We start from the raw sequence: 104,795 nt of genomic DNA, 5'->3' as shown, positions 1-104,795 counted from the left end.
TGTAAAATGTGACACTTTGTGTGATGTTTGGAGCTTCGGGGCTACAAAGCTTTTATCTGTACAGTGTTGCATAACGGGACTTTTTCAGATTTGTATTATTCAATCTCTCTGTATCACAATTAGTCACATGAATAAATAGAGATAATCATTATGTAGTTAGTTGAGAGTTTCAGGAAAAGCATGACCTCTGAGGTGTTTATAACTTGAATCTATATCCATAATAAAAAATCTATATCTATATCCTTCATTTGAAGGACTGTTTCTCATTTGATCAGACATATATATTGAAACATGCTTGTCGTAATTATTCTTCAGCAAACAAGCCTTACAGCTAAGGTGTAGCAGATTTGGGGTTCAAAATCTATCAAATATGCTCGAAATATTCTTGAAATAAGCCCAAGCTGTACCAAATACCCTCATTTTGTTAATGTCTAAATCTAATGGTTAAATGAAATGCATCTCACATACAAGTGAAATTAGAATTGAAAAAGCTGCTGTGTCTCACCATAAAGTGAAACATATTAGGCCAAATCATTAGTTAGTAACGACTCTACACATCATAAAGCACAACAGAGGGCATTTACTTTTCAGAGACACTTTTCATACACTGTTTGACCTTCAGATTCCAGGTACACTTGCCAGCCTTGGATCCACATTAGACAAAAGCAGTTTGACGCAAGACTGAAGCTCATTAAAACAGAATTCTGCGCTCGCTTAATCAGGCATATGACCCACTTTGGCTCCTGCTTCTTTGTTTCAAAGAAACAGTACAAGAGACATGGGAGTCTGGCTGGTCTGTCCTCTCTAGTCGTGTAGTGCTGAGCTTTTGTGTTCTCATGTTAAATGAGAGCTCACCCTGCAGAAGGCCAGACAGATGTGAGGTCGTAGGTTAAGGTGACTTCTGTCTTACTGTAAGATTTATTCATCACTAATCAGATGAACCATTTCTCTCTTTTCACAGGTTTCCATGACTGTAATCGTGAGCGCTGTTGACTCTGAGAATGTGTTTGACGTGCAGTCGGCTGAGGAAATATTATTGTTTGATAGCATGTATTTTTCTTGGATTAAGTAAGCAAGGTTCGCAAAATAAAGTGAGCACCTTGATAAAACATGTTATTCACAGATAGTGGTGAGCCATTTAATCAAGCCTTTTGGAAAAAACCTACAGATAGAGGGAGATTCAAAGTCCAACAATAAAAACACTGATTAGGCCAATTTTGAATATAAAAAACCCTTTTTGCCTAACTATGTAAAAGGAAGCCTGCATTCTTGGTTCGCCCCTTGCATTCTGTTTTCTGTATTATCTCTACTATCTTTCTTGCAAGAATCAGAGCAAAGCTGTTATCAAAATATGAAGATAAATATAAGAAAATAAAGGTACTAAATATACCACATATATTATAATACTGTTCAAAGAGAGTTGTCACAGCAGAGTAAAATGCAGGTTTTTGTTCCTTTCAAAGAACATATTCCATAACAAAAACTCATGTTTCTGGTCCAAATGTACAGTGCACAGTGAAAATGAGTACACCCCTGTTGAAAAGTAACATTTTGAACAATGTTTTAATACACACACAAGTTATTCCCAAAACGTGCATAGAGTAAGTTTAATACAACATCTGTTTAGCTTACAACAGAAAAGAAAGGTCAATAATATAACTTAAATGACCTATTTGTCCATTTTTGTGAAATTATGCTGGTGCAAAAGTGAGTACACCCCTATGTTAAACTCCCTGAGAATGGGCCGTGTTGGCCCGAAATGTCATGAAATGAAAAGGTATTAAAAGGGAGGTCATCGTTGTGCGTTTCATCCTTGCCTTACATTGAAATTTTACATTTTGAATCTGCACCAGGCTAAAAGAGACGTGTGTGAGATTTGACTGAAATCCTATGGAGAGTATCATGATCTGCTTCAGTAGTCACAGTACATGTTGACAAGCATGTTTCTTTTGGTGAAATTCAGCTTCCTACTGTTGATGGCATCCATACAGCCCCAAACCATGTCACTCCCACTACTATGCTTGACTTTAAGCATGGGGCACTTTTCTTTGTACAAATCACTTTTTACCACCACACAGGCTTGACACCATCTAAAGCAAATTTGTTTATCATTGTCTCATCAGAGACAAACAAACTAAGGATATGGATTGCTGGAACCATGTCCTGTGATCTGATGACACCAAGATGAACAAATTTGCTTTAGATGGTGTCAAGCCTGTCAAATCTCACACACGTCTCTTTTAGCCTGGTGCAGATTCAAAATGTAAAATTTCAATGTAAGGCAAGGATGAAACGCACAACGATGACCTCCCTTTTAATGCCTTTTCATTTCATGACATTTCGGGCCAACACGGCTCATTCTCAGGGAGTTTAACATAGGGGTGTACTCACTTTTGCACCAGCATAATTTCACAAAAATGGACAAATATGTCATTTAAGTTATATTATTGACCTTTCTTTTCTGTTGTAAGCTCAACAGATGTTGTATTAAACTTACTCTATGCACGTTTTGGGAATAACTTGTGTGTGTATTAAAATATTGTTCAAAATGTTACTTTTCAACAGGGGTGTACTCATTTTCACTGTGCACTGTATTTGAAAAATACATCTTACCCCTTTTTACTTCTTTAGAATGAATGCCTAAAAAATTTTTTTTTTACAGCGACTCAGCACCATCATTCACTGTAACATTAACATAACTTTTTTCACCTGATAACTGATATTCAGTTATTTTTGGGCAGTAATGATTCTTGAATAAAACAAGTTAACAGAGTTGCCAAATAAGGAGATAATGTAAGGTGTTAATAAGGTTTATGTATGATGCACTGTATGTCCTTTATGTCTGCCAACAAATGACTCTCAATGAAAAGAATTAGACATGTATGTGCACTGTTATGTACAAAGTGGCGTTACCTTGATAAATGTAGATTACACTCCCTGAAGGAACTTAAAAACACAAATCTAAATAGACTCAAAGTCTTCAGCACTCCATACAGAACATTTGAGAACTTGCTGAGTGGTCGTTTCCACTCACTTGTAATGACAGTGGAGATATGAAAGTTTATTCTCAGATATCAATCATAATGAGAGGGAAGCGGGAAAAAGTGTCTGGAACATTTTTGCCCCAGAATTCCACAGTTTTTAAGCTGCAGCGAACCATGAGGGGATGGATGAGTCACTTAGGGTCTCTCCAGCTGACATTTTTTCTGGATGCTCCCATTACTGACGAGATGTTGTGTCTCCTTGTGGAGAACAGAATGTGTGTGTGTGTTGGCCCAAGTACCGGACGTTATCTCACACAGTGTCGTAACAGTATGAGACATGCTCGCCATGTCCGCGAGGCAACCTTGGTGACATGGCCGTTGGAACAGCGAGTTGATTCGTGTGTTTATCTACATGGAGATAGCAAGGTGGCCTTGTGGCCAGCTCTCTTATATATAAACACGCTTTCAGCTGCGGCAGAAAGAAGCCCAAGAATCACTCCAGCACACTCCGCTACTCAGCTGAACATATACAGCTCAGAGTTGTGAATCTTTACCATCTATTTGCTTTTAAAGTTTTTAATTCCTCTTAAAGCTGCCATAAACTCCCATAACTGAAAATGCTGCCTGCAACTTTTAAACTGTGTGCTGGCATCTCCTATCGACATATGAGGAACATGACAGGTGAGTGAGTAAATCCGGCTGGACAGTCATTCAGCACTGTCGGCTTGACCTAGTTTCCTCTCTCCTTTACTTCATGCGTGGATGCACAACTTGCCAGTTGAGGTCTGCATGCAGCCTGGCATTAGAGTGTTTGAATCAATGATAGAGGGGGGGAGGGAATAGCCAGATGATTTCTTTTTCTTTCCTTCTCTGCTAGTTTTACTATGTAAAGTGGAGTTCTCTGTTTTCCAGGTTTGAGAAAGAATGCCATTGTGGCCATTCATCATGAGCTGAACAGACTGGCAGGTCCTGGCCCAAGCAAATGGATCAGCCAAGTCCGTCGACGAAGCTCCCTTCTCAGTGAGTGCCCCAATATGTCATCACAACAAAGGGTGACAGAACTGTGGATCATTTTCAGACATGTTTTAGTTACATGCTGCTCTGTGTTAAGGCTCTCGGATTGAGGAGGAAGAGGGGTACAATGAGGAGGAGATGACTTATGTGAAGCAAGGGGAGAATGCACTGCAGAAGGCCATCAGCATCCTCAGTGAACAGGACGGTTGGACCATTGAAACAGTAGCTGTGAGTACAATAATGAGACAGATTGAAACACAATGAACTATTAACCAGTTTGAAAAGTTTGGATGGCATGTACCAAGCAGAGGTGATAAAAGATAGGTGTCTCATAATTTCATGCTATGATGGCAATACAACATCCTGAACTTCTTTCCACCTTTTGCAAGGCAAATGGAGATAAGGTCATGAGCAAGGTGTTGCCTGACGTTGGGAAGGTGTTTAAACTGGAAGTGGTTCTGGAACAACATCCTGACAACCTTTATGAAGAACTGGTGGAAAATATGGAGCAAATGGGGGAGTGGAACCCTAACGTCAAACAGGTCAAAGTAAGAAAATCAACCATCAGGGATTACTGTTTTCATAGCTTTTCAAGTTACTGTTAGAGTATATCTGACGCATTCATGGCACAGAACTCAAGATCACGGATGACACTTCACATTGTGATACCTCAGATTCTTCAAAAGATCGGCCAGGACACAATGATTACCCATGAGGTATCTGCAGAGACGCCTGGCAATGTGGTGGGACCACGGGATTTTGTCAGTGTCCGCTGTGCCAAACGCAGAGGCTCCACCTGCTTCCTGGCTGGGATGTCCACTCAGCACCCAAAAATGCCTGAGCAAAAGGGAGTCATCAGGTTAGTTAATTTGCCTTGCTTGTTGCAACATGAGCGTGCACTACTAGCAAACAATAAATATATATGTCATCTTTGTTAGATTGAACGTTATTCGTGTCTTCTTCAGAGCAGAGAACGGGCCTACCTGTATAGTGATGAAACCCTGTGCTGAGGACCCAAATAAGACCAAGTTTACCTGGTTACTGAGTATAGATCTAAAGGTATTTACATCATGTTAGAATTTTCTTTTCAGTGACATCAAATGAAGAACTGACAGTTAAACGGTGTAAAACAGCATGTTATTTAGTGTAACACTGCCTTTGTCACCGGCAGGGCTGGATCCCAAAGACAATCATAAACAGAGTGCTCTCTCAGACACAAGTGGACTTTGCCAACCACCTCAGGCACAGGATGGATAATAATGTTTCTATGGAGATGGCTCATGCCTGCTGACACGAGATGCCCCTTGAGCTTTGGCACAATGCGCTCAACAATGGCAAAAGAGCCACCCCTGTTCTTCAAAATACTCATACAAATCTGCTTATAACTGTGGAAAAATAAGGAAATCCAAACAGTATTAAGGAGATCAAAAGAAAATTGTGCTTTTCTGAAATAATTTTTAAATCTCAGCTCCATATCTAACTATTCTTATCATCAAAAATGGATTATGAGAATAGAATCTCTTGCAAAAATTGAAAACATTGTGTTACCTGATTGTTTCTGAACAGGGCTGGGTTAGAAAGTTTTGTTGCCCTGTGCTTTTAGCATTACCGCTCATTTCAAAGAAAATTTAAATAAAATATATATAATAAAAACATATTTATTTCACACAGATTATTCATTTAGATAACAAAGGGGCAACTTTGGAAGGCTCTGGTCTCCCAAATCACAAAAATATCACTTAAATATTAAGAAAAGCGAAAGAAAACAGCTCATACAAAACACTGAATATCCAACACCACAGTCCACGTAAATGTAGTCCTCATTGGTGCCACAACTATTTGCACTGAACAGCTCACAGACTTAATATAAACAAAAAGCTTGAAATCCTTCAACAGAATCTTAGAAATCAGACACAAAAATGTCAGAACCGACAAGAAGCGCATAACATCTTTGGTACAGGCTTAATCAAAGAATGATAGCTGTTTTGATCAGCTGCTATCTTGAAATGAATCAAAGATTGTATCCTCAATTCTAAATATTTTCTCTTTTTTAGCAAGTCCCACTGGATTCATAGTGAATAAGGCCTGCAGAAAGTTTCTCATCACAAAAGTTAGCCCACATGGAGTATCATTTACAGACTCGCTGATTCCCCCTGCTGGTGAGGAACCATGCTGCAGTAACTGACAAAAACAGCTCGGCAGAAACACTAAGTACACGAACAAGGAGTACAGTATTTTCTTTTGACAACACCCCAATTATGTCCTTTCCCTTACTGTGAAATAGCACTTTTATTTCAGTGTTTTATTTATTGGCAATGCATAGATGCATTGCACTGTGGTGACATCTCAGTGAACGAATAACATGGTGTCTCTGATATTTATGCTTGTATTATGCTGTTGGAGAGGTAGTGAACTGTCCTTTTCTGATGCATGAGAACATGAATAAAATGCCATCAAACATTCCACTGGACATTTGCTTTATTACAAAGACAGTAAAGACTTGTTTGTGTTTTTCCATGCTTATCCTTGGTCACAGAGACTTTCCAAGAAATAACAGATTCTACTCCGAAAGAGGGAAAAAAATACACCAGCAAAACACAAAACTGAACTGCAGCCTGAAAGCTTGTCTTGGGAGAGGCTCTACAATTGCGCAATAATTCCACTTTGACGGGGAGGAAATTGGATAAAGTTAAATGTTCTCAAATGCAGATCATAAAAAAATAACTCATTTAAAAAATGTCTTCCTACTCCTTGATGGATTTTCAGGCTGTCCGTTTGCCAGAATGAGCAGGTGTTTGGCCATTTGTGTGTGTGAGGAGCCCACCAGCTAGCTGTTCATCATGAGCCAGAAGCACATTCCCTGTGATCAAGTAACAGTGGATTACATCCCAAACAGGAAATCTTTCCTCCAGTTTTTACCAGCTGTATAACATTTGCTCAATTATGTCTAGTTCTGTTTGATCCAAAATGTTTTGTAACAGCTCATTTTCTTGGAAGTAGAAGGCCAGAATGAATGAAGCTGAAGGACAGAGGTAGCTATTTGTTTAACAATAGCTGAGCCACAATTCAGCCATACATGTGTTAACGCACTTGAATGCTTGAGACTGTGGGGTTGCAGGAGGGCTGGAGCCTATCCCAGCAGTCATTGGGCGAGAGGCAGGGTACACCCTGGACAGGTCGCCAGTCCATCACAGGGACACACAGAGACAAACAAGACAAACAGCCACACACACTCACACTCACTGCTAGGGACAGTTTTAGAGACACCAATTAACCTGACAGGCATGTTTTTGGACAGTGGGAGGAAGCCGGAGTACCCGGCGAGAACCCACGCATACACGGGGAGAACATGCAAACTCCACACAGAAAGGCCCCAACAGGGAATCGAACCAGGAACGTGGTCACACTTGCTGATGATTATTAATTACAAATATGAATAAGTGCATTTGATGGGCTGCTACTTGCCCTCCTTATCGAAGCAATAAATGTGTGCTTAACGTCTGACACACTATTTCTGCATTTGGCTTACTTTTTGTTGAATGAATTATGACACTGTGTAATATTTTTATGTGTTATTGCTGTTCAGAGGTTATATTGTATGTAGCTCATTTCAAGACCTGGTAAGGACAAGACTTTTTTTATTTTATGTGTTTCAATGATCAGATACATCAAACCCTTGGAACTGAAAGAGGAATCACTTTTTTTTTCACATGACTATCTGTCCTCCTTCAGATTTATGTAATTATGTCATATTACCAAAGCCTGAAGGACATTTCTGAGGTTAAATAGGAAGAGAACTGACTGCAATCTGGGCACTGAGGGTAGCCATTTTTCACTTTTTCCATAAACCTTTTGAAAAATCCAGCCTTAAACAAATGCCCAGTTTGGTTGATCCCGACTCCCTGCATGATTCACAGAACTCACATTTCAGCAAAAAGGCTCCAAGAACTGTCTTATGTAATGCCTTCTTTAAAAGAATGTTCCAGAGGCAAATAATTGACATCTGCTTGAAATTTCTCAACATCTGAGCATACACAGATGTAATGTGAAGTGATGCCATGAAAAGATCTTGTTCCATTAGTTGTGTAATGAGAAAAGAGGAGAAAATTCTGATCCTGAATTAGGAAAAGGAAATTTATCCAGTGTATATAAGCCGTGTAATAATACAAGGAAGACAAAACAAGCTATCTGGCAGCCATATAAAATCCTTGGCACTGGTGACAGCCTTGATTCTTTCTGTCTTTCTTTCTCTCGTAGTTTTCCGCCCTTTTCACTCACTGTCTGAAACTCAATTCCAAACAGCTCTTTTTCTGCTCTCAGGAGGAAATTGTACGCACATTCTTGCACTTTACAAGAGACACGTGATACCGAAAGCTCGATATAAAGACTGGGTCAAAAGAAGTAATCATTGCTATCATAGAATAATTACATTCAAATTTAAGAAGAGAAAAGATTGATCCTCTTGACTGTCTTTTGAGAAGTGTGGATAATCTGTGATGATGGAAAAAGGAGCTTACAGGTTTCTTGGTCCCAAACAAGAATACTATACAGGGAGTATTCTCACATCTTGTGAAGGCTTAGCTACTGTTAAATCTTCTTTTGTAATAACCTGTATTCAGTGTTGTGGGAAGAGTGAATAGATGTACTGTGTTTTTTTTGTGGGAATGTTATTTGAAGTGAGTGTTCAGGCTTGGAGAAACACATGTAGGGAAATAAGGGAAATTCTTCGCACTGAAAAATACTTTCATTTGGAGCAAAAACAAAAAAAAACAGTGTCAAAGTCAGTCAGTGTCCTTTATTTTTGGTTTTCATTTCACACAGCTTTTACTATTCATAACTTTTAAAGAGTCAGGGTAGGATATCCATAAGGAATTCTGGACATTGAAACAAAATTTTCAAAACTAGGCCTCTCATCAACACCTTGTCAAGAACCCTTATTACCCAGCTGTCAGTTTTAATTTAAAATAATAATTCATGGTCCTGTATCTTGTGGCGCCACTAGATTTGGGAAAAGACTCTTGTGGAGCCTTTTCCCAAATCTAGTGTTACAGACCCCATCAGGCCGCGCTCGCTTTTGGATACATACATGGGTTTAATCAGGGGGACGATTGTGAAGGAGGAGCCCATGTCTGGCGAGGTTAGAGGTCACAGATTATACTGTAAACAGATAGAGGCAATTTCTTTTTCTCCAGGAGAAAGTAGTTCCTGTGGGAACTGGGTATATATTGTGCCCTGTGGATTTGGAGTATCCAGAATGAGGATAACTGCTTCAGGAAAGATATGCTGCAGCTGAATTTTCCAAATGTAACTCTCCTTTTTTCTTTTTTACTCAAAAGTCAAAATTATACTCATTATACAGGTCTATTCTGCATATCCACTGTATTGGTAAAATTCATGATGAAATAATTAACGGAGTGTCTATTTGCACCCCTGGTACAAATAGCCTTGGCCACACAGCTGAGCTATTCACACCCCGTAACGTAACACCAAAACAAAAGCTGCTGGCTTGCACAAAAAAACATGGCGGACATCCGTTTTTTCGTCATCAGAAAGTGAAGAATACTGCTAGGTTTCGGCACTAATATCTGTTCCAATTAAAAACTAGATGGAAACATTGTGTTTTATTTTCATAATCGATGTTCAGTGAACACATTACAATCGTCAGTTTGTTAGTTTTTAGAAATTTCGCGATCATGACGTTCAGCCATATTAACTATAAGATTACCTGCACACCACAGCGCTGTATATGATCAATTAGCTTAGTTGTAAACGGTTTCGGTTCAAATGCAGGAGTCCCGGGTTCGAATCTTGCCCGTTGCGTTTTGGCAACGTCTCTGCAGAGAAGGCGCGCAATTTGAAAAACAATTCAGTTCTCAAACGGAAGTTTTGATTGCAACAATTAGCTAGTGCACCAGGGTGTAAATAGCACACTTTGCTATAAATAGCGTACATTATTCTGAATGTCTATTAGCACCCCTGGTACAATAGCCTTACACTATTCACACCACTGATCTATAAAGAAGGTTCTTTATAGATCTGTGATTCTTCACACCCCGTGAATTACCACCAAAAACACCTTGCTCGTGAGCACAAAGGCCATTGCGGACATTCGTTTTTTCCTTATCAGAAAGCGAAGAATTCTGATGGCACTAATATCTTTTTAAATTGAAATATAGATGTCTTTCTTAACTCTTAGCTGAGGACATCTCTGGCCTAATGGATAGCGACGTAATCCTCCATACATGATAATGTAAAAAATGTCTTATAATAAGTAGATCATAGCTCTGTAAATGAGAATGCGAGTATCATAAAAGAGGCATTTCCATTGCAGATTTTGCATTCAAATTTAATTATGTGATCAATATGCCAGTGTAAATGCAAAGGGGTGTAAATAGCATACATTGCATTTTGTACCAGAGGGGCTATTACAGTAATGGAACACATTGCCATGTGCACCGGGGTACAAATAGCATACACTTCTAATTGCACCGGGGAATAAATAGCATACACTTCTAATTGCACCGGGGTACAAATAGCATACACTTCTAATTGCACCAGACGGGGTATCAATAGAACACATTGCTGAGTGCACCGGGGTACGAATAGCATTCACTTCTATTTGCACCAGGGTACAATCAGCATACAGTGCTAATTGTACCAGGGGTGCAAATAGCCTTACCCAATAATTAAATTCAGGCTGGACCACCGGCCACTTTGGTTTTATTTACTCCAACAAAAGAATTGATCAATAAATGCTTACAGAAGTGCTAATATTGCAATGTCAACTGAAAACTCGGAGACAATTTAGAGACAGCTTTGATTCTGCGGCCACTGTGTGATGCAACAGTTGTTTCATGAAGCAGAAGAAAAGAAAATGACATTTGTATATTAAGCACGAGACAGTGTCTGACAGCAAAGTTAAACCTGTGGCATTTTCTTCGCAGATATGATCCTAAACTACCTTATCTAATACTGAACCTTCTTTCTCTGTAAAAAATAACTAAAAATGGTTATAAGATGATTGTAAGTGTTGAAGTCATGTGGGAAAAAAACGCTTCCCTTCTGACTTTTATCACAGCAATTCTCAAATAGCAGTTGACACATAAGATCAGTTTTGCATGATGGAGCTTAAGGGACTATGTTTTCAATTTCCACCATAGTTTTAAGACAGACTGAGACAGCTTCTCAGGGAGAAGATTGTTGGGTATCAGTTTTCATACGGATATTGAACCCCTAAGGAACAATCTGCTCCAAATGATTTTGGAAGTATCATCACTGCTCTTGGATAATCTAACCCAGGGGTCTTCAACGTTTTACAGGCCAGGGACCCCCAAACTGATGGAGAGTTGGAGCAGGGACCCCCTACTATTTATATGGCATACAATTGTGTTTTATATTTAACGGGGCCTAGTGCCGTGTATAAACATAGGTCCTCTGTTATTGTACATTCAATACTAAGCTATTCAAATAACACACAGGTTAATATATTCATGTTTTTATTTTAAACATGTGCAAGGTACAGGGTGGCCGTGCCACTGCCTTTTATAAACAAACATCTTGCATACAACACTGAGCTATTCAAATAATCCACAGATTTTAACTTTAACCCCCTGGAGTCTAAGGCCTTTTCAGAGACTTTGAGGCAGTTGTCACCACCTTGACATTTTCAAGTATTTCAACTAACTGTAAACATCTATGCAAAAGTGACACATATGGTTGTATTCTGAAAAGCCTAACAAAAAACAATATGAGAGTGAAGTGAATGTAATACAAACACGTTTTATTTAAATTGAGGGGAAACACAACTGTACAAAAAAACAAGTTTTAGAGGTCTTCAAACAGTGCAAGAAAACACACTATAAATATATCTAGCCAAGACTTTTGAAGGTTGAACCTTGTAAACAAAAGTGTTGGCTGCATAAAAGTAAAAAGTGCAGTCAGAAATGTTTTTTTGTTTTCACACAAACTGTAAAAAAGTAATTCTGACTCCAGGCATTGTCTCTGAGAGTTGAATACAAATTAGATGGGTGTGTAACACCCCTGATTCCCCCCACCCCACCCCCCTGTCACTCTCCATGTGATAATTGTCTGTCACTGGCAGGACATTGCTGCCTTCCCCCCACATGCTGGCTGAATGGGGTGTGTTCTCACCTGTGAATAGCCACTCAATCACCTGGTACTTTACATGTGAATAGCGATAGGTGTGGCCGAGGAAGCTGCTGCAGTCAGAGAGTACAGAAAATCCAAAGATTTCTGTTCACTCTCTTTAAAAAGGGCCACCTATATAATTTATTTTAATATATATATATTTGAAAACTAGAAGTTTCAAGGTTTTTAATGGTGTCACTTATATGTTTCAATGACAAAAACTCACAGAGTTACAGATGTGTTTTTGGAGATGTGTAAAAAAAATCCCGCCGGCGGGATTTAGACTCCAGAGTGTTTGCATGTAGATGGGACAATGAATCCTCAAACCATCTGTGGATGGCACATGTTTGCACACAATTTGTGAGAAAAAACTGTTTGGAAAAAAAAAAAAAAAAAATTTAAATGTTTTTTTTTTTTTTTTTTAAATCGTCTAATCAACCAAAGATTTCGCGACCCCCCTGCAGTACCTCCGCGGACCCCCTGGGGGTCGCGGACCCCCTGTTGAAGACCTCTGATCTAACCTGTGCAAGAGAAAGCAATGACGTAATGAAACTAGTGTCGGGCAGAAAACTACAATTCCCAAGATGCATTTGAAATTACCGTGGCCACTGGACGGGGGAAGGGAAGCTGAGATTGGAGGGAGAAACAATCAGAAACTGAGGTACTTTTAAAACGATTCATATCGCTTGATTGGGTTGGACATGCAATGGAACGCGGTGTTTGCAGCATATTTCACTGACCCCAAAGACTAAAGTAGGTTTTATTTGCGCGTTGCTGTCGGATTTGGGGCTGACTCTATCTCCGTTACAGTTCAATAGAGCTTCTGCTAGTTAGCCTGGCAGCTGGCTTTTCTTGTGTTAGCCAAGGTAACTGAGTCTTGACTACTTAACTGCACGTATTAATTGTTACAAAAATAGTTTAGACTTTTTGTTTGGCTCACTTGCACGCTACACAGGCAGCCGTTTCTTTTGTCGTTTAGAGATAAAGCTGTCACTCCGTGTTTGTGCCAGCGGGGCTTCTAGTTGACGTATTGCTAGCTTGTCGGTTGCTACAGATACTGGTTGCTAGCTGACGGTGGGCTGCTGTCATAGCGGTAATGTGTTGTAGTCAACGGTCATCTTAGGGAAATTAACTTCTTTGATAGTTTATTTCACTTTTAAAAAGCACCGTGCGTGTACTCTTTAGAGCTTTACTTCAGTTGACCTTTTAAGGGATTCAGGCAGCGGACGAGAAAGTATGAAGATCCATTGTATGGGTAAAAGTAGCAATATGACGCCGGAAAAAAAAAAACAGTAAAGTAAGGGATGTATTGAAAGTGGTCTCTGAATGAAAGTATGAAAAGTACAGCATCTCAGTAGACTAAGTCATTTACTTTATACATTATACAATTGAATATAGTTTGCTCTATCAAGAATATAATTCAAAGTAATATGCGAGTAATACGTTTGAAGCGATTGGCTTGTATAAGATGAAAATGCACGTAATTGCGAGGGTGGATGGTAACCAAATGCATTTACTTAATTATTGAAGTTGTGCACAATTTTGATACGCTGGTACTTCTCTGATGTGTTGCAATTATGCATGGATGACCATTTTAAGCAGTGATAATGCAGAAAGTAGCACTTTGTTAAAGACTTAACCAGTGGCTTCTACTGTTTTATTTATATGTATTCTTTTTTTTTTATTATAGTGGCCTCTAATATCTCAGGAAAAGAGATAAAAGAGTTTTTTTTCCAGCAGCTGCTCTATGTGATTTAAGGTAAACACAATAAATAGTTTAATTTATGTCTAACATAAAACCAAAGCTGGGAGGAAAAGTCGTGGAAACTGATTTATAGATTTGGGGATGACACTTTTTTCTTTGGTTTCTTAACATAACCTTTCTCGTATTTCCTCTGCCATTAATTTTCTTATGACCCATCAGATTAAGGTGGCGTTTCTGTATTTAGAAAGTGTGAGGGGAAGTATTTAAAACTTTCATCTCTCGGAGCTCCAACCGTAACATGCCACTGATGCATCATCAAAGTATCTTTGTTAGGCTAATCATTTTGCTTCCAATATTTTCACACTTATACCTAAATAGGACTTTTCATATCAGACTTTTGGTTATTTTGGAGTATTTTTATAACATTAACCAATGTCTGCAGTCAGTTTCAGTGTATCTACTTCTTCTATCATAGTATTGCGTGCACTTGAATTTTGTGGACACTTGACTTAACTGAGTCATTTTGTTTTATTTTATTTTTTATCTATACTTCAAAGTTTTGCCCCCATTTTTGTGACTTATTATTATTTTGATCATATACTGATATTAATTGATTTATTTTATTTATATTGTGAAATTATTGGGCCTCATGCAAGAACATTTTCGTATTTTTATTCTAAATTTCTCTCACTTTTTTCGTACGAAGGTCTCGTACGAACACGCCACGTCAGATTCAACAAACCTCTTAATTTCGGAAAAAGTGTGTAAATGACCTGCGTAAATGATGAATGCCACCCGTGCGTATTTAAGTGCACGAGGATAGTAGATTTGCATACTCCACGCCCAAAATAATACCAAATAAGGCTAAGCTTCCTCGCTCCTGTGCATGGACTTGCTAAGTGTTGAGTCATGAGAATGGCATCAAGGCGCAAAAAGAACAACTTTAGGGGCTCTGAGACTGAAGTTCTGCTTTCAGAGATCCAAAAAGGAAAATCTGTCATTTTTAGCGGTGTCAGCAGTGGAATTACGGGACCTGCTAAAGCCAAGAAATAGGAAGTAATTACGAGTGCTGTTAATTCCGTGTCACCTGTAGTTCGTAATGTCACCGAAATAAAAAAAGAAACGTTTTTGATATGAAAATGGCTTAAAAAAAAAACGTCTCGCCATGGGCAGGCGCTCGATGACTGCAACTAAAGCCGTGCAATCAGTTGTTGCCTCATCATGATGGCACTTTGATGGGGTGGTCCATGAGGGGGGTCTTCTGGCACCACACCTTCTGGTCTGCCTGGGCTGGTTCAGGTAGTAGGAGACCCTCGTTCATGGCAATATTGTGCAAATCTGGCATGCCTTCTCTGGGCTATAGAGCAGTTTGCCCCCCGCTGTATGGAGACACACCCACCTGGCCTTCAGCTCAGTGCGCTCCACAATTGTCAAGTGCTCCGATTATGATTGGCAGTCCAGCCAAGGCATGAAAGTCCCTCTTAATTTGTACTTGTTGGACAGCGGTGTATGGTAATTTGATGTACCATGGGTGATAAAATGATGAGAGTTTTGATGACCAAGGGGAGCGCACGACTCACAGAGGACTGGGACACCCCCGATCTGTCTCCAATCTCCCTCTGAAAGGTTCCAGTGGCCAAAAATCCAAGGGTGGTGAGGACCTGGACGTAGGGTGGAATTGGGTTTGATCGGCGTGTTTCTCCCTGGAGTTGTGGCTCTAACAAGCTGCATAATTGTAGCAGCACAGTCCTTGGCAATCTAAATCGCGATGTCAGCCATTTGTCTGTCTACACGGTCTCGGAGCAGACGTGCGCTAAGGCATCCAAAAGTAACAAGTCAGCCGCTGGTTACACTTCCCATTGACCTTGTTATATACAGAGTCAAATGAACCTTAAATTAGTGCATAATTTAAGTCAAACAGAATAATGTCAGCATCATTATGGGGTATAATGTATATATTTATTTAAGTTTGCTTCAAAGTAATTAAATATACAATCCATTAGTCAAGCAAACTTGATTGGAATAACAGCGGACTACTTTACGAAACTCCTACGACAGGTCTGGATCACTCGTGAATTCTGTTCGTACCTGAAAGAAAACTTAAAATACGAAAAGATGAATGTGCAAATTCTCTTAAATCACTTGTAAGCACGACTTAAGAACAAATCTGTGCATACTAACGGTTGTTGCATGAGACCCATTGTTTTTGCTTTACTTTTCAGATATTGCGTGCTTCTGCATGCCCGTCCTCGGGAGTTTGGCCACAAGAATTTCTTTTTCCATGACCCACATCTCTGGGGATATTTGCATTTTTTCACTTTGGACATGTACTGCTGTCTCAAGTGGAGCTGAAGACGTGCAGTAACGCAGCGTTGGTGCAAGTGAATTAATCTGCCACTGTACCTGCATCTGGTGCAGGCTGGATTTGTCTTAAGTGCCAAAGTAATGAAGTGTCTTGGACGGGGAGAACCCAGCCCAGAGAAGCAATGTCATTATGCAGCCTCTGCATACCTCTGGTAGGGCAGAGGAGTGGGACTGATCTGTGGAGGAGAGGAAGGAGGCAGGTTTCCAGGAAACTTGCGTATTGATGAATAAACATTTCCCCCAGTCAGCTCTTACAGACCGATACCTGTACATTACTCTACAGTCAAGGCTGATAAAACCAGGCTTCAATCAAAAACCACATCACCACAGCTATTATAAGAAAATGGTCATTTGATGTGCACAACATGGATTTCAGTGAAAGGTTTATGAAATCTGCCTGCTGACTGTGGACATTAAGAAGACTACATATGTGAGGGGACATAGTCCCGACAAGTGTGCATGACAGAAACCATGGTGGCCCTTGCTTCAGCTCCTCAGTCAATCTCACTTCATGACTTCAGAAGCAATTAGAGGCCAAAATCAGGAACGCCCTCAGCAGCCAGCACGCTCGTATGCAATGGAAGAAGACATTGACGTCACATCCCACACCGAGGTAATGTCATTATATCATCCCACCCACTTTCTTGTTCCTCTTCTTCTTCTTTTTCTTTTTCTGTCATCTTTGCTTTAATCTCAGTCCAGTGTTTGGACTCCCAGTAACCTAACACCGTTGGGACAGAAACGGCATGCAATACCTGCCTTGTTTGTCAGAAAAAAACACAAGTAGGTGTAGGGTGACAATTTTAGCCATACTGATGGTGTCACCTCGATGGGGTAAAGTTTCTCATCTTGTTTGATGTTAAACAATTCAAAGCTAATTTGTAAAAGCACTTTATGGCATTGGTTTAACTCGAGTCCTAAGGTCAACTCTTGTCTCTCTGCTTTAGCTGTAATCTTTGATCCAGCTTCCTTGGCATGTTTCTGTGGTGGCAGCTGACGGCGCATTTACCCTTATCCCTTACTTTGTTTTGTAGCCATAACATAACCTCGAGCTCTCTGCCCTCTGGCCTTGTGTAACGCTGCATTAGTGAAAAGTTGGATATTCGTGTGTGCATCCTTAAATTGCATTCATACATTTGCCTTTCCAGAAAGCATTCTTGTAAACTGCAACTTGTGCCGTTTCTGCATCATGTTTTAAGATCATATTTTTTTTGCTGGATAACTTATACTCAATGTTTTTCAACAACTTTGCATTCATTTCTAGGAGGGTAATGTGTGCAATGAAAGTGCTCTGCCTTTTTTGAATGAGTGAAGGTTAACCTTTTATAGATTGTTTGTATGTTTTAAGCATCTGCTTTGTTTTTCTGCCCTTCTTTTAGGGTCTGAATGGTTTGTCACATGAACATAAACCCTTAGAGGAGATCACGAATGGACACTCCAACCATAAGCCTGTGAGCTAAAAATCACTTCTAATTGATCCTTTGTAATTAGATGTTGCTGGGAAGACTTTTTTTTGCTGTTTAAACATTGTCAGTGCTGACCCTTTTTTTTCAGGTCATGAATGGAGTGGTAATGGGTCACAATGGCAGAGACCACACCAATGGCACTGCACCTCTCAGATCCCTGCCGGTAATTAAATGTTAATAATGGTATATTACTTTAAACAGCTGGGCCCTTTTCAAATGTAATGCAATCCGATGTTTGTTAATTGTCCAGATTTCAGCACTGAAGCAGAATGGTCTTCTTCAGACCCTGGCAGCAGGAGGGGAGCAGCCCAAGCTGGCAGGTAACATACACAATCTCTCCTTTTTCTCATGCTCTTTCAACATGAATTTGTGTATATCCCGGATACAGAGCAGGCACTTCAAGCAGAACGTCTCACTAAAGAGTGACGGTTGTCTGTTTGGAGGATGCACAGTGTCTCAAAGTCAGTCTGAAGGGTTTAAAGGTGAGGTATGAGATGTTTTCTGGAGCATTTTTTATCATATTGTCTGAAAACCTCCTCAAGACCCCATTGCACCCACTAAAATAGAATGTTTGGAAAAAAAAAAATATTTAGTCCATTGTAGAGGGTGTAGCAAGAGGAAATGTCTGACCAATAGAAGTAATGATGAGAGTAGGGCTGTCGCGGTGAGGGAATTCCCACCGCGGTGACTCATAGCCGCTAAACAGCGCGGTATGCGGTGATATCGCATTTTTGTTCATTAGGCTACTTTCCACGACATGCAATGTTAGATGAAAATCGAGCGCATAATCCGGCTTTTTTTCCCAGCGATTCTGACATTTCACTTTGCTTTGCCTGTCATTTACTCGCTCACAGACCAACATAGCGGAGATCAAGCAGCGCATACCCCAGTTCTGCAACATTGTTGCCAGTGCCACATGGCAAATATCAACATTGTTGCAGACCTGCGCACGTTTCGTTTAGGAATGATGGAGAAAAACGAAGGAGATCAGGGCAGCAGTTGAGCTCACGTGTCCGGGATACAGTTTTTTTTTAACAGACTGCCGCCGACCAACCAACCCCGGCACATTTTTTAAACTTTTTTTTTTTTTTTTTTTTAATAGTTTCACCTACACAGTTTTGTTGAAATGATCAGGTATTTCCCAACAGCAAATGTGCACACCAAGCTGTGGTTCTGCGGAAGCTAGTTTATTGTTGATATTAGACGGTCGCATTTACAACATTAAACATGGATAATAAGGGAAGATTCAAAGCCATAAAGTGTCCGGACTAGGCAGAGGAGTAAAGCCGAGATAAAGGTAGGCCACTGCATTTTATTTTAACTTCTATTGCTACGACACTGAGTAGGCATATTCTTGTAATATCAGCTGCCGAGGGAGAATGAGACCACAACGAGTAGCATGCAGACATGTGTGCGTGTGCTGTGCCTACATGCAAAGATGACGACAGAAACGCGGCACCTAGCTGTGTTAATGTGTTTGTCCTGCCTTGAGGGGAATATACAATGTATCATTATTACTGTGCTGGCTTTAAAAAGTATCAGTTCTGTCAGTCGCTTTGTATCTACTGTGCAGTCTTAAAAACTCGTTTAGTTTCTCGAGTTGTTCTGCGCGTGCAAGCGGGCGTGCGGTGGGCGGTGGTGGCGGTGGCCTGGACACGCACCGCGGAGGTCCTCTCAGCACCGCGGTGATTGCATTTTGCAGTTATCGCGACAGCCCTAGATGAGAGTTACTTCTATTGGATTCTGACATGCCAATCAACCGTCAGCCCCCCTCCCCCCTGCGCGTTCACAGACTCGTGACTCGTTCATGTGTTTTGAAGGCGTGGTTTGGAGGGGTGGGCTGAAGGAGAGGCAAGGTTGTGTATTTTCAAAAATATAGCTTGCAGGAACCGTTTTTCCAAGATCTCATAGCCCACCTTTAAGGGTTTCTGGTCAGGTGCTGCAGTAAATGTTTGTGTAGGACATCACATGAGACTACTTGGTTTTTCTTACCTCATGTCTGATTCTCTTTACAGAAGAAAGTGAAAATGCAGAATTGGAAAAGGCAAGGCAGGAGTGGGAGGCTCTGGAAAACATCCAGCCAGGTCTGATGCATCTTGCAGTTTCACCTGTTTGCATGCGATGCAGTTGACGTCAAAGATTTCTTCCCCCCTTTTTTTTTTTTTTTTTTTTTTTTTTTTTTTTCTTCGGCCTGGGCTTTGGCCGTTTAAAAATTCAAGCACCCTCTGTAAAAATTTCTGTCACTGTGAATAGTTCATGTGATCAAGTTGAACGATAAAACATTAATTTCAGCTCAGACATTCCTTACCGAGGTCTCATTTTTAGGACTGTAGCTTGTTCAGTGATGATGAGGAAAGGCCATGAGGTATACATTTCTAGGCTTTATAGTCTTACTTAAACCTTGTTCCAACAAACAACAATCACAGGCTCCTCTAAGCAGCTGGCTACGATTTTGGAAATTAAAATATTTGAAGGCCATATAGCAGGAGAGAGATACAAAAAAAAGATGGCAAACCATTTTTAAGAAGTAACTTCCTCAGTTCATAATGTGAATTTTAAATTAAATGCAGTTAAGAGGGATGGTGGATATTGAGTTGATGTCAAGAAGACCAAGAAAACGTATTGAGAACTGCATGTTAGGTCTCTAGCAAATCAAAATCCCCGTCTGACTGCTGAAGACCAGCAGGAAGATTTGGCAGACTTCAAAGTGATGGTGCACTGTTCCATTGAACTGCTGCACAAGCACACATTTTCCCTTCATCAGGAGTCATTCAGAGGGGGGAAAAAAACTTAACCTATATACTCCCCCCCCCTCAGATATTAGAACATGAAAATCCAAAAAACTTGATGCATTTTGGAATTATGTCCTGGGAGCTGAGGAATTTATAATTGGTCGGATTGGCGACAATTAGCTCAGGTTTGCTATGCAGAACCTAAACACGCTTGAAAATCCACAGTTTGCTGCGACCCTGACTGTCCCCTGGGTTGTGTTAAAACATTCAGACCAAACTTTTGCTTTGGATTCTTCACCTTTTTATCTTTTCTTTAGTTTGGAATTGCTAAAAAAAAGAAAATATCGCTAAAAACATTAAAGAAGTGGTAATTTTGTCAAAGCATCTTTTACTGGTGTAAAGAAGCGATCAGTGATAACGGATACTTGAAGTGTTTTAATGGCACTGTTGATGTTGTAAAAGAAATAACTGTAATACCCAAACAGCTCTAACTGAGGACTCAAACCCAACCCCACTCATCTCCTTCAATGAAGCCCTGCAGTACTTCCAGACCACAGACCTCGGGGACTTGCTGGTAAGAAATGCTAAATAATTGCAGCAAATTGAAACGATGGAAATGTGACATGAAGCCTTGTTTCAAGTAAAAACCTGTGTTCACTAATCTGTGAGAGAAACTATTGTCTATATAAGAGGACTGCTTCATCTGCAGTAAACTGTGCCCACATTCAAACAATCAACAGTGAATTAAAAAAAATAAAGTTAATTACTTCTGGATTTGCTTAAGAGTTTTATTAGTAGCTCTGACTGTTATTGTAAAGGGATATTTAGTTTTTTCTTGTGCCCACTGCCATCTGTAGAAGAACATCCAGCCAACTATTCGCAGGACCGGTCTGGCCGCCATCACGCATTTCCTCTTTGGACCTCCACGACTGCACAGGGAACTCCTGGAAGAGAGGGATCTCGTCTTTGCCATTGCACAGTGTGAGTGTGTGTATGTGGGTCTGTTTGTGTAATCATGCAGCCAGGTGTAAAACTCATGAACGTTTCCATGAAATCACTGAGTTTCTCTTTGCATTTTTGTCTGTGTTTTTAGGCCCCGTGGACAACAGCCAAGCAGTCCACATGCGTGTCCTGCAGACCATTTATAAAAGGCTGATTGGCAGCAGGCTGGACTGTCCTCGCTATGGTGCACACTGGGAAAACATTGGTTTTCAGGGTAAGACACATGAACTCATTTGGTATAAACGCAGTGTTCATATTAAATTCTGTCTGCAAATAAACTACTGCTCAAATTTCACAAAATGAGAGCCTTTGCTTGTTAGAAACGTTTAAGATTCTTTGCTTAAACTGTTAAATGTTTGTCTAAATAAGGCATTAAACAACAGAAATACACGGTTCTTTGGCCTCTTCATCTAAAATTGTTGACATCACTCACACCAAAGGGATGTTGTATGCTGGCACTGCAGGTACAGATCCAGCCACTGACCTACGTGGCACCGGTTTCCTTGGACTGATGCATACTCTGTACTTTGTAATGGACCCAGAGACTCTGCCATTGGCTAGAGATATCTACAAGTTATCACAACACTCCACACAGGTATCACCAAGTCATAAAATACCCACCGAAAGCAGTTTGGTCATGGCTGAGTCATCAAATCATATGCATGCTAATTTATGTTTATGTTCATGTTGGATAACTGATCAGAAATCAGATTCTACTGATAAGTCAGAAAGATGAGGAGGAATAAAGTCTGCTATAAAATGAGCATGTACCAGGAATGATGTTCTCGGAAACAATTTCTTGTGCACTTGTGTGTTGTCTCTGGCGTAGAACTTTCCATTCAGTGTGATGTCAATCAACATGACCCGCATTGCTTTGCAAGTGCTCAGAGAGGAGGCCCTGTCCAAGTGAGTCGCACCTCCCCTTCTTTTTTCTTCGCTGTGTCTTCTGTATGTGTGAGCCTTGCTCTTTTTTTGCCCGTTAGTATCTGTCTGTCTGTCTTTGTTCATGGCAGGGAGTGCAACCGTCGTCAGCAAGTGGTTGGTGTGCTCAATGAGTTTTACGTTGCCACGTATCTGCACCTGTTCCAACTGTGGAAGACCCAGCAGAAGACCATTGCTGACTCTGGCTATGTACTTAAAGGTAGAGAAACAGTATTAGTATTACCAACCTGAAATATGAAATGTCACTTAAATCAATATTGAATAAGTGGATATGTGAAATAAATAAGTACAGCGATGTATTTGTTCAGTTGATATCAACTAAGATGTCATTCCTTAAAGGTTATGTTTGTTCAGTTACTTGTTTTGAGAACGTCTGCCATCTTGTTGCTGCCTCATAAATGTGACGTAGCAGGAAAGACTGGAAACTGCAGTTCGCCTGGCTCGCTGTGGCAAAATCTCCTTTAAAAGCCCAAATATAAAAACTACATGCTGAAGTCCAGCTCAGAGAGAGTCCTGTTCATACTACAACCTGTCATTTGTCCGACATGATTCAGGCTAGCTATTTCAATTTGCCACCAGTCTTTGAGCTAAGCTAAGCTTCTGGCTTTATGGTTGAAACATAGATATGCATGGTATTTATCTATAATAGCTGTCAGCAAGCAAGTATATATTTTACAAAATGTTAAGTGCTTCCTTATTGAAACGCGCGTATGAGAATCTAAGCATTACAAGTACGCACTGCATAATAAACACAGGCTGTGAACCCTGCATGTGTCTCAAATTTTCTGTTTTCTAACCCGCAGAAGTGAAGCTGTTTGCCAAAAAGAACCCCAAGCAGATGCTGCGCCGACTAGAGGACTTCCTGAAAGAGAGGCGGGCAGGTGGAATCCCCCGTGGGACCTCGCCAGACCCTCAGGCCCAGCAGCCCTCTCCCAGCTTGGGGGAGAGAGGGGGCAGAGCTAGCATGGGACAGGGAAGCAAGGGAAAGGAGATGCACTTTACAGGAGTGTGTGATATACCGCCAGACATGGAGGGAGAGGCCACGCTCATCTAAGCTAGACTCTGTGCGTGTGTTAGGGTGTGTGAGAGCTATCCTTTCTGTGAGTGTATCTATTTCTGTGTAAGCGAATGGCTTTCTCAGAGCTAGAAGAACAGCCCACAAGTCCTCTATCTAGAGCCTGCTATGTGAACCTATTCAAACACTTCTACTCCTTCCACTGATGCTGGGGTGCTGCACTTTGATCAGATTAAACTCGGATATCTTTCAGAGTTCTATTTGATTTTTGTTCTAATTTATTTTTTAAACCGTGGACAGTCACACATGAAATGATCTGAAGATGTCACAAAAAAAGAAAAGAAAGTGAATATTTGCACTTTTCTGTGTAGGTAGAAGCCAAATCAATAGCTGCCAAACTCTTGTTGTCAAACTCTGCCTGTCTAGAAGTCCAAAATGTACACATTTGTGTTCAGAGGATCTTTCAGTCACAATATGTTAACATTGCAGAGAGTTAAACACGGCAAACGGTGACTTTTCTTTTTTTATTTCTTCTCTCTATCCCCAACAATGCCTCTTAAAAGCAGCATTTTTGGGGATATTTTTGAACGCTCTGTTAAGTTTTCTGTCAGCGTGAGTGGGAAAAGGAAGATGGGCAAACCCAGAGAGGTTTACATTTTGGCAGGGAATATAAAATTGCTAGTAGACATTGTCCTCAGAAACATATGCAATAGAATTTGGATGCCTCTTGCTTTGAAGGTTTATTCACTTCGCATTCTCTATTAGAGAGTACATGAAATATGTGAGCAACATACATGAATGGACATTCAGTCCAGATGTAAGGAGATGAAGCCGGAACGACTGGTGTCTGTTTTCAGGGGTCTGATAGATTAGGTCCAGAATTCCCAAAATGATGGTGAAATATATTTTAAGTCCTTTTTAAGAATGACAATTTAAACCCTTTCTGAAGGGACCGTTGTCCCTTGAATCATAACCAATGTGTAAAAGCACCTCAGATTGTGTTTTTTTTTTTTTTCTTTTCATCAGACTGATGGCTTAGTGACTGAGAGAAGGATTTTAACATCCTTTAATTCCATCATAAGTGTCCAGCTTCTCACCTTGAACTAAAGCAAAGGAAATGTTTCATAACTGAGTACGTGTGCTTGGCTTGGTCCCAGCTGAAGCCAAAGGTCTGGTTTGAGCTTTCTCTACATTCCGTTATAAAGCATGTGATTGTAATTTCTTATTGTGTTTTTTTTTTTTAACAGTTAAACATTTATTCCAGTGTGTGTGTTGGCTTGTAGGTATGCGTGTGTGTGGGTGTGTGTGTGTGTGGACAATGATTGAGCTGATTCAAATGAAGGGTGCCTCTCTTAAGAGATGTAGGAGATGTATGGTACAGTATGCAATTCTAGCTCTTTCTCTATGATAATCAAAACACTAGTGCTGTGTGATGATAGAAATCGTTCTTAACTTCAGGGTTTGTGCACTTGTGCAAGCGAATGTGTTTGCGTCTGTTTGTGAGTCATATGACAGGAACTGACTACAGATGGGGTGCTTTCCGTTCGCACATAATAAGCCAGCTTTACTAAGCAGTTGATCCACCAAGCTGCAGAGATGGTACTTAATTTAATCTAAAAATGGTACATAACATTTCTGAGGACAATATTGATGCTAAAACGAGACGTTATTTTTCTTTTCTTTTTTGTCTTAAATCGGATCTTTATTCTGTACACAGGTGGTTTCAGTGGTTCTGTGGCCTGAAATGGGTACAGCTCCTTAGCAAAGTTGGTTCTTTCCTTGTGCTCACGTGAAACCGTCTCCCATCGTTGTCGTCTTAATCTGTAGCATGTTCAGGTAGCACTAGTACTGTAGCATCCTATAGCCGCCTCCTCTTCGTAAAGCTTGTTGATGTCACGTCTCGGTTACAGTATGTAGTGTCAATGAGTGTGCAAACTGTTACTACTATAGCACATACATTTCATAGTTTTCTTAAGCCTCACTCGGTAGACACACATTTAGGTGGCACAGTGTATGTTTTGAAAAGATAAGCTTGACGTGTTATTGAGTTCAAACTTGTCTTCTAAGACATGATGGTTAATTCGGTGCCTGCATCCAGTGGAACCATGTGGGGTAGAGCGCTGGTTTATTCTCTTCCTTTTTTGTCTTTCATTTGAGCCATCGTGCCACGGTAGACTACCTGCATCCATGTAACGCCGCATGCAGAGTTAACACTACCCATAACACATGCCAGCCTAAAGAACTAGTTCAGCACACTGGCATGTAGGTTTTAGTTAATAGAAGCTGTTCTTCTCCATCTGTCCTCCACCAACATGGCTTCAAGAATGAGCTGATGTAGTTATGCCAATTTGTTTGCAAGTTTTTTTTTGTTTTTGTTTTTTTTGATTGATTGATTGATCAGGAAAATTTGCACTGTTGTTGATATTTGAAGTATGTGTGACGTATGCTAGAGGAAACAGGCCATCTTCAATAGCCATATTTTAATGTCCATTATCGCCCAGATCATGAAACAGGCTTTGTGAAGTCAGATCTCCCTCCTCGCTCAAGAATAATTGCACCATTGATACGATCTCATATTTAGTTTTATTACATTTTAAACTGAGAAAGCAGTACAGTGTATGTAAATCAGGAAGTTTGTATATAGAGAAATAATGATTGTAATTGTATGATTGTCTGTAGGGCATTATACTGAAATAACATTGCTTACCTCAAGACTTGAGACAAATCTCTTTTCTCTCTCCCGACGTTTGTTTGGCCCCTCAGTCAGGCGCTTTATGTTTCTTCGTACCCAGGCCTTCTCGCACACCAATTCGACACGTTACATGATGATGCGTAGTCACCCAAGCTGAAGCTCAACATAATGGCAGACTAACAAAAAAGCTGCTCAATGTTATGTGTAGTTTACTTACCGACACTTTATAGGCCTACGCGCTCCTTTTAAAACAACTTTAATTGGCTGATGTTTACCATGTTGAAATAAGCTGGTTTTCTTGTGGCTTCAGTGATAGTACAGTATACCCTTGCTGTGATTCAGTGTTCAATGTCTGGAAAACACAGAGAACCAATCCTGTCCTTACAGCGCCAGTCGCAAACAGTTTAACATACGATTGTAAAGATATAGGCTTGACTAGCAGTCATGATGCTGTGTATGCTCTCACCTTGATATATATTCAGTATCCAAACAAGGCCGGATTTATTCTCATATTACCAAAAGTTACGTTTAGTTTCAGCTGTTGTAATGAATCATATTCTTTATGCTTTGACCATCTTTGGGGGTTCTTCAGTTGAGAAACCAGAACCAAGAAAGAAAGGAGAAAGAGAGAAAAAAAAAAAGAATAAAATAAACGGGTTCTTGCGGGATGTCAGATGCTCTGAGAGCGGTGGCCTGAACTTCTGCTTCCCACAGCAGCAGCTCGGCAAATACAATCACTTCTCTCAATATCCTGCGCTTTATATGAAGGTGTTTTACTGTTGCCGTCGTCATGTCCCTCAGAGCATTTTATGACTGTACCTTGATTGTAGAAGCCCTATTTTATACAGAGTTATTTCAGAATACAGTATGTGCTGTTATACATTAAAATACATTAAATGTATTGTATGGAGAAAGCTAAATAAATGCGGTTTAAAAGCTGTATGTCTCTCGTTGAAATCACTGAGTCCTCCATGACTTTGTCACATTAAATCTGATATTATGCTACATAACACACTAAAGGTGCACATATACAACTTTTCACACTAAAAACATTTCACCCACTCTTATCAGACATAATGTGAAAGCATTAGTAGACGTCGAATAATACCTTCAAGATATTTTTGCAAATAAATGCAAAATATGTATTTTTGTTTTCCAAATATTTGATGCACAAATAGCTTTTTGCCGGTATCATTGATTGTCTGCATCAATTGAATCAACCATCTAAAGCCAAAGGATACTTTTTTTTAATATAGATATAAACGTGAAAAAGCATCAATTATTTGTTCAACAATTCTGAGCTCCTAAAGGAAATATTTAGATGTTTGCCAGTTTTTTTTTATTTTTTATAATCACTGGTTGAAATGTTAAAAGAATTACCATGCAGTAGCAACTAGGATATGTCTGTTTTCTAGCTTGCCTTGCGCTTTTCAGTTTTTCAGCCACTAGAGAGCACACTTGGATTTAGTCCGTTTAGTGCTGCATGTTTTTCTTTTTTCTTTTTTTTTTATGTGATGACGCTGCAAATTAACCTCGTATAAAGAAAGAATCTACCGAGACCAGTCGGCTCGGTGAGGTTTGATTAGCATTTTTTTTTAAAGTAGACCTTTTTTTTTTTAATCAGAGAGTTAGTTTTCAAAACCGAATTAGCCAACTCATTAAAACATCTAAAATCATCCATTTAGAAGATTTATTGAGCCTCATAGGTTCTTCCGGTGCTTTCTCAATTCCACTGAGCAGCAGCACACTCGTAGGCTGTGAGAAGCTCTTTGTCTGGGAATCTGAGGCCTTTCAGTCAGCCTTTCATCTTTTCATCAGTACTATTGCCGAATTTGCTGATACTACGCTATCTTTTTCTGCCATCTTGTGATCCGGCCCACTTCAGATATTTAAAACCAATATCTATATCAATATTTTGATCATGGGTCGATAAGGTTTGGGGGCTTACGAAGGCATCTTGATGCTTCGTGCTTCTACATCTGTGCTTAATGAGACTTGTGGCTCCCGTCCCACAGCCAGATGAGTGGGCTGTGGTGGACCTGCTGAATCACGGCACACACGGAATGGAACTTTTTTTTTTTTTTGGGGGCCATTTTCTTTTTTCTCTCAATCACTATGAATCAAATTCCAGTTTTGTGAGCAGTTTTATATATTATTTAAATTTTTATACTTGCTTATAGATTTCTGTGCAGATTTGAGCTTGCTGAAGCATTCATTTAATCCACAAAGTGTGGTGGTCTCAGTGAAGCACAAATTTTCACTCAGGAGCACTTAAAATGGTTAATAATGTAGAGCACAGAGATCAGTCCCGTATCAGATATCCAACTGAAGTGTCGAGGCCCTGTGAGAAGGCTGACAACAGAGCAAGACAGACTTGTATAAAACTGTTCCCATTTGTACCTAGTGAGCCTGCTGGATTGCTGCGTTTTTCTCTCACTTTTTTTCCTGACTTCCCTCCCCCCCAGCTCTGCTTTTTTTTTTTCTCTGATGTCATTGTTTCCTGCCCAACAGCTCCTGACGCTCGGCTCGAGGCTGTGTGCACAGACACTGAATATACTGCTCTGCTTATGCTGACATATGGGAATTTATACACATGTACGGTTTAAGTGTGATGTCGGTTCCATTAACGCCAAAGTCCATAAAGTTTTGTGATTTTGGTTGTAACCACTGCAGACCTAATGAAACCACGTGAGTTGCCTGTGTGACGGCTTTACTTGTGGTCACTGTCCATCTTCTCCCCGTGACTGTCAGCCAGTGATTTGCATGCTGAAAATAAAGCTCAAATGTCAGAAAAAATGTTGTGATACAGAACATTTTTGACCATATAACAAGTTTTTGTGCACACTTTCCTTCACGTACAGCAGAAGTAGAAGTATTACGATTCTTTAATAAAGTATGAGTGGCAGGAAAATGTAAGAATTTAAATAAACGGTCCACATTAGTAGCTTGATATAGAACAAGTACATTTATACAAATATTGTACCTGAGGGGCTAAATCTTAGTTTTTTGCAGTATTAATTCTGTAGCTACTGGCTGTATTTTAGATGAACGATAGTTTAATCAATGACAGTATCCCATATTTTAGAAGCTAACCACAAGTGTTTTATGTATCATGACATAGAAAGTAAGCAGTTAACTGTATATTATTCTATAAAATGAGGACAAATACATTTGTAAATTCATAAAATAGAGGGCCTCAAGTAAAATCAAAGTAGTTCAGAATTGTATTTCTTCATCTGCTTGCAATATAAAGGCATTTATAGTTTTTCCACATCATAAGACTTGGCACTTTTTCCTATTGCAAACTGGCCAACTTCAGTTTATCATATGTGTGAATTTTCTCTTCCTGTGTTTTTACTGTGTTGCCAAATAGCTTTGGTTAAAATAATAATAAGAAGAACAACAATGATAATTTAAAAATAAATCCTTCCCCAGATCCCTCCTCTGTGCATCTGTATCCCTTCCAGCTGAAAAGGCCTCTGCTTGACCTCACTGTAGTCTTAACTATCAGCTGCATTCTTCACAGCGGTAGTCATATCCTCCAAAGATATGATTGCACAACTTGATAGCTTTCTCAAAATCCAATCCTCCGCAGTCTATTTCTTTTAAAAGCAGTTCTATTTTACTGGGCTCACAGTCTGACAGTCTAAGCAAAATTATATTTGCAGGTTGGTGTTTGTGCGCACATGTCTGTCCTAGTTTGAGTTCGAAATCCTTCCAGATTTTGACTGTGCCTGAGCAGAGTTGATTGAACGTCAGTGGGCTGCGCGGTGTTATGATTACACCGCTTTATGACAACATCAGCATGTCTCTGAGTGATAAATCTGTGTGTGGAGATTTCTTGTTCTCTCTGTAGGATGTTGAGTACTTCACTTTCTCGTTTGAAATCAACAGGATAAAGCACAAACCGACTCACCTGAGAGTTTTGTGTGAAAATGATGCTTCTTTGTAACATTTTCTCAAGAAATATGTTTCTCGCTGAAAGAGTTTGCAAGAGAGTGCAAGACGTTTACCTTAACTACGCACTCAATTGTTCGTTGGCAACAGGTGAGGGTGTCAGGATTGGGTATAAAAGGATCATCCACCAAAGGCTTGGTATTTTCAGGCATGGATGATTCATTGCTCACCACTTTGTGCCAAATTCTCATCTCAGATGGACAGAGAGACAGCTGACTCACGTTCTGTGGTCAGATGAGTCCAAGTTTCAGCTGTTTTTGGAAAAAGAAACTGACATCTAGTTCTACATGGAAAAAGATGAGTAAGACTCATCCAGACTGTTAGCAATTAGCAAAAGGTGCCAAAGCCACCTTCTGTGAATGTATGGGGGTGCATCAGAGTCCATGGCATGGATGACTTGCATATTGTGAAGTTACCACTGATTCAGAGGCTCGAACTGGAATTTACAACTCACAAATGTATAACTTACAACAGCATTACTCCATAGACACAGCTTGTTTTTGTGCTTCGCTTTCCTGCCTGCAGTCTAGATCGGTCTCCAATTGAAAATGAATGGAGCATCAAGAAGATGAGAATCAGGCAACAACATCCGCCGTCTGCTGAGCAGCTGAAATGTTGTATTCATCATGAATGGACCCGGATTCCTCTCGTAAAACTGTATCAATTGGTATTTTCAATTCCAAATTGATTAAAACGTGTAACTGAAAGGAAGAGATAAGCAGATGTCACACCACAAATGTTTCCAGCGTTTTCTGATCCTGAGGAAAGAAAATAAGTCAAATCTTTCATCCAACTAATGTCAGCGGAAAGAGATAAGATAAGCAGATAAGATTTTATCCCAACTTGTTTTGAGTGTGTCAAGTTCTTGATTTGTTTACATTTTCTGAATCCAGTAGAGTTGCTACGTGAGGACACTGACATTTTATTTAATTTTTGTGTCTGTTGAATACAGTTTTAAAGGTATTGTAGTATTTTTGTAAACTTATTTCCAAATTTAGTGGAAATTGGATTTGTAGACTGGTAGACTCAGTATTTAAAGGCCTTGACAAGCTCTCCAGCAGACTAAGGAGAGACAGGGGGATGGCAAAGAAAACACCAGATCTTTAAAAGGTTATAATTCTGTCATCTGCTCAAACAATTCTCCCATCCTGTGTGTGCGCTCCTCTGTGGCCCCCTCATCTAACTTTTTCTCCAGAAAGGAGAGCGTGAAAGACACAATGTCTTCAGGAATGAATGAAAGAGCTCTGCAGAGCAGGAATGAAAATCTAAGATCCAACTAAAGCATGTCCTGGACTGAAAAAGAATGTAACTTTTACCCCTCCTTGTTTTCATTTGCTTTGAATCCCACTCTCTGACGATTAGACTTGTTTGGTTTTGTTAACGTTCATGTAAAACCTCTATCCTCCCCCTTCCCCTCTCGCTTTTTCTTCTCCTCCTCCTCTGCTTGTGGAATCTGGTGTCCAGGGAGTCGATCTTCTCTCCTGCTGTTCGGCTCTGTGGTGACTCTGCAGGGCAAACGCTCTCTGCTGAGGAATTCTACAGAAGCTGCAGACAAAAAGAAGGTGCCCTCTCGTTTAACCGAGGAGTTGCAAACCCACCTGCCTTCCCTCACCTCCTCCCCCCATCTACTGTCTTAGCAGTGCACCTGTTGTGACTTGTCTGCCAGGTGAAGGGGATCCTCTGGCCTCACACTGTGTTTTCAGCTGACCATAGCTGCAGGGCAATTACGAACCCCGTCTATTCATTTGACTGGATTGCTGCTTTGCTTTGAATCTTTTTTTCTGTCTGTCTCTGCAACCTACCTCCCTTCCCTCCCTGCCTATCCCTCCCCCTCCCCCCTCCATCGTTGTCTAGCCCAGACTGAGCTTGGTTGACACACTGAGGCTGTGGGTACGTGTGGAGCTGAAGAGATTTCTGAAGAGAGTAAGAGTTTGAATCACACAGAAAGAGAGCACTGGAAATAGAGAGTAAAATCAGAATCTTCTGGAAGGTAAACTGGAGTGATCTCTGGACATCTGAGATAGAGAAGCACAAACTACAAACCGAAGGATTTTGCAGCTGGAAAAGCAGCAGGTATGAAAAGCCACACTGTAACCATGTCTATGGCTCTGCTGGCCCTTTGCTGCCTGTTGATCCCCAAAGGAGGATGGAGTGCTGGGGGGATAGTTTCTCTCCAGCTGTCTGAAGAGGAGAAACAGACACAGGACCAGCTGCGGAATGAGTCCCTGGATGACCCAGAAAGTGTGCAAGAACTTAAAGTGGACCCATACCCACTGGGACGCAGCATCAAGGCCAAGAGAGACATAGAAGGGGTTGTGCAGACAGGTAAGTGGACAAAAGTCTATATTTTTTCAAAAACTAAATATGTAGATAACACAGAAAGGCAACAAAGATGTTGTGGTAGACTCAAAGCAATGATGCTTCATGGAGAACACACAGACAGACGTTCAACCTGTGACAGCTCCAACCTGTGAGAGGAAGTCCAGGTCCCGCTTTTCACAGCAGGGGATAATACATGCAGCAGATTCACACCAGACAAGAAGTGAAAACTCTGCGAGGGCCATCTTGCAGACAGATTTTTACGACACTGACCTTTTCCCCAACCTCAGTTCCTGTAGCCCGGCATGATTAATGCTGAATCTTGTGTGTTCATAGCGGAGGATGGATTTTGACTACCAATGTAGTTTTCAATTTGCTGAGCTTCCTTTCTAAGCTTCTGACTTCAATAGACACAAATCCAAAGTAGCTCTTTACTGAGTTTCACTGATGATGTTGAATGTTTTTATGGAGTGTCTTGACAGATTTGTGCCATTTAAGCTGAGCTAATGGAGCACAAATAATGGAAACAGAGAGACACGTTTTCCATTTAAGTGCTGCGGTACTTCGGACAGCCTGAAAAGGAAATATTGATGGAGCTCAAGAAGCCACGGAAATTTATGTAGCAGTCTGGATTCTACATGACAGCATTGCATTTTCACAGTGCAGGAAAATCTTAATTGCAGATGTGTTAACAAATCCACAGCTCATAAATGATACAAATGCTGGACTTTTTCCTTCTTATTTCTATGATCAATATGAAACTCCTATTGCTAGAACATTATTTGGTGTCTGGTTGCTATTGATACTTTGTGTTATTATGCATAATAGAGAAAACTGATGCTGTAATAAACTCTGAAACGCATTTACTACGAATTCAGATCAGGAAATTGAAAGTGAGTGGTCACATGAATATTTCCTATGATTACTACATATCAATGTGATTTTTTACCACATATGTATTGAAAAACCTATCTCTCCTCATCCTCCTCCAGGCATTTTGGGCAGGGTGAGGAGAGCACCAGATGAAGGCAAAAAGAAGAAAAAAGATAAAAAGAAGAACAAAGAACCAAAGGACCCGAATGCCACCAAAAAGCCTAAAACTGACAAGAAGGGAAAGAAGAAGGACAAGAAGACGACAACCACAACTCTACCGCCCACCACAACAAGTGAGGACAGGACACAGCAGCCATGTTTGTACTTGAATCCCTTTGACTTGAATGAGTGTTGCTGACCAGGTGTTTTGTCTTATATTTCCAGCAATCCCAACTGAACCTCCCACTGAACCTCAACCATACACAGACTACTATCCTGATACTGGTGAGTACCATACATTTCAGTATTAAGTCTTACATTTTCAAAATGCCATTATTAATATTTGCATCCATTCTAAAGATGGCCTCCCACTAGTGTCTGAACGTCGGTTAGTAAGACTTCCACCATAGAAAAGATAGGCTACTACAGGGAAACATGTTTGAAAGAAGCTGTTGACACAGCTGAGACTTCTGAGAGAGCTGCATTAAGTTTGTCACTGGAGTCAGAATAGGTTAGATACAGGTTAGATGCAGAAATTATTAAGAAGAAACTGAGTTAATCATAGCTAAAAAGGCCCCCCTCTTTCAGCTAAAGGCTAACGGCATAATTCTACATTACCTCAAACAAAAACAAAGAAAAAACAAGCAAGAGAAAATTATGATAATTCAAATGAATTTGTCACAACTGTAAAAATAAATTAGTTGCTACATTCTAAATTTGAATCCATAGGGAAACTATGAAATGATCAATTATAATTGTTTTTTTTCAGAATTACAAAAGAAAGTCCCTTAAAAGACAGACAGCTTTTAGACTCTGCCTGCCCTTGTTTGGACTGCAAGTTAAAGCTAAAAGCCCTAGCAATAGAAATATTACTTTTTGAAAATTTGGTTTAATATGTCTACAAATAATTGCACTGACAAATGCTTATACCATTTGTTACTAAAACATGGCTATCCATTTGCTTGATTTTCTTTAAGTAAGGGGAAGTAACTGTAATTCACAACGTATAACAAGACAATGGAACAAACCTCAACTTTGTTTGTCTGGTCAGTGTTATTGTACAGTATCAAACCTGCCAGATATTGTTTAAACAGTTATGATTTGCCTGCCCCAAGCAGGGGGGAGTCTGTTTAAACAGAAGGGGAGCTAAACACAATTCTAAAGAAAACTATAAAGAACATTCAGACTCATTCCCCGCCTACAAAAACTGAGCACCTGATTAAAAAATAGTGGCCACTCAACAAGGAAGAACAAAAGTCTACTAATCCCCACCAACATTGCAGCTTGTAATCTTAAAGTGGAAAAGACCACACCTTAAAGAATACCCTGTCTATTTTACTCTGAATAAGACCATCATTTACAAATGGACGACATGAACATGAAGTAGACATGAAACTTAGCAATTAAAACAAACAAAAAAAAACTAATTAGGGAAATGTTAACTCGGTGTTGTTTCATCCATTGCAGTCTGTGCTCTTATTCATATTCTGACCAACAGTTGTTACCAAGTTTAATTTACTTCTCCCATAACCTGTTCCAACACTGGCAGAAAAAAAACGGCTCATTTGATTCTCAGAGTTTCTGAGAATTTGCATGTTGGTCGCATCCAGTAAGATGCAGTGAGGAAATAATTTGGCAACACAACTGATCCAACCGTTTCTTCGTTAGACAATGATTACTGGCAACCAGACGATGACTACTGGGGCGCTGATCCCACTCCATCCAGGCCTGGGCCTGATGCTCCAGTCACAGATCTCCCATATGACAACTTGAGGCCAGAGGAGGAAGACCCAGCTGCTTCTGTGACATACACATATGATGACTTCTGGAAACAAGATGAGAATGAACCTGTGACAGATAACTATGGCGGCTACTGGACAGAATTGGAGCCGACCCCTGCTGGCCCTGATGTTGGTGGGAGGACTGGAACAGATGACGGTGACTACTGGGATGCCACATGTATGTTTGAATCTTCTGTCTCTTTTGACTTTGTTTTATTTAAAGATGTTTGAGGGTGACAATTTATGAAAGGTGTATCAGAACAGAAGGAATTGACCAAAATGAGTTTTCGGGAATGTTTTTTGCCCATCATAGTTTATTGATGCACAGAAAAGCCCCTGCTTTTTTAACCATAAGCTGAAAAAATCTGAAAAAAAGCTTGACATTTTACGATCTCATGAAAAAAAATTGGTTGATCTTGAATTTGAGGGCAGCACATCTCAAAAAAGTTAGGAAAAAAGCTTTCACTAGAAATTAAACAGCTGAGGGAACTTGTTGCAACTAACTGGGAACAGGTCAGTAATGTAACTGGGAATTTGTTAAACAAGTCTCTCAGAAGTAAAGATCGTCAGAAGTTCAAAATTCTGCAAATTAAAACTACAAATTGTTGAACTACAATGTTCCTCAGTGTAATGTCATCAACAGTACATAATATCAACAGAAGTTTCAGAGAGTCTGGAGACATCTTTATGGATAATGGCTGTCTGGGATCTTCAGGCAGCACTGTATTAAAAACAGATATTATTCTGTCATGGAAATCCCTGCATGGGCTCAGGAACACTTCCAGAATTCCGCTGGACTAAAGAGGAGATGGACCATCTTGCTTGTTAATTAGAGCCAAGTTCAAAAGTTGCCATCTCTTATGGTGTTGGAGTACATTAGTACCAATGGAACTGGTAACTTGCACATCTGGAAAGACACCATCAACACTAAAAGATATATTAAGGTTTTAGAGCAACCTATGCTCCCACCACATAATGTCTATTTCAGGGAAGGCCTTGCATATTTCAGCAAGACAACACTCAACCACATACTGCATCTATTACAACAATATGGCTTCATAATAGAAGTGTCCCGCTTGCTGTACAGACCTGTTTCTGTAAACAGCCGTGTCTGTATTTGTGCACTCAAACTTGAAAAAGCTAATTCTGCTGAGAATATGTTGAAGTTTATTTGTTGGAAGCTGTTAGAAAATGTTAAATATTTTAAGTATTGAAACTCAAGTTGAACCAACAACTTCCACACACACATCCCACATCCCTACTACTGTTACGATAATAACAGCAACAACCAAACAAAAATGCTTCCCTTTTATAACCTTCCTCTGAAAGGTGCTTCCAGGGAGAAAATAGATAGATAAACAAAGCCACAGGGAGTGGTTAAATTGGCACGTTGTCAAGATTTACAATACATTCTTTTTCATTTCTAAGACTGTGTGACTCATCTCAGATGTGGGAAACACCACTGCTGCAGAGTGACAGAAAAAGAATGACTTTCAGGCCAACTTTTAATGTTACATGTTTCAAAACAAGTTTATTTGATGTGTTCATTAATTGTTGGCTTCACATTTACTGGATGATTGGTGAACTTTAAGAAGAAAAGTTACCTTTTACTATAATTCATCTTCAGGATTTTATTTACGAAAGTGATGCTGCAAACCTCGATGGCTGTTCTTTATCTCTTTCCGCTGACATAGGTTGGATGAAAGATTTGACTTCTTTTTTTTCCTCAGGATCAGAAAACGCTGGAAACATTTGTGGTGTGACATTTTGACACTCCTCTGGACCAAACTATCATGTTGTAATGACTCTGTGTTTCCATTATTCTGCACTGTACCTCTGCTCTTCCAGCATTTCCACTAATTTAGTCATGCTGGCCTGTGCTGCCTCAAACTCTCAATTTGTTTTGTTTTTTCACGTTTAAATAATCTCTCTGTTTGGACTTTTGAATGTCTTACTATGCTCTGTTGTTCCCTCCTGCAGTTGAGGAGACAGACAAAAATTTTCCTGATGGTGAAGAGGTCAGCCCTGAAATCGTAGTGGAAACTCTACCAGGTGCCGGCAGCTTTTTAAATGTGGTAGAAATTAAATTCACATGCATGTGGCAAAATTCCTGTCAGGGATTTGATTAGTGAGACATTTCTAGTAAGAGCTGAGAGGCATATGAAATATTCATTCTGTCTGTGCCTTTCATGAGTAATACTGTCGTCTGTGCACCAACCTGCCCTACTTTTCAGACAGGAGAGGGTGGGTTTTGCTTGCTTCCTCTTAGTCAACAAAATTTTCCATAGTTGTGTTATGGAGTAAAAAGAAGCCCTGTCATCAAACCCAGACTAAGTTATTATCCTTGTAAATGCAAATTAAAGGTTTAACAACTAAATTAGACGACAGGCATCACAGAAGTAGAGCCACTCTTGTGGTTGAGTAAATCAGGGCAGGGCTAACCTGTAAAACTGAAGATTAAACTATGTAATCTCATAAAATCTCACTTGTTATGTAGTGGTGCCTCTGAGTGGTGGAAAATATTGTCTAATGTCATGTTTGTTTGTTTTCTTCTTTTTTTTTCTTTTACAAGAACCCACAAGCTCTGCTCCCTTTGAGAGGACCTGGTACGAAGACTATGATGAATATGGTATGAGTTCATGTGCACTCACTAACCTGTGCCATGCCCAAATATTATCTAAGTCCATCAGTTTAGTCAAGTCTTCCTGTAAACATCTCAGACAGCACATGGGTTTAACAACAATCAGGTTAATAAATAACCCTTTCTACCGTTCATGCCTCTGAACGGCTTGTAAAATAGTTGCACACATGAACACTGCTGTGCATGGAATTGGTGCATTTATAAATACTTCTATAATTTTACTGATTTTCTTATTTGGTTCCAGGGAGGAAAGAGGACGAGATGGATGAAAAATGGATACAGAAAGAGAGAGAAAGAGCCAAGAAAGAGAGAGAAAGGGAAGAGAGAGGTAAAAGAACCCAGATGTGGACTTTTTTTTTTCCACATAATATCTTTCTGCACATTTATGTCAAACTACATGTAGCTGCCAAAGCAAAGAACATGACTTGTGACCTGAGAGCAAAGGCACTAACTGAGAACAGCACAGCCCTCTAAAACGTTCACAGTCACATTTCTGCGATAAGAGAATGCAGATGTTATTTACCAAACAGGCAGAGCTGTGGCAGTAGCTTTAACTTGCACGAAAGGAACAAAAGTTTATCCCTTCAAAACAAAATGGAGATTAGACGCGTTATTAGTTCAGAAATCTCTTGTGAGCTGGAATGAAAGCAAAGAGATCGTCTGACATGGAACTGCTTGAGACAATAGGGGAGAGTTTTTAGGCAGGAATGTGCAAGTCACAGTGAAAATCTGAAGTATGCTCATCACACGCAGTCACTATTGCCACGTGTGGGCTTATGAGCGAGGAGTAAGGAACAGAGTGAGTGATAAATAAGCCTGTCAGGAGTGGGGTCAAAAGGGTACTTCCTGTCGGCTGCAGTTTGGGTTTAAAGCAATAATGTTTTTTTAACACGAAGCATAAGTTTCATTGACTTGATGCAGTCATCTTTAATGCTGATACATGTACCTCTACATGAGCATTAATGTGTGTTAATGGATGCATGTGCTCACTTGTACATGCTTGTGCTGAAGGGGTTTTACATTCCCACTCTCAGAAAAACTCGCTATCAGCAATAAACTGTAGCATTGCAGTGTGCCACACAGCTCAGTGGGTCAGAAATATAAATAAGGTTGTGTGATTGATAGACTTCTTCACCTCTTAAGGTTCAAGATGATCTGAGTATAATCAGAGCGAACGCATAATGGGAGCCAAGTCGTAACATCTGTTTTCCTTTTTTCTTTTTTTCCAGCCCTCCACATCCTCTTGTGGATTTATAGCAAACAAAATTTGCAAAAATAACAATGAATTTCTACATCATTTCTTGGCAGAGAAAGAGAAAAATGATTCAGCCAAGATAGTGTCATTTTATTTGACAATAATGATGTTTTACCTTACCTCTCGTAGAAAGAGCGGAGAAGCTGAAAGAGGCAGAGGAGCGAGCCAGGAACAGACCACGTGTCTTCAAAGAGCCAAAGAGTAAGTCAGCATCTGTTCAAATCTGGAAAACATGCACAAACTTTGTTGAGGTATCATTTGACATTCAGCGGTCTGTGTTTGTGTGCGGCAGAGTGTCCTCCTCTGGGGATGGAGTCCCATAAGGTTGAGTCTGACCAGCTTTCAGCCTCCTCTGTGTCTCAGTACAGTTTTTCACCTCAGAGGGCGCGTCTCAACATGCAGGTACACAACAATCAGGGCACGACAGCTGAAGTTTCAACACATGTACCTATCAAGACTTTAAATAGGCACCAGTTACGAGCAGCATCTGAAAATACTGTTATTGCTGAGTCTGTCACTTCCTTCAGTCTGAGAATCTGTTCAGCAGCCAAGTACTTAAATCAGCTGATAAATGTTTTAAACACACGTTGGCTAGTTCTGTCCAAGCTCTCATGGCATCTACTGTATATGAATTAAATATTGTTGCATGCTTCAGTTTCATGATTAAAATGTCAGTGAGCCAAAATCCTCAGCAGCATGCATCCTGGTCTCTGCGGTTCCCAGGGCTCCGATGATGAGGATAACATGAGAGGGGGAGCATGGTGTGCAAATGCAGAGGACAAAATGCACTGGTTTGAGATAGATGCTCGCAGGGAGACGGAATTCACCGGGGTCATAACTCAAGGGCGAGCCTCCTTAAATGAGTAAGAAACAAAAACACAAGGACGTGAATACAGTTTACTTCCCATTGCTAAACTCAACATGATGCCCTCACATTGTCTCGTTTCAGGAGTGACTACGTGACATCCTACTTCCTCGCTTTTAGCAATGACAGCAGAGAATGGACCACCATTCATGATGGATACGCTGACTGGGTGAGTTCACCTGAAAGGATGCCTCTTCCTTAAGCACCCTGCATATCTCCCACCCCTTTCCCTTACCCACTGACCTCCTGCTTTTCCTCCTCTCCAGTTGTTTTTTGGAAACAGTGACAATGACTCTCCTGTGATGAACCAGCTCGCAGAGCCTGTGCTGGCTCGCTACATCCGAATCATCCCTCAAAGCTGGAATGGCTCTCTTTGTATGAGGCTGGAGCTCCTGGGGTGTCCCCTGCCTGGTGAGCCTCTCAACCCTAAATACACAATTAAACACACTCAATTAAAGATATATTCTAAATCCCCTTTTCCGCATAGATCCAAGTGATAGTCTGTACAGACAAAATGAAGTGACACCGGTGGATTACCTGAAGTTCAAACACCACAGCTACTCAGAGATGGTTGCGGTGAGTATCCCTGCACATGCTCCTGCCACAAAAAAAGACTTTTTTTTACTAGTTTTTCTCATCCTAAACACAATAAAAGAATTCCTGCAGAGATCTTGTTCCTTATAAATCAGTTTTTTCAACCACAAGAGGACATCATGGCCATAACAGACCAACATTATTTGCCTCACTAACCGTCAGCTGCATAATGTCTAATGTAACCATGTACATTACTTAAAATGCTTTGTGCTAATTTGTTCAGCTTATGAAGTCAGTGAATGAGGAGTGCCCCAACATCACCAGTATCTACAGCCTGGGCCGCAGCTCCAAGGGACTGGAAATTATGGCCATGGTCATCTCTGGCAACCCCACAGAGCACGAAATAGGTGGGAATACAACCACAAAACAGGCGCCTTTGATGTATCCTGTAAATCCGAATAAACACCAGGTGGGCACCAGCAGATTGTGGCTGACAGACAATAATAGCCTGCCCTGCTTTGTTTCCTTAGGTGAGCCGGAGTTTCGCTTCACGGCGGGTCTCCATGGAAATGAGGCGGTGGGTAGGGAGATGATCCTGCTCCTCATGCAATACCTTTGTAAGGAGTACAAAGACAGAAACCCCAGAGCCCAGCGCCTGGTGGAGGGAATACGCATCCACCTGGTGCCCTCACTCAACCCTGATGGACATGAGAGAGCTTTTGAAGTGGTGAGAAGAGAAAAAAAATAATTTTCCTAATCAACTGGCAAGCGAAATAATAAAGAAAAAAAGGAAATGCCAATGAATCACAGTGAGTAATTTGGACCAGTGTGTTCTTTGACCACTTTCTCTGCCCCCATGCAGGGATCTGAGCTCAGTAGTTGGACCACTGGACACTTCACTGAAGACGGCTTTGACATCTTCCAGAATTTCCCCAACCTGAATAGTATCTTATGGGAGGCTGAGGATAAGGGCATGGTGCCCAAACTCACCCCCAACCATCATGTGCCCATACCTGAGGAGCTGGAGGCTAATAGCTCGGTAAAAAGATGAGAGTCGTTTGTCTAAGATACGGTTGAAAATACTGGGGACATCAGATTTATTTTTAAGGGCTGCTGTTACCAGTTAACAAAAACAATCTCCAAATACAAAAGCTTCTCCCTTTCACAACCTCCCTTAATATTTCTTAAATGATGTAAAAGATATTTGTTTTCTTACTATGTAAACATGACAGTTGTATAATGTTTTTTTTTGCTTCCCTTGTGTAATTCTTATCTTCCTGTTGTTGTTCCAGATTGCTCTGGAAACAAGAGCTATAATCTCCTGGATGAGAGACCATCCATTTGTGTTGGGTGCAAACTTCCAAGGCGGGGAGACAATTGTGGCTTATCCTTATGACAGCTTAGGTCTGAGCAAGCCTGCAGAGAGCCAGAAACCCCACAGCCGCAAGAAAAGACAGTACGACTCGTTTGGCCTTTTTCCTCTTTGCATTTTGTTGTTGTTCCACTGATATACACATCCCTCTATTTCCCACATTCTCTTAATTTGCTCTACATAAATGTCAGTTGTGTTAAATAGCTAAACGAGAATAATTTCTTACAGGTATGAGGATGAAGGTTTTGATGTGACAGAGTGGGGACGGGGCTACCACGAGGAGCCAGAGGAAGATTGGAGAAGTCGAGGATACCCACAACCAGAGGAAGAATGGCGAGGCAATGGCTATGACCAAAGCTACGACAATGGCTATGACCCTGGCTACAACCAGGGTTATGGCCACAGGGAGGAGGAGGAGGATGATAGAGAGAGGAGTGCCGGCTACCACTATGCTGATCCGGAAGACGAGCCTCGTTTAACTCCAGATGAGTCCCTCTTCAGGTGGCTGGCTGTCTCCTACGCTTCCACACACCTGACCATGACGCACAACTACCGTGGATCCTGCCACGGAGACACACCTGCTGGAGCCCTTGGGATGGTCAACCGGGCCAAGTGGAAGCCAATCACAGGCAGTAAGTATCTTTAACTTTCTGTGTGTGCTTGTGGTGCACCCTGGTGGACAATATGTACAGTGCAGGTTCTGAGGAGAAAGTGTGTTTGATCTCCTCAGGTATGAATGACTTCAGCTACCTACACACCAACTGCCTGGAGCTGTCCATATTCTTGGGCTGTGATAAGTTCCCTCACCAGAGTGAGTTGGCGTACGAGTGGGAGAAAAACAGGGAAGCAATGCTCACCTTCATGGAGCAGGTCAGTCAAACACAAACACAAGGATGTAACCTATTCTCCAAGTATGTCTACCAAAAGTGGAAAACCCCTGAAACATCCTGCTGAGCATACCGTGTCAATATTGCTAAATTTAAAGTACACCTAAAACTGTTGTAAATGTTTCGTTCTGCCTCTGCACACAAAACTTTTAGTTCATGTTTGTTCTTCCAAAAGGGTTTATACTTCTTTTCTTTCCCTAAAGTTTCTACCCTCCGCCCCTTCATTAATTTTAACATTAATTTCCCTCCGACGGTTCTATGGAAACAGGATGTACAGCTTGCAAAAATTCTGGCAATTCTGTGATTTTATATAAACTCTGCAGTTGCTTACTTTAAAGTAAGTTGTTTTATGATTAAATTACAAATGAACAACTAACCAACCATTCCCTGTTCTGTGAAGAAAAGGGAGACCAAAGCAAACTTAAAACTGATAGAGACGTGTGAACAGACCTCTAAACAAGTCTGTAATTTCTGTCTTTCCAAACATGAAATGAACTAGATTTTCCTCTGAAGTTAACTCGTAAAAGTGTAACCACTCTTACAGAAATACTACCTTGCAGCAGCAGCAGCAACATGACAACTTGCGACAGGTTTGCCTCATAACTCAAATATTTCTGTTCTTTAGGTGCATCGTGGCATTAGAGGCATTGTAAAAGATCAGCAGGGGAATTCCATCGCAAACGCCACGATATCCATAGAGGGGATAAACCACGACGTTACCACAGGTCAGCATACTGCACCCAACTCTGGTTCCTCTCTTGACAAAAACAGATTCATTGTGTTTTAGTCCAGACGTTTCAAGTGCCTCTTTCTTGTTTGTCATTGTAGCACCAACAGGGGACTACTGGCGGCTGCTTAACCCAGGGGAGTACCGTGTAACAGCTCGAGCTGAAGGCTTCTCCTCTGTCACTAAACTCTGTGTGGTGGGCTATGAGTCAGGTGCCACTGCTTGCAGCTTCAACTTGGCTAAGTCCAACTGGGACCGCATTAAACAGGTAAGACAGCCTCCCTGACCTACCTAAATACATATTAAGTGCAATTTAATGACTATTCTGTCTTGGTTTCTTTGCAGATCATGGCCCTTCATGGCAACAAGCCGATTCGACTCAGTTACAGCACCACTAGAGTGCAAAGTCCTGCAGTTAACAGCCAAAGACGTGTGGTTAATGGCAACAATGGGTATTCTCCAAATTCCCCAAGCAGTTTGGAGCAGCAGAGGCAGCTTAGGATTGCTCGTATCCGCCGCCTCCGGCGGCAGAGATTAATGAGGTTAAGATCAATGACAACAACCACACCACCCCCTACAACAACCACAATTCCCACAACCACAATTCCCACAACACCAGAGACCACGACATTCTGGTACGACTCATGGCTTATAGGGGAGGGACAATCCTCAACACCCGGCGGGTTCACAGACTCTATCCTGGATTATAACTACGAGTACAAGATCGATGACTATTAACCAAACCCACGTGGTTTGTTTAAGTAAACAACCGTCCTCTGCTTATTGTGGTTGTCATTGCCATGTTGTACTCTGAGCTGGTCCAAGAGTCAAACTGAGAATCCAGTCTTTGTTTGACAAGCAGTGAGAATATACAGAATTTTAACTGAGGTAAAAAAAAAAAGTGTATCTGTTGCGTCACAGTTTCACAGAAATTAATCTGTGAAAAGTGAAATGGCACTTGCTTCGTGAAAAGATGTTTATTGTGGACGCACATTTAAAAACATTCACAATCAGTAGCTACATGCGTGTAAAGCTGGTCACAGTTGGTAACAGAGTCAGTGGAGGAAATGTTTCCTCAGGCACGGATAAGGTGCAAATAAAGTTTTGTTAATACAACAAAAACTATCTCTTTTCTTTTTTAGCACCAAATTTTTGTTATGGGATATCAGTGGGGGAGGGTTTCTTGCTAAAGTGACCTTCAAGCAAACACCAGAAGCATCCTTAGCATTGATCTTTGTCATACAGAACAGCATCACTAGGATGAGGACAGGATTGAAATTCTTGGCCCGAGGTTGATTTGATTAGTCTGTGGTCCGAGGTAAACTGTCCAAATGTTAGTGACTGACGTTCATCTCGCTTTCCTCATCTTCCTGAGCGGAGAAGGCTGAGAAGCTGACTGGCTCACACTGAAGAGTGCGTAAATTAACCAGGCATGCCGTTTGGGTGCTGCTGAATTCTGGGATAGTAATCAAAAGGACTTCCTGACCATTGGGACCTGGAAGGAGAAGACAAAGAAATGTACTAATGCTATCGTGATGATGTCCATGATGATGTTCCAATGTGTACATACAGAAAATCTCACACTGACCTTCAATGAGCTTGGACTCCAAGGCTGGGGCGTTGCCACTGAAGTAAACATGGGGGCACTCCTCCAAAATGAAAGGATCTTTTTGGTAAAATGGGTAGCAGCCTGAAACAAAAAGCATCCTGTGAATTAAGCAACATTCAGTTTAACCACAAGCAGCCTTTGTGAGCTACTTTGAATCTACCAACCAAGAGTGTCAGGTGCTGTGGGAGCCAGGTGTCTGAGACGAAGTGTTTCCTCCAGTATTTCTAGGTGACTGTCCATGCTGCTGTACTTCTGGATGTCACAGACATTCTGACCTGATGTGCCCAAAAACCTTGAAGGAAACAAAAAATTTCAAGTTTCGAAACATTTCTGCATAATCACCTCTGATTAAGTCGGAAACGCCTGATGACAGAGAGCTCACGTATGAAATTGCCTACCTCACTCCGTCGATGTTAGCCTCATATGGATTGGAAGCCAGCTGCAGAGTGGGGTACACAGAGGACAAGGGGAACATACACCGGTGGAGAGGCTGCTGTGGGAGGGTGTAGTTGGTGGGGTCATACTGCCCTGGCATTACATCCACTGGAACCGAGGCCTTATAGTCAGCAGGAATCAACATCCAGCATTAGAGATCAATCACACAGGAACTGAATTGCTAATGAACACTAAACATTATTTGCAATATCCTGAACACTCATTGTTAAAACAAATAAGCCGAGTCACCTGCTTCTCAGACACACATCTTTTTACGTTACTTTTCCAAACAACTAATTTAGTCACAACTAGTAACATTAACAATCTTACTGTTACTACTCTATAATGTTGATCTTTATGTGGGGGAATCTACTTTGGTAAGAATAGTCATTTCAAGACCACAAATGTTTATAGTCGACACTGTGTGATATGAGAAATTAGTGCATTTTTCTCTCAGGATTACACAAGATCAAAAGGTGTCTGCTTAATGTCCAGAAGTAAAAAAAATAAAACAATGTACAGATTTCACTGATAAAAGAAAGTGAAGCAGGAATCCTCACACTTAACAAGTAGCAAAACAGTTTTATTTCATAATAAATTACTGAAAGTTGTACTCATTTTGCTAAGTCAGAGATGTCCAAAGTCGGTCCGTGAGGGTCGCTGTCCTGCAGGTTTTAGATGTTGCCCTGCTTCAACACACCTGATTCAGACAAAATGGATCTCTTCAAAAGATTGTTAAGCTCTGCACAAGCCTGCTAATGATGCATTGATCTGAATCAGGTGTGTTGAAGCAGGGAAACATCTAATAACTGCAGGACAGCGGCCCTCGAGGACCAGATATGGACATCCCTGTGCTAAGTGATCAATTAGCTCGTTTTGCAAGCACTGCCTCTTTTTAAGTCAAACCGGAGATTATCAGCAGAAAAATACAATCAAAAGACTTGGTGATATGGTTGAATGTTACATTTTGTAGACAAGCTGAGTAGATATTCCTACTAAAACAGCAGATATCACAAGTTCTTACCCTCAACCATGCCCAAAGACACAGACATTTCAACTAGAAATGTGTGGTGATGTATATTATCAAACTACCTCCTGCATGTATTTCCTTCGTTTCATCATAAAACTGAATTACAATCATCAAACTATTGCAAAAGTTATGTAAATATCCAATAGATCTCAAATAAATATATAATATTGACCTAAAGCAACACTAGAGAAGTGCATGAATCTTAAAACTGAGGGTTCTGAGGCATTTTAACCTTTGTTATGCATGCTCCTGGGCCTTAAACTGTGGTGGATACCTCACTTCAAAACTTTGATGTCCAATGTAGCATTTTTCTTTATAGTACAGGTTCATCACTATTAAAAGAATACAATCATGATTATTTCTCCCTCTGCACTGTGTAGGTTGTAAATCAAAGACTGAAGCTGTGGTTGATTCCCAAAAGAAAGCCAATGATGTTCATATACTCTTACTTTAGTGCTCTGTGTCATGACTAATGGGAAATACACAACATTACAACAGCAGTGTGTTCATCTGTGTTATGTTAAATTATAAGTTATAACCTTATTGCTATTATCTGTGCCTCAAAGATGAAGCCTCAGTTGGCCACTTCAGTTCCATTTCAGACTAACATGGAATTAAGTTCTTCTCACTTAAATAAGTCAAATCCGTTTAATACGTGCTAATTTAACACCAAAATCTTGGAATTTTGCAGCCAGTCAAAATATTCTCTGCCAACTTGCAATACATGGCACACTATAATATGTACAATGCCCATAACGTTGCATTGTACATGTATCGAATTAACACATACGCACATTCAAATCCTTGACAAACGTAATTCAGAAAAAGCAAACGGTATTAGAGATCAACAAGAAGATTCTATTCTTTTTGCGAGCGTGTTTTTTCATCAAATATGTCATAGTATTAAAAATATCCAGTTTTGCACTGTTAGGTCCTGTAACATTGTCCTACACTGTCGCTTTTGGAGGCGTCTCAGTCAACCTCTATAACATGACAACAGATTCACATGTAAGGCTGTGCATGCGCAGGGTTCAGACGGGAATTGTTTTCACATCAGTGCTGTTACGTGGCACAAATATAGAGGGATCAGAAGAGCAAAAAAAAAAAAAAACTTCCAGACTCTAGTGATGCTTTAAATTCAAAGAAATCAGCTGAAACCACTTCCATTCTGCTGAGAGGAAATCTTTTAATCGAGAAAAATGTCTCCTCTTGTCACATATTATGTAACCACAAAGCCAAATCCTAATTGGAATTTTTTTTCCTGAACGGATTTTTACTTCGTTTCAACAAAAATAATAATTATGGCAGTTCATGTCAGTTTTTCACAAACAGACAAGTAACAAACAAACATAGTGGTAAAAAGGCAACCACATGAACCTCTAAAGAAAGCATTCATAAGGCCTAACATTTGTCATCAATGTAATACAGAATGTCAACTGAAAGAAATATAATTTATGAAATTGATGTAACATCAACAAAATGTTAAAACAAAATTACTTTTTCATATCACTGTAATCATCTATGCCTGTTGACTGCAGCGCCCCAACAGCAATAATAATAATAAACAGCATACTAGTACGGAGGAGAGTGCAGACTCACCACCAACTGAAGCAGCAGCTCATCAAGCAAACGAATAGCTTCCACGCTTCCAGCCTGAGTCTTCTTGGTGAGATACTTGGCCTGAAAAATTAACAGAAAGGGTGTTATATGCATTCTAATAATTCAAGTGAGCCTGTTTACAAGGGCAGCCCTTCTAAAATAATGTAACTAATGAAAATGCATGAGTACGAGATGTTAAGTGTCAAGTTAAACTGAGATTTTGCCACCTTTGTTGAGGCATCCTTGTCCTGGGTGCTTTGGCTCAGAAGGTTTCCAGCCAGCAGTACCCTTGAAATCGTTGCTGCTCCACTCTGCTCGCCCATGTCCCCAAGCTGACCAGTTACCATGTCAACCAACAACTGTAAGCCGAGCATGCTGTCAGCATGACTGCTGCCGAGACCAAGTCCCGAGGCCAGGAGCACAAATCTGAATAAAAACAGGCAAAGCAATTAGTCTATCATCACACGAGGCTGGGAATTCCACAACGTATGACTAACAGTGAATTACCTGTCAGAGCTGAGTGCAGGTCTTTCCCTCTGCAAAGCGAGATCTGCTGAGCAAAAGTCTTCAACCGTGAACTTGCCATCATTCTTCTCTGCTCCATATATCGCAATAACACTACCTGAGAGCAAGACAGAAATACATTCACATTCAAGACTCATTTTCAAAGCTGACATGATATCCTGCGGGATAATATTTCTGACCTGTGACACACTTGTCTTTATCAATTTTTCCCTCCAGTTTGATCCTCTGGAGTTCATCCTCCAGAATCAGTTCATCTGTATCATTAATGTATTTGGCTCGTACAGGCTGGGGCAGGAGGTTGTGCTGAGGAAAGAGTAAAGCAGAAGATAATTTTACAACATAAACATTAATGCAGCTCATTTAATTTATTTTTTTATATGCGGGGGCTTATCCTGCACACAAACCTCCTCACTAATCTCTTTCAAAATAGATGGCTGTAAGTCCATACGCTTGAACAAGGTCCCTACAATGCAACACTGCTCCCCTGTCTCTAGATCACACAGCTTCTTGATAAGCACATCTGACCCTGGCACAAAAACAGAAAACATTAGGCAATATACTGAAGTATAACATAGACGCATCAGTGTCTCGGGGTGTCTTCAGCTTACCCCACTTCTGCTGAGCTCTCTCTGATAACAGAGGCCTCATCTGCATTAGTCGTGCTGCGTAAATGTGAGCATACTGCCGAGTGAAGCTCCGCTCTCCAACTCTATAGCGCTCGGAGCAGGGACTGTAGGCCAGCGACATCCTCTCAAACACCGGCCCCTGGTCCTCTGATTCTGGGCGGCAGAGCAGAGAGGAGCCCTCTTTCTGGGCACTCAGTTCGGAAAACATGACTGTCCTTCAAACGAATAGAAGAAATTTGTCCACTCAGACAGTAAAATACGTTATACCTGTCATGCACCTTTACAGATTTAGCTTAGCCGATAAGAAGTCAACATACTAACTTAGCTTCATTGTAAATTGTCTGAGCTCTTCTGGAACCTGTGACCTTTTACATTAATAAAGATACTGTAAAAGACGTAAAGACATTACCTTAAAAACAGGTCGGGTTTAAGGTTTATCCGTCCAAAACCAGATATTAAGGCAAATTATTATTATTATATTTATAGTTGATGTTCTTCTGTGTGAGAAAGGGGAACAACAATTCCCGCGAAATCACTCGCTAACGTCACTTTTTTTTTTTTTTTAAAGCGAATGGTTATTCTCGCGAGACACCATCAAGCTATCAAGCTATCAAGCAGCACGCAGTTTATGAAAGTAGCGTATCAAAAAGTCAACGAACATTGTCTACATTTATGTAAGATGCTATGGGTAAATTAAATACACATAAGACATTTAAAACACCCATGATCCAGCAGGGCTTCTTGTTTGTAAAGTAACGTCGCATAGAGGAGACGTCATCACTTTGAATCCATATGTCGCACCGAATTGAGGTCACAATAGCGTCGCGGCAGCACGTAGAGTCGCCATTTTCGCAGCTCTTTGTGCGCCACCGTCTGCTAACATTTTGCTGCTATTATTGAACAAGTTGCCGGCTCGTATTTTACTTATTTTACAAAAATGCAAGGAAACAGAGGCCCTCAACATAACCATGGCCATAACCGTCAGGGAGACTACTTTAGAAACGAAGGACCCAACAGCAATGGCCAGCAGCCGGAGTCAAGTGAGCAGACCAACCCCAATGCGGCCTTAACCCTGGACCTGCAGAGCTTCAGGAAGCCCGGGGAGAAAACGTTTACTCAGCGGAGCAGGTTGTTCGTTGGAAACCTACCGACCGGGGTTAGTGAGGATGAGCTGGAAAAGCTATTCAACAAATATGGTAAAGCAAGTGAAATTTTTATCAACAAGGATAGAGGTTTTGGATTCATCCGTCTGGAGACAAGAATCATTGCAGAGATTGCCAGAGCCGAGCTGGATGATTTTGTGTTTAAAGGCAGGCCCATTCGGGTGAGGTTTGCAACGCACGGTGCTGCTTTAACTGTGAAGAATTTGCCAGAGTTTGTGTCTAACGAGCTCCTAGAAGAGGCCTTCGCTGTCTTCGGTCAGATAGAAAGAGCCGTGGTGATCGTGGATGACCGAGGGAGGCCCTCGGGGAAGGGAATAGTGGAGTTCACATCAAAGCCGGCTGCAAGGAAGGCTTTGGATAAGTGTAGTGAAGGTGCCTATCTTCTCACAGCTTTTCCTCGACCAATTACAGTGGAACCTATGGAGCAGTTCGATGAAGAGGAGGGACTGTCAGAAAAGTTAATTAACAAAAACCAGCAGTATCATAAAGAGCGTGAGCAGCCACCGCGATTTGCTCAGCCTGGCTCCTTTGAGTATGAATATGCCATGCGCTGGAAAGCCCTGATGGAGATGGAGAAGCAGCAGTATGATATGGTTGATCGCAACATGAAAGAGGCCCAGGAGAAGCTGGAGGCTGAGATGGAGGCAGCTAGACATGAGCATCAGGTGATGCTGATGAGACAAGACCTACTGAGGCGCCAGGAAGAGCTAAGGAGGATGGAGGAGCTTCACAGTCAAGAGGTGCAAAAGAGGAAGCAGGCTGAGCTCCGGCAGGAGGAGGAACGCCGGAGAAGAGAGGAAGAGTTGCGGTTGCGCAACGAGGAGATGATGAAGAGGCAGCAGGAGGGCTTCAGGGGCAATTTTCCTGAAAATAGAGAGCAAGACATGCGGATGCACATGGGTGGCCATGGGATGTCAATGAACAGAAATTCTCTGGGCGGAACTGTACCTGCCGGTACAGCTGCCATGACTCCTGAGGGTTCTCCAATGATGTCGGGGCCTGGAAACAACAACATGCCAGGAGGCCAGGGTGGCTTCCCCAGAGGCCTTCCAGGGCCTGGAGACTATAACAAGCAGCGCAGATTTTGAATCATGAACCTATTTTTCCTGCTTTTCATACTCACTGTACTTGTAAGTTTAAGGTAGTGGGTGTTACTTTGGAACTTTGAAAGTTGCATGTATTTTTTTTTGTACCTTTTTATTTGTACTGTTGAGTTGTTTTAGAACTAATATGTCAAAACTTTCCAAATGAGCCATGCATTTTACATTATTTCTCACATCGATGTGTTGTTTTTATAGGGATAGTAAATGTCTTTGTCCTGGATATGTTAACTTTTCTGGAATAAACACATGGTTCCCTAACGAGAATGGTTTCATTAAAAAAATAAACGCAAGATCTTTAGGGCAAAGGCAAAGATTTCTCATCTCTGCAAGCTTAGTTTTATTCACTAAACAGAATGGTTTGATTGTATCTCTGTTTCATGGTTATGAGGCGTAGGAATGCTGATGCTTCTAAGACGATGACCTGGTACTTGTGTGGCACGTGATTGTTGCATATTAGCCGCTTGACCTGAGTGGTTTCGGGCAGGACCAAGTACAAAAAAGGTTTTAAAGAATGAGCAACACAAGCTAATATTCCTGCTTTTCTAAATTTGCTGCTCATTTAGTGTGAGAAGCGAGTGTTAGGAAGGTGTTCAGACTGTTATTTTGTGGTTGTTATTGTTGAAATTCAGTTAAGCTAGTTATTTTGTTAGCTGCTGAGAAATGATGCAAATTGTTGAGGAGTCAGAAAGCAAAGCAACTGCTGGGCACGGGCTCGTGTTTATTTTAATATCAAGAAAATGGCCAGCAACAAACATAAAATCTGCTTTTTAGTTTCATTCTTTTGCTCATTAGGAGGCTGGCTTACAAAACCAGAACATGTCATGCCTGTTTTTAATTCAAATCAAGTGGCTTAGTCGGTCATATGTCAAAACATCTTGATGTTGCTCCTATAGAATGAACCTGTTTGGGTTTAGAAATATTATAGGATTATCATGTAAAAGGTTTATAGGCTTTCAGACGTTTTTTTATCTGATAACGAGACCTCTATACGGAAACTATCATTCATTCTTATCAGAGTCCAAGAAGTCAGGCTCATCATGTCAGCTCGCCCAATGATATAGCAAGTGCTCCATAAATAAAAATTGATAAGCATTTGATAATGAAGAGAAGAAAGTTATCGACATGTGAGATCTGCACACAGAAGGATTGAAAACAAGATTTTTTTCACAGCTTTCTACCTAAGACTTGTTTTTTTATATCTCAAATCCAAGATTTTCAAGCACCCACTTCTGAAATCTACACACATACGTTCTACAAAATTATGAATTCGTTATTGAGCTATTCTACAATGTCTGAATATATAAATAAATGGAGGATGTCTGTGTTTGTAACTAAAGCTTGAATAGATCCAGACTTTTTTTTCGTCCAGCCTGCCGCAACTTCTTTGATTGAGTTAGAACGACTTAAATGATATTAAGTCTTTGTTTTCTTTTGACTTTGCCAGGATGAGAAATGAACACTCATGTTCATCCTTTAAGCAGCATTGACGAGACAAAATGCAGCTCAGTATCAGTGCACATTTCAAGAAGCACAGGTTTCTGTCTCCACAGGTTATGAGAACAATGTCAAGGAGGGGTCTGCAAATAAGGAGAAGTGACCTTGATCAAAACAGTAAAAATAAGTAGAACTATGAATCTTTTATGTAACATGTATTGTAATGTTGTACCGAACAGGTGTGCATATGACACGCAGTAAATCTAATACACTTTTAAAATGAATTCCTTAATGCACGGTTTTAGCTGGTTCATAGATTTGGTACAGTAGGGAAAAATGTAATTGATTTAAAAACTTAATCACAGGTTTTTCTTTTTTCATCTTTCATCTATTTGGATTTATGCACAGTCATATGCAGTAAAAAAACACAAGGCGGTGGTTTCATAAAAGAAAAGAAAGATTTCCAGATAACTTTGCGTAAGGAGTTAAAGTTATCTCATGGCACGTTGATATATTTAATAATTAATCCACATGGACATAGATGCCACTGGAGCAGGACAACAATGCGATTCAATCAAATCAAATATAATTAAACCAGAAGATAAATGATCATAGCATTGGATTACTTTATTTTTGAAGAACCTTATAACAATGTTGAATTACATAGTTTCTCTAAAGCGCCGTATGATGAAAATAAATGTCACTTCTTAGTTGGAACTGAAAGTTTAATGAAGTTTTGAGAAGATATCACCTCTTAAATCACTAGAAAAGTCAGTCAGGAGAATCTCAGAGATGCAAAACCCACAACTTCAATTCCAGTCTGCTTTTAATAGCAGGTCCAACATAAAAAGCCTTTTCTACACTACAAACTTTGGTCTTTACAGTGCAATTTGAACAATAATCTATTGTATTATGGTCACTTGGTGATGTACTGTAAGCTGTAAAACATTGGCAGGGGGGGGGCGGGGGGGGGTGTGTACTACTGCTCTTAAAAAATAAAACTTTTTAATTCTTTACTTTAAGAAATTTAAACAGCTGAGCAGCTTGGGAAGGTGAAAGTAAATGACCGAATCAGAAATTAAAACATTGAATTGTTCAACAGTAGCTTTTAACTTTCTTTCTAAATGATGTATCAGGAGCTTGGAGCAACAAGATGACGCCGTGGTTAGCCATTCAGTCTCACAGCAATCAACAAGTCAGGACCCATTTTTTTATTATTAAAATGTTATAATTATAAGCATTGTAACAGAGGAATTATGGAATGATATTTAAACACAATACATACTGTAAAAATACATTCTCGTTTGTTTAATTCTTCTCTAGAAGAAACAACTGATTCCTCAGTAGTGCTTTAGGAAGACTATCACCCCACTGTGTTAATAATGATAAAGTTGTCCATTGATAGAATTAGTTTCCCAAACGTTTTGTTTTTCACTCCTCAAGTTTCAACTCAAGTTTTGTCATCCTGGTTGGCAAAAACGTTACTCTGTGTGAATTAGATCTTCAGGGTTACACGGAAACTGCAGCGTGTCAATTTAATCCGTCCTGCGTTAGCTTTGGTAGTATGACAGAAGCTTATTAATTTTGTGTCATGTTTGAATCAATGTTTTATGAGTGGGCAGAGCCCTTCCCAAAAGTAGAGATAGCGCTCAAAAAAAGCCAGAGAGAGAATTCGCCATCTGTCACTTTAAAAGAAAAATAAGAAAAATGCAGGAGTACGAAGTGTCACAAAATCAATAAGAATAGATACTTAAAAAAAAATAATAAAACTTGTTTTTATCATTACTTTGTTATTGTTATTTACGCTTAAGTTCTGCATTGGAATCATGTGGATGGTTATAAAATACTAAAATTTCTCAGCAAACTGTAGATAAACTGATAGTCATGCTGATAAATCCTTCTGGTTTGAAATCTATAAACTGCCATCTGCAACGGGATTTTGTATATAAAGTTCCACATTTCTGTCTTTCCTTAGCTGGTTCAACTTATCAGCTTATGAAAGAGCATAACCATATCTGCCCCACTTCGTCTTGTCTTCTTCACCATCTCAGTTTATCAGAAATGTCAGCGCGTATGCACCTTCGCCCTGATTGCTCAGATAATCCTGTGGTATAACTATGAAGCCTCAATTGTCAGCTGTATCTCAGCAATGGCCTTGACTTATGATAACGGCATTAATTACAAATTCGAGCTTAAATGGAAGGGATGTGATCCAGGGAATGATTTTTTTATGTTGTTTTGGCAACCTGTCGTGCTACTGTCAACAAGTTGTCGGTGGACTTAAGGGATATTAAAAAAACATCTTTAGAAAATAATCTTTATCTTAAAGAAGCATGTTGGGATTCAGGGATGCCGTTTATATATAACACTCTGCACCTTAAGTATCAGATGGGCTGCATACAGCAGCGTCACTTAGAGAAGACGTTGGTCTAAAGGTCATATTCAGATCTATAGATTGTGCTGTGCCCTGCATGTTTACACATACACTACCCTAACAACAATAGATACATTTTAAAAAAACTGTTTTCTAAAATCTATTTTCGAAAAGATGGTCAGGAACAGTTTGTGATTTGAAACATCAAAATATGGCGAGGCTGTCATTTTGGATTCTCCCTAATAGTTTCTCAAAGCTGCTTGGAATCACCACAGCAACCGTATCACAATCGGCCCCATGTTAATGATCAAACTGAGAAATTGATCCTCCACAGCGATCATTGGTCAGCCGTCGAATCACGCCAGATAAGAAGGGTGGGACATCACAGGCGGGATGACATTGGACGAGTATTGGTGTTTTTTCTTCCCAACCCTCTCATTGTGAGAAAGATAGATGATAGGAGAAAGAGGACTTCCATCACTGAGTGCATCTTGCTTTCTCTGCCTAATGTGTCTCCATATAGAACAACAGTGATTATTATACACCCCAGTGTACTATAACTGAAGACTGAGATAGTTCTGATCCTTAAACATACACAGGAATCATGGTCCATGTTGCAGTCCTGATCACTCTTCTGGCTAGTTTGGTAAGTAACACTATTTTTTTTAAATTTAGGTAATGAACCTGGTAAATCCTAAGACTGTAGTGTACTGTTCTGTTGCAATAATTTTGCACTCTTTTTCCATTTATAATACCCGTGATTTGCCTTTATTTCCCTCCCAAAATTCCAAAGGTCTTTACCTGATTGGTTTCTGTGAGGAAGATTGAAAAGTAGAAGACAATGACTACAATACAACATTTATTTTTTGTTGATTTCAAATACTGAATGTATATGTCAAACTTTCAGTAATGAACAGAAGCATGGCGCCAAAAATGTGAGCAAAAATCTGTCCTTCCTTTGCTTTTCCACATCTTTGTTTCCAAAGCCAAGGCTAAAGGTGTGTCCATGGTGGCAGAAGACGCCTGATAAGTCACTTGGAAATTCTTAAAACGTCTTCTGTGGTTTTGTTAGTCATCCGTATCGGGTCTGTTGCAGAGTACAGGATTTGATTTCCTGCTTTCAGGAAAGAGCGAAAATGAGAGAGGAGGGAAGCAGTGGTGGTGCTTACTTCAAAGTCCTTAGCGCTTTTAGTGAAGTAAAACAATACCAGTGTCACAATTTAAAACCATCCAGTTACATGTAAAAACCAACACATACAAACCTTACTTAAGTAAAGTTATTTAAGTTTGAGTAAAGTGCGACTAAAGTAAAAGTATTTCACATGAAAATGGGCTCTATCAGGAAGTCTGTGTTTGACTTTGGCTGATGATTACTGATGTGTTAATATCCGACTGAATTTTCTCATCCTATGCCGACAGGTGGCTTATATTTCTTTATATTATATTTTATAGATTCCTTTTTCTGTCAATTTAACAGTTAAATAAATGTATGGATGTTTCTATTGGAAATACACTGCCACCAAAGTAGAAAAGTACTATGAAATTAAAATATTAAAGTACAGCACAAGTATGGCTTGAAATTCAAACTCTTGAGTAATTTCACTTTTGTTATTTAGATGGTTGTAAATAAGTCTGACCTGGTTGAATGAATGCATTCTGTTTTCACATGAATTTGACTTTGTTCTAAGAGTCTTTGGACTTTTGAAATATTCAGTCATAAATTGTATATAAACAGGAATGATGAAATTTAGTGAAAGTTACGCTGCTTATCAGGAATAAATGGACAAATGAATATAATCAAAATCAAACAAAGGGACTACACGGAAAGTCTGTAAACTGTTCAATTACAAATACTTCATATACAACTTCTTTATTATATAAAAATGAAATTATTGGTACTTCATGTATGAAAATTGCTATCGTTCTCTGTAATTACTTATTTTTGTTGTAATTAGCCTTGAGTAAGCTGAACCTACTTGAACAGCCTACATTTCATAGCAGCTGGCTGTTGGTATTAAGCAGCCGAGACTGCAGAACATGATACAGCGCAAAAGTCACTCTTGACACAGCTCTGACATTCATTGGTTCTTTTCATGATTACGTTTCTGATAGTGGAAAATAGATACTAAACTCTTTAGAAAATATTTCAAATTAATTACTTATTAATGTCAATACTTAACAGTAGTAGTTGTCATATTGTCTTCTGTGATGATTTCTAATAGATCTGTCTTGTGTACAGATGTTGTCAGAGGCCCAACATCAGCCTGGATACTGTGCTTTCTATGAGGAGTGTGGTCTCAACCCTTCTTTAGAAGGTACCCTCATCTCTCCTATTGTCCCCTGTCTCAATTATGGCCCCGCCCGACCCGTCAGCGGACAACACTACAGCAGGCTCAAACAGGTTTGTTGATCATTTGAGTGGGGCACAAAATAGGGCTGAATAAAACACGGTATAATTGGTTATTTGTACTCTTTATTAATCAACTAGTTTGACAATATGAAAAATTATCAAAATAAAAATTAAAAAAAGGAATTTTCGCAAGAATTGAGCTTATGTTTAAGTTTGTCAAGTTATATAATATATGTTGCTCTTGCTGCAGGTGTGTCCCATGTTGGATCGTGGAGAGGGCAACACGTACGCCTGCTGCTCCAAAAACCAGCTTTCATCTTTGGAAAAGAGTCTGACCCTGTCCAAAGCCGTCCTGATCCGCTGCCCGTCCTGTGCTGATAACTTTGCCCACCTGCACTGCATCAACACCTGCAGCCCGAACCAGACGCTGTCGGTAAACATCACAAAAGTCATGAACGTCACCTACCTGAACAGGACGAATGAGGCCGTGGTAGCCTATCAGGCATATCTCAGCACCACCTTCGCAGATGCCGCCTTCCAGTCTTGTAAAAATGTCAGGATCCCAGCCACAGGGGGCTTTGCAATCTCCACCATGTGTGGTCGGTATGGTGCCAAGCTGTGCACCCCCCAGCGCTGGTATGATTTTCAGGGAGACTCCAGTAATGGCCTTGCTCCACTTGACATTGACTTCCGATTAATTAAAGATGGCGACACTGCAGGACTGCCAAAAGGTGTTGTTCCTTACAATGGACGTGCCCTGGGGTGCAATGAGACCACGCCATCAGGTGGTCAGATCTGCTCCTGCCAGGACTGCGAATACTCGTGTCCGAGTGTGCCACCTCCCCCGCTGCCCCCTACGCCCTTCAGATTGTTGGGGACAGACGGGTTCCTTGTGATTTCTATTATCTTACTCTGCCTCCTGACACTCAGCTTCCTGCTCTACCTCTTTGTCTCTAGTTGGGTGAAGTCTAAAAAAGCAAAGGATGAAGAGAGAGGGAAAAGAATTGGTAAAAGCAAAGATCAGAACAGTAACAATGTCATGCAGCGTGTCATACAGCCATCAGAGGTTACTTGTGCTGATAGGACCAGCTTGGCTGCTCAAGCTTTCCTGAGCTCACAGTTTCAGAATTGGGGAACAGTCATAGCCACTTTTCCTTTCACGGTAAGCAAGCCGATGAGATGCTCCATAACTTTTGTTGAACTTCTTCTCAAAGTGTATCCATTTTCAGCCGGATGGAGAAGATATTTTTCACCAATATTTTATCTTCATTTAAGGTGCTCTTGATCTCGGCTGTAGTTGTGGCTGTTCTCTCTGCTGGCCTCAAGTCCATTGAGCTCACCACCGATCCAGTTGAGCTGTGGTCTGCTCCCCAAAGCCGGGCCCGCCAGGAGAAAGACTTCCACGACATACACTTTACCCCTTTCTTCAGGACAAACCAGCTGATCTTGACAGCACCGGGCAGAAAAGGACACATTTATGAGTCTCTGCTGTTCGGACCACAGAATTTCAGTGGGATTATATCCAAAGATCTCATCATTGAGCTGCTGGAGCTCCAGAACAAAATACAGGTAAGAAGTTCTCGTGGTCAAAATTGATGGCTGACAAAGATTTTAAAAAGTAAATTAGATTATTCGGGCTCAATTATGCATCTTTTATGCCTTTGTTTTTTAGAAAATTGAGTTCTGGTCAGAGGATCTGAACCGCACAGCAAGTCTGAAAGATGTGTGTTACGCACCACTGAACCCATCCAACCCCTCCCTGACGGACTGTGCAGTAAACAGCTTGCCACAGTACTTCCAGAATAGCCTGGACAACATTAATGCTAAAGTGAATATGACTGAGCTGGGAGAGACCAAAGAGGTAGACTGGAGAGACCACCTAATCTACTGCCTCAAGTAAGTATTCATTAAAAAACTCCGGAATGTATCTGTAGTTGTCCATGAACCCACATTCAGTGACACAGCCTTCCATTTTTTCAAGCTCTCCACTGTCCTTCAAAGACATCACTGATTTAGGATTGAGCTGCATGGCTGATTACGGAGCTCCGGTCTTCACATTTCTAGCTGTCGGAGGCTATAACAGTGAGCAGCTTTCAGCGCCGTAGTCTTTTACATATAAGACACAAGTAAGCTGTTTCTAAATCACCTGAACATTGTATATCTTGCTTTTCCCAGATGACGACTACACCAGTGCCGAGGCTCTCATTTTGACCTTTTCGCTCAACAACTATGTTCGCTCAAACTTAAAGTTCAAAGTGGCTTTGCAGTGGGAGACAGAGTTTCTTAAAATTGTCCAGGACTATCAGAAGAACCCATCGGCTAACTTCACCTTTGCATACATGGCAGAGGTACAGTAATCCACCCAAAAGATTATGGGAATAGTTGATGCAAGGCATCTTATTCAGGATAAACTGGGGGGTCTAGGATTTTAGGATCATAAACATGTAAGGTCAGTGTCCCTAATCTAAGTCTGACAAGGGACTTCTGTTGTCATTACTCGTCTTTCTCAGTCTTCTCTTTTCCGTCCTGCCTACAAATGTCTCATATCAGACAAAACGATTACTGGTATCAATAGCCATGCTGATAAAGAATTGTTGTTGTAGCTTTTCTGACGGGAGTGTTGAGTTCTTTCCTCTTCCTCTATCACAGCACTCTCTGACCTTAGCCTCTAGTCATTCACTTCTCACTGGTCCCTTTCTGTCCACAGAGGTCTCTGGAGGATGAAATTAATCGAACAACAGCAGAAGATATCCCCATCTTCATGATCAGCTATGCAGTTATCTTTGTTTACATTGCTGTGGCACTGGGGGAGTACTCTTCATGGAAACGCATATTGGTAAGGCTTCAGAGGTTCATGTTTAGCTTTATTAATTTGCAGTATCTCAAATCACAGATTTTTGTCACCACTTACAGTCTATTGGTCTCCCACTTTAATGCAGACAAATGCATTAACATCCATTTTTGCACAGGCACTTCTGGCCCCCAACGACCATCTTCATTCCCTGTCTTTTCCCTTTTGTAGTCTTATATGAAAGTGTTTTGACTCTTTCTTTGTGTTCTCCTCAGGAAGAAAATGTTCATGTCCTTGGTCATCCACTGAATTTTAACATTTTAGCATAATTTCCAAAAGTCAGATGCCTGCAAAACACTTGACATTCCCGTCAGCATCAGTTGCACATTGTGTTTAGTGCTGTGTTTAGTGCTTTCTCTTGATTATTTTGCCATAAAAATAGAAGTTTACAACATGCATTTTTGAATACTAGAGAAGGCAAAAATGATGAAACAGTGCTTATCCTGTACAGTATAAGATAAGCAGAAGCTACCATATCAAGGCAATGTCAGCTGTATGGTACTTATCTTGACAGTAGAACACGTACTGTAGGTTTATTAGCCATAAAGCTATAGATTCCTGAAACTATGATACAGCAAAAATACGAAATCTTATCTCTTTGTCCTGTAGGTGGACTCCAAGTTTTTGGTGGGTCTGGGTGGGATCCTGGTCGTTGGCTGTTCCGTTCTGTCCTCCATGGGTTTCTACTCATGGATCGGTTTCCCGTCCTCGCTGGTCATCCTGCAGGTTGTGCCCTTCCTGGTGCTTGCTGTTGGAGCTGACAATATTTTCATCTTTGTTCTGGAGTACCAGGTGGGTACATCAGTGTGCATCATGAATGCGCAGTGTTGCTGATTGACTAAGATCCTGATCTTCATCATTAGTAACGTGACCTTACCCTTCCATCCTTGCAGAGGGATGAACGGAAGCTTGGAGAGACCAGAGAGGAGCAAATTGGCCGTGTACTTGGACACGTAGCTCCCAGCATGCTCTTGTGCAGTCTCTCTGAATCTGTCTGTTTCTTTCTTGGTAGGAACTTTTTATTTTCAAATCTCTTTAACAAACAAACAAACGAAACATCCCAAATTGACCAGAAATTTTGTACAGTTTCCTAATTTGAGAGCATGTTTCTGTTGTTCTTAAACAGGGGCTCTGTCCACCATGCCAGCAGTGAAGTCCTTTGCTCTGTATGCTGCTTTGGCAGTGCTCATGGACTTTGTCCTCCAGATGACAGCCTTTGTGGCGCTGCTGTCACTGGATGCTCGGCGTCAAGACAGAAATCGCTGTGAACTGCTCTGCTGTGTTAGTGTGTCAACACAGCGTCCCAACAAGCCGAATGAGGGTTTTCTACTGCCCTTCATGAGGAAATACTATGCCCCTGTCCTGCTGAATTTCTACACCAGGATCATAGTGGTAAATTTACTAACTCCTTAACATTTGTAAAAGTTTGGTTCAGTTATTCTCCACCTCTGTTCTCTGCTGAAAACCACCACGAATCTACTAAAACAAACAAGTTCTTGTTCTCATAAAAAGTCAAACTGTCACATGATCCATCGAGGTGTTTTGACTGGATATTGGCTGATACTCTCAACTCTGCCTTCTCTTCAGATGCTGGTTTTTATCTTCATGTTCTGCGCCTCCATATTCCTCATGCTGAATGTGAAAGTGGGTCTAGATCAGGAGCTCGCTATGCCACAGGTCCGAAGCACAGCTTAAGTCATGATTATTTAAATAAAAACAAGACAGCCCAAATTTTTATGTGACCTTACAAAGATTATTCTGTTTTCTTTTTTTTTTTTGTACAGGGTTCTTATATGCTGGACTACTTCAAATACCTCTACAAGTACTTTGAGGTCGGTGTTCCTGTTTATTTCGTTACAAAGAGGGGCTTCAATTTCACCAATGTGGAAGGCATGAATGCAGTCTGCTCCAGCGTGGGCTGTGATCAGTTCTCAATGACCCAGAAGATCCAGTATGCAACCAATCACCCTGAATTGTGAGTAAAAGGGTTCTTATTATTATCATTTTAATATCTAAAAAGTACAAATCTATTACTGCACTTTGTATCATCCATTTCCTTGACTCAATGAAGACACTTTTTCTTCCTGTGTCCTTCACGTTATCAGAATTTTTCATATCCTTGAACCTACTGATATCGTAGTTGCAACTTCTAACGAAGAAGCCAATCAGATTAGTTAATGATAAACTAAGTTGCATAAATAACAGAGAGCAGATAAATGGTGTGTTTAACTGATTGTTCTAAGAAGAGTGAAAACACAATCAAAATATCCTATATAACGACAGGCAAAATATAGGGACTGGGTGCATTTTTGCTTCTTTAAAAAAACATCCTGCAGATATCTTCTCTGCCAGACACATTAACTGTGATGTACAGTTTAAGCACAAGTTTTGATGTGGAAGTTCTCTCTGTGACACATCATAAAACCTTCGAGGATACAGGATATAGGGCCTCCACTGATTAATCAAATGAGATTTAAAGAATTAGATCAAATAGTCAACAACATTTTTGTTTTTTGAGATAACTGAGATATATCGTGGATCTAATTTATGGCTGGCACAAGCTTTTGTCATCGAGGGGGAATACCAAAACGTAAAAAATAAAGAGACAGGGTGGGGTTTCATTTTCAAATGCTTCCTCAAGATTTATTTGTAGCCTGCTAACTTTTATAAAACCAGGTACCACTGTCAACCAATAAATGAATAGTTTGAACATTTTTAATATAAACCTTCCTACTTGACTAGATTAATATATAGTAGTCTAAATGTACAGTGATAGCTAGCATACCATTAGCTTACTGTAGCATGGATAAAATAAACTGTGAAACAACTCTCCTGGCCACACTGCAGTCCAACCAGGAAGCCAGAGCTTTGAACGGGTACTGATCACTTCCTCGTTGCATTAATAAAACAAGTTAGATTTGCTCACTGATCGAGCAAGCTATTATTAGCAATACTGGCTCATATCAAGGCATTATGCTGTATTATACACATACTAACATAATAAGATATGTACACTGATAAAGAGTTTGGACAGCATTATGCGTGTGACTGATTTAATAAGACGGAACATGACAGAAATTCTAACGAACGATTAGATACTCTTTTTATGGGATAGCCATGATGGATTTGCAGGGTGGGGCCAGTGAGTCTCCTCAGACTTTCCAAACTAGAGCTTCAGGAAGCTTTCCGCTCAATTTTTTTTCCAACTGGGGATATAGTACCCACCGACTACCAAGTATTAGTTACTTAAATATTAAGTTATATGTGTTTTAAATATAATTTCATTGCATTTTCTCCCTTGAACACTGCTAAAGTACCGTCTGCATATCCAAAGCTTGATATTGTAGGTGAATTAACCATGTCATAAACCTCCAAATATTGTTAAAGACTCGTGTGCCCTTTCCTTTGCCCTGGACTTTAGTTTCATGACATGAGAAACAACATGGTTGTAGTAGATGTGGTTTACTTTTCCAAAATCCCTCAGACATCATCTCTCTGCTGTTCACACCAAGTACATGTTAATGCACAGCTGAAATGAGTCCCCATAATGCACTACCCACTGACAGAAGCTACGATGCTACGTATGTGTGAATTAGGGATGTAGAGCAATGTAACGATCAGGAATCATCTGGGTACATTGTTTTTTGGACTGTTTCTGAGATTTGGTGACAATAGGAGTAAAATGACTCTTCTGCTGTGATACCAGAGTTTATAGTCTAACGTAGGCTATGGTGTGATCCACAGATCATATTTGGCAATTCCTGCTAACTCATGGGTGGATGATTTCATTGACTGGTTGAACCCTGGATCCAAATGTTGTCGCATCTACACCCTTGGCCCAAATGCAGGAGATTTCTGCCCTGCAAACATATGTAAGAATTATTGCTCAGTAAACAACAAATCAAAACACATTCTTAGCCGTGGAAATCCACATATCAGGAAAGTCATTACCATAACTTTATCAACACCTTCTCTGCTCGCATGCTTCAAAAGCTGCTTTCCTGTGCGGACGCAAGTGTATGGCTACTTTTCCGAATGGTGTCATCCGGCCCACTACTGAACAGTTCAACCGCTTCCTCCCTGACTTCCTGGGCAACAGGCCTGACCTACAGTGCTCCAAAGGGTGAGTATTGTTGCCCAGCACATGTTAACAAACATGAAACAGCATGCAAACAGCAATCTCACAGCTTATAACTCTTGTAACAGAGGCCTAGGAGCATATGACACTGCAGTGGTGAGAGATGACAGTGGAGAAATAATAGGTAAGTCAATTCATATCATCTCAAAGCAGTCACAGATGTTCTGTTCATTTAAGCAGCAATGTTGACAGTGAATTAACTTTCTTTCCCCGCTCCTCACAGCCACTCGGTTCATGGCTTACCACATACCTCTGACCAACTCGCAGGAGTTCACCGCTGCCCTGCAAAAGTCCAGAGTGCTGGCCGATGACATCACGATGGACATGAGGAAAGTTCCAGGCACCTCACCTGACTTTGAAGTATTTCCATACACGTACGTAGTTTCCTCATTTCTTTAATGTCATCTGACCTCCAAGAAAAAAAAGTAATTTAGTATCTACAACTCTGCAAAATGGGTAGTTTCTTTGAAACATGCACTCACTAGTTTTATATCCATATCTCTTTTTTTTTGTTCAGGGTAACAAATGTATTTTATGAGCAGTACCTGACTATTGTGCAAGAGGGACTCTTCAACATCTCCCTGTGTCTGCTGCCGACCTTCGTGGTGTGCTGCCTGCTGCTGGGTTTGGATCTACGCTCCGGACTACTCAACTTGCTTACCATAATCATGATTGTTGTGGATACAGTTGGTGTCATGACATTATGGAGCATTGATTACAATGCTGTGTCCCTAATCAACTTGGTCACGGTAAGATATGTCTCTAATTGTGATTTAAAGTTTTCTGTTAGTCTACTGTGAGTTTTTAAATGAATGCAATGACAAAAGAGTGCTTTTGTGGCCTTGTTTGGTGGGATTTTATCATTTACCGGAAAATTAGGGCAAAAGGTGAATGATTCATCCTGCACTTGGGGGCACGAGTTGGATTTATGCCCACTGAAACTCGTGTCCCTCCCTCCAGAGTCTAAATTCAAACAAACACAAGGTTAGAGCAGACTGTGCTTTTAAGGAGGTGGTCGTGTCCTTAGCTTTTTGGTTTTGCATTAAGCTGTAAATATTCTTAAATAAGTGAAAGAAAAGTAAGTTGCAGGGTCTGCACATCTGCAAACTGTTGCTAGAGAAAATAACACAGTCTCCCCACATGGGCCCTGTATCTATAAAGGATTAGATGCCAAACTGCTGGTGTGTTACTCATTTGTTTTTTCCTTATATAAACATTTATCTGTGATGTTATATAATAAGAAGGGCAAGATGTTTGCAAACCTCACCATCATTTTTAATTGTGATGTGCTTATGATATTGTATGTTATTCTTGGTCTAACATATATGATGATTTTTATTAGATAACAACTTAAAAGTATCACTTCTTTCATCTGCGAAGAACCAAAAAGGAATATTTCACATTTAAATGTAAACTGTATATAAATTTCTTACTTTATTGACTTATATTATTGATGTTTGCAGGCAGTGGGCATCTCTGTGGAGTTTGTGTCCCATATGACAAGATCCTTTGCGCTCAGCACTAAGCTCACTCATGTGGAAAGGGCCATGGAGGCCACAGCCAATATGGGCAGTGCAGTGAGTAAACTTATCCAGTCTGACAGTGTATATTCTTTTCTAAAGTCTGAAGCAAAAATTAGAGCGATAAAGATCAGTGTTAGTGTCTAAGTCTGGACGTCATGCACATCACAAAGCAACAGCTGCCTGAGTTCAGTACGTTCCTTTTTTACCCTGAAGGTGTTCGCTGGTGTTGCAATGACCAATCTGCCAGGCATCCTTGTGCTGGCGTTTGCCAAAGCGCAGCTCATCCAGATTTTCTTCTTCCGCTTAAATCTTGTCATTACACTCCTGGGGATGGTTCATGGACTAATATTCCTCCCTGTGCTGCTCAGTTATTTTGGTAGGTACATTTGTCTTTTCTGTGCAACAGAGCGTTGGAACTAAGAGTGAGCACTAACCGACTGTGTTTCCCTCTTTCAGGTCCTGGTGTTAATAAAGCAGTGATTCTGCAGCTCCAGCAAGCGAACAGAAACCTTGAAATGACGAGTAAAATGAAAGAAATGTATGATAACGTAAACTATGAGCACAATGAAATAAAACAGGAACCACACTCAGAAAACAAAAACGCTCCTGCTGACGACGGTACACCTTCACAATCTATTGAAAAGGAGGAAAGAATTGGTCGTTTCTGAGCACAAAAACTGTTTTCAAGCTCTGATGAGTGAAGACCTCTGTGACATATGGAGCAGGGCTGGATACGGAGAGGGGCACAAAGCAAACATGGACTCATGTATCTGGCTTCATATGAACATCATTGGACATGTGGGACAGATAACAACACACAATTGTGCAATATTTTTTGGGAGTAACGCAACTGGAAACCGATGCAATAGCATTCATTTTATATTGTCTTTCTCCTCTTTTTTGTACTGGCTATAATTATTTTTCTGTATGTGTAATTTGACAGTAGCAATGTTTAGAGGACCACACACTCCAGCATTTCATGGCATTGTTTCTTTGTGTTTTGGTGTAAAATATGCAATCATAAAAGAAAGGGTAAATATGTTTATTAAATGAACAGATATCCATATAGAAAATATATGCAAATATAATGCAAAAACGGTTTATTTGTTTTTAAAATGTTTTTAATTTATTTTTATGAATTTTTTTTTTTTTTTTAATGGAAGTGGTGAGCTGGAACTGCTTCTCCAGCGCTCGAATGTATATCAATGCAAGTCTTCATTATATTGGAAAAAATGTTTAAAGCCGAAGTTCTTGAATTACTAAACTGCTGAAGCCATGGCTGATTTATGCTGAAATTTTTGTATATTTCCAACGTAATAGGATTTTAACAAATGAATAAAGGGAACATTTTTTCTACATTGTGTTGAGTTGAAGAGGTGAAAAGAAAAAAAAATCATAAACAATACATCTGCTCAGCCCATGTCTTTGGTGTTTACTTACTTTGCAGGGGTCTGAATGATCAAAAGCACTTTGTAGACGCCTCAGAGTGCTTAACAAACAACTGGGATTGTTGCAGCTGGTCTTGTGTCTGCTGACCTTGGTGCACCTTCGGGCCTTTTTTACTCAAGTGTTTTGCAAGCACTGCTTGGATGCAGATTACAAACTGTGCAAGAATCCTGTTTCACTGATAATTGTCACACTCAACATTTTAATTTGTTAGCTATAACTCTCTTTTATATGCCAGATGCTGTAAATCGTAGCTTGTTATACATGTTGCACAGCACTCTCCTACAGATCACCCGAACCTAAGTAGAAGTCATCAAGGTGCTTCCAGTGCGTCACAAATGGTGACCGCTTATTCTTTTCTTTGGGAGCAGCAGTTTGATTGGAACAAACTCATTTTACAGAACATTGCTCTGGACGAGTGTGTAAGCATACCTATAATTTGGTTGGTTTGCAAGTAACTGTGTTACAATGGTCGAACAGAGCTAGAAGTGTTAAAAAATTCCAACATCTAAATGATACATCTGCTCTAAAGCGCTTTAAGCATCTTGAACAAAGCTAAATATGTCCTCAGGACCAAAACTGAAAGTTGAGCAAAGTTGGATGAGCAAATCAAGAGGAAGGTAACAAATGAAACTTCAAATGTTTTAGGTATTTCAAATTTCATTTTATTAACAATGCATCCCTTTGATAGGATTGTATGTTTCTTCGGGTCATCAATGCCCCCCAAAACATACTGTACACATTATACAAGGGAAACCACGATTCAGGCAAAAAGGGAAAAAAAAGAAAAATTTAAATTATAATACAGTCTTGAGGAAAAAATATAAATAACTTTTTTCTTCTCTGGTTGAGCTCACTATGGTACAGACATATAATAAATAGATCGGGACTGACATCAATCAGCTGATCTATGAATCATCTCTCTATGAGTCCATTTGTGTAGCAGCATCGTAGCAAAAACAAGCCAATGGAAACAGAGAACCCTGTTTCCCCGGAAACCTTTGACATATCCTTTAGTCATTACACTGCAACGCACCACTCCTCCTTCTCACCAAATGACAGATAGTGATATTGCATTGTGGAAAAATATCCTTGGGTAATTATATTCCTACAATGTATGTCAGGATGTAATGGCAACCTATTCTTTAAAAAGGTTTTACAAGCAAGAAATACCTTAAAGTGACCTTACAACTTTGCCATGCTTGTTAAACATGCAGCAGAGGTGAAGTGCAGAGGTAAGAAGGCATTGTGATGAGTAGCTGCTGGGTTTATGCAGGTACTGGAAACATCTGTGAGTGGTTTGGTACTTGATCTGTATTTAGCAGTTCTACAGATAACTTACACAACTGTTCATCTTTCATAAGACCAACCCACCTGAACTGTGAAGCTTACTAAGAATGCAATGGCTGAAGAAAAATGTAAAAGGTCCTAAGCAAGTGAAGGGTGGAATAAACTAGCATTAAATTACAGGCTATTCTCCTGTACTGTGTAAAGGTGGCAGATATAATAATGCTCTGGAAAATACAATACTAGTGATGTTTGATTGTCTGAGATACAAGAAGAAATAGAAGGGTAATGGGCTGTCTGTGCTGACGAGAGGCTACAGGTTGTAGGAAGCGCTGAGGCAATAGAAGCAAAAGCACATCTCTGGGTGGGGACAGATCACAAGTCAGGGTGGGACATGAACCAGGAAGGCTCCAGTTAAGTTTTAAAAACAGCAGGACCCCTCTGTAGTGTTTTGTTGAAGAAAAGAACGCAAGGTCCGACGAATCTCTGGGAGGACCTGACAACATGCCTTATCCATTACAGAGAAAGACATCCTCCGTAAAGTAATAACATGATAGATTTTTTTTTCTCTTAAAAGAAAATGAGTATTTGTTTCGTCTTTAAGCATAATGTTGTAATATTGAGTGCTCCCAAAGATTTCCAACAGTATTTGGCAAAACTGCTCCCCTATTTTCATGTTGAAAAAGATCTGACACAGCATTGAGTGTGCCGCGTTATATTTGTTTCTAGATACTGATGTCTTTTGTTTCCAGCTCGGATTTGCCAGAAGAAGGGTGAGTGATGAGCATGTCCTCTTTTTCTTGGACAGGAACACTCTGTTTTAAGCAACAGAAACCTGCCAAATAATTACCATCCTTAGAGCCTTAACTTATTTTATCTCAGTCTTGCTTTCTTTCCGTGTTTGATTCAGGACTGGTGATCAAGATTCTGCAGGGGGGTTAATGTCCTCGTCTACAGGTTTTGATAGCTTTGTCAGTATCGTCTCTGCTTCCTCATACATCTGAGAGAAGAAGAAAATATGATTAGACGGAAACCAAAACAAAGAAGCAGTCAATTGCAGTCAGCAGAAAAGGTAGCGAGAGGGCAATTTGATCTCTTACTGGCATAAATTGCACGTCCTGGAAGAGTTCCTGTATGAAACGTCTTGAAGTCAAGCGAAACATACAATGGGCCAAGAGATGGGAAACCTCAGAGTACAGGCAAATGTCATCGAACGCATATGGAAACTTTTCCTTTATCCTGAGGAAAGAGTAGGAAAAAATAAATAAATAAATAAAAAATTCAAAGGATCTGAGATGATTAAACTACTACAGAAGGATAAATACTGTCTAAACTACCGACAGAGCATATAATTAATCATCTTGTTACGATGCAGACTTTTGTCAGGAAACCCAGAGCGGTGACATTAATCTGGACGTTACTTTGACACAAAGCATCCATTTAAACACACTCAGGACAGCTTTACACATTGACAGCAGCTGCAGGAGGATCTCTTTTAACTGTTGCCAGACGCCACAGGGCTCTGCCGTGATAGACCAGACTGTTTTGTTGGCATTAGAGGGAGCAAACCAATGTGAGGCAGATGGTTTTCACGTTATTGTCGATTGGTGCACGCACGACGAGGAAAAAAAGTTTGACTTACGTCAGTAGTCCCGTTTCGTGGCCTTTGGTTCCTACAGAGGAGCTGAGGTTGATGATGAGGCGGAGCACCTCCTTCCTCAGCAAGACGCGAGAGGCGGGGCCGTCCTCTGATATTGCTTTGCCAGCTGCAGGAAACAAAGAAACAAACATTCAACACTGGATAAAAAGAAAAAAATGCAATTAACAGAACCACTACATTATGAATGCCTGTGTTATTTCGATATTCCATCTTTGCTTTATTTCTCATAAGGTTAAATTGTTTTTTGGTTAAGTCAAGTCAAGAAGGCCGAGCTGCTTTCTCCGTTCATCCTTCCTTTGTTCCTTAGTCTGGAAGACATTAGCTTAATAGCACAGATCCAAAATGAAGCTCCACTACTGTTGATATGTCTTACCGATCACAACGTCACCAGGTGTGGGTGTGCTACAGATTGTGCCTTGTGACACAGCTGCATCACTGCAGCCTGACACCCCAGAGAACTTGGACTGAGGCATCACCTCCAGCCTATGACCACTCTGGCTCCCCCATGATTGGAAATCAACATAATCTGGCAATGAAAATGAGAAGAGAATTTCTCATATTCTGTTTGTTTTTTTTGTTTGTTTTTCCCTCTCAAGCACGTCCATGTAAGATGACCGCGTGTGTTTAGCACCTCACCTGTGCGAGGGTGTGCGCTGTTGACCTGTGGTTGTGTGGGGTATCCGAGGACGATGGCTCCTACACAGTAGAGGCAGTTTTCTTCAGTGTGTTCCTGCAGTCCGGTCTCATCTGAACCAACCACGTGGTTCGGGGTTTCACCTCGGCACACAATCAGCTCAGAGATACTGAACTGTTGCTTCAGTAACGGGACAGCAGGCCGATCCCCTGGACAAGTAACAACAAACATCCATTTGAACATCTTTTTCCTCTCCCTTATCTGTGGAAGAATTATGGTATCATCCGAATTTAATATTTTACCGTCTCCATCACCAAAGAGGAAACGTTTCCGCTCTTCTGAAGGTGGGCTGATCCTCTGCTGAAAGTAGGCCGAGTCTCTAATGTGGAACATATCATTGATGTTCATTGGCAGAGCAAGGCCAATGTAGTCATCATTACACCCAAAGGTGGCGCTGGAGACCATTGAGCGCACTGAAGAGCAGCGTTGCAGAGTGCTTTGGTTGATCGGGCTGAGCAGTTCCTCTTTATCCAGAGAGGCAAAGCTCAGAGCTTTTAGAAACCTAGGGAGGGCAAGAGGAGAGGTGCGTGAGAGGATCCGGGGGGAGAGGCTTGGGATCGAATAGGAAAATGGGGAGGAGGTGAAAAAATGTTGGAAAAAGCAGAAATGCGGACGTATCAAAATACACACAAACTTAGGAAAGCAGTATATAGCTTTACACAGACAGTCACCAATAGCAGAGGTTAGTCCAACAAAACAAACAATGCTTTTGACACCAGCTCCCCCTCCCAAACTCTCTATAGAATAGAAAAATACTTCATTCATCCCCCAGTGGGGGAAATTCAAAAATGGAGTAATATCTATGGAATGTCACTTAAATACCGAGCAAGAATGACCGTCTGTGATTTGACTTTTATATCAGCACAACCTCAAGCATTTTACACAAGACACGTTTCTCCATCTTTTGGTTCTTTCTTATGCACTCTACAACTTTCCTCACCAACTGTTCTAATAAACAGAATGGTCACATCAATACCGTGGCACCTTGTCGCCACCCGTGTGCTGTTCATACTTCTCTATGTAGGGTTAACAGGGACCAGCTAAGAAATGACCCATCTACATGGGGTTTGCTCAGACTACGGATCAAAGCAATGGCACAACAATTGGAGGCATGGAGCTATTACTAGTCTAGAAAAAGCAGCGACAATCAAAAGCTAGAAGGTGTATTTCTACTGAGGAGGACACTGGGGTAGGTCCGGACCACCCACCGCGGTACAAGTGTTCTGGAGAGCCTGCGGTATGGACTTATGACGGAGGGTTCTGGACAGGTACGCCTCCTATGTGATAGCCTGATGGACACAGCAGAAGTTGCAAAAAAAAAAACACTCTCAAACCTGTCATCACCAAGGCAGACAGAAACCTAACCCCTATATGGGCACAAAGCAGCTCAAAGCTACAGTAACACAATTTCCAGCATATTTCTTTAGGTTGAGTGAACACACAATTTTCTTTCTACACAACAAAAATGTCTTTTGAGAAGCTAATACAAAGAAAGAAAACTGGCTACAAAAAGCAACAGTGTTAGCTGTCATGCAGCCCCGGTAGTGCTAGCTGACCCACCTGCGAGGCGTTAACCTGGAGTCCAGGCTGCCGGTCTTCATAGTGATGGTGTCAGTGAACAGCACATCTTTGGCGGGTGAAGCCAGCGCTTCACTGTGAGACAGTGATGGGTGTATCCTCTGCTGCTGCAGCCTCTTCAGCGTAGCGTAGCCTAGCGCGTCTCTCGGGCTGGTGTACATGAAGCTGCAATCAGCCAGGCTTTTGATGGTGGTCACTGAGGGAGACTTGAGAGACTGAGCTCTGCGGGGGAGAGTGTGCGAAGAGCCCGGTGGTACCAGAGAGACATTGGCGGACTTTGAGGTGGACATGTGGTTCGTCTGAGCCTGGGGGACTGGGGAAGAAAGAGTTTTGACAGTCTTAGCAGACACAACAGTGTTGAGGCTCACACAGTCGGAGGAGTCTGGTTCGGGCTCCGGGTGCTCAGGGTTTCCAACAGTCTCCCGGGAAGGGCTGGAGCTCATGGAGCTGATGCCGCTGGTTGTGGTATCCGTGTTAAAGCTCTGGCTGCGGCTTTTAAATTGCGTACCTCCGCCGCCTCCTCCGACCCCTCCCACATTGCCTCCACTGGAAGACGAGCCGCCGTCTCCTCCTGCTAGACGCTCTCGGCTGCTCTGTTCCCTGTTCCCGTGGTGCTCCACAGCCCCCGGTACACCTAGACCACTGAGTCCAAGGCCTGAGCCCCCCCCCCTCACCAGCCTGCCGTCCACAAGGTGTTCCTCGGAGCCCCCCCTGTTCCCGACAAAGGACGTCTCCTGGCTAACTGTTGGACTCTTTGGCATTCCTCTGCCATTAAACACTTCTCCCGTGAAGACTTCTCCCTGGTTATGGGTGTAGACAGAGGGCTCCGTCACTGTCCTGTTCCGCCTCATGCTACTTATCGTGAACTCAGAGAGGGTGCGGGAACCTGAGTGAGACTTGGGGTCACTGGTGGAGCGCAGCTTCTTGCTGGGGAGAGACAGCGAGTTTAGGAAGCGGGGGCGAACAAAGCGTGTGGAAGCCAGGATGGTGAAGGGACTGCGATCTTTGACTGGTTTGGGGTATAGATAGGGCGAGGACTCATCTGACATGTCCAGGACATCGCACTTGTCATCATCCAGGATGTACATGTCTAGAATCACAAAGAGTAGATAGCTCTAAGAACGCAACAGGGGCTGAGGACAAAAATGTCCACCCAACTGCAACAAGGTATCAAAAACAGCAGATGATGATGTTGTTATACTATAAATACAACAGGAAGAGTTGAGCCATCAGAATGCAAATGTTGATGATAAACCAACGATAATGTCTCACGTACTTGGTTGAGACTCGCTCTCGCTGTTGTGGCGAGAGCTGGTGGATTCAGAGTTCAGACTGAGCGTGCTTGGCACCGAGGAAAGCTCAGAGATCAGCAGCTGCGAGTCGACCTCATCAGGAGTGACGGGCCACAGCGTCCTGCGACTGTGTCTGACTGCATCCCAACCAAACTGCTTCAGCACCTCACAACCCTGCTTGGTCTTGGAAATCACACCGAGCACATAAACACACGTCCTGTGTATGGGAAGTGACATTAAGGATACGACTGTTACCCCATCATAGGATGAAAACACACAGACCGTTAATATGTTAAAGATATACTTCAACTAAACAAAATCTATAATTCAGCCATTTGAGAGGAGCTGAATAAAAGACTTTTGGTGAAAAGTGAGAGTAGAGCTTACCCTCGCACTGACAGCACCTCACAGTGCTGAGCCAACGTCAGGATGTCGGGAATGACATTCTCCTCCTGCAGGAGATTCAGACCCCAGTTTGAGGAGCCGATGTTGCCCTAACATAAAAAAAACAACACACACCATCAGATCGATCTATTTGCACATTTTAAAATTACAGTGGAAGAGTAAATAATGAGCTTTAAATCTTACTGACCAAAGCCCAGAGAGCAGCCTTCAGCTGTTTGATGCCCTCCCAGGTGTCCAGCATCGGGGAGCGGATCGTGTAGCTGAGGTCGGGAACCACACTCTTTAGAAGAATGGAAAACAGGCAGACATCAGGAAGCAAGTCCACCATAAAATTAATGCAGAAAATTTGAGGTGGGTAAGAACAGAGAGTGCTAAGACAAACAAATAAAGGCCTAACCTGAGCCTCCAGTAGATGACAGCCAGTCTTATCGTGGACCAGCTGGCCGTACAAGTGCACAGGGAGATAGACATTTGGTCTTTGTAACCTGGAACACAACCAAAGTAATTAGACACTAACTTTAAAGGGAAAAAAAAAAAAATCATCTCACTCCTTTTCAGAGGATGACCAATTCTGCCACCTCACCTTTGGTTGCTACGTCTGACGTAGTTGTCTCCGTCGACAGGTTTGCGGTAAGTTGTTAGTGCTTCGTTGAGTTGCTCCTCTATCAGATCCACATATTTAAGGTTGTACTCCTGAAACAGGCGATTAAAGAGTTTTATCATCACCAAATTTGTTAAAAATTAAGACAAGGTGGACAAGAAGGGTGAACCTTTTTTTTTTTTTGCCATCTGCTGCTAAATTCTTGACAATACCTTCTGCCATTTGTCCAACTGTTTGCTGACATAACCCCTCTCATTGAGATAGGAGAAACCTTTAGGAATGGAAAGGAACCTAAACAACAGAAAACAGATGTAACTTATCCAACAAGGTGTGTAATTATGCTGGGCAACGCCAAATTGTAAGCAATGCTGCGGTCATAAACACACACCTGAGGAGCAGCAGGAGACCTTTGTCCCCCAGGTGGGACACAGCCGGTTTCAGCTGGATCAGAGCATGAAGGTTGGCCTGTTAAACCGCAGAGTTTCAACAAAAATTAATCTAACAGTCCCACAACTCTTTCACTGAACTAACAAAGACAACAAAGTACAACTTTTTTTTTTTTTTTTTTTTTTTTTGTTTTGATTGAGTTAAAAAATTCATCCCGACTTTACAAAAAACTTCTACTGTACAGTCAGTATTCTAAGGCATTCGTGTTTTTTCAGTCACCTTGTCCTCACAGGCTTCGTCCAGGATGTCCAGAGCCTCCATGGACACCGCCTTGCTGTGGTCGTGAAGCTGTGTGACCAGAAGCTCCATGCCCCAGCTACTGAAGAACTCCACACCGGCCCGCAGCAGCACACGGAGGTGCTTGGTGGCATACAGCCGACATATCTGCTCAACGGACAACAAGCAATGTGTGATATGTCTCCAGCAAATTTTGCAATAAGATGCATTTTGCTTTGTAACTGTTCCTACGACAACATGCAGTTTTTGATAGCAGCTGAATCCGAGTTTATCATCCTGTGACTCAGAAACCCTTCGTAACAGCACTGTGATTGGTTGTATTTTTTCAACTGTACACAACAACAGCTTCCCCATTACTACTCTGCATACATGTGTTTATGGGTTAAAAGTTTCTTCTTTATGTGTCAAACTTATTGTGGCCGTCTTACATCAGTGGAGGCAGTGAGGACCTTTGACAAGATCACACGGGCCAGACCGTCTCTGCTGTAGTCCAGTGTGGATACAGCCAGTTTGAGCACAGCATCCTGGTTCTTCACAGAGCACAAATTCAGCAGGCTGCAAATGCCAAAACAACGGCAGATGTCAGTAGTGTTGGCGACATGTTTCATCAAACACATCTTAGTGAAAGTTCAGAGAAGCCAACAGGCTTTAGCTCACTCACCACTGAAACAGCCCACATTTCTCTAACATTTTCACTCCCTGTGGATGTGCGGAGAGTGTCCCCAGGAAGAGGAAGTAGTGCTGGCTGAGTGTGGTCAGCAGGCCGTTACTCTGCAGGCAGCGCTCAGGCTTCAGTCCTGATGATGAGGAGAGCCACAACACCATGTCCTTCACAAGGTCTTCCAGGTAACCCTGGCCATCCTGGTAACAGCATGAAGGGAGACAGTCAGAAAATGAAACAAGCGGAAATATCTCTTTGTTAAAACTCATCTTACCTCATCTGATTCCATGAGGAACTCAACAAACTGACATCCGACCACAGTGAGTTGTCTGGCCTTCAGGTGATCCAAAGCGAGTCCTGCATATAATTTACTACTGGGCTTATAAAAGTACAGCAGCCTCCGAACAAACCTGCATCACGTAGGGGAAAAAAAGAGCATTAAAGAGGCTTTATAAATGTTGAAAAATGTCCCAAGCTACTTATATGAAGAGTCTTACCTGTGCATCTGTTCATCTTTGTTGTTCCTGAGGTTTACATGTGGCCACTGGGAGAGAAACAACAGCATTTTTTTTAGACAGGAATAAAGAAGAAAACAAGTGTGTGGCAACATGAAAATGTCCTGACCTTAAGGATGGTGGCAATAAGCAACCAGTTCCACTCCAGGTTCTGCTTGTGGTTGAGGATTTGACTGTCTCTCAGGTTCATCATCAGTGCATCTTCAGTGTCCTGTAATCAGAGGCAGATAACACTCACCTCAAAATCTAGACACATAAAACAAAAACTATACACAATTCAGGATTAGCAACCTTTTTATTTTTAGTTCAATTCATTTCACTGACATCAGCTGCTTTCTGTCAGCTTTCAGCCAATCAACACATATGTTCTGAAACTGCAGCAAATTACATCTTTTCTCCAGCTTAAGCAAACACACCCCAGACTGTACTGAGCACACAGATGAAGTGATAATCAACTGTAGGGAAGACGGCCAAAAAGCCTCTTTTCCAAAATGGAATCCTTTGAAACATCTTTCCACGGTGTGCTGCTTGGTCTTTACCTTAATGACATAGATGTCTCTTTGGACACGGGAGTGGGAATCTCTGCGGGTATGTGACGACACAGACTTGCGAATGATGTGGTCCAGGTAAAGACTGTGTGGTTTCACACCTCTCTTTTTCTTCTCATGGAAACGCTTCAGGTTGTTCACCGCAGCACTTGCCCGACTGGAGAGTACACAGCACACACACACAAAAAGATTGGGGTGTTTTAAAGAGTTCAGATTATATAAAAAAAAAAAAAGCTTGACTGGTTGATATCTTTAAGTGAAAAGGCAAATTTGTAATACATGCGTTGCAACATGTGATGCTCGTATAAAACAAACAAACAAAAAAAAAAACATATTTGTTATTCTAAGTGATTAACAAATTTGGAATTTTTAATCCTTCCACATACATTTCATCACTTCCATACTTACTTTATACTTTAACTATTGTTTTCATGCAACTTGAGGCCACTTATTATAGTATTTTATGGTTACTTCACATATTTATCACTCATTAAGTTATGTAACATCCACTGTCGAGCTCCATTTACCAAAACTAAGACAAAACGATTACTGCAAACTCAATGTTTTGTGTCCAAATATGTCTGGACCCAATTCCATCTGTTTGTAGTAATAATGATTTTCTTATGAGGGAAAAACAGACGCATGAGACACATTGTACTTACAGTCGTTTCTCTTGGGGGATGTCAAATGAGGCTGCCATGTTGATGAGGGTGGGAAGGCAGTGCAGGTGGTGACTGTGGGAATGAGGAAGGATTGTGTTTGCCTAAAAAAGAAAAGCAGCAGGAAGAGAACAAAAACAAAGAGAAACTTAGTACAACTGCAATGTAACTTGGTTGTAATCAGTATGAGCATTGCAGCAGATACATACTAAATCAGCTAGACACATTTTTTATGTTGTGACGTGGGCTGAAGTGTGAAAAAAAATGTTTTCAAGCTTTGTGTGACAAATAAGCTTTTATTCTTTTATTACCATGTGTAAAAGCTCTCCCAAGAGAATGGTGGCTCTCACAGCGAGCTGGTCATCGCTGCTGGTCACAACTTCCACGAGGCCCTGCAAAAGCAAAAAAAATGATAAAATAGAAAAATAACAGTTTAGCCTTATTGCTCCGTAAATAATTAGGTGTAAACAGACACAAACACATCAGCTCACCTCTAACAGCCCGCTGGTGATGAAGGCAGAAAGAACAAAAGCCAGGTAGTTGTCCATCAGGTCAGGCCTGATGAGGCACACAGAAAAAGAAGAGATTTCAGGGCTCATGTTACCACTAAAATTACTTTAGCCTATTATATTCCTATTCTCTTTAATTATCTCTCACCTAGAGCGGGCCCTGTGGGGCAGGATGATTTTAGCCTCAGTAGCAACAAAACCATCCGACAGTCTCCATGTGTCCTGGAATCTGGCGGGGTCTGAAATGCACCAGGGCAAAGATTATTCTATACTGTGTGTGTAACTCACCACCTTGTTTAGGCTCAAAGAGGAACAAAGACTTTTAGTGTACATGGTGCAAGAGAGTTTTCTGCCGTGATCTGACCAAAAGGTACAAAACTGCATTTACAGTTTTTACAGTATAAGAAATCACCAGATACGAAGATACCGCAGAGGGAAGCACAAATATCAAATTTTATGATGCGGGAAATGTTCTTACCAACACTTTGAAGACCTTCTGTGAAGTCTTGAGTTATAATGGGCACAGGGAGCCTGAATATATCATATAACACCTCCAACAAACCTTTCTGCAGGGCAAAGCACATTAAAGCACTCAGATACATACAAATGTAACCCCACACAAGTGAAAACCTGCTTAATGTAGTTAAATGTAGTTCATTTTTTAATTTGTGAAGCGCCAACTCAAACTACAGTAACAAAAAGGAGCAATCGGTGAGTTCTAACATGCTTCTTAAATCATTCTTACCATGCAGCTGGTTCAGTACTCACCCTAACTTCCATATTTGGTATGCAAAGTAAGCCAATTAAAGACTGAATTCCAGAATTTCCAGCCTTGCACAGGTTGATAATCCCTGATTAAACAGAAAACGAAAGACAAAGACATATTTAATTCACGATACCCTCAGCAAACAGGGATTCTCACTTGATTAATAACATTTCTATAAAAATCCCCACATCAGAGCACTCACCAGACCAGGAACGGAAAGCAGCTAATATCGCCATTCTGCTCGACAGGAAACGGGACTCTCTGTCTTCTCTGTGAGCAGAAAAACACAAACATAACAAACTAGACATTATGTTCTGTACACAAAACGTCAGTAGGACCTCCCTCAGAGGGGTTTTCACCAAAAAATGATTAAGCTTCTTGCAGTGGTTTGAACTACACCCAGGGATAAGCAATAACAGATCTTTAATATAAGGGCAGATCTTAGATAAAGCAGCATTGTGACTTAGCCCGATTCACGTCCTCTGGCATGTCGTTCTGAAGTCAAGCAGCCATGATGATAAGGCTCACATTACAAAAATACTGTAAAAACACTCAGCTCTTCCAACATATACTGTCACCAACATTTGAACCCAACAAGCGATCAGTGGAGGGAAATGTCAGACACTTGATCTGTTTGTTTCTACTGTAACGCTGATACTCTCCAAATCCCCACACACACTCACTTGAGCTGCCCTTCAGTCGTGTCCGCGTTGTGACGATAGTGAAAATCAGTGAAAGGCGCGAGGATTTGCTGCAGGAGAGAGCACAAAGAAAAAAAAAAAAAAAGAGAGTTCAATACACACAAACTATAACCGACTTTGGAGTTTTAAATATATCCTAAATATAACTGGGAAATAAGAATAGCAAAGTTAACCTGCTGCTGATCTTATATTGCATCTGTGTGGATGCTGTAACTGGGGATGAGTGGTCTCTTTCAACCGTATGTTTGCAGACAATGAGGCTTTAGAAAAATGCTGTAACTGATGACTTTAAGCTCCATGGGAAAGAGATGGGCGACCTACGGCGGCTAAACCCGACTGGAAAAGCTCCCAGCAAACAGGCTCATTTATATACAACAGCTGAATCTTGAATTCATATTTGTGTATGTGTACCTCCAGCTCCACGTCAACACGCACATACTGGCGTGTACATGGGTGGTTGAGTAGGTGGAGGACCGTGGTGATCAGTGCTTCGTTGATGCGACTAAGCTGACAGTCAATCACACTCTTCAGGATAGTGCTGAGGCCTCCTCTTTTGGCCACCACTTCAGGGTTCTTCAGGGCTGCGGAGGCAACGAGTTAGCAACAAAGAATAAGAAAAAAATCATGTTTAACTAGCCTTTGATCTCGTTTTAAATGTTTTTGTTTGGCTGGGTGGTTAATATCACATCTGTGAGAAACTCAGAAGGCGTGTTTATTTCTGCTTTACTCAGAGGAATGACATGGAATTGCAACAGTGCCATTGTCCAGTGTACATGTTTGCACTGCCAGCACCGTGAATCTGTAGTCGCTCCTTTCAGTCAGCATGGAGGAGATAAAGCCCCTTTTCAGACATTAACACTTCCTCATTTACCAGACAACGACTGAGTGTTTGCCCCAGGCAGGATTGTGGTCTCTGGTTTCTTTTCAGTGAAAGTTCAACAACAATGTTACTAGGTTTGGCAAACCAAGATTTACATACCAAACAGCAAAAACCTGTACAGCACAGTCCCAAAGAGACATTCATAAGTGAGGGATCATCTATTTTTATCCGCTTTTCAGTGGACAGCCAAAAGATTGCATCAATAAATAAAAAAAGATAACAGCAGTGTTGTTCACTGTCATTATCAGATGCTGCACTTCAGGTTGTTTTATGAGCCAAATTAAAGGAAACAAATAGGCTTCCCTAGGGTTCCCCAAGGCTCAATGCTGGGGCCCCTTCTCTTTGCCATGTACACCACCTCGTTAGGTCCGATGATCCACTCACATGGCTTCTCGTACAACTTCTACACAGATTCTACTCCAACCAAATCTCTCTAAAACAGAACTGCTGGTCTTCCCGGCCAAACAAAGCATAAAGTGAAACGTCCCTGTCAAAATCAACTCTTCATCACTCGTGCCTTCTCATGATTGATGACCAATTGACCTTCTCTGAGCACGTGGCCTCTGTTGCCCAGTTATTTTCTGCTCTTCACTATTCAACATAAGAACCATCAGGCCGTTCCTGGCACAACAAGCTACCCAGCTCCTGGTACAAACCATGGTCATTACTCGCCTTGACTACTGCAACTCCCTCCTAACGGGCCTCCCGGCTCATGTGATGAAACCACTACAGATCGTCCAGAACGAGGCGGTGCGTCTGGTCTTCGATCTCCCGAAGAGGGCACACGTCACCCCTCTGTTCACTGAGCTACACTAGCGGCCTGTAGCTGCGCACATCAAATTCATATCACTAAGGCACACAGTGATTTTTGGGTCTGCTCCCGCCTACCTCAACGCTCTTATACAGCCACCCCTCCGCTTCTTCGTTCCTCCAAGAACCGCGTCTGGTGCTACCACCCCCGTGAGAGCTGAACTCCAGACTATTCTCATCCACAGTCCCCTGTTGGTGGAATGACCTACCAAGTGCTACTGGAGCAGGAGCTCTTTACCTCAAGTAGCTCTTGAAACTGTGCTTTTCCGAGATGACCTCCTCTCACGACAAACTAACAATAATTATCATTCACTTCCCTCTCCTCTCAAATATTTAGAAATGCTACATGTTTTACACAACCACAGTGTGTTTGTAAGCTGTACATGGACTGTCATGGTAATAAGATGTGCTGTAGTAACAAAACTCCATAGCAACCAATGTTGATGTAAACTGGTTAGCTTTAACTTTATCTATTCTAGACTTGCTAGTGATGCTTGAATTTTAGCAGCCATTAAGCCTTTGATCAATGCTCATCACACACAAGATTTATGACTAGTGCCAGTTAGAACACTCTCTGTTGTGAGCAGTATGTCTGATAGACATACTTTTTGTTCACCAACTTACATCGATTTGCGGTCTTAAATAACTGGATTTTGATACAGATGAAAACAGTCTTCACTTAACAGGGAACAGCTGGTTTCACCTACTGCCTACCTGCAACCTGGAGAAAAATGCACACTGGACTCCCCCAGTTGGGGTTTAATTTGTCTTAGATTAAATTTCACAAAGCATTTTCTAAATAACTTTATCATTTCTATAAATTGCTTCTAATATCTTTATCATCTAGACTTTAAATGGGGCCTCTACTTCAACTGAAAAATGAGGATAGAATGAATGAAACACAAAGTTTTTCTACCCGGTCAAATATCAATCACAAGATCGCAGTGACTCCACACAACGTGACCGTGTGTGCATGGAGTTAATGATGCTTTACGTCAGTGTTGTGCTCCTCCAGCTACGAGCCAGGTACTTACCTAGCTCACATACAATGGCGATGGCAGCTCGAACCATGCGGTCCCTCTCCTGCAGTCCATCAGTCCCCACCGCAATTAGAGAGTTTGCAATAGAGGTGGGGAACAGCATAGCATTGATGGAGATTATCTACAAAGGGAGGAAAGAAAGAGACTCATCAAAAAGGTCCAGGTGAACAGAGGCTGAAAATAACTTTTCTATGGTTCCTTTTTCTCAGACTTTCAGATATGAGGATCACCTTTTGAAATACAAACACAGTCCAAGAACATTGCATATTTCAGGTGGCACAAAATAAGAAGTTACAAATCTATAAAAAGATCCCAGGCTAAACTGAGCCAACTCAAGGTTTTCAGACACTTTCAAGTTGTCCCACATTTGGTTATGTTTCATCTTAAAAATAGATTCAAAAATTGACTTTTCTAATCAAGGTTTTCAGGTTTCTTGTAAATTTATGAAGAATAGAACCATTCTAATTACAGAAGCGCTCAGGCCACAGACTTTGTGAAGTTTCAAAACACCTGTGGCAGCCTCAAGTTTTGTTAGGATGATCCCACATGCTAGGCACACCTTTCCTTTGGAAATTTCTCCCATCATTCCTAACAAAAACATTCAAGCTCATGTTGGATGGCGATAGATGGCGTTGGATGGGTCACTTTGACTGAACACTGATTGGATGAAACCCAGCTCAGATTATCAGCTGCACTGGACAATGTTCAGTATCTAAACACTTAGTTTCATTCTATCCCAAAGCAGATCTTTGACCACTTTGACATCTGTCTTTTCCACATCAGAGCAAAGCTTCAGTAACAAAAACAGCATCGATACAACCAAGAGCGGCCCACATCTCAGATTGTTGCACATATCAGCAAAATACTATAACATGAAGATGTGCGTCTGCGAGGTACCAACAGAGCGCGCACAGAGACCCATGTTCACCCGTTCAGAGTAGGAAAGAGTCCTCACCTGATTTCAGAAAACACTAAATGGAACAGCCCTAACGAGTGGCCATATGTAACGGGAACAGCCACACCGTCAATTACAGCTGTCGGGCACAACGGCTGAAAAACTGACATGCTGGGTAAATATCTGGTAGCTACTCACTGGCTACCTAACCACCATTTAAACTGGTCATTTCTACTGTGCCGTCCTTTGATGGGTCACATTCTGATGCAACAATGACAGTAATAATCAGAAATGTCACAACAAACAGACCAAAAATTTAAACGCACGTTGCACCAGTCTCCTTGCCATCTTTTGTGGGAACAGTTGTGTGGAAAAAAGGAATGAGTCCTTCAAATGATCCTTGACATTAGAGCAGTCATTTGATGAGATTTAATAACTTGGCATCCTAGAAATGGAGTTGTTACAGATCTCTTCTTGACTTTGAGAAGCCCCTCTTATGCAGACGTGTGCTATTCTAATTATGTCCAATGAATTAAATTAGGCAAGGTGGCCAAGTATCACACGGATACATGTACTAATTGAATTAGGATGCACAAGAACTTAATCCGAGTGTCATAAGAAAGAGTCTGAACTCAATTTCTGATGTGCAACATTTATTTTCAACAAAACACAACGAAAACAGCCTCTGCTTTGTCATTATGGAACTGTGATTAAACTAAAAGATCAAAAAAAAAAAAAACTATTCTGAGAAGAGTGTGGAACCGAGCAAACAGCAGAAAAACTTGAAATAGCCTGACAACTTCAAGCTGTAACATGAGCCAAAAGGTTATGTTACTGCCCGTGTAGTCAATAGTTCCTGCTCAAAACCACAGCCCATCGGTATGTGTGTGTGTGTGTGTGTGTGTGTGTGCGTGAGTGTGTGTGTGTGTGTGTGTGTGTGTGTGAAGACAGTTTACAGTAAACTACAGAACGAGCTATAAATAACCTCGCCTGCAGACTCGCACAAACCATCCACACTAACACTGCTGCTGATCCAAAGGACCCTTCTGGTGGCACAGTGTGGGCACAAGGCTGTAAAGTTCCTGTGAATTCCTCTACTGACATGAGGCCAACTATGAGAGTTTAGAAGGAGTAGAAACTAAAATGCAGATATATCTTACTTTTCGGACGAGTCGCAGACCTTGAGTCCTTTCCCCCTCGTTGCTCTGCTGGATGTCGATGCATCTGAAACAACCCAAAGAACTGTTTGTGATGTCCTTATTATTATTATGTTTTTTTTTCTTAACCAAAGTCAGCCAGTGGGAAAAAAAAATAAACATGTCTGCAGGAGATAATCTTGCACATTTAAGAAAAAGTTAAGTAACTAAAAATGAAAACACTGACTAAGAGCATGAAGTCATCCAAACACCACTTTTCCTCTAAGTGAGGCAAGGCTCTCACCTGGCTATCAAATAATCCACCTGCAGTCTGAGGACCTTCTGCAAGATGCTGGTGTCTCTAATGAGGTAGCGGAGTGCCCGCAAACCTGCAGCACGCACTTCCTTGGCCTCATTTAGTAGAGCTAGTCTCAGGCTGGGGACAAAAAAAAGATATATAAAACACTCAGATGATGTATGAAACGGCAACATGAACAACGTGACAGAGGAACTGACCAATTCAGGTATTCATTTGTGAGCATATTGATTTCAGCTTCTTTTAACCTATACAACATAAAATAAGTGTTCTAAATATAACACACATACTGATGAGCCCCAGGGCCTGACTTATGAACAGTTTCACTTTGATACGGGCAAAACGATACCAAGAATTTAGAGTACACGTTCATCAAAGGAACGCACACTGATGACAACACTTACCAAACGATGATTTCTTCATAAGTAAACCCGAAGTTTTCCTCCCGGTGGCCAATGCTGCAAAGCAGCTACAACACAAAAATGGAATAAAGAGAAATCATTCATCTATAGGCTAACCCAGTGACAATCCATAACAAAGTACTTAAGTTTACACGCGATGGCCCGGAAAATCAGTAGCTAATTTATGAAATGTGTTTAAATAGAAAATACCCATCAGGCTTGTTTCCTCTGCCTGGTTTGGAATAAGCTAAGTTGCATAGTGTGATCAGAGTGTGGCACTGTGAGCTACGTTATACATGGCTGCAATCTTAATGTAAGCATTCGCTAACTGACACAAGACTTTAACCCCTTACTGCGCGCCCCCCATTTTCACGTTTTTTGCCAAAACGACATGCCCAAGTTGTAAACAGCACAGATCCCACATCTTTTGAGACTCAGAGATGTGTCTGGTATCATTGGAAAGGTAACACTCTAAGGTATATTATAAAAGTGTCTGTGTGATGCTGTGTCTTACTGACCCAGAGTGGGAGGGGTTAGAATGATGGGGTTGTTTCCCCGTCCATATGTTTGCCTATACATTAAATTGGGTAAAGCCATTCAGGGACCTCTAGGCCTCTATAGACACAGCTAGGTCAGAGCCACATGTCTTGACTTCATGCAGTCCAAATTTGGAGTCAAAAGACCAAAAAATTAATTGTTCAGAGGTATTTTTCAACAGGTATGTCTATGCGTTTTCCTTAGTTCCTTTTTGGAGTCTCCAAAAGGACACTTGGTTACCAAAGCTGTATAACCAGAATCAAATAATAATATAATATAATATCTATCTATCTATCTATCTATCTATCTATAACAGTATCAATTACAATATCAAACCAATATCAAAAATCGCAAATCTCTTTGTGTGTTATGATTCAATGCAACAATCTGTACGCATTTACATTATGCACGTTACGCACCATACGGGGCATTTCCCCTTTGGTCGATAACGCATGGATTTGTTTTGGCACATACAAGCTTGATAGTATAGTCCCATACACCGTTGGAAACGTTAGACTATTGGCTAAAAGGTTATCAACATAATTTACATGGAAATCGCCATTGGCTGGAACTACTGTCATTCTAAGTAGTATTGTGGGAAGTGAAGACGCGTGTCCTCATTGGCTTTCAAGACGTGTACTGCCCACTAACCATGCTCCGATTGGCTTGTGTCTGGTGTCAATCGAAGCTACAGTACCTGACACACCTCCACATTGAGAAATTTGTAAGCAATGGACTGGCATATGACTCGGAGCCAGTTAGATAAGTTACTTTTGCGTCTTTAGTCGCCCAAAGTACGTTTTGCGGTTGGACAATACATCAACATTGTGAGGAGAGGATTAAGTTTATAAGAAAAGGGACTTCATATTTCATAACCATGGATACTTGGCAAGCTTTACAAGGTGTCCCCGAGTCACGAAAAGGTTTTGGTGGATAACAGCAAGGCTTGAAAGGTAGGTTGAGATGTCACACTGAAACACATTAGCTTAGAGGCTAGCTGAGCTAACGTCTGTTACTGTTATGGCTGTGAGCAACCATTTGATTCGGGAATGGTCTTGAATGAATCGGGTGAATCTCAGCTTTCTAACGGTGTATGGCATGAATATACTTGTTAAGGGATGGCGTTTCAGGATTGAACTAAAGTGCATACCGCCCAATTCCAATCCCAAGTGTACCGCTGACGGGACAGCGTGCAGTAACAGGTTAAGGAAGAGGACACCCAAAGAAAAAAAGAAAGGAAAGAGATCAGTTGAACTGCGTACGTTGCCATTATTCATTGGCGTTTGTTGGGCTGTTTATTCTCCAGAGGCAGAAACAGCTCATCGCTCATGTCAGAAAAATCATTCTGTCAGAACCGGCTCAAGTGGTTTCCAGTGCTGTCAGTACGCATAAATGTTTGTCTCCAAAACAAAGAGAAGAGTGGCACCAAAGAGTGGCACAAGACAAAGTCAGAAATAGTTGGACTAATTCTAGTAAATTACTGTGATCAAATTCAGCTATTGGCATCGGTTATCAAAAACCCTACCAGGGCTTTCAGCGTGTGTTTCTACCTTTAGCAGTTCCCTCATAAGAGGTCCTTCATCATTAAGAGCCCACACACAGGCAGTGGGAGTCCACTGAAAGGCCATAGTCATCAACAACACAGTCTAAAATCCATTGCATGTACAAAGAAACAAGGTCCTTGGGCAACAGAATCTGCCATTTTTGAGCTGCTCTCTTTCTCAAAGACGCCTTAAGGAAATTGAGCACGAGCAACAAGTCAGTGCGACTACGTCGCTGCAGTTCAGCAAACTGCTACAGATTCTGATGCCGATGAGGAATTAAAGGGGAACTCCGGGGCATTTGAAGCGCATTTCCATAGCTAGAGGTTGTCAAATACTGACGGTAGGACACAGACTGGTGCAAATCGGCGCTCCCTGTGCGGCGATTGCGCTGTTTGCGCAGCCTGTCATGCTAACCAAATACGTGGTGGCTAGGGGCAAGCGCTAAACCTTCCACGTAAAACAACAACTTGCACACAGCAGAAACGTCACACCACTTTATAAACCATCCGACAATAAAGTCACAAGCCTTACCATCAAAACCATATGCATGGTTCTCACATTACTGGCATGGGGACGTTACAAAACAACTTTATAAACAGCATCTCACTTACCTCTTGTCGGTAGGCGCGCGCATGTGAAAGCCCAAAAGAGTCAATGGACGATAAACAATATTTAAAACATTACAACAATACATGCCCAGTAATATTGTTGTAATGTTTTAAATACTTGAACGCAGTTTTTCTAGAGAAGATAATTGCTTCGTATATGGGATTATCGTCCATTGACTCTTTTGGGCTTTCACATGCGCGCGCCTACTGACAAGAGGTAAGTGACATGCTGTTTATAAAGTTGTTTTGTAACGTCCCCATGCCAGTAATGTGAGAACCATGCATATGGTTTTGATGGTAAGGCTTGTGACTTTATTGTCGGATGGTTTATAAAGTGGTGTGACGTTTCTGCAGTGTGCAAGTTGTTGTTTTACGTGGAAGGTTTAGAATTTGCCCCTTAGCCACCACGTATTTGGTTAGCATGACAGGCTGCGCAAACAGCGCAATCGCTTCACAGGGAGCGCTGATTTGCACCGGTCTGTGTCCTACCGTCAGTATTTGACAACCTCTAGCTATGGAAATGCGCTTCAAATGCCCCGGAGTTCCCCTTTAATGTAGTTGGTTTGTCTGAATTATCCCTCAAAGCTGGGCCACGCGCAAAAGCCAAGCAGGAGGCAAGAGCAAAGCAGGGTGGGATGGGTGGCGAGATGGGTCAGTATGATTATAGAGTTGTTTTCAACCAGTTGTGATATCAGAGTGCAGGAAGGCAGGAAGAGGGGAGAGGAGATGGGGAAGGGTGTCATTCTCGCTGTCCTGGAACCCTTATAAGGAATCAGAGTGATGGTGCTCTAGCAGACGTACACACACACACACACACACACACACACACACACACACACACACACACACACACACACACACACACGTCATGGCTATTAGCCTCCAGTCAGTTGTATACAAGAGAGTTAGGTGAACAGAATGCAGACACACAACCCAGCAGCCTGCAGTCCGCTACAATGCAAGCTGCACAGCACTCACTGGCTGCAGTGTAACAAACACTTGCTTACAATACGTCCATGGTAGGCAGAAGGGGTGAAAGGCAGTGGGCTGACAGTGGGAACTAACAAATATCTAAGCAGTGGCAAGAATTCATTCTGAGAGGTGATGTTGAGCTAAAACAACACTGCACAAAGCACAAACTACTATTTTCTCCTCCTGTATCAAGTCATTCGCACTCAGGATGTGTAAGATGAGATTTATCTTTGTTACGTTCAGTTAACACAGTTGCATACAACTTGCATACCTATAGAACTATGTTGTTTACTTCTTCACCAGGGAAGCTCACTCCTGCTATAGTAAATAGTTGAGTGGTAACTTTGGAAATCCAAGACAAAAAGAGAAAATAAGAGAAAAAAAGAGGGACACATTTTTGGATGGTGAAGCCGTCTCTGTGTTGCGTTTTACCAACAACCTGAATTCAATCAATCAATAGTTGACACTGACAAAATACCAAATGTTACAATAACAGGAAGGCTTGACACCAAGGTAAAACAACATACTTCAAGGGACATATGCAATGAATCTGTGCACCATCACCAGAGAAGACACTGCTGAGTGAAAGCCTTGTTATACAGCTTTGTCAGGCATTTTAAATCCAATCAATGTTTGTCTGCTTTAGGTTTCAGTTAAGCTGAACCCACAACTGTATCAGTCTCATTACTATAATGTATCTGCATGTACATCACATAAGAATGCAAAGGAAAACTTCCTCTTTACAATCAACTTCATAGGGGAAAACAAGGGGAGAAAATACAGTAAAGTTGGGTAAAATAAATAATTCAAAACCAAAGATGTTTTAGGATAATTAGGACAGTGACTAGACATGAATAATCTCAGTTTCCAAAGCCAAAGTGCTGCTCTTGATGCACACTAGATTGGAGTGCTTTCCTATCCCTACAGGTCCTGTTACATTAACTGTCATGGTGATCATGACAGGCGCAATGAGGCCTGCTGGCAGCAACACCCAAGGGGAAACGATCAAGGAGAGGTCACTTCAGAGGAAGGGCAGCTGACCAACTTTCACAGATTTCTCTAAAGAGTCAGCCTTCTTCAAATCTGCGTGTGTAGCTTTGACTAAACTGCTGTACATAACAAAACCGGGGCATGATAACTGGGCAGCGTTACCTTTATGAAGTTGTTCAGGTGGCCCAGTTTTCGCATGTTACTGACTCCGTGCGGTTTGGCCACATTTTGGAGGATTTCACGGAAGTTTTCTGATGGTTCTGCAAAAAAGTTAAAAAGGAATTACAATGTAACTAAGGAAAGCATGAATGTATATTGCCATAATATCAGTTAATGGACTGAAATGGACTTGTTGCAGGAAGGAAGTTGGCTCAGCTGGTTGAACTAATTTAGAGTGTACAGTCAAAACAGGGACTAGACCATTAGAAGCAAGACTTGAGCCGGCAAGTGTTTTTGTTTTCAGTTCCTTCAAACTACAGTGTACTTACTGTAACACTAAATGTCCCTGACTAAAGGCAAGAGCAAGAATAAATGACCTCACAGTTAAAGCGCGAGAAAATTTGACCCAGATCCCAAATTGTATTGAAAAGACAAATGCTGCTGAAGATATTAATACGGAATCTTGATGAGTTCCACAAATTATTTTTCTCAAAGTAAAAGAAATTACAAAAATACTAACTCTGTGTTGTTTAGTCTTTATTATTTGATTTCAAGAAATCGCCAGTAATCATTTAAAGCCAAAGGATGAGTTGGGGAAAGAAAGGTCATACAGATATTTCTGACAGATTTAGATGCTCACGAATGGAAATTACAATAATATGAATCTATCTGTACCCCAAACCAGCCTCTGACAAATGCATTAGCAAGGGATTTGGGATAGCTTGAGCTTGTTTCCTACGCATAGTTTCACCTTAAGATCTCTTGTTACACGCCAACTTATTTTTGTGAAGCACGGACAAATAATCATTTTGAAAATCCACGTTGATAAACAGCTCACAGAATAAGCAGCTCCAATCCCTAATAGAGGGCATCGAATCGTGTCACAAAAGAAAGTCATTTGCCAGGCTTTTCAGGTGAAAAAATATTCCGGCTGCAGTAAAATCAGCAGGAGATCTGGATGTCTAGACTGAGGGGAGACAGAACCGCTGCTCGGTGTAAACAAACTAGTATGCAGTGTTGTTGCTGGAGGAGTAAATCTGACCCGGCTGAACAGCTGTGTATCGGCAGAACCACCCTGTGTTCCCATATGCGCTTCACAGCAGTCTGCCTTGAAACCCAATTTCTCACGCAGCCAGTGATTACCAGTACACGACTACAGCACTAATGGCTGTCCGGCCGATGTTGCCCACTCACACCGATCAAAACAACATCGCGTCGTCATGGCTGGTTAGCTGTGGTAGCTAGCTAACGCTAACCCAGCTAGTTAGTTAGCTTGCTGCCGCATGTTATTATGATTCGTTACCAATGTTTTAACCCGAAACAAAAAGGAAAGTGTGCGGAATAAGAATTGGCATCCAGGGACAAGTGCACAGACAGTGTTAACTTTCACTTCACGTGGCTAGTGTTTGCAGAAAGTCCCTTCATCCATTTTGAACAATAATCGCTTTCAGGGTGATGTGATGAAGCGTCTGCTTACCTCTGGTCAGATCCAGCGGTACGTTCTCTTCCCCGCTGTCATTCCGACCTGACAAAAACGCACAGAGAGGACATGGTGACCGAACACTCCAAGGTCATCACGTGCATGGAAAAATCTCTTTTTTCAATATGCCGCTATTACAGCAGTCACTGAATCGAGTTTTTAACGCTTACCTCGCATCCGAAGACTCCGGATAGGACGGCCACGGAAGCTGGCCGCCATGTTTCCAGGAACATACACAACACCGGAAACTTCGTGGCGTCTCGCGAGAATTCAGACAACAGAGGATTTCGCAAACGAGCACCGGCAGACGTCTTCACAGACCTGAGATTGGCTAAATCCTCCGTAATCCCATCTAATGTTAGCGAGAATAAAACAGAATTCTGACCTGGCAGCTGTGTTATGATCATTAAAGTGGGAGCTTGTTTAACAGCAAGACACCATATAGTTTAAATCCTATACGAAATTATAACATAATAACAAAACAGGAGTAAAATAGGTCAACCATAACAAAATCACTTTCAGTCATTGACTCATTCATTTTTATTATAACTCACAGTTTTGATAACATTTCTTACATATGTATCAACTATGCAAAAGGGATTGATCCGTTTGTTTAATATACCCACAGGCTGCTTAAATTAATGTTCATGAATATACGTTTCTCCAAACTAAGATATTACCCAAAACACACATACAAAGGATAAAAAAGGATTTGTCCATTATTGTAAAAAACCCTTTCACCATTTTATAAAGCTGAAAAAAATTACACATTGTAAATAAATTGCCAAAGATTGCAATGTATACATTATGGAATTATGTCAATTCAAATATACTTCCACTTCCTCCCTGTTGTCAGACACATTTCACCCCACAATTAAAATCAAAATGAGTCCAAATCATACAATACCGATTTTAAAATGTTACCTAAATAAGGAAACCAACAGACTGCATCAAAACCTCTCTTAGGTTCAAGCTCTTGCCCTGAGCAAGCATGAGGTGACGGAAATATATAAAACAAATTATGGAAATATAACATCAGATGGTCTTTTTTTTAAAACTGCTATATGATTTTATGTGTAATAAAATGTTTATTTACATAACAGAAGATAAAGCACAATAGTTTAAATCCTTAAGTGCACAGCACAAGAGTTAATATACTATTCAGAAACGTTGATTTAAAACTTAAAAGACCTAAACAAAATTTCAAAACCTGCACTTTTGAGTTACGATATGAAAGTGGGAAAACATCCATGACATTGATATAATTACCCATCAAATGTAAGTGTAAGATTGTGGGAATCAATGTCATCATACAGGTGTGTGTCTCATGATTCTAAGCTGATCCAAATTTACAGGGGATTTGTGCCTACAGTGTAATATTTTGAAGAAAATTTCAGACAACTGAAATATTTACCTATATAGTAAATCCATATTTGTAATGAGTAAGAAAGGGATTATGATCCGAAAACTGGAAGAAAATATATTGATAGGCAGTTCGGTTTTAAAGGTTGTATATTCAAAGTTTTTAAATAAAGATATGATATCAGCATAATTTGCTCATTTTCTGCAAAAGAAAATAAAGAATTAAAGAGGTATGGGCTTGAATTCACATCGTACAAGATGATGAAGGTTTCTCTGGTAAAACTAAAATGGCAGCAGCATATTATGACTGCAATACCAATACCAACCACTAAGGGGCACCCATACATAAGAATCAAATTTTGTGACACAATTTGGGAGGGGGGTAGTTTGTGAATATTTGCTGGTCAAATTGCCAATTTCATAGGTTTTGGCACTGAGCCATCTTACCAAAAGATTAATATGTCTAATCTACTCTAATGAAAGACTAATAAAATGAACTGGCACGTAGGTTGGCAGTCTGCAAAACCTGTCCTCTTTTATACATTCGTTACACCTGAGCTACGTGGCAGCACACAAGACCACAACTTGTTTGAGTTATGACCTAATGTAAACCCATCATCTAAAGTTAATCAACAAAACAAACAAAAAAAAGGAAGTAAAGCTAATTGTGACTTGATAATAATCAAAACTGCATGTGGTGCTGGAACCTATTTCAAGTTAACTGTGCACTGCATTATTACATTATATCCACTACTCGCCATGGCTGTAGGGAGTCATGTTTCCATGGTTTATACCAAATGACCCAGACAGGAAGGGTCTGAGTTAGGATTGACAGTTTCTGAAAAGCATCTACAAAATACTTTGCATGTGTATGTTTTCTTGATCTTTGTTTGTAGATGTGACAGTTAAATAAAACAACTAAAATCTATGTGTCATAATCACTTTATTCTGTATATGTACAGTGATGCAGCTTTCTATTTTTACAGAAAAATACACTGCAGAGGTTCCCACTTAAACTAATCTTAAGAGCTTCTTTAAGTCAGCGTGGCTGCTGATATGACTGCATCAATATCCTGAATGGCTCTGGAGGTCCTTTGAAGAGCTCTGGCTATGTGGTCCTCATATACTGGTTCATGGGCACCTTCAGCAGAACTCGTTTCCAGGTCTACATGTTTGCTCTCACTTTGAAGAAGGTGGCTGTTCTCCAGCAGAACTGGGCACAGCATGTTAAGAAGTACACACAGCCATCCTCAGTATAAATATGGCTAGTTTGCTAGCATTCACAACAAAACTTTAAACATTCAAACAGCATTTTTTATAAAAAACATCCATCAGTGCTGAAGGATACAGTTGAATCGCTTTATCTTGCTCAGTTCTGAAGCAACAAGGTCTGACCTGAAGTTTAATAGAGCGTTAAATACACATTACTGCTCATGTTGTAACTATCGACTTTTAAAACAAAACTATCAGAAGAATTCAAATTACCGACAATCTGCCGTCTGCGTCGCATTCACGTTTTGCTCAACAAGCACAGAGCCAGATGGACTTTCTTCAAACGTTTCTGGTTCAGAAATATGTTTCTCCTGCAGAGAAAGTAATAAAAAACTGCTGCCAAATGAGAAACTTCAATACTTTTGATTATGCATAAATACTTTAGGTATCAACAGGTGTAAAACTATAAGCAGGGAGTACTTTTAACCTCTAGCAAGCAGGTGGGTGTGGCGGGGAGCTTCAGTAACTGCCTGGCCTGGTTGTAGCAAGCGAGGATCCTGTGAAAGGTTTTATGTGATGGCTGAAGACCTAAAAAAATCCAAGTCCTTAAACTTACAGCATGACAGGAAGTGGTATCTTACCTACTTGCACGGCTCACAACAGAGCGTACAGAGTACACCTGTCCGAGTACATCAGGTGGGAGACTGTGGAAATGGTAATTTAGTTCTTTCACCTGTGAGATAGACCCAACAAATGAAGGAGATTCGAGAAAAGTTTGATAAAAGACTGGAGATTACATCATGTCTGTGATGAAAGACGGAAAATTTACCTGCTCTGACTGGAGCTGAGGTTTGTAATGGGTAAAATATGAATTAAGGACACCGTTAGACCGGATGACAGATCCATCTCCAGGGGATATCTCTATGACTGGAACCGCTTCACGCAGTATCCTACACAGCAGACGTACAGGCAAAAAGCGGTCACAGCTGAGCTGTAAATATCCGCCATGACCACAGACAGCTTAAAGAGCCTATAGGTTTACATGTGCTTAGTTTTGTTCACAAAAGTAAGCATTTTTTTTTGTTGTATTTTTATACTTATTTTGTATTTTATCTTGTAGCTTATTTCAACATTTCTATGGGGTCTATTTCTGTTCTTTCACTGTAACAACTCTGCAAATTTCCCCAAGGAGGGAAAGAATTATTTTTAATTACTATTCTATTGTCTTGTTTTCTATGATTATCTAATATTCAGAAACGCATTATTTTTCTCACACTGTACTCCAGGTCATATCTTTAATCACTGTATCAACCTTGAAAAGCTACATGACTACCTGTAGTTGACTCCTTGACACCAAATCATTTTTACAAGGTCTGTTGGAAGGTCTGACACATCCTCTCCAGCCAGGGGGTCTTTAAACTTCCACCTTAAATGCAAGAGCAGGAATTGGGATCAGTACAGGAACGTGATTTAAGAGTGTGCAACATGCACCATGACTGTCAATCTGCTAACCTATGCCAGTGCGGCGACGGACATGTGAGTGGCAACGCCTGAGGAAGTTGTGACCTTCTTTCCACACAAGATACGTCAGATATGATGGTTTTCTCGTCTGCCTGGATAGAACTGCTTGCTGCTTCTGCTTCAACATCTTTATGTTGAGGGCGATGAGACATCCAATGATGCCGAGCCAAGGAGAGAGGGTATGCCCATATGGAGGCAACATCACAGCAAGAATGATGCTGGGTGACTGTGGTGGACTGATACATCAGTTCAGGCTGAGGAGAGATAAACCTGCTGTAAAACCTGAGATATAAGCATGCAAATATTACAGGGCCTTACCTTATCCTGAGCAGCGCCCATAATCTGAGGTGACCTTGAACTATTTGGGTCTTTCTTTCTGCTTCCTCTCATCTTGCTTACTTGCAGTTGACTGCCTGGGCTGCCATCAGGATGTCTGCTTAGACACTGTGTGCCGCGGTGCTGATTTTGAGGCCGACTGAGGCTGCACGTGAACTCGACACAGAAGTCTTCACCTGAGGGCGACAGCGCCAACATGGCTCTTTCATCCTCTGACCTGACGATGACCTCGCCTCCAGGTCCGAGCTCAGCCTCGTAGGAGGACAGCTCAGGCCACTGAACACCAGATTCAATGCTGAAAAAAAGCTGCAAGAAGAAATGCATTGTTAACTTACATACTGATTTTATGGCCCACATTTTATCTGAGGGATTAGCACGAGCACTTGGCACCTTCTTGTGGTCAGAGGGGAGGAGTTCCTCTGGTAGATATGGTCGACTGGCATACTTATTCCTGAATGCCAGTGCAGCAAGCATCAGCTCCTGTAAAACAAAGTGACCTTCACGTTGAGTAGACTTTGGTTCTGTTCTGCTAAAGGACCTTTCACTGCCCGAACACTAGCGGTGCAAAGCGGGACTAAAAACTTTGTTTGTACCTTGTATGTGCTAATAGTGAACCTGCTCCTCTGTCGGACTCTCTCAGTGGGCTGCAGAGGATGTCCGTGGGGGTCCGTGGCTTTAACCAGCATAAATTCACAGCCACACGGTGACAGTTGCAACTGCGACCCGTTTCTGTAACGAACATCCACAGACTCGTCCTCATACATTATCATTAAACTAACATCGCAGGTTTCCATTTTATTAGCAAATTTCTCATTATCCGCAAGCTCTGAGAAACTTTTTTTTTTTTTTTTTTTTTTTCTTCAAACTTTATTTAAAAGTTCCAATCACAATCAGAACATTGACTGTGGACAATACAAAACAGTCAGGCATCAAGGATTTAAATAAAACAAATACAGTATGAGACAAAGTGGATAAGGTGCATAAGTCATTACATAGGTAACCTAAATATAATAAAATAAATGAAATTAAATAAAAGGAGAAAGAAAATGGCAGGACATATTATATTTCTCCAAATATTCCTTCAATTATGTTAACAGTGTGTATACATTTTTTATTATCAATTCTTTTAATACATTCGAGGTAGTTCTTGAAATCAATTTCAAAAACAGGAAAGAAAGGTCGACCTTTAGAAAATTTGGTTTTATGTATGTGGAATTTTGCAATTAGAATAATCAGATTAATTAAGTGTTGCATTTTCCTATCTTTATTATTATAGTATAACAGTATATCTTTGGCATTCAAATTAATTGGTATGTTGGAATGTGATGTGATGTAAGCTTCGATTTTTTTCCAAAAAATCTGGGAAAAATTACATTCAATGAAAAGGTGCCTAATCGTTTCCACTTCGGCATTACAAAATACACAATTGGCATCAATATTGACAAATTTTGATACAAATTTGTTAGTGGGGTAGATGTTATGTATAATTTTATATTGAACTTCTTTGATTTTATTGGAGATAACAAATTTATGTGGAAGGAGCCATGTTGTTTTCCAATTAATGTCAGAGAAAGAGGAAGACCATACAAATTTTCCTCGAGGTGTAATTTTCCTTTTCCTGAAAAAATGATTCCTTATATGTTTATTGTTACAATGGTGACTCATAATGTTTATACCATTAATAAAGAGGGTAAAGTCAACTTTCTCTGCCTCTTGCCTTTCAAAATGACCTTTTATCAATTGGAGAATGCCACTGGGAATAGCTTTTATCACTGTTTGAAATTCTTTATAGGTAACAGGGAAGATTTTAGATCTAAGAAATTCTTCATAACTAAAAATTTCACCTACATCATTTTGTAAATCCTTAAGATATATTATTCCTTTTTCAATCCAATGTTTCAGAAATAGTGATTTATTTTTCCTAGTTATGAACTCATTGTTCCATATAATAGTTTTATGTGGAGAGAAGTTATGGACAAAGCATAGTTTTGCTGCTGAAATGGCTTGTTGGTGAAATTTAGATAATTTTAGGGGTAATTTTGAAACATTATAATCACAATTTAGGAGAAAAGGTAACCCTCCAACTTTCCCAAAAATATTCTGAGGTATAAAATACCAAAGAGATTCTGGCTTTTTCAAATATTCTTTTATCCATTTTGTCTTAAAGGTATAGTTCACATCCATATAGTCTAACAGCTCCATACCACCATCTCCTCTTGGGGCTGCCAAGATCTCTTTTTTTAAACGATGGCATTTGTTTTTCCAGACAAAACTTATTAGGGTATTATTTATTTCTTTACAAAGGGATTGTTGAACAAAAAGAGAGAGAGTAGGATATACAAATCTAGAGATACCGTCTGCTTTACTCAGAAGAACTCTACCTAATAGGGACAGATCTCTTTGGAGCCACATATTGAAAATATTTTTAGTTTTTTGTATTTTAGGTTTGAAGTTTTTTGTTTGACGTTCAATTATATTTTTAGAAATATAAATTCCAAGATACTTAATATTTTCTTTAATTGGTATTTTACATATAAGAGTTTCATTTGTGTTGTAGAGACATAGTATTTCACATTTTTTTAAATTAAGTTTTAAACCTGAAGCAACAGAAAAGGTGTCTATTATCTTAAGTGCTGTCTCTATTTGTTGTTTATTTTCCAAAAATAAGACTGTATCGTCCGCTAATTGAGTTATCCTAATCTCTCTCTCAAAAATCTTTAACCCTCGAAAGACATTGCTCTGTCTAATTTGTATTGAAAGCAATTCAACGACTATAAGAAAGAGAAATGGGGAGCAAGGACATCCTTGACGGACTGACCTAGACACTGAAAATCTTTTTGTGGTATTTGGGAATAACATGACACAGCTACTAATATCTTTATAGAGCATTCTAATATAGGATACAAAATGTTCACCAAAACCGAAGGTTTGAAGAGATTTAAATAAAAATTGATGCTCTACACTATCGAATGCCTTGTAGAAGTCTAAAAATAAAATTAAAGCGTCTGAATCAACATATTCAGAGTAATCTATTAAGTCAAGGATAAACCTAATGTTGCAACTTATGTGGCGATTATTCATAAAGCCAGTTTGAGTTTCATGTATGATTTCACTTAAACCTTTTCTTAAACGCCTGGCGAAAATTAGTGAGAGTATTTTATAGTCAACATTGAGCAATGTTATTGGTCTCCAGTTATCCAATAGAAGGTGGTCTTTGTCTGGTTTGGGAAGCAAAGTTATTATGCCTTGTTTCATGGTTGTGGTCATTTCTTCATTATTTGTACATTCTTTCAGCATTTCAAAAAGAGGTCTTTCAATTATTTCCCAAAAGCACTGGTAAAATTCGACAGGAAGACCGTCCATTCCTGGAGATTTACCTTTTTTCATTTTGTTTACAGCTTCAAGGATTTCAACTTTAGAGATAGGTTTTTCGCAATCCAATTTAAAATTATCTGATATTTTGGGAGTAAATTCTTTAACATTATTAATAAATTCTTCACCTTTTATTGAATTATAATTAGAGCTGTATAGGTCAGAATAAAATTGAAAGGCGTGATTTGCTAAATCAGTTGGGTTGGAGGTTACAGAATTATCTATTTTTAGAGATGTGATATTATTTCTCTTGTAGTTCCTTTTTTCTAGGGCGAAAAAGTAGCTTGTATTCTTCTCACCTTCCTCTAACCATTTAGCCCTGGAGCGTACAAAGGCTCCCTTGGTCATATTAATATATAAACTATCTAAATCATCTTTCAATTTTATCAGTTTAATTTCTTCCTCTGGAGTAGGGGAACTTTTGTTTATTAGGATATTTAGTTCTTTCATGATTTCAGATTCTTTAAGATTGCTGCGTTTTTTCATTTCTTTACTGTGTCTAATAGCTGATTCTCTGATTTTAAATTTAAAAAATTCCCATTTTTGTATATTACTAAGTTCTTTTTCATTGAAAATATTCCCAGCAATTGCTTTGACTGAGTTACAGAAAGCTTCATCTTTCAGTAAATTACAATTTAATTTCCAGTAACCACGCAGTGTTGCTTTTTGTTTTAGAGGATTAGTAAAGGAAATGACTATCATTTTGTGATCTGAAAAGGGGGCATAACTATGTGATATTTCGGAAACATATTGCATAGTGTAAGAAGATATTAACCACATGTCTATTCGAGATTGTAAAGAACCACTAGCACTACTCCATGTATACTCTTTTTGGTAAGGGTGGATATATCGCCAGGCGTCTATAACATTAAGTTGCTCACCTAAGTGTGATATCACTTTAAATCTTGAATTGGAAGATATTCTTGCTGGTACTCTGTCCATTAAGTCATCAGCTGCATCATTTAGGTCACCGCCAATTATTAAGTGGGCCTCTTTATATTTCTCTTTGAGCTTCAAAAGTTTTGCTGTCAGTTGGACAATCATATTTTTTGCTAGAGCATTGTAATTATAACCATAAATGTTATTCACCACCAGAATCACATTGTTTACTCTAAGCACTAAAATAATCCATCTACCTTCTTCAGATAAGTGAGATTCTATAACATCCCCTTTAAATTTATTAAACAGAATAGCTACTCCTGCTGAGTTGTTAGAACCATGACTTAAATAAATCTGGTCTCCCCATTGACTTCTCCAGAATTTACGATCATCTTCACAGGAGTGTGTCTCTTGTAGAAAAAGTAAATCGGCGTTAGACCTTCTGCAAAACAAAAAAATTGCCTTTCTTTTGGTAATATTGCGTATACCATTGACATTAAGAGAAAATACTTTAAGGTTGATGAAATTGTTGGTCGCCATAAATAAAAAAAATAGAAATAGCTGGATGCCGACTAACTTGAACAATCAAAAAGAAAACAACAACAAGAAAAGAGCTTTTTATAAAAACTCTCTACCTTTGGAAAAAGTTAGAAAAACTCTGAACATTATGAGTATCAGGCATATAAAATGTGCTGTTTTGAGGCCATAACATTACTTGTAATGAGCTTTCTTAATATTCTTTTTTTTTTACTTTTAATAAGCATCATGGTCTTCAGAGCTGGCTTTTCACGCAGTGAATTTTACCCCATCGATGAAGACGATCGGCCCTTGCCATCTGGTTTTCTTTCCATCCTTACGTGCCTGTTCGACTAAAGGCCACAGTTTGTTTCTGCAGTCTTTCTCGAAGCGGGTCAGGTCTTCGGCCATACGGAGGTTCATCTTCTTCAGGATGTCAGCGTTGCGTGATTCTCTCCAAATCTTAATCCTGAAGGTCCGCATGTTGAACTGGATGATGACTGGACGCGGTTTGTTATCATCCCTCGGGCGTCCCACTCTGTGTACCGTGTCAACCAGGAACCCCATCTTACTTTTTTCATCCGGTGCAATCTGGCTCAATATTTTGAGGACTTCATGCCTCACATCTTCGTTTTCCTTTTCTGGGAGGTTGATGAGGCGCAGATTCCATCTTCTGCTGTATCTTTCTCCTTCTTCGGTTTTTTCTTTCAGTTCGTCCACTCTTTTATCCAGCGTTATCACTTTATCCTCCGTTTCTTTAGCTTGAAAATTAAGCCCTTTCATTACTTCTTTTGCCTCTTTAATGTCCGCAGTGTTTTGTTTCATTTGCTGCTCAAAGACGGAAAAACCCCGCTTTAACTCACGTATGGCTTGGAGGATGTCGGAGTTAGAAACCGTGTCCTTCTCCTTGTTTTCTCCACACAGTTTCTTTGGGTTTGGACTTTTGCTGGGAGTCTCGGGAAGAGGAGAACACAAGCCGTAGAAACTCTCCTCTGGCTCCATGTCCATCACCAGATTTCCTTTTGTGACTTCTTTTTTTTTTGCGTCTCTCTTTGTCATTTCGGCTCACTGGTGCAATGTTGATGTTAGCTTCGTAGGCTAGCTTGTAGCTTAGTTGACGCACGTGTCAGGAGAGTTAATGTCCGTAGGTCGTCACTCGTCAGAATCTTCAACCTATTATCAAAACTCTTCTATCCTTGTTTGGTTGGTGTTTAGCCGTTTAACAAGCCGTTCAAACCGTTGGCCTCGTCAAATTATCATCAGATACTCGTTAATGCTGCAGAGCTTCGCACTTACACGTCTGCTGCAGTCGCCATCTTGCGCGACCCCCAAGCTCTGAGAAACTCCGAACACAGCAACGGCAACGCCAACGTCATCAGGTGGAGACGTTTGATTTTGGCGCGCTCAGCACGAGGGAGACAAAGGGGCCTAAGAGACTTGACTAAAAGGAAAAGTTTATTTTTGTTTTGTAAGGGGAAAAATGCAAATATAATATTCTTACAAGAGACTCATTCAAAACATGAAGATAGCGTCTTCTGGTCTAAACAATGGGGGGGGGGGGGGGGGGGGGGGGTGAAGCTTATTTTTGTCATGGTTCTTCAAAATCAGCAGGGGTCGCTATTCTTCTAAAAAACTTCCAGGGTCAGATAACATCAAGTCAAATGGATGAAAAGGGTCACTGGTTATTCCTCACTGTCTGTTTGGATTACTTAACACTTATTTTGTTGAATATATATGGTTATAATAATCTAAACCAAAACAAATTATTGCTAGAAGAAATTTCCCTAAACTTAGGTCACCTTAAATCATCTTACTCAATAAACAATGTTATAATTGGTGGAGATCTCAACCTTGTTCAAGATGAATTCTATGATAAATGGCCTTCTAAACATAACGCAAGCTTCCCAAACAAAATATTTAACAATTTTTGCAATGAACAAAATCTAGTTGACGTGTGGCGTCATCTTAATCCCAATTGTATAAAATTCTCATGGTTTGGTCCAAATAACAAATCAAGACTTGATCACTGGCTTATAACAAATGAACTACTGACCAGTGAAATCAACGCTGATATCTCTGCTGCACCGCTAACTGACCATAGTCTTATTTCCTTACAAGTAAAACCCCAAAACTGGAAGTCAAGCACAAGTAAGTATTGGAAATTTAACTACAGTCTTCTTAAAAATGACACCTACTGCCAAAAAATCAAAGAATTAATCCAAAATATAAAGGACTCTGAAGAATTAAATAGTCCTATTCAAAAATGGGAATTCCTAAAGTACAAGGTCAGACAATTTTCTATTTCATTTAGTAAACAAATGAAAAAAGAACTCCAAATAAAAGAACTAGACATTGTACAAAAACTAAATTTTTATTGCAACAAACCAAACCCCTCAATTGAAGACAAACAAAAACTACGAGTCCTCCAACCTAAGTTAGATGAAATGTATGTTCAAAGGGCCAAAGGGGCATTTATTAGATCAAGAGCAACGTGGATCGAGGAGGGAGAAAAAAACACTGCCTACTTTTGTAATCTGGAAAAAAGAAGACAAAAACAAAATTTGATCAAATCCTTAATAATAAATGATTTAGAAACCAACAATGAACGTTTAATATCAACAGAGATTTTTAAATTCTATAGCAACTTATATACCTCCAAATTCTCAGAACCGAAATCTCACACCTTTCTTAAACAAATTGAAACCTTTATCCCTAAAATAGATGCTAATTTCAAACAAACTTGTGATAACAATATTACAATTGAAGAACTTGATAAAGCTGTTAATCACTTATCATTTAACAAAGCACCTGGTCTGGATGGACTTACAGGGAACTTCTATAAACATTTTTGGGAAGACATGAGAATATTATTACATGAAGTTTTTACAGAAATATTTAAAAATCATACTTTACCTACTACAATGAGACAAGGGATTATTACATGTATCCCTAAACCAGACAAGGACCCAAGAATTATTGAAAATAGAAGACCTATTACACTCAGAAATTCAGATTATAAATTACTAACGTACATATTTACCATGCGTCTCCAATCAGGAATCTCAAACATTATTGCAGAATCACAATCTGGCTTCTTAAAAGGAAGGTCAATCCACAACAATATTAGACTGGTAAAGAACCTGATTGAATATAGGGACATGATCGAAGATGATGGCTTCATTCTTTTCCTTGACTTTTATAAAGCCTTTGACTCGGTGGAACACCAATTTTTATTCTCAGTCCTTGAAAGTTTAGGTTTTGGAGCGAACTTCATTAACTTAATTAAAGGTTTATATCAAAACATTAATAGTTGTGTAATTTTACCTAAGGGAACCACAGCTAGATTTAACATTAATGTTGGAATTCCTCAAGGATGTCCAATTTCCCCTTATCTATTTAATTTAGTTGTAGAGATGTTAGCAATCTATCTTAAAAACTGTGTAGACGTTGAGAAATTAGATGTTTTCGGTACAGAATTAATCATTAGCCAGTTAGCAGATGACACTACTGTTTTCTTAAAAAATGATAAGCAGGTTCCAATTGTAATTGATAGAATTAAATCCTTTTCAGAGGCTTCAGGACTACTGCTTAATTTTAAAAAATGTGAACTTATAGCCATTCATGACACT

General features: G+C 40.5%; 8 protein-coding genes across 17 annotated transcripts; 5 read left to right on the top strand and 3 right to left on the bottom strand.

Annotated features, from left to right (window-relative positions):
• The first annotated feature begins 3,466 nt into the window (after positions 1-3,466).
• On the top strand, positions 3,467-6,445 carry star (steroidogenic acute regulatory protein). The gene is made up of 7 exons (XM_075469113.1): positions 3,467-3,665; positions 3,897-4,004; positions 4,096-4,226; positions 4,388-4,546; positions 4,673-4,857; positions 4,964-5,057; positions 5,170-6,445. The coding sequence occupies exons 1-7, from the start codon at positions 3,602-3,604 to the stop codon at positions 5,287-5,289; spliced, it is 861 nt and encodes a 286-aa protein (XP_075325228.1). The 5' UTR covers positions 3,467-3,601; the 3' UTR covers positions 5,290-6,445.
• A 6,299-nt stretch (positions 6,446-12,744) lies between these two features.
• Positions 12,745-27,006, top strand: elmod3 (ELMO/CED-12 domain containing 3). Of its 4 annotated transcripts, none has more exons than XM_075468571.1 (13): positions 12,745-12,807; positions 16,074-16,828; positions 17,595-17,666; positions 17,770-17,844; positions 17,932-18,001; positions 19,697-19,765; positions 20,899-20,987; positions 21,271-21,394; positions 21,507-21,629; positions 21,880-22,010; positions 22,245-22,321; positions 22,429-22,556; positions 23,161-27,006. In XM_075468571.1, the coding sequence occupies exons 2-13, from the start codon at positions 16,727-16,729 to the stop codon at positions 23,409-23,411; spliced, it is 1,311 nt and encodes a 436-aa protein (XP_075324686.1). In that variant the 5' UTR covers positions 12,745-12,807; positions 16,074-16,726; the 3' UTR covers positions 23,412-27,006. The 4 variants fall into 4 exon arrangements, with proteins under 4 accessions (XP_075324686.1, XP_075324688.1, XP_075324687.1 ...); XM_075468573.1 differs by lacking the exon at positions 12,745-12,807 and adding an exon at positions 12,821-12,899; XM_075468572.1 differs by lacking the exon at positions 12,745-12,807 and adding an exon at positions 13,839-13,905.
• Positions 27,007-31,546: 4,540 nt separating this feature from the next.
• Positions 31,547-44,549, top strand: aebp1b (AE binding protein 1b). Its single transcript, XM_075468567.1, has 22 exons — positions 31,547-32,346; positions 33,333-33,506; positions 33,598-33,657; positions 35,041-35,331; positions 37,134-37,205; positions 37,726-37,782; positions 38,039-38,122; positions 39,179-39,250; positions 39,342-39,451; positions 39,773-39,912; positions 39,999-40,083; positions 40,181-40,325; positions 40,402-40,490; positions 40,732-40,855; positions 40,979-41,175; positions 41,311-41,487; positions 41,741-41,904; positions 42,049-42,452; positions 42,551-42,690; positions 43,333-43,432; positions 43,536-43,702; positions 43,780-44,549. Exons 1-22 carry the CDS (start codon positions 32,097-32,099, stop codon positions 44,170-44,172), a joined length of 3,495 nt encoding a protein of 1,164 aa, XP_075324682.1. The 5' UTR covers positions 31,547-32,096; the 3' UTR covers positions 44,173-44,549.
• pold2 (polymerase (DNA directed), delta 2, regulatory subunit) lies at positions 44,397-50,028 on the bottom strand. Of its 2 annotated transcripts, none has more exons than XM_075468569.1 (11): positions 49,668-50,028; positions 49,241-49,468; positions 49,037-49,158; positions 48,812-48,935; positions 48,615-48,729; positions 48,335-48,533; positions 48,108-48,188; positions 45,442-45,599; positions 45,208-45,335; positions 45,023-45,124; positions 44,397-44,929 (listed from the first exon to the last, which is right to left on the bottom strand). In XM_075468569.1, exons 2-11 carry the CDS (start codon positions 49,464-49,466, stop codon positions 44,769-44,771), a joined length of 1,416 nt encoding a protein of 471 aa, XP_075324684.1. In that variant the 5' UTR covers positions 49,467-49,468; positions 49,668-50,028; the 3' UTR covers positions 44,397-44,768. The 2 variants fall into 2 exon arrangements, with proteins under 2 accessions (XP_075324684.1, XP_075324683.1); XM_075468568.1 differs by having other exon boundaries at positions 49,241-49,473; positions 49,668-50,027.
• A 43-nt stretch (positions 50,029-50,071) lies between these two features.
• nono (non-POU domain containing, octamer-binding) lies at positions 50,072-52,943 on the top strand. Its single transcript, XM_075468570.1, has one exon. It carries the CDS (start codon positions 50,196-50,198, stop codon positions 51,507-51,509), a length of 1,314 nt encoding a protein of 437 aa, XP_075324685.1. The 5' UTR covers positions 50,072-50,195; the 3' UTR covers positions 51,510-52,943.
• A 2,993-nt stretch (positions 52,944-55,936) lies between these two features.
• Positions 55,937-67,529, top strand: npc1l1 (NPC1-like 1). Its single transcript, XM_075469112.1, has 21 exons — positions 55,937-55,978; positions 57,572-57,733; positions 57,933-58,844; positions 58,958-59,251; positions 59,355-59,578; positions 59,664-59,764; positions 59,858-60,030; positions 60,390-60,518; positions 61,143-61,325; positions 61,427-61,541; positions 61,660-61,925; positions 62,121-62,210; positions 62,318-62,508; positions 64,278-64,405; positions 64,527-64,656; positions 64,740-64,795; positions 64,895-65,045; positions 65,189-65,420; positions 66,135-66,248; positions 66,408-66,570; positions 66,651-67,529. The coding sequence occupies exons 1-21, from the start codon at positions 55,937-55,939 to the stop codon at positions 66,860-66,862; spliced, it is 4,068 nt and encodes a 1,355-aa protein (XP_075325227.1). The 3' UTR covers positions 66,863-67,529.
• A 753-nt stretch (positions 67,530-68,282) lies between these two features.
• Positions 68,283-92,217, bottom strand: LOC142382552 (rapamycin-insensitive companion of mTOR-like). Of its 2 annotated transcripts, XM_075468565.1 has the most exons (38): positions 92,139-92,217; positions 91,966-92,013; positions 90,492-90,589; positions 85,682-85,746; positions 85,266-85,397; positions 84,986-85,049; positions 82,925-83,051; positions 80,612-80,781; positions 80,183-80,250; positions 79,702-79,769; positions 79,502-79,584; positions 79,212-79,299; positions 78,882-78,972; positions 78,716-78,782; positions 78,536-78,616; positions 78,228-78,328; positions 77,557-77,722; positions 77,127-77,228; positions 77,000-77,046; positions 76,777-76,912; positions 76,503-76,702; positions 76,270-76,396; positions 75,824-75,988; positions 75,546-75,622; positions 75,370-75,448; positions 75,140-75,249; positions 74,954-75,041; positions 74,744-74,836; positions 74,539-74,645; positions 74,136-74,368; positions 72,842-73,949; positions 72,490-72,570; positions 71,524-71,783; positions 71,224-71,430; positions 70,961-71,113; positions 70,570-70,693; positions 70,028-70,166; positions 68,283-69,927 (listed from the first exon to the last, which is right to left on the bottom strand). In XM_075468565.1, the coding sequence occupies exons 1-38, from the start codon at positions 92,185-92,187 to the stop codon at positions 69,847-69,849; spliced, it is 5,283 nt and encodes a 1,760-aa protein (XP_075324680.1). In that variant the 5' UTR covers positions 92,188-92,217; the 3' UTR covers positions 68,283-69,846. The 2 variants fall into 2 exon arrangements, with proteins under 2 accessions (XP_075324680.1, XP_075324681.1); XM_075468566.1 differs by lacking the exon at positions 72,490-72,570.
• A 267-nt stretch (positions 92,218-92,484) lies between these two features.
• Positions 92,485-102,490, bottom strand: c6h5orf34 (chromosome 6 C5orf34 homolog). 5 transcript variants are annotated; one of them, XM_075468563.1, is made up of 12 exons: positions 101,402-102,490; positions 96,993-97,128; positions 96,790-96,879; positions 96,382-96,705; positions 96,055-96,317; positions 95,876-95,968; positions 95,372-95,492; positions 95,184-95,275; positions 95,030-95,099; positions 94,816-94,913; positions 94,679-94,725; positions 92,485-94,543 (listed from the first exon to the last, which is right to left on the bottom strand). In XM_075468563.1, exons 2-12 carry the CDS (start codon positions 97,083-97,085, stop codon positions 94,365-94,367), a joined length of 1,470 nt encoding a protein of 489 aa, XP_075324678.1. In that variant the 5' UTR covers positions 97,086-97,128; positions 101,402-102,490; the 3' UTR covers positions 92,485-94,364. The 5 variants fall into 5 exon arrangements, with proteins under 5 accessions (XP_075324678.1, XP_075324676.1, XP_075324675.1 ...); XM_075468561.1 differs by having other exon boundaries at positions 101,455-102,490; XM_075468560.1 differs by having other exon boundaries at positions 96,993-102,490.
• Between the last annotated feature and the right edge of the window lie 2,305 nt (positions 102,491-104,795).

The sequence above is a fragment of the Odontesthes bonariensis genome, chromosome 6 (genome assembly GCF_027942865.1).
Source record: "Odontesthes bonariensis isolate fOdoBon6 chromosome 6, fOdoBon6.hap1, whole genome shotgun sequence".
Taxonomy (NCBI): domain Eukaryota; kingdom Metazoa; phylum Chordata; class Actinopteri; order Atheriniformes; family Atherinopsidae; genus Odontesthes; species Odontesthes bonariensis.
This window is presented reverse-complemented; position numbering and strand designations above follow the sequence as displayed.

What these genes read in the sequence shown, in the direction of transcription:
- LOC142382552 (XM_075468565.1), bottom strand. Translation starts at nt 92,187, where the DNA reads ATGGCGGCCAGCTTCCGTGGCCGTCCTATCCGGAGTCTTCGGATGCGA. An exon ending in AGTTGGACAAATGGCAGAAG is followed by an intron (nt 75,250 to 75,369) that starts GTATTGTCAAGA and finishes CGCCTGTTTCAG; the next exon opens with GAGTACAACCTTAAATATGT. An exon ending in CCTCTTTGGTGATGGAGACG is followed by an intron (nt 71,431 to 71,523) that starts GTAAAATATTAA and finishes TTACTTGTCCAG; the next exon opens with GGGATCGGCCTGCTGTCCCG.
- c6h5orf34 (XM_075468560.1), bottom strand. Translation starts at nt 97,193, where the DNA reads ATGGAAACCTGCGATGTTAGTTTAATGATAATGTATGAGGACGAGTCT. An exon ending in TCACTATTAGCACATACAAG is followed by an intron (nt 96,880 to 96,992) that starts GTACAAACAAAG and finishes TTTGTTTTACAG; the next exon opens with GAGCTGATGCTTGCTGCACT. An exon ending in CCGTCGCCGCACTGGCATAG is followed by an intron (nt 95,969 to 96,054) that starts GTTAGCAGATTG and finishes CTTGCATTTAAG; the next exon opens with GTGGAAGTTTAAAGACCCCC.
- elmod3 (XM_075468571.1), top strand. Translation starts at nt 16,727, where the DNA reads ATGACTTCAGAAGCAATTAGAGGCCAAAATCAGGAACGCCCTCAGCAG. An exon ending in GGAAAACATTGGTTTTCAGG is followed by an intron (nt 21,630 to 21,879) that starts GTAAGACACATG and finishes CTGGCACTGCAG; the next exon opens with GTACAGATCCAGCCACTGAC. An exon ending in CTCTGGCTATGTACTTAAAG is followed by an intron (nt 22,557 to 23,160) that starts GTAGAGAAACAG and finishes TCTAACCCGCAG; the next exon opens with AAGTGAAGCTGTTTGCCAAA.
- star (XM_075469113.1), top strand. Translation starts at nt 3,602, where the DNA reads ATGCTGCCTGCAACTTTTAAACTGTGTGCTGGCATCTCCTATCGACAT. An exon ending in ACATATGAGGAACATGACAG is followed by an intron (nt 3,666 to 3,896) that starts GTGAGTGAGTAA and finishes TCTGTTTTCCAG; the next exon opens with GTTTGAGAAAGAATGCCATT. An exon ending in GGACCATTGAAACAGTAGCT is followed by an intron (nt 4,227 to 4,387) that starts GTGAGTACAATA and finishes ACCTTTTGCAAG; the next exon opens with GCAAATGGAGATAAGGTCAT.
- aebp1b (XM_075468567.1), top strand. Translation starts at nt 32,097, where the DNA reads ATGAAAAGCCACACTGTAACCATGTCTATGGCTCTGCTGGCCCTTTGC. An exon ending in CGTAGTGGAAACTCTACCAG is followed by an intron (nt 37,206 to 37,725) that starts GTGCCGGCAGCT and finishes TTCTTTTACAAG; the next exon opens with AACCCACAAGCTCTGCTCCC. An exon ending in TGCTCACCTTCATGGAGCAG is followed by an intron (nt 42,691 to 43,332) that starts GTCAGTCAAACA and finishes TCTGTTCTTTAG; the next exon opens with GTGCATCGTGGCATTAGAGG.
- pold2 (XM_075468569.1), bottom strand. Translation starts at nt 49,466, where the DNA reads ATGTTTTCCGAACTGAGTGCCCAGAAAGAGGGCTCCTCTCTGCTCTGC. An exon ending in GAGAGCTCAGCAGAAGTGGG is followed by an intron (nt 49,159 to 49,240) that starts GTAAGCTGAAGA and finishes TTTTTGTGCCAG; the next exon opens with GGTCAGATGTGCTTATCAAG. An exon ending in TGAAAGAGATTAGTGAGGAG is followed by an intron (nt 48,936 to 49,036) that starts GTTTGTGTGCAG and finishes CTCTTTCCTCAG; the next exon opens with CACAACCTCCTGCCCCAGCC.
- npc1l1 (XM_075469112.1), top strand. Translation starts at nt 55,937, where the DNA reads ATGGTCCATGTTGCAGTCCTGATCACTCTTCTGGCTAGTTTG. An exon ending in AGCTCCAGAACAAAATACAG is followed by an intron (nt 59,252 to 59,354) that starts GTAAGAAGTTCT and finishes TTTGTTTTTTAG; the next exon opens with AAAATTGAGTTCTGGTCAGA. An exon ending in TCTACACCAGGATCATAGTG is followed by an intron (nt 61,926 to 62,120) that starts GTAAATTTACTA and finishes CCTTCTCTTCAG; the next exon opens with ATGCTGGTTTTTATCTTCAT.
- nono (XM_075468570.1), top strand. Translation starts at nt 50,196, where the DNA reads ATGCAAGGAAACAGAGGCCCTCAACATAACCATGGCCATAACCGTCAG.